The sequence below is a fragment of the Nicotiana tabacum genome, chromosome 16, assembly GCF_000715075.1.
Source record: "Nicotiana tabacum cultivar K326 chromosome 16, ASM71507v2, whole genome shotgun sequence".
Lineage (NCBI taxonomy): Eukaryota > Viridiplantae > Streptophyta > Magnoliopsida > Solanales > Solanaceae > Nicotiana > Nicotiana tabacum.
The window spans coordinates 141,170,606-141,314,784 of NC_134095.1; the positions used below are offsets into that span (position 1 = coordinate 141,170,606).

The 144,179-nt window shown below is 38.9% G+C and overlaps 1 protein-coding gene and 2 long non-coding RNA genes across 9 annotated transcripts; 2 read left to right on the top strand and 1 right to left on the bottom strand.

Annotated features, from left to right (window-relative positions):
• The first annotated feature begins 19,393 nt into the window (after positions 1 to 19,393).
• LOC142170775 (uncharacterized) lies at positions 19,394 to 34,700 on the top strand. Of its 6 annotated transcripts, none has more exons than XR_012700313.1 (5): positions 19,394 to 19,711; positions 20,662 to 20,849; positions 21,702 to 21,949; positions 28,362 to 28,647; positions 34,490 to 34,700. It is a non-coding gene; the product is annotated as an uncharacterized LOC142170775 (long non-coding RNA). The 6 variants fall into 6 exon arrangements; XR_012700312.1 differs by lacking the exon at positions 19,394 to 19,711 and adding an exon at positions 29,148 to 29,327 and having other exon boundaries at positions 19,733 to 20,849; XR_012700311.1 differs by lacking the exon at positions 19,394 to 19,711 and adding an exon at positions 29,179 to 29,327 and having other exon boundaries at positions 19,735 to 20,849.
• Positions 34,701 to 44,504: 9,804 nt separating this feature from the next.
• Positions 44,505 to 46,650, bottom strand: LOC142170438 (uncharacterized). Its single transcript, XM_075232346.1, has 5 exons — positions 46,625 to 46,650; positions 46,474 to 46,553; positions 46,265 to 46,349; positions 45,393 to 46,104; positions 44,505 to 45,032 (listed from the first exon to the last, which is right to left on the bottom strand). The coding sequence occupies exons 1-5, from the start codon at positions 46,648 to 46,650 to the stop codon at positions 44,505 to 44,507; spliced, it is 1,431 nt and encodes a 476-aa protein (XP_075088447.1).
• Positions 46,651 to 80,541: 33,891 nt separating this feature from the next.
• On the top strand, positions 80,542 to 103,533 carry LOC107823308 (uncharacterized). 2 transcript variants are annotated; one of them, XR_012700316.1, is made up of 8 exons: positions 80,542 to 80,950; positions 92,747 to 92,895; positions 93,248 to 93,304; positions 93,593 to 93,652; positions 100,990 to 101,200; positions 101,271 to 101,354; positions 102,543 to 102,696; positions 102,896 to 103,533. It is a non-coding gene; the product is annotated as an uncharacterized LOC107823308 (long non-coding RNA). The 2 variants fall into 2 exon arrangements; XR_012700317.1 differs by lacking the exons at positions 100,990 to 101,200; positions 101,271 to 101,354; positions 102,543 to 102,696; positions 102,896 to 103,533 and adding an exon at positions 93,807 to 94,206 and having other exon boundaries at positions 80,547 to 80,950; positions 93,593 to 93,701.
• Positions 103,534 to 144,179: the final 40,646 nt, after the last annotated feature.

The window sequence follows — 144,179 nt, forward strand, 5'->3', positions numbered from 1 at the left end:
GAAAATCTCACTTTATACCTATTAAGCCCAAACTATTTACCTTTTAATACTCATGCCCAAACTATTTACCCTGCCTACCCAGTCGGCCCAATTTATTTACCCGACCCCCATATTTCACGCGGCCCAATCTACCCATCTCTCCTTATCTTCGATCCAGCCCACCTATTTCACCCGGCACAAGCTTCCCACGCTTTTCTTCGTTTTTTAACAGTTAATAAGTAGACTAGAGTACAATTTCCAAATCTCCATAGCCAACCGATGAGAACGCAAAATTCACCCACATTCGAGTTTTTAATTTTTTTTCCGATTCCGTTCTATCTCTTCGTCTAGTACCTATTTTTGGGTGACATTTTTGCTTTGGGTAAAAATTTTGCTTCTGAAAGTACATTTTAGTGAAAGTGGGTTTTCAAAATCATAGGATTTTTGTGTTTTCCTTTGTACTTTTGTGAATCAATATCTATGGGTTGTTGTTTTCTCTATGGGTCGGAAGTATTATGCGCGTAGATGGTGGCGCCGTGGACAATATCTTTCTTCAACACAAGTAGCTGTTGAATCCGTTGCCTCAGCCATGTCTGTTCCTAGTTTTTCCTTATTTTCTGATTCTCAGTCTCTATTTAGTCGTAACCCTAGCAGTAGTCATGTTGAAAACACAACTGAAAATGTAGAATTAGAGGGTGGAAAAGGCAACAATATTAATGCTTCGTCAGTCGATGAAACTCCCTACCTGTCATTACCCGACACAAATTCTGAACCAGTCATAGGAGGTATTCCTGTGACTGATAAGGGAAAAGGTAAAGTTGTTGAGGATTCTGAGTTAGGGGAAGCCGACGTGAATCCGTGCCTAAAACAGAGACTCAACCAGTAGATGTTGATTGTAGCGATGATTCTCAGTTAAAGAAGAAAAAAATTGGTATCGCACCCAAAAAGGTAATTTTCTTACAATTATGATCTTTGAGATTTTTAATGTATAGTACATTGTTATTTTTTGATTTCTTGTTATGCTTTTGTATTATATTATAGTTATAGTCAGTTGTGTTAATTTTAAGTGAATTCTATTTCTTCAAGTTCATTCTGTACATTTAAGAGAACTGTTGTAAATTTATTACGATTTCCATTTATCTGTTTATTCCAGCTATCCGTTTCATCAATGTTTAGTGCGACGTAATAGTGTTTATAGCTGTCAAAATCCATCACTAGATGATTAACTAAGAGAAAATCAAGTACCAGCGAATTTTGAGTTTTTGGGTGAAGTTCATTTGAGCTGTTCTATGTGTATGTTTCTGTGATATTAGCAAAATTTAGGCCTATCATTCTGTTTAGAAGAAGTAAAAGATATCATTTTGTATACATTATGTTTGAGCGTGAAGGAATTGAGTGATCTTTTCTAGTATATTGTACAGACCAGTTAATTTGCAATAATGAGCTTGTTAATTTTGGATGACATATTTGTCTTTGCTATTAGTTTCTCAATGTTTTTGAATCAATATAGACAGATTAAATTAATGTTCTGATTGAGGTTTAAAAAGGGTCACTGATTCAGTAGTTGTTGTAGTCAACCATATTTATTGAAGCTAGAGCTGCTCTGTGTGATTTCTGATTTTCAGCTTTGCATTAGATGGTTTTGTACATGATTTAGTATTTAGCCAGTTGACAGTGGTGGAGAGAATCATGAAAGGAATGGGACTGTGTAAGTTAGGAGTGCAGAATGAGCTTTTCTTTATATGTGGAATTGTGTGGATGAGGTCAATGGGCGAGAAGCGCTGGTACTGTAGCATAAGTTCCTTGTCGAATATTAGCTATCTTGTAGTGCAATTTGATGTGAGTTTATGCTATTCTTTTACTTTCTTAGTAATCTCAAGAATATGCAAGATGAAAAGTATTTTGCTACTATCCTCTAAAATATGTATTTGATAGAATAGTTTTCGGATACTGTAGATTTAATAGCTAAGTTTCTTTTGGCTTTCCCTCCCTAGTAATATTGAATATGCATCTTCAATTGAAACAGCTTAAAGTAAGTTTATGCATTGATGGTCACTTAGTATTGCTGCAAATTGTTCCCACACTATTTTCCTTTTGTTTCCTTATAAGTAAAATTTGTAGTTGCCGGAAATTAGTCAGTAGAATTGTATACCTTGCTGGTATAGTTATATGTCGTGTTGGTATCGTATGGTAGTTGTAATATTTTTAGTTGGTTTAGTTGCATTTTAAGTGAATTCTATTTCTGAAATTATTTTATATGAACATGTTTTGCAGTGTTGGGATTTCCCTGTGCCTATGGACTTAGATTATAAACTAAAGGTTGATTGGGATACCAATTGTCATGTTATTCATCAATTGAAAGCAAATTTATCAAAGAGGCAACTTCGACTGTTTAAGAAAACATGCTTTGGCTATTTTTTGGATCCGCCACCAGTTATTGTGCAGATTCGGGTTATGCACCATTTGCTTATTAGAGAAGTACATCATGAGGTGAAAAATGAGATGCGGTTTGTAGTGAATGATTCTAGGTTGCGCTTTGGCTTGGGTGAATTTGCACTTGTTACTGGGTTGAAATGTAAGGGTGATACAAGTATAGAGAGCATAGCAGAGAATAGGTTGATTTCAAAATATTTTGGGACTGCATCCGTGACATTTGCCCAACTAGCAGACTGTTTTAAGAAGAAGAAATGGGAAATAGATTATGATGCATTGAAGATAGCAGTTCTTTATTTTGTGAACAGCTTCTTACTTTCTCAACTCAAAACAAAGGTTATTTCACGGTCTTACATTGACTTGGTTGAGTGCGGTGATTTTAATAATTATCCTTGGGGTATAGATGTTTATAAAGCTACAATTGACTCGTGTTCCAACAAGTTTCAAGATAAGCCTTCTTTTTATAGACTCGGTGGCTTCCCGTTGGCTTTACAGACTTGGTTGTATGAATGTTGCCCAAGTTTGGATGGTCACTTTGCTGATCATCTTGGAAACAAACTTTCACGAATTTTTGAATTGGGTAGTCATGGGTCAAATACCGAATGAGCGAGTTGCTTTGCAAATGTATAGCTTGCAACGCGAGCAGGTAATTTTCTCATAGTTTTATTGCCTCTCTTAATATTTTGGTACAGTAGTTTTGTCACAGTTGTAGCAATATCTCAGTTTAGTGATATACTCTGTTGGTATACATGTATACTATATTGGTATCATGTATACTATATCCCAGTTCAGTGATATACTCTGTTGGTATACATGTATACTATATTGGTATCATATGGTAATAGGGATCTTTTATCTTTCCATACTTTATTATCATTTCTATTTCTAACTAGTGTGCTTAATAATTGCAGCTAAAGAACATCACCCCAACTGATGATGAGAAGCAACTATTTGATGTGCGTGGTCTAAACTTTGAAATTGAAGTTGAGTGCACTGACAGTCAGCCCGATAGCTTTCAGGTTTTTGGCACTCAATTACCAAAGACGCAAAGTATGCATGAAAGTACTGGAGGTGATTCCCAACCTACCAATGCTGAGGTAATGAAGGAGTTATAAGCTTTGAAGCTTTTTGTAGAGACCAAGTTTGAGGAGGTGCTTGCAGCTATTGGTAGGCAGTCAATGAAACTAGAGGGAAATTCAGCGGTATTGATCTTTTATATAATATAATGCTATAGTATATTGTTCAAAGATGCAATATATGCTTATAGGATACTATTCCATTCTTTACTTTTAGTGCACATAGTATTCTTGTAATATACATAATACTAAAATTGTTAGTTTCTCATTTTCAGCATAAGCAACAGGATAATGATCCTGACTTTCGTGAGATGCATAATGATTATGACCAGTTTGAAAGTGGCCACGTTGGGAATGATCCTGTAGTTCTTGGAGATAGCACGCCCAAAGCGCCTTCTAGTATGTAAATCACAGATTTGATTGATTTTTTTTTGTTGTTGTTTTTTGAAAATAGTACTCTTGCTTATACTTTTATATGTTTAGTATCTGGTTTTGGTGGAGTTGGTCAAGATGGAGGTGCCACTGGTGTCAATGTGAAGAACGTCACAACAAGTGATGGTGTAGTTAATGATGATTTTGGCTTAGATTCTAACTTTGAACTGTCTGCATCTGCAATTGATCAAATCACCGCCATTACACAACAAACAACATATAAGCAGTCATCTCATGATGTTAAAAAGTCGGGTCCTGCTCCGCTGCCATCAGGAATTCCTGTACAGACACGAGCAGATGTTGTTATTGAGTCTAATACTGCTCCACAAGGTACGATGTTGATGTTACTAATTCTGTAGTTAGTATGTAAATGATAGGTTCTTGATAGTTTTTTAATTTTTATTTAAGTAGTGATGCTGATAATGCTTTTATGTGTTCAGCATGTCGGGTTGATGGTGTTGGTCAAGTGGATGTTGGTGGCAGTAATGTGAATTTGCCTTCTGGTAATGTCTTCTATATATAACTTTTCATTATTTTTTTCTAAATTTCTTAACTTTGTATATTTATTTATTCACTAGCATTTTCTAATTTAAGCTCCATGTCGACACGGGGGTGATCTTCACTTGGATTCTGATTTTGAATATATTGATTCTCAACTTGATCTAATTGCTGCCATTACACAAGGAGGGAGACGTAATGTAAATCAATCTGGAAATGAACTGACAACTCGTGCTGTAAATAAGTCTAAACCTGATCAGTCAGCATCAAGAAGTATTGTCCAGATACAAACAGACGTTGAAACTACTTCTGTAGTTTTTGCACGGAGAAGGCGCCCCGCAACTGTAAAACAGTCGCCGTATAGGAATGACTGGCAATCTGGTGTTAGTGCAGTTGGGGGATCCGCGAAGGTTATCAAAAGAAGATTTCCATTTGTAAATGACATTTCAGAGACTGTTGATTTTAAGCTTACGACTGCATTCTCAAACTTTGTTGAAGCAAACATGCAATTGGGAGAGTGCGTATTCGTTTCCATGTACTTTTGTTTTCATGTTGTTATATTTCTTATCCATATCTTCTTTTATACGAAATAGGGAAGTGTATTTACCTGGTGATCAAAAGCTAGAGCCTTGTTTTGACTTTGAAGTTGAACAGATTGATGATAAGACGTTTTTCCATACCTTAAACTATTCTGGCAGACCGCTCTCTAGTTCGGTATGTGTACTACTTTTTATTTTTGTTGTTGTAGTAGTTCATTCATATTGTTAGTGGTAGTCATGTTTTCTTCCTCTCTTTTTTGCAGCACTTGAATATTATATTCTACTATCTTAGGAATAACTTCCAATTTGTTATACTTCAATACAGACATGAGCTGCAAACCATGCCCATTTTGTTAATAAAGTATGTACAAATGTTGCATTTGCAGCACCACTTCTATTTCTGCACATATTTTGATACTAATAAGATATACAAATATACCAATAAGGTATACAGATATACCACTTGGGTATCACATATATATTTTAGCATCTTTTTTCCTGCAGCAACTAGATGTAAATGCATCCCACTTTTATATACTAAAATAGAAAATAAATAGATTCTTATTGAAAATACAAGTAGCCATATAAATTTGTTGCCAAAAAGTAATTTCTCAAAGAATCATCATACCAAATATATGTCTAGTGCAAGAAATGCATTTTTATTTTTTTGCAATTCAAATGCTATGATTCTACGATATATGAGTTCTATAAAAACATTGAAGCATTATATCAATCTCTCTTTGGAATATTTCGGCATGTTCTCCGGTTGTGTCCTTTTCTCCCGCATAGTGCACATGTAACTGTATTTCCTTCCCAGCCTCCTATGCCTCTCTTCTTTTTAGGTCTTCCTGGTTTGATTTTTCCTCTTGGTGTCAGTACCACCTGCGAAGAGACATCTTCTGGAATTTTCCATGTTGTTTCATCAGGCAATGGATTTACTGGTATCTCATATGTTTTCAGCAAGTAGTCTATGCTGTAGTAATCCGAGCAATACTTGTATGAATCCATATGGAATTTTTATATAATTGCCATTGTATGTGGACATGGAATATCGTCTAGCTGAAACCTCTCACAAGTGCAGTTTCTTTCATGTAGACGCACCACATTTCTTGTTTGGCCATCAATTACTAAATGTAAGAATTCAGTTGATGACAACACCTAGTATAATTTTAATTAAGAAAAGTCATTAGCTATATGAAGTAATAGTATTTCTTAAATAACAATATTCAGTTGTTTAGTGAAATCACTAAGGTAAAAAAGTAAAAATACAGTACATGCAGTGTTTTTATGATTTTAAAAATGCATACCGTCATCGTTTGTGATAAGATAGTATTATCTGCCAATATTTTTTCATACTTTGCACCAATCTTCATAAATGATTCCACTACATCCTTCTGATTGGTGTAATTCCATTTTTGAATCAATGTTGCCATAAAGTCAAGCAAATTCACAACTGGGAGGTCTCTTGCGTGCTTGTTTGCTGCATTTACTGATTCCGCAATATTCGATGTCATGGTCATGGTTCTATTTGCCTTGGAATGCGCCCGGGACCATTTATCATATCCAATATCCATCAGGTATGTTTTCACTCTACTATCAATAGCTTCTAACTCTGCCATATGCCTGTTGAATTCTTCAACAGTGTATGCTCTTGCTAACGCAAAATATACTTCTTTGATTTGTTTTTGGTTCTTCCTGAAGTTTGTCTTTATGTTGTTCCACAGATGGAACATATATGCACAATGAGGGACTTCTGGATAGACAATTGAAGTTGCTTTCCATATAGCATCATGCCTGTCTGATATAACGCACATTCCCTCTCTTTGTCCATAGGTTTCTCTGAACTGCACGAAGAACCATTCCCACGATGCATCATTTTTCGAATCAACAATTGCATATGCAAGGGGTATAATTTGTCCTGTAACAATTACAACACACTATATTAATTTAGCATTTCATATAGTAGTATAGTCATAGGTAGGTGCAGGTGTGTAGCAAAACAACTATATACTCTGTTGGTATACTTGTATACCATACTGGTATCATATAATATTTGAAAATATTTTTTGTTTCTTTAACTGAATGTAATTGGATTGTACACAAAATATTAATTTAGCATTTCATATAGTAGTATAGTCATATGTAGGTGCAGGTATGTAGCAAAACAACTATATACTCTGTTGGTATACTTGTATACCATACTGGTATCATATAATATTTGAAAATATTTTTTGTTTCTTTAACTGAATATAATTGGATTGTACACAAAATATTAATTTAGTATTTCATATAGTAGTATAGTTATAGGTACGCGCAGGTGTGTAGCAAAATAACTATATACTCTGTTGGTATAATTGTATACCATATTGGTATCATATAATATTTGAAAATATTTTTTGTTTCTTTAACTGAATGTAATTGGATTGTACACAAAATATTAATTTAGCATTTTATATAGTAGTATAGTTATAGGTACGCGCAGGTGTGTAGCAAAACAACTATATACTCTGTTGGTATACTTGTATACCATACTGGTATCATATAATATTTGAAAATATTTTTTGTTTCTTTAATTGAATGTAATTGGATTGTATTCTTACCCTCTGCGTCTTGCGTGGAAGCCGTGAGTATGGTCCCTCAATATGTTGACTTTAAAAAACTTCCATCAACTACAACTGTTGGCCTACAATAGACCCATCCTCTAATCGATGCATATATAGCTATGAATGCATACAAGAAGTTCCCATCTCCTTCAGTGTGTAGTCGTGTCACTGATCCTGGGTTAGCGTACTCTAACATATAAAGATATGTTGGCATTTTCTAGTATGATTCACTTGGTGATCATCTCAATAATTGCATTGCTTTTTCTTTTGATCTCCATGCTTGCATGTAGCTTAAGTCCATACCATATGCTTTTTGGATGTCTCTCTGGATATCTGTTGGTGTATATATGATTTTGGGGTCAACAAGTTTATCTTGTACCACAGCTGCAACAAAAGCTGAGACAGCTTGCTTTTGTGAACAAAATCTCTTATCAGTTAAACAATTGTGGACAAAATTAAAATCCGTCACTTTGAAAAGATTTGATGCTCGCAAGCTTGATGCTTTAAGTCTCCAAGTGCATCTATCATCCACGCATTCAAGGATATACCTGTTTATAATATAAATACAGTTATGTATAATGTTTTATTGATAAAAAACACACACAAAAATCCGTACAATTATATACTCACATGGTATACTCTGTTGGTATACTTATATACTGTATCAGTATCATATTTTGCTGATAAAAAATATAGACAAAGCAGCACAATTCTATACTCACATAGTATACTGATTTAGCATACATATATACTATATTGGTATTATGTTTTACTGATAATAACAAAGACAAACCAATACAGTTATATACTCGCATAGTATACTGATATAGCATACTTATATACTATACCAGTATCACTGATAAAAAACACAGACAAACCAATACAATTCCATACTCTCATAGTATACTGATTTAGCATACTTATATACTATATAGGTATCACATAGTTTTTACTTGAAAACATGCAGACGGACCTTCTTGGGCATGATTTATGAACCCGATATTGACGTTTTTCTCTAACGGCATACTGTTTCATAACGAGAGCCAGCAGGTTCTTGTCTTCATAAATTTGTCCTTTTTCAACATTTTGATGAAATTGATAAGTTATGATGTTTGCATCATCAAGTTCTAAAATGGCGTCATCTCCTTCTTGCACATCAAACGTAGTAATCATATCAGTGCTTTCAAATTGTGCAATTTTTGATGAAATTGGAGCAACATCGAAACTGGAGGTGCTTGCAGCTATATTGTTTTTAGCAAACGACACACACAGGGGAAGTGTTGTCATCCCTGCACTTGATTTTTTCAATTCCATGTAAACACTAACACTCATATCGCTGCAAATTATAATTGGTGGATATCCTTGAGCAATAGCATACTGAATAACTATTATTTTACTGTCCTTTTGCAGTTGCTTTGCAATTTCTCTGAGAAGTTGTTCAAATTTCCAAGAGATCTTTATTAGAATTGCATCAACATGAAAATTTATGAAATTATTGTTATCATCCCATTCTCCACTATGCTGCAGCAGAATTGGAATATTTTCCATGATTCTGAAGTTATAATCACTTTTATGTCTAAAATTGAATCTCAACAATGCAAATTTCAACAGTGTTCGAAATCAACAGTGTTCGAAATTTCAACAGTATATAGCTGCAACAGATTTTTCGAAATCAAACTTCTAGATCTCCAGATCTCCAAACCTAGATTAGAATTTTCAGCTAAAATTCAGAAGTTTAGCTCCGAAATCAAAATCAAAACAACAGCGAAATCAAAATCTGAAAACAACTGCGAAATCAAAATCCGAAAAGAAGATGCGAATCAACATCTTCGATCTATTTTTTCACACTTAGTGATCTTCAAATTAGGGAATGTCGGTGGAAATCTCAATTTTGTGCGCTGATTTTCTGAAATTTTGAGCAGCTTTTGCGTTTTTATAGGTAGGGCATTAAGCGTGGGGTAGTTATTTTGATATTCCCGTTTATTTATTAAATGGGTAGGAGATTGTAATTATTTAGTGGGTAGAATTCTTTAATGGGTAGGGCAGGGTAAATAGTTTCACTTTTATAGGTACTCCTGTCTTTTCTCCCTTTAATTTTGTATCCAATATATATATATATATATATATAATTATATATATATATATAAGTGAAAGTCCCTTGGTACGACCAAGGGCACTTCCGTAAATGTGATCTCTAAGTGAAAGTCACCGAATCATGAATGGATTTCTTTAATGACTTTTTGGTGGTCTTTCTTCATGTTCTCTGTACGGGTTCTGCTCATGCATGTAATTGATTGTTTGACAGCCTTTACAGGAGTACATACAATGTGTAGACAAGATATTTATTTGGTGCCTTTTACCTTTTATATGTAGTTGATGATGTATTTTACATGTAGGTGATGATATTTTTGCGTGTTAAAATGATTTGTTATTATTTAATTGGTACCTTTAGTTGTAAAATTACAAGATTTTATCTAATACTAATATAACCTTCTTTAAATTTACCTCTGTTTCTTCAGCCATTCATGTGTTTCAATCTATTTTGTAAAAGATATTTGAACATCTTGAAATTGGGGCAATTTTTGGTTGGATTTCTGCGTGCATAACCGTAAGTTTGTCTGTTTTGCTCATGCATGTTTTATTTTTTCACAATCAATTAATTTTACTTTCATAGGGCCATGACGATTCTGCAACCAGATTGCCCTTTTAGAGTTTTGGTCTATGTGTTTACATATTTTCACTACTCATATTCAGTGAATTCTAATTCCTCAATACATGACATAATCGAACGTTTGTGATCCGTTTAGTTAGAATATAGTGATCACAACATTTTTATTTCACAGGCTTTTGAAGTGGAAGTCGCTCAAGATGGGGAAAAAGAGATACTACTACAACTGTAAGAGGTAATTTTGTGCACTGCTTGCTTAATCATAATACAAAATGATTGTGCTTTATATTTTATTTTATGTTATATAGATTATCTACTTTAGGAATAAATTAAAATATTAAGATTACAAAATGTAGACTCTATTTTTAAAGGAATTTTATCAAATGCCTGAAAAACAGATGTCCAACAATAAAAGAAAGATAGACGAAGCCCCGATAGTCTCTTAGTCTATCTGTTTGTACCAGTTTCTAAGTGGTCAATATTATGATATGCTAAAACTAATTTTCAGGTATTAACTTCACTCAAAAGAGTGACATTTCCACTCAGTATGAAGTTTGAAACATTGATAAGAAGCTACTTTTATTGGCAGTCACATATGTACTATCAGCTGTAATTTTTCACTTCGTAATGGTTACTTATTTTCTTGTGAGGTTAAATAGTCTTCCATCATTTTTGTTATTATTTCTTGTACTGCATTTTTGACTGATGAGAAGATTCTCTTTATAATACTTTTTGGCTTTTGCAGCTTGAAGATGTGAGATTATTTTTATCCAGAAATTTCATTGACATCACAGAGGTGAAGTGTATCCCTTTATTGAGGTTCCTTCATTGTGGAATTTGTACAACTTTGTGGTAAATGCTTCACATTATTAGTATGATAAATCTTTAAAATGTATATCTGTATCATAGTAAAGACTATTCTATTTGAAGGTTTTCTTGTCATACGCTTCTACTTATTGGAGAAATTTACCTAGGGTGAGCCTATTCCCGAGTTATATGCATTTACTTTGTAGCACCTTGTATCTGACTCTTAGTTAAATCATATGTGATGGTCTGCAAAGTCAACTATTGTAGTGGCTATAAGCAGCTTTCCATGATGATCTTATTGTAAGAGATTGAATTTCGGACTGTGTTTATGACATTTGATGCAAGTATGAGAAGATTTGTGCACCTCAAGTACAAGAGTTTTGCTTTAAAACACATTACTCACTTCAGGAAGGTCATCCTGACTTTTTGATACTCACGACGTCCCATTAGGCTCTCTGTATGCTCAAAAATATATATATTAAGAGGCTTGGTCCGAGTATATTGTTATTTCTGACTTCATCAGTTAAGATAAAATTTTGGGGGTGATAATTTTGTGATGGGCATGTCTGTAATTTACAGTTTGAAAGTTGATCTTAGTCATAAATATAATAATAAGAAGAAAATATTTCTTTACAATCAACCCAAAAGAATGATTTTTCTTTGTGCTAGATTACCAAGTTATGTTTTCTTAGAATGGTGCAGTGGGCAACTTGAAATAGGGAGGAGAATGAGAGATTTAATTAGTGAATTGGTAACTCTATAGACTATAAACTATTCGATCACACACAAGTACAAAAATGTCTCAAAATTATATCATCTTGCTGCACTCAGAGTTACAACCTTGAATTTTGAAAATAGTCTTTTCACAAAAGAGCAATATGGTGATGAACTGCAGGCATGTATGAATTCATTCTATATCTTGGTAAACTGATTTCTCAGTCTGCTAGCCTGCTCCATATACAGTAGAACCTCTCTAAATCAATATTGTCGGGACCATGAAATATTATTATTTTGTAGAGGTATTATTTAATCGATAAATTAATATTTATTAAAGTGTTTTCGAGATTCAATGAAGGTTAATTTTGGATACAAGTCGGATACATTAATTTCTTCGATGAAAGTAAATATAAGACGATTGATTTAACGTCAAACGAAAACAATTAATTACAAGCAAACAAAAATTCACTATCCATCAAGTCTTTCAAAGGATTTTGTTCTCGAAGCAATGTCATCTGGTATATTTGGCTCAAATTTATACTTTCATTGTTTATCTGCAGGATGAGTGCTTTGGAATGATGTAGCTCATCCAGCTGAGAGTGATGTATATTTGCTTGGGTTGCTAAGGTGCACCTTTTCCAGTCTTTCTTCTTTGTTTCATTCTGTTGCATTTTTCTCTTTCAATATTTGATCTTTATGTTCTTCTTTATAGGTCCTTAGCAATTAATTTTTCACTATTGCAATAGAAGGGTAGTAAGATGGCCAAACATGCTCTCTTAAATAGGAACCGATTTTGTTTGGCGAGGATTGACAACTTCCACTTCTCATGATGCATGCTCCCACTGTTTGCCGATGCATAGTTGTAATAATGTTATATATTAATTCTCTTGGTTGCATAAGTTTGAGGTGGTTTACATCATTCTCCATATTACTTGAATCATGGCTATTTTGTTTGACTATTTTAGAATGTTGACAGAAACTGAAGGTGCTTTAGATTAATCCCGTTTTCTCTAGGCTCCCATGGGCATCAGTTATATATAAGGGGTGATAATGGATACTATGTTTGTGTCTATATTAATGGAGGCTGCCTTAGTTTTTAGCTCTCTCTTGCGTACTTCTGAATCATTTACTAAACTATGTGATAGCTCTTGTAATATCATTGCTGACAGATTTTATTACTTTTATGTTTATGTTAAAAGTTTTTTCATGAATCATTTTTGTGAGTATCCTAATAACAGCTTTGTCTTTGGCTTTGGTATTCAGTATCAGCATAGAACATATTCTCTCACTTATATAACCAGTTGTTTTATGTCATTGGATGAGATTTCTCACCTGTTATTTAGCATAGAAATGCAATAAAGCGGATATCTGTCGTTGTTGCCTCCATCATAATCTTCCAAATATAAGTTCGACTCACCAATGCACTTGGAGCTACCATTGTAATCATAGGAACCTCCATTTATTCACAAGTGAGGTTCTTTTTCATTGTCCCATTACAACAAAATTTTGCTGCACTAAAGCAAAAATGTTGGAAGTGAAGAAGCAAATGGAGTTCTATTAGTATTAGGAATAGAGCAATCCTTGAAGGTACATCACTTCCTCATTTGGTTTGTCCTGCTTACTATTTGAAGAACCATCGAAGTTAATTTCTCAGATCATAGTTCCAATATATGTTTGGTGGTATCTTTCACATAGCTTCTAAATTTATCAATTTTCTTTTTGAAGACTTAAATTGAGGGATGTTTGAATAAGCGAGGAATTTTTTCTTTTGTGAAAATTGTGTCATGTTTTATTTTTGGAATGGATCGAGTGCAAGTTACTCATGTTGCGGAAGCCAAATGTATATAGTGTGAATAAGTCACAACTACTATACCAAAAATTATGACAACCACCAAATAATAAATAAGACAATAAAGCAACAATAAAGGGAACACCAGAATTTACGAGGTTCGGCTAATTTTGCCTACTCCTCGGACACAACCAATATTTTATTTCACTCCAAAAATACAAGTGAAATAATACTAAAAAGAGAATATACAAATGCCTTAAACAGATGAGAAGGCAAATGAGAGGTGTGTTTAAATCCTAAACATTAAGCCTTCTTTTATAGGGGGAAAATTCCCCCAAAACTTAAGAGTCCACCGATGTGGGACAAAAATTTGCCAAATTCAACAAATCTCCACCTTGGCAAAATTCCACATCTTCAATTTTCTCTCAATAACAAATTTTGATTGTGTCTTCATCTTCAATCTTCAGTTTTCAACAATGTTGATCAAATCCAAACAATGTTGAAACTTGACCGCAGTCACCACCTTTGTCAGCATATCAGCAGGATTCTCCGTAGTATGAATTTTCTTCATTGTGACTCCACTTTCTTCTATGATTTCTCGTACGAAATGATACCGAACATCAATGTGCTTCGTCCTTGCATGATACACTTGGTTCTTCGCTAATTGAATAACACTTTGACTATCACAAAAAATTGTGATACCCTTTTGTTCAACACCAAGCTCTTTTAGCAATCCTTGAAGCCAAATTGCCTCTTTCACAACCTCTGTAATAGCCATGTACTCTGCCTCTGTTGTAGACAAAGCAACTGTTGACTGCAAAGTAGACTTCCAACTAACTGGTGCCTTTGCAAAAGTAAACACATAACCAGTAGTTGATCTTCGTTTGTCCAGATCACCCGCAAAATCTGAGTCACAATATCCAACTACAGACTGATTGTCTTCCTGCTCAAAAACTAACCCGACATCTACAGTATTATGAATATACCGTAGAATCCACTTCACAGCTTGCCAATGCTCCTTCCCTGGATTGTGCATATATCTGCTAATAACTCCAACATCTTGTGAAATGTCAGGCCTTGTGCAAACCATTGCATACATCAAGCTACCAACAACATTTGCGTATGGTACCTTTGACATATACTCTCGTTCAGCTTCATCCATTGGCGACATAGTAGTACTTAGCTTAAAATGGGAAGTAAGTGGAGTACTAACTGGCTTAGTCTTGTCATCTATGCCAAAACGTTGAAGTACTCTCTTCAAATATTCCTTTTGAGATAAACAAAGTTTCTTTGAACGTCTATCTCTAATTATCTCCATGCCAAGAATTTTCTTTGCCTCACCCAAATCCTTCATCTCGAACTCCTTCTTCAGTTGAATCTTCAACTTATCAATTTCTTCCGAATTCTTGGAAGCTATCAACATATCATCAACATATAGGAGAAGATATACAAAGGAACCATCTTTAAGCTTGTGCAAATACACACAATGATCGTATTTGCTTCTCTTGTACCCTTGCCGCAACATAAACTCGTCAAATCGCTTGTACCATTGTCTAGAAGATTGTTTCAATCCGTACAACGATTTTTCAAGTTTGCACACCATATTTTCTTTTCCAGCAACTTTGAATCCTTCTGGCTGAGTCATGTAGATTTCCTCCTCCAAGTTTCCATGTAAAAACACAGTTTTTACATCCATCTGAACTAGTTCAAAATCCAATTGTGCTACCAAAGCCAACATAATTCTAATGGAGGAATGTTTTACAACTGGAGAAAACACTTCATTGTAATCAATTCCCTCCTTTTGAGCATATCCTTTGGCCACCAATCTTGCTTTGTAGTGAACATTTACTTGGTTAGGAAATCCTTCTTTCTTTGCAAATACCCATTTGCACCCAATTGCTTTCTTTCCCTTCGGGAGATTGGCCAATCTCCATGTATGATTCTGATGAAGGGACTGTATTTCATCATTCATGACAATCCTCCACTTATCTTCTTCTGAACTTTGGACAGCATCTTTATAAGTGGTAGGAACATCATCAGCTACAATTGAGGTTCCACAAGCAACTGTCTCTATGAGACGAACAGGTTTCGTTATTGTTCTTTTTGGCCTGCTGATTGCTATTGATTCAAGTTGTTGTTGAGGTTCCTGAGTTGGAATCTCCTCTACTGGCTCTCCTTCTAGAGGATAATCTTCATTTGTTTCCTCCTCTACTTCTTGTGTAGGAAAAATAAATTTTCCCTCAAACTCCACCTGCTTAGAAGCACCTTTATTTTGTTTGGTATCTTCTGTTACCTTATTTACCATAGCAGATTCATCAAAGGTAACATCCCTGCTGAATATTACTTTTTTTGTCATAGGACACCATAAGCGATATCCTTTGACTCCAGAAGTAATTCCCATAAAAATAGCCTTATTTGCCCTTGGATCCAATTTTGACTCCGTCACATGATAATATGCAGTTGAGCCAAACACGTGCAAAGAGTTATAATCTACAGCAGGTTTTCCATACCATTTTTCAAATGGTGTCTTGCCATCAATAGCAGCAGATGGTAGACGATTAATGAGGTGGCATGCATATGTAATTGCCTCAGCCCAAAATTCTTTGCCCAAGCTAGCATTGGACAACATACACCGTACCTTCTCTAGCAAGGTCCGGTTCATACGTTCTGCCACTCTATTTTGTTGTGGTATATGTCTAACAGTGAATTGTCGGACGATGCCATCATTTTCACAGACCTTATTGAAATGATCATTTTTGTATTCACCTCCATTGTCTGTGCGAATACACTTGATCCTCTTGCCTGTTTGATTCTCCACCATCGTCTTCCATTTGAGAAAAATTCCCAACACTTCATCTTTGCTCTTCATTGTATACACCCATACTCTTCGGGAAAAATTATCAACAAAGGTTACAAAATAGTGCTTCCCACCCAATGAAGGTGTTTTGGAAGGACCTCAAACATCTGAGTGTACATAATCCAAAATGCCTTTAGTATTATGGATCGCTGTACCAAATTTAACCCTTGTCTGTTTCCCTTTAATACAATGCTCACAAAACTCCAAGTTGCAAGCCTTTACTCCTTTTAACAATCCTTGATCTGATAGAGTTTTCAAGGATTTTCCTCCAGCATGTCCCAAGCGCATGTGCCATAGCTTGGTTGCTTCTGCTTCTTTGTTATCACTGGATGTCACTGTCGCTGTCCCAATAACTGTACTGCCACGATAGCGGTACATATTATTATTCTTCCGATTAGCCTTCATTACCACTGGTGCACCGGAGCATACTCTCATCACTCCATTTTCTACAATAATTTTGAACCCTTTTGATTCTAGGGCTCCCACAGAGATGAGATTCTTCTTCAAATCCGGTACATATCGAACATCTGTTAATGTTCTGATCATTCCATCATGGTTCCTTAATCGTATTGAACCAATGCCATATGAGGTAAGAGGGCTGTTATCCGCTGTGTGGACGACCCCATATTCTCCTTCTTGAAATTCCACGAACCAGTCCTTGTTGGGACACATATGATAGCTACAAGCTGAGTCCATCAACCATATGTCTGATGATGTTGATGACTCTGTTGTAACTAATGAGAAGTCTGAATCATCACAATCAGCTACATTTGAATCCATAATAGCCTTTCCATTGTTATGTTTGGCCTTATTCTTCAACTTCGGACAGTCTTTCTTCCAGTGCCCTTTTTCTCGACAAAAGGCACATTCATCTTTGCTGGGTCTGGATCTTGACTTGGATCTTCCCTTCTTTGTCCTCGTTTGATTTTGAGGACGACCCCTCACAAACAGTGCTTCTCCTTCTCCGCCCTTCTGTTTTTCTCGCTTTCTTTGTTCATAGCTGTACAAAGCCGAACAAACTTCTCTGAGAGAAATTTCGTCATTTTCATGGAGTAGAGTAGTTTCAAGGTGCTCGTACTCATCAGGAAGTGACGCCAACAACATTAAGGCCAAGTCACCATCATCATAAGTTGTATCCATATTTTGCAAATCTGTGACCAACTTATTGAAACTGGTGATATGTTCATTCATCGTGGTACCAGGAACATAGGTGAAGTGAAACAGCCTCTTCTTCATGTACAATTTATTTTGACTGTTTTTCTTCAAAAAATTTATCCTCCAGTGCTTTCCATAATTTACTTGCAGAAGTTTCCTTTGTGTATGGATATTTCTGCTCTCTAGCAAGGTAGGATCGAATGGTACCACAAGCAACACGGTTGATAATTCTCCAATCTTCTTCTCCAATAACATCTGGTTTCTTTTCTTCAATGGCCAGATCTAGCCCTTGTTGAAAAAGGACATCTAGAACCTCGCCTTGCCACATCCCAAAATGTCCGGATCCGTCAAATATTTCGACCGCAAATTTCGCATTTGACACAATTCTTGTCATAAGCGAAGATGCCAATGATGACGTATTGTTGACACTTGATGTAGATTCTTCTTGTTTATTGTCTCCCATCTTTGACACAAATATTATTTAATAGCTGACGACACAAATCAAGATTATTTCCTTTCTGGTGTGGAAGATCAGACTAAGCTGCAACCACAGAGCATACTCAGACAGAACTTTGACTCAGTTACCAAGATAAATCTTTTCTGATGTGGAAGATCAGACTATGCTGCAACCACAGAGCATACTTAGACAGTACCTTGGCTCTGATACTAATTGTTGCGGAAGCCAAATGTATATAGTGTGAATAAGTCACAACTACTATACCAAAAATTATGACAGCCACCAAATAATAAATAAGACAATAAAGGGAACACCAGAATTTACGAGGTTCGGCTAATTTTGCCTACTCCTCGGACACAACCAATATTTTATTTCACTCCAAAAATACAAGTGAAATAATACTAAAGAGAGAAGATACAAATGCCTTAAACAGATGAGAAGGCAAATGAGAGGTGTGTTTAAATCCTAAACATTAAGCCTTCTTTTATAGGGGGAAAATCCCCCCAACTTTTGTTTTCCCACCGATGTGGGACAAACATTTTGCCAATTTCAACAAATCTCCACCTTGGCAAAATTTCACAAGTCTATCGTTAAGGTGAACCAGATATGCCATTGATGCAACTTTAAAGTGTTATTGCTTAACCTGATACTGCTAGCTATTTTTCTAGAAGGTGAAGTATGGTGCTCATATTTGGTTGCTAAGTGCCTCTCCAATTGCAAAAATGGGTTGACCAACTCTTAAATATCCTGTCGGAAAAGGTATTGTTTTTCTTCATGAAGCAAGAACTGCAAGTTTAGTAAAATAATGCTACAAACACGTTCATCCAAGATGTATGTGACAGTTATGATGTATATGGCAGTTAGAAGTTGTGACGATACCCATTATTGCAGAAAAGTAATTTAGTGTTTTAATTCAGTAGGATGCTCTCTTATGCTTCCTTGACTCCTTGGCTCAAGCATTGTTTTTGTCTTCTTACTCTTTTTTCCTGCGAGTGCAGGTGGTTCCGCGTGGCTTCTTCCATGCATTTTCAGATGTGCTCGTCATTCGCATATCGCCGTAAGAATAGCTGATTGCAAACAAAGCCCAGTCATGAACTTGACTATGGTTGGACTTTAGTACTCGAGATCTAAGTATACTTTTGGTCTCTCTTGCAAATAATATGGTACCAAAAAGTGCCCTACTGTGTCTATGTTGTACACAATGCTTTTTTTCTTGTGGTTATTTATTTCGATTTCTATAAGAAGCACTATTTCTACTAGCACCAGCATTGCACAATATTAGCATGAAAGAAATACTGGCCAAATATTTAGCATGTTGGGCCCGTGCAATGCATTGCACGGGCATCTCTATCTAGTATACTATTTAGAAGCGGAGTTGGGGCTTTCGTCTTCCTACTTCTAGATTACGATTAAGTCCCTTTTTAGCATAGAAACTAGGGGTATTTAGGTCTTTCTGTTTTTTTAATTACCTTGCCGACTTTGTGCTTTCTACAAACGGCGGTTTTTGACCTTTTCCTTCGTGCTCTCTTTCTCTCTCATCGATACGCGCCTCTTGGTCTCTTTGGTTTGGAAGCTGTGGGCTATTTTTCTAGGTCTGCAACTCCTGCGTTTTGACAATAATATTTGAAAGATGCTCTGTTCCGCTTGGGTTTGTCTTTCCGGCTTCTCTTTTCTGCTATCTTTCTGCTCGCTGGCTGACAAGTGAGTACTCCGCTCTTCGTCTTTTATCTCCTCCTTTAGATTTTGAAATTTGAATAAGAGAAAGCCCTTCAGTACGACGAAGGGCATTCCCGTCATTGCAGCGTAGGTAAAAAGCCTATCTTACAAGTCGTTGCTCATTTGTTGCAAATTGACGTGTCATTTGATAGTTCACACTGTTATGTGGACAGACCCACGTCATTCTTAAATTAGCTTTTGTGAATTTTGTAATCATGTTAGTCCTTTCTTATTTTCATTTTCATTATTCACTCTCTCTCTCTCGCGTTGTGCCTCTTCTTCAGCTATTCTCTGTTTTCTCTTTCTATGGGGGGTTCTTCTTCTTCTGTATTTCCTTTTTGTTTACTTTTATTAATGTTAATCTTTTGGTTTCTTTTTATTTTATGTTCCTCCCTGTTTCACTATTGTAGTAGCTCTTCTTCCTCTTTTCTTTTTGCCCTTTTTTTGGTTTTAAATGGGAGTGTTGATGTATTTGTGCTTGGCCGTGTGAGTATTGTGTAGTGCATGTATATTTTTATTCCTCATTTTCTTAGAGTTTGTCCATTTTGTGTGGTGTGAGTTCTCTGTTTTCGGAGTTGGTTTTGTGTAATCTTTTCTTTGTTATTGCAATTTCTATATTTTTAATCGTATCTACATGCATGTTGGTTCCCTATTCTTTTTTAATAATGTCTTGCTAGATTTTTTACATGCATGTCAGTAATTGTTCCTGATTTATACATGAATCATATTAATTTGAAGATTTTTTTCGTTATTATTGATTACTAATTTGGAGTGGACTCTTGATGATATGTTTGCAAGAGGTGAATTGGACTTTAATTTTCTGTTAGATTTCTTTGCTCATGATTATGTGTTGCTTTCGCGATGGAATGAAAATTACTTTTCATTTGGTATAGTTTCTCGCATCCTTTATTAACCTGTGAAGTAATCCCTGTTAGACAGGAGAGTCCATGAAGATATGCTGTTGCTCAAATATAGGAGTGGCAAACGGGCGGGTCAAGTCCGTCGTGGCATGAACTAATTTCTTCGCTTCGATTCCGCCCCTAAAGCTAGCTCCTACTCCTCCTCCTTCTCCTTTAGGATAGGATCCTCCTTGGTCCTTGGATATGGTTCGTGTCGAAAACAGGTAATGAAAAAGCGGATTAATTATCCGACCCAACCCATATTTAATACGGATAAAAAACGGGTTAACTTGCGGATAATATGGGTAACTCATATTAACTGACTTCTTGTATATGATCACTTTTGAGAGAATTCTTAGTTTCCCTACCTTGAGGAACCCCCAATTTGAGGCTTTACAAATGTAAAAGTTAGACACATTGGTTATTCATTGGTTATCCATTTTCTAAATGGATAATATGGTTCTTATCCATATTTGACCCGTTTTTAAAAAGTTCATTATCCAACCCATTTTTTAGTGGATAATATGGGTGGTTAATTGTTTTTTTTTAACCATTTTGCCACCCCACCCCTACTCAAATATCATTCTGAATCAAGAATTTAGAAGGCTTCAACACTGATACCTTTAATCTCATGGTTGCTGGGATTTAAATTATATTTGGTTTAGTTACTGGTATCCATTAATGTTCTGTGTCCATATATAATTTAAAATGATGTTAAAACCGTTGGATAGCTACTAAAACAAATGTAAATTTGATTTAATACAAAGAGCTGTACATGATAAACATACACATACACACGCACATATATAGTTGAAGAAAAAGGTTGCTCTTTTATCCAAAAATGTGTCTCTATTTTAAATTGTCAAAATTAACAAATTAAATTTTGTTGTCGTATAGTTAGATGACTACACTTGACATGACAACAAAGAAGCTTAATATCGATGTAGTTGATTAAATGATGAGATTCTTCTGAACGTTTGATAGTTATGGTTCTGTGTATCGATACTAAATTGAGTTCAGGATGAGTATTACAAATACAATGGCGGATAACTCATTGTATCAATCGGTGTTTTCAGAACCTAAAGCTGCAATACAACATGAACTGTGGCAAAGCATTAAAGTTGAATTATTCGGCCAATGACAAAGTCAGGAACAGAAGAAGATGGTGGCTTGCTCAAGCTCAAATTCAGGAGCTCAGATGTGTACTTCTATGACATTTAAAACTAAAGACAGTGCAACATTTACATTGGGCGTTATAGTTTGAAAATTTAAGGGTTTCTTTTACCAGCACACGTGATGAAAAACTTAGTTTCATGAATTCAAGGTATGAAAATGAACTTGTGAATTAATTATGACAGTTGTTAACAGAAGATTATCGTACTAAATCTGTTAATAGTAGCCAATTTTGAATGAATTACATATATTCAGATACTGTTTCCTCATGATGTGAGAATCTCTCACTGCCTGGACTAAAAAGATGTGAAATCAGTGCTTGAAATTTGAAAATCTTCTATAGTTTAGAATAGTGTCGATTGAAGCTAATCTTTTGAACATTAGTCCATATTGTTGTTACTTAACTCAGTGGCAGAGCCAAAAATGCTATCATGAGATTAGAAAAATGGTAGAATGCAACAATTACCACTTGCCAAGGGGAATCAACAATATTTAAATAGACAAAACACTCCTTTTCACATACCATAATTTTTCAACAAAGGGGATTTAGTTGATTCCTTTCCCAATAAATAGCTCTGCCACTGCCTTTACTGGTAGTATCTTTCCAAGTCCACTTGTGTCTTGGTGATTTCGAAACGCACTCTTTTTTGTATAAGTAGACCTGAGGGCACAAAGGAGAACGGGTTTACTAGGAAAACGCAGCACCCCTATAGGTTACAACAGACTTTTTCTCTTTTCCTTTTGTTCTCCCACCCCAGATTTTAGACGTGTTTGAATATTTCTGTTTTTGAACTTCTTTAACTTACTGAAATTTAGTTGTTGGTGTTGCGGAAGCCAAATGTATAGAGTGTGAATAAGTCACAACTACTATACCAAAAATTATGACAGCCACCAAATAATAAATAAGACAATAAAGCAATAATAAAGGGAACACCAGAATTTACGAGGTTCGGCTAATTTTGCCTACTCCTCGGACACAACCAATATTTTATTCCACTCCAAAAATACAAGTGAAATAATACTAAAGAGAGAAGATACAAATGCCTTAAACAGATGAGAAGGCAAATGAGAGGTGTGTTTCAATCCTAAACATTAGGCCTTCTTTTATAGGGGAAAAATCCCCCCAAACTTAACTCCCAACCAATGTGGGACTTTGGCATTTTGCCAAACTTCAACAAATCTCCACCTTGGCAAAATTCCACATTTTCAATTCTCTCTCAATAACAAATTTTGGTTGTGTCTTCATCTTCAATCTTCAGTTTTTAACAATGTTGATCAAATCCAAACAATGTTGAAACTTGACCGCAGTCACCACCTTTGTCAGCATATCAGCAGGATTCTCCGTAGTATGAATTTTCTTCACTGTGACTCCACTTTCTTCTATGATTTCTCGTACGAAATGATACCGAACATCAATGTGCTTCGTCCTTGCATGATACACTTGGTTCTTCGCTAATTGAATAACACTTTGACTATCACAAAAAATTGTGATACCCTTTTGTTCAACACCAAGCTCTTTTAGCAATCCTTGAAGCCAAATTGCCTCTTTCACAGCCTCTGTAATAGCCATGTACTCTGCCTCTGTTGTAGACAAAGCAACTGTTGACTGCAAAGTAGACTTCCAACTAACTGGTGCCTTTGCAAAAGTAAACACATAACCAGTAGTTGATCTTCGTTTGTCCAGATCACCCGCAAAATCTGAGTCACAATATCCAACTACAGACTGATTGTCTTCCTGCTCAAAAACTAACCCGACATCTACAGTATTATGAATATACCGTAGAATCCACTTCACAGCTTGCCAATGCTCCTTCCCTGGATTGTGCATATATCTGCTAATAACTCCAACAGCTTGTGAAATGTCAGGCCTTGTGCAAACCATTGCATACATCAAGCTACCAACAGCATTTGCGTATGGTACCTTTGACATATACTCTCGTTCAGCTTCATCCATTGGCGACATAGTAGTACTTAGCTTAAAATGGGAAGCAAGTGGAGTACTAACTGGCTTAGTCTTGTCATCTATGCCAAAACGTTGAAGTACTCTCTTCAAATATTCCTTTTGAGATAAACAGAGTTTCTTTGAACGTCTATCTCTAATTATCTCCATGCCAAGAATTTTCTTTGCCTCACCCAAATCCTTCATCTCGAACTCCTTCTTCAGTTGAATCTTCAACTTATCAATTTCTTCCGAATTCTTGGAAGCTATCAACATATCATCAACATATAGGAGAAGATATACAAAGGAACCATCTTTAAGCTTGTGCAAATACACACAATGATCGTATTTGCTTCTCTTGTACCCTTGCCGCAACATAAACTCGTCAAATCGCTTGTACCATTGTCTAGAAGATTGTTTCAATCCGTACAACGATTTTTCAAGTTTGCACACCATATTTTCTTTTCCAGCAACTTTGAATCCTTCTGGCTGAGTCATGTAGATTTCCTCCTCCAAGTTTCCATGTAAAAACGCAGTTTTTACATCCATCTGAACTAGTTCCAAATCCAATTGTGCTACCAAAGCCAACATAATTCTAATGGAGGAATGTTTTACAACTGGAGAAAACACTTCATTGTAATCAATTCCCTCCTTTTGAGCATATCCTTTGGCCACCAATCTTGCTTTGTAGCGAACATCTACTTGGTTAGGAAATCCTTCCTTCTTTGCAAATACCCATTTGCACCCAATTGCTTTCTTTCCTTCGGGAGATTGGCCAATCTCCATGTATGATTCTGATGAAGGGACTGTATCTCATCATTCATGGCAATCCTCCACTTATCTTCTTCTGAACTTTGAACAGCGTCTTTATAAGTAGTAGGAACATCATCAGCTACAATTGAGGTTGCACAAGCAACCGTCTCTATGAGACGAACAGGTTTCGTTATTGTTCTTTTTGGCCTGCTGGTTGCTATTGATTCAAGTTGTTGTTGAGATTCCTGAGTTGGAATCTCCTCTACTGGCTCTCCTTCCAGAGGGTAATCTTCATTTGTTTCCTCCTCTGCTTCTTGTGTAGGAAAAATAAATTTTCCCTCAAACTCCACCTGCTTAGAAGCACCTTCATTTTGTTTGGTATCTTCTGTTACCTTATTTACCATAGCAAATTCATCAAAGGTAACATCTCTGCTGAATATTACTTTCTTTGTCATAGGACACCATAAGCGATATCCTTTGACTCCAGAAGTAATTCCCATAAAAATAGCCTTCTTTGCCCTTGGATCCAATTTTGACTCCGTCACATGATAATATGCAGTTGAGCCAAACACGTGCAAAGAGTTATAATCTACAGCAGGTTTTCCGTACCATTTTTCAAATGGTGTTTTGCCATCAATAGCAGCAGATGGTAGACGATTAATGAGGTGGCATGCATATGTAATTGCCTCAGCCCAAAATTCTTTGCCCAAGCCAGCATTGGACAACATACACCGTACCTTCTCCAGCAAGGTCCGGTTCATACGTTCTGCCACTCCATTCTGTTGTGGTGTATGTCTAACACTGAAGTGTCGGACGATGCCATCATTTTCACAGACCTTATTGAAATGATCATTTTTGTATTCACCTCCATTGTCTGTGCGAATACACTTGATCCTCCTGCCTGTTTGATTCTCCACCATCGTCTTCCATTTGAGAAAAATTCCCAGCACTTCATCTTTGTTTTTCATTGTATACACCCACACTCTTCGAGAAAAATCATCAACAAAGGTTACAAAATAGTGTTTCCCACCCAATGAAGGTGTTTTGGAAGGACCCCAAACATCAGAGTGTACATAATCCAAAATGCCTTTAGTATTATGGATCGCTGTACCAAATTTAACCATTGTCTGTTTCCCTTTGACACAATGCTCACAAAACTCCAAGTTGCAAGCCTTTACTCCTTTTAACAATCCTTGATCTGATAGAGTTTTCAAGGATTTTCCTCCAGCATGTCCCAAGCGCATGTGCCATAGCTTGGTTGCTTCTGCCTCTTTGTCGTCACTGGATGTCACTGTCGCTGTCCCAATAACTGTACTGCCACGATAGCGATACATATTATTATTCTTCCGATTAGCCTTCATTACCACTAGTGCACCGGAGCATACTCTCATCACTCCATTTTCTGCAATGATTTTGAACCCTTTTGATTCTAGGGCTCCCACAGAGATGAGATTCTTCTTCAAATCCGGTACATATCGAACATCTATCAATGTTCTGATCATTCCATCATGGTTCCTTAATCGTATTTAACCAATGCCATATGAGGTAAGAGGGCTGTTATCCGCTGTGTGGACGACTCCATATTCTCCTTCTTGAAATTCCACGAACCAGTCCCTGTTGGGACACATATGATAGCTACAAGCCGAGTCCATCAACCATATGTCTGAAGATGTTGATGACTCTGTTGTAACTAATGAGAAGTCTGAATCATCACAATCAGCTACATTTGAATCCATAATGGCCTTTCCATTGTTATGTTTGGCCTTATTCTTCAACTTCGGACAGTCTTTCTTCCAGTGCCCTTTTTCTCGACAAAAGGCACATTCATCTTTGCTGGGTCTGGATCTTGACTTGGATCTTCCCTTCTTTGTCCTCGTTTGATTTTGAGGACGACCCCTCACAAATAGTGCTTCTCCTTCTCCGCCCTTCTGTTTTTCTCGCTTTCTTTGTTCATAGCTGTACAAAGCCGAACAAACTTCTCTGAGAGAAACTTCGTCATTTCCATGGAGTAGAGTAGTTTCAAGGTGCTCGTACTCATCAGGAAGTGACGCTAACAACATCAAGGCCAAGTCACCATCATCATAAGTTGTATCCATATTTTGCAAATCTGTAACCAACTTATTGAAACTGGTGATATGTTCATTCATCGTGGTACCAGGAACATAGGTGAAGTGAAACAGTCTCTTCTTCATGTACAATTTATTTTGACTGTTTTTCTTCAAAATTTTATCCTCCAGTGCTTTCCATAATTTACTTGCAGAAGTTTCCTTTGTGTATGGATATTTCTGCTCTCTAGCAAGGTAGGATCGAATGGTACCGCAAGCAACACGGTTGATAATTCTCCAATCTTCTTCTCCAATAACATCTGGTTTCTTTTCTTCAATGGCCAGATCTAGCCCTTGTTGAAAAAGGACATCTAGAACCTCGCCTTGCCACATCCCAAAATGTCCGGACCCGTCAAATATTTCGACCGCAAATTTCGCATTTGACACAATTCTTGTCATAAGCGAAGATGCCAATGATGACGTATTGTTGACACTTGATGTAGATTCTTCTTGTTTATTGTCTCCCATCTTTGACACAAATATTATTTAATAGCTGACGACACAAATCAAGATTATTTCCTTTCTGGTGTGGAAGATCAGACTAAGCTGCAACCACAGAGCATACTCAGACAGAACCTTGACTCAGTTATCAAGATAAATCTTTTCTGATGTGGAAGATCAGACTATGCTGCAACCACAGAGCATACTTAGACAGTACCTTGGCTCTGATACCAATTGTTGCGGAAGCCAAATGTATAGAGTGTGAATAAGTCACAACTACTATACCAAAAATTATGACAGCCACCAAATAATAAATAAGACAATAAAGCAATAATAAAGGGAACACCAGAATTTACGAGGTTCGGCTAATTTTGCCTACTCCTCGGACACAACCAATATTTTATTCCACTCCAAAAATACAAGTGAAATAATACTAAAGAGAGAAGATACAAATGCCTTAAACAGATGAGAAGGCAAATGAGAGGTGTGTTTCAATCCTAAACATTAGGCCTTCTTTTATAGGGGAAAAATCCCCCCAAACTTAACTCTCAACCAATGTGGGACTTTGGCATTTTGCCAAACTTCAACAGTTGGAGTATTGAGATAAAATGCTTGATACTCCCAAATGATTTGTGAAAGCCTACCTGTGTGCATTTCTTTTTAGGCAGTTTGAAAGTTTTTTTTTGGTTGAAAGAAATCTGGTCTTATAAAATGAAAAATGGGTAATAGCTTATTAGCTTAAGTTTACGGAGCTCTTATACCCACTTAACTAGCCTTACCAAAACTCATTTGAATATGATGTTACCAAAGCTGGGCTAGCCAACAGAAGACGGTTTTATTTCAGTTAGTTTCTTCCTTTTTCGCTCGCCTTGTGGGTCCTTTGTGTCGAAGTAATTAATCTCCATGTGAAATTATATATAACTTGATCTCCATTCGCTTTGCTATATCATCTCTGCAAATTTCTTGGGCTAGCAGAAGATCTCCGAATAATACTCTTCTTCTGCTATTTCTTTACACAAATTTCTTACTATCAAAAGCTTATGGATTTTTTCACTTTGATCGGTATTTACCTTTTAAGTTTTTCCTTAGTTCTTATTGGCGAAAAATTGAAATTCCATGTCGTAGCGCTTTATATTTTGCTGTCACGTATCTATCATATACTGTAAGTTTTATCTTTTGCTTGCTTCAAAATTTTTGTGGAAAATAATATATGACCAATGATAGCACCTGCTAAAAAAGTTTGGCAGGTATTTAGTATTACTGTATTCTGTCTTCTATATGTATTTGTTTCCATCTGATAAAAAAGAGTGATCATTTTAATGTAGGTTGGCAAGCTATTTGGAGTGCTGACACTTTTGAAAGTCAAATTTCTTCATCAATGGATCCTAAGGAAAAAAGAAACATCATTGCTTAACTACAGAAGCTCATGATAACAATACCAAACACGCTATAGCTGAAAAAAACGCACTTCTGTTGCAATGCCGCATCAGAAAAGAGAGGCAACAACTAATCGTCTTATTGCAAATACAAATTGGGTCAATCCTGTCGAGTCAACATCTGCAACTCAGGGTAACGTTATTACTGGAGACTCTTGTTCTACTTCAAAAACAGGTTAGACTATCAAGTTTATTATTTGCTTTTTCCTTATATATGTGCCTTGTGTGTGAGTGAGTACACGCAGTGATTACATGATATCCATGTTTACAAACTATCTACCATTTGTCACTGAGCGTGAACTTTTTAAGCCAACAGATGTGCTTTGCAAGAGGAAAAATGCGGTTCATCCAATTCCTATTTTTGAAAAGGGTAAAACGTGCACACAGTGATTACATGATCTCCGTGTTTACAAAATATCTACCATTGTAGTTGTCACTGAGCGTGAGCTTTTTAAGCCAACAGACATAGATTTGGTAGTGTTAGGTACTATCGTTTGGCATGGCTTTTCTAAGATTTTAACTAAAGCAGTTCACTACTGTGCTAGGAGGTGTCAAGCATATCATGCTTCTTGATTCTCCATCATACGCTCTGTTGAATCAAAATTTGTTATTTTAAATTTTTTACTGCAAAGATCTCTATAAGCTCATATAATTAAAGGTAAATCCTTATGCCAGAGTTAAAATATGCATCTTCAAATGTATTCAGCTAGACACGAGTTCTTCGGCTTCAAGTTGGATCAACCGATCATTAGTTTGTATATAAAGCATATGTACCGCGAGGAATCAAGAGATCTTTGCCGGTGCTGACTTGGATCTCGGGTGACGGAATAAGGCGGCTATTATCTCAGTATCAAGGTATGTATTTTGTTTGCATCATCATTCCTGCTCATTCAAAATTTTCATATTTATGGGTACATTTTGTTGAAGTTTGGCAAAATGCCAAAGTCCCACATTGGTTGGGAGTTAAGTTTGGGGGGGATTTTTCCCCTATAAAAGAAGGCCTAATGTTTAGGATTGACACACACCTCTCATTTGCCTTCTCATCTGTTTAAGGCATTTGTATCTTCTCTCTTTAGTATTATTTCACTTGTATTTTTGGAGTGAAATAAATATTGGTTGTGTCCGAGGAGTAGGCAAAATTAGCCGAACCTCGTAAATTCTGGTGTTCCCTTTATTGTTGCTTTATTGTCTTATTTATTATTTGGTGGCTGTCATAATTTTGGTATAGTAGTTGTGACTTATTCACACTATATACATTTGGCTTCCGCAACAATTGGTATCAGAGCCAAGGTACTGTCTAAGTATGCTCTGTGGTTGCAGCATAGTCTGATCTTCCACATCAGAAAAGATTTATCTTGGTAACTGAGTCAAGGTTCTGTCTGAGTATGCTCTGTAGTTGCAGCTTAGTCTGATCTTCTACATCAGAAAGGAAATAATCTTGATTTGTGTCGTCAGCTATTAAATAATATTTGTGTCAAATATGAGGGACAATAAACAAGAAGAATCTACATCAAGTGTCAACAATACGTCATCATTGGCATCTTCGCTTATGACAAGAATTGTGTCAAATGCGAAATTTGCGGTAGAAATTTTTGACGGGTCCGGACATTTTGGGATGTGGCAAGGCGAGGTTCTAGATGTCCTTTTTCAACAAGGGCTAGATCCTGGCCATTGAAGAAAAGAAACCAGATGTTATTGGAGAAGAAGATTGGAGAATTATCAACCGTGTTGCTTGCGGTACCATTCGATCCTACCTTGCTAGAGAGCAGAAATATCCATACACAAAGGAAACTTCTGCAAGTAAATTATGGAAAGCACTGGAGGATAAATTTTTGAAGAAAAACAGTCAAAATAAATTGTACATGAAGAAGAGACTGTTTCACTTCACCTATGTTCCTGGTACCACGATGAATGAACATATCACCAGTTTCAATAAGTTGGTCACAGATTTGCAAAATATGGATACAACTTATGATGATGGTGACTTGGCCTTAATGTTATTGGCGTCACTTCCTGATGAGTACGAGCACCTTGAAACTACTCTACTCCATGGAAATGACGAAATTTCTCTCAGAGAAGTTTGTTCAGCTTTGTACAGCTATGAACAAAGAAAGCGAGAAAAACAGAAGGGCGGAGAAGGAGAAGCACTGTTTGTGAGGGGTCGTCCTCAAAATCAAACGAGGACAAAGAAGGGAAGATCCAAGTCAAGATCCAGACCCAGTAAAGATGAATGTGCCTTTTGTCGAGAAAAAGGGCACTGGAAGAAAGACTGTCCGAAGTTGAAGAATAAGACCAAACATAACAATGGAAAGGCTATTATGGATTCAAATGTAGCTGATTGTGATGATTCAGACTTCTCATTAGTTACAACAGAGTCATCAACATCATCAGACATATGGTTGATGGACTCGGCTTGTAGCTATCATATGTGTCCCAACAGGGACTGGTTCATGGAATTTCAAGAAGGAGAATATGGAGTCATCCACACAGCGGATAACAGCCCTCTTACCTCATATGGCATTGGTTCAATACGATTAAGGAACCATGATGGAATGATCAGAACATTGATAGATGTTCGATATGTACCGGATTTGAAGAAGAATCTCATCTCTGTGGGAGCCCTAGAATCAAAAGGGTTCAAAATCATTGCAGAAAATGGAGTGATGAGAGTATGCTCCGGTGCACTAGTGGTAATGAAGGCTAATCGGAAGAATAATAATATGTACCGCTATCGTGGCAGTACAGTTATTGGGACAGCGACAGTAACATCCAGTGACGACAAAGAGGCAGAAGCAACCAAGCTATGGCACATGCGCTTGGGACATGCTGGAGGAAAATCCTTGAAAACTCTATCAGATCAAGGATTGTTAAAAGGAGTAAAGGCTTGCAACTTGGAGTTTTGTGAGCATTGTGTTAAAGGGAAACAGACAAGGGTTAAATTTGGTACAGCGATCCATAATACTAAAGGCATTTTGGATTATGTACACTCTGATGTTTGGGGTCCTTCCAAATCACCTTCATTGGGTGGGAAGCACTATTTTGTAACCTTTGTTGATGATTTTTCCCGAAGAGTATGGGTGTATACAATGAAGAGCAAAGATGAAGTGTTGGGAATTTTTCTCAAATGGAAGACGATGGTGGAGAATCAGACAGGCAGGAGAATCAAGTGTATTCGCACAGACAATGGAGGTGAATACAAAAATGATCATTTCAATAAGGTCTGTGAAAATGATGGCATCATCCGACACTTCACTGTTAGACATACACCACAACAGAATGGAGTGGCAGAACGTATGAACCGGACCTTGCTGGAGAAGGTACGGTGTATGTTGTCCAATGCTGGCTTGGGCAAAGAATTTTGGGCTGAGGCAATTACATATGCATGCCACCTCATTAATCGTCTACCATCTGCTGCTATTGATGGCAAAACACCATTTGAAAAATGGTACGGAAAACCTGCTGTAGATTATAACTCTTTGCACGTGTTTGGCTCAACTGCATATTATCATGTGACGGAGTCAAAATTGGATCCAAGGGCAAAGAAGGCTATTTTTATGGGAATTACTTCTGGAGTCAAAGGATATCGCTTATGGTGTCCTATGACAAAGAAAGTAATATTCAGCAGAGATGTTACCTTTGATGAATTTGCTATGGTAAATAAGGTAACAGAAGATACCAAACAAAATGAAGGTGCTTCTAAGCAGGTGGAGTTTGAGGGAAAATTTATTTTTCCTACACAAGAAGCAGAGGAGGAAACAAATGAAGATTACCCTCTGGAAGGAGAGCCAGTAGAGGAGATTCCAACTCAGGAATCTCAACAACAACTTGAATCAATAGCAACCAGCAGGCCAAAAAGAACAATAACGAAACCTGTTCGTCTCATAGAGACGGTTGCTTGTGCAACCTCAATTGTAGCTGATGATGTTCCTACTACTTATAAAGACGCTGTCCAAAGTTCAGAAGAAGATAAGTGGAGGATTGCCATGAATGATGAAATACAGTCCCTTCATCAGAATCATACATGGAGATTGGCCAATCTCCCGAAGGGAAAGAAAGCAATTGGGTTCAAATGGGTATTTGCAAAGAAAGAAGGATTTCCTAACCAATTAGATGTTCGCTACAAAGCAAGATTGGTGGCCAAAGGATATGCTCAAAAGGAGGGAATTGATTACAATGAAGTGTTTTCTCCAGTTGTAAAACATTCCTCCATTAGAATTATGTTGGCTTTGGTAGCACAATTGGATTTGGAACTAGTTCAGATGGATGTAAAAACTGCGTTTTTACATGGAAACTTGGAGGAGGAAATCTACATGACTCAGCCAGAAGGATTCAAAGTTGCTGGAAAAGAAAATATGGTGTGCAAACTTGAAAAATCGTTGTACGGATTGAAACAATCTTCTAGACAATGGTACAAGCGATTTGACGAGTTTATGTTGCGGCAAGGGTACAAGAGAAGCAAATACGATCATTGTGTGTATTTGCACAAGCTTAAAGATGGTTCCTTTGTATATCTTCTCCTATATGTTGATGATATGTTGATAGCTTCCAAGAATTTGGAAGAAATTGATAAGTTGAAGATTCAACTGAAGAAGGAGTTCGAGATGAAGGATTTGGGTGAGGCAAAGAAAATTCTTGGCATGGAGATAATTAGAGATAGACGTTCAAAGAAACTCTGTTTATCTCAAAAGGAATATTTGAAGAGAGTACTTCAACGTTTTGGCATAGATGACAAGACTAAGCCAGTTAGTACTCCACTTGCTTCCCATTTTAAGCTAAGTACTACTATGTCGCCAATGGATGAAGCTGAACGAGAGTATATGTCAAAGGTACCATACGCAAATGCTGTTGGTAGCTTGATGTATGCAATGGTTTGCACAAGGCCTGACATTTCACAAGTTGTTGGAGTTATTAGCAGATATATGCACAATCCAGGGAAGGAGCATTGGCAAGCTGTGAAGTGGATTCTACGGTATATTCATAATACTGTAGATGTCGGGTTAGTTTTTGAGCAGGAAGACAATCAGTTTGTAGTTGGATATTGTGACTCAGATTTTGCGGGTGATATGGACAAACGAAGATCAACTACTGGTTATGTGTTTACTTTTGCAAAGGCACCAGTTAGTTGGAAGTCTACTTTGCAGTCAACAATTGCTTTGTCTACAACAGAGGCAGAGTACATGGCTATTACAGATGCTGTGAAAGAGGCAATTTGGCTTCAAGGATTGCTAAAGGAGCTTGGTGTTGAACAAAAAGGTATCACAATTTTTTGTGATAGTCAAAGTGCTATTCAATTAGCGAAGAACCAAGTTTATCATGCAAGGACGAAGCACATTGATGTTCGGTATCATTTCGTACGAGAAATCATAGAAGAAGGTGGAGTCACGGTGAAGAAAATTCATACTACAGAGAATCCTGCTGATATGCTGACAAAGGTGGTGATTGCGGTCAAGTTTCAACATTGTTTGGATTTGATCAACATTGTTGAACACTGAAGATTGAAGATGAAGACACAACCAAAATTTGTTATTGAGAGAGAATTGAAAATGTGGAATTTTGCCAAGGTGGAGATTTGTTGAAGTTTGGCAAAATGCCAAAGTCCCACATTGGTTGGGAGTTAAGTTTGGGGGGGATTTTTCCCCTATAAAAGAAGGCCTAATGTTTAGGATTGACACACACCTCTCATTTGCCTTCTCATCTGTTTAAGGCATTTGTATCTTCTCTCTTTAGTATTATTTCACTTGTATTTTTGGAGTGAAATAAATATTGGTTGTGTCCGAGGAGTAGGCAAAATTAGCCGAACCTCGTAAATTCTGGTGTTCCCTTTATTGTTGCTTTATTGTCTTATTTATTATTTGGTGGCTGTCATAATTTTGGTATAGTAGTTGTGACTTATTCACACTATATACATTTGGCTTCCGCAACAATAAAAAACTGATTGATTTAGTGTGAATAAGTCACAACTACTATATATTTGGCTTCCGCAACACATTTAACCTTGATCTTTTGGTTAACTGCAGTTTCATTTCGTCCCGAGGCACATTCTTATTTCCTATCATGCACCAGAGATGATATGAAGCAATTGATACTATGCTTTAGGACAAATGATGTTTGATATGTTGTTGTAATTTCAGCATGTTCATGGAACATTTAGGGAATGCTTTGTGATATCAAAGTGAATGAAATCTGCAGAATGTAAATTTAGAAATGTATGAAGTATTTTAAGAGTTAGTTACTGATTCATTTTCGAAGGCCATATAGATGCCCTTGTTTGCACGCACTTATTACATGTTAAGTAAATGGTTGGTCGTGGATACATTAGAAGTAGTTGCCCTGGTAAAGGAAGGAAAAATGACATTAGGCACCCGTGCATAGCACGGGCACGCCCATCTAGTAATATTATAAGTAAAATCATGTATTTTTGCTTGATCACACCTAACCTTTCCTCTATTCCTTTTGTTTTTTTCTTTCATTAATGATATGTGATCACGCCTAACTATGCCTTATAAAAAGGATTAAGCGGTTGTTGCAAATATTATTCGGTTTACAAGTGTCGAATCCACAGAGAACTAAAATTTAGCTACAGTTGTTCAGTATCGCTAAGAAACATAAGTCCAAACAATTTCCTAATAATAAAGATTATAATGTTTATTTTTATCTAATTAACTAACAAATACTACAAAGCAGTAAAACTATGAATTAACAAGGATAAGGATTGGAGACAAGATTAAAAAGGTCTAGAGTTATGATTTTTCCTATTGTCGGAATCCTTTTTGCTGCATTTTTTTATAAATTCGCCTAAGTATTCTCTACCGATCATGAGCGCTTTGACTGTCGTAACTCTCTCCCGAGTAACTACCACAATTTACTAGATATATTCTCCCAAATTACGCTAGCTGGCATTAAGTACGGCTCACTCGGATCGCACCCAATGTTTCGTTATCCCTAATCCCACCTTTAAACCCTTTGTATTGATCCCTCATATACGTTAGGAGTGATGTTGTTCAACTACCTAAATATGTACTCTCTCCCGAGTAATACATACTAAATAGGCACAGTCGATTGAGAGCCCTTCAACCAACCACAATAATAACGTAGTTGCACAAATAGGGAAAAAGCTACAGCAAATCTATATTAACATAACAGTAAAATCATCCTCCAATAGGTTCCATCAAAACCCTAGATAACAAATTAGCTATTCATAATAGTATGCAAAACTACAATACTAGAATTCATAACCAATAATGGAAATGGGAAGAAGGAAGTGGAAAACTCGTAGAAGAATTCTCCGTCTTGCCCTAGTGTGTTCTTGCCTCCTTAGGTCAAATCTCGGCCTCCACAACAGCTCCGTACTCTCCCTGGGTATAAAGTGTGTCAAAAGTATGCCCCCTCCTCAAAATAGCGTTTTTACATGTATTTATACCAAGTAGGGTTGGGCCCAGATGAAACACCTTTTCTTGCGCGAAATAGGACTCTGGCTCTATAAAATTTGTATAGGCGCGCCACACGCTGCGACACATAATGCGGTGCACTTGTAGGGAAGTTCAGAGAGCTATTTTCTGACGACTGTTGGAAAATTGCACAGATGCGGAGTGTAAATTTCCCAGAGTGAAATTATTTCATCCTCTTTTGACATCCAGACTTGGTACACGACCTCCGACCTCGATCCCGACTTAATGCATTGGGCTTCACTCAGACTTCAAAGCTCCAGATTGATCGATTTAGCTCCAAATTAATTTTTGACTCGGGATCACTTCATGCAAGGCATAAAACACGTACTAAGTGTAATTCACTATCGTTTGAGCTTAAGAACACATAAAAATGCAGTAATTGGAATGTAATACTATGGCTAAAATACAGGTTTCTAGCCTCACATCAACACCTCACACTTAAACCACTGCTCGTCCTCGAGCAATCAAACTACATTTTATATAGACACGACCTTTTTAAACAATGCTCCTAACTTATCACACCAAGAATTTTTAAAATAGACTAAGCACAAAAACGTAACATCTTCACCTCAAAATTTGACTCACAAGTACCACGCATTATTCACAACTCACCCACTTACTCTAACATATAGTTCACTGACATTACCTTTCCTTCATGAATCAAGTGCCCTCACACAACAAAAGAGAGTAGTTCCACACAATAAAATTTAAGAACAATTAGGAACTCAAGATAGAAAGAGTTCACTCACTCTCAGAAACGACATTCATATGCCACAAAAGATGCACCATAGGCTTGCCCGTAGTGTACTACTCTACTAATGGAGCTCATTCAGTCTAGGATCAAGTAGAACTTTATTTGGTTGTAATGTAGGCTGAGGGACGGGTACGATACATTTAGATATAAGAGTGACTACACCTCCCTAAGCACTTTAATACATATATTTTAACATTTAAAACCCCACTTATGTCAAACCAAAACTCCACCTTCACATTAATGTATATTACCCCATACTTCTTTAAGCACAATTACATAAGAACCACCACTTATCAAGGAATATTTTTTTTGCAAAAATATAACTATTTTTTCTTTCTTTTCTTTTTCTTTTCCAATTCAAGTGGCTCTTACTTTTTCAAAACAGTGCGCCTTTCTCCTTATCTCATTAGTTCCACTCAAAAGCCAAACCAATCACCCCACACTTTAACTTTTACAAAGTTCATAATTATTCAAGTGCTTATGAGAGGTTAAAAGGTTCAAATAGATGGTTAATTCAAACAAATAGGTAAGGCTTGTAATGTGGTTGCCAAAGAAACAAGATTATAGGCTTAAAGGGTTTAACTACGATACATAACCATTAGGCGGGTAAAATATACATATCTGGTTCAACAAAGAAATGCCTATATCACTTCCAAGACTGAACAAAACTACTATTTCACTATACATACACACGGGGCAAGTTCTAGGCATCACATGCAATGCACAAAATAACATAAAACCTTACACACACATGGCAGATAACTCACTTAGGATTAGACTCATCAAGATACTCTAGTCAAAGCAGTTAAGCAAAGTTAAGATCATACAATTTAAGGTACTTTTACAAGAGTAAAAAATTGAGCCTAAGCGTCACAACCAAAGTACTAACTATTCTCAAGGCATAACAAAGTTAAGAGATATCGCTACAATTCAATTCATCTCACACTAGCTCCTACTCCTAAAAAATTACACCCCGTTCAAACAAAACTCTTGGAAAAGAATCGCGGCACAAAGAAAAACCAAGGAGGAGTTACTAACCTACCTACCAAGAAAATCTTTTTTTTCTTTAGACTTAAATCCTTCAAGAAAATTGTTTAGGATATCCATTGTCGGGAAAAGTCTAATCTTTAAAAAAAATCATTATTCAATTAAACCAATACAACTAAAATAACATAGAAAGTCACCCATACAATCTCCTCACCCCACTCTTAAAATTGTGCATTGTCCCCAATGCACATCATAACTATAAGAGGGTAAAAAAACTCCCTGGTAGGCCAAAGGCCGAAGCACTAGCAGCTCATAGGATACTCAGACTTCTCTCAGGCTTGGTCCTTTGTGCGGGTACCTCACACTTAGTTCCAACCATCTAGTTTGTTGTTGCATCCTTCCAATAGATTTGCTTTCCATGCTCCTAGAAATCAGAAATCGACACTACAAAAATAATACAATTAAAAAAAATAAAAAAGCAGTAAAGCTGGATGCCTCCCAACAAGAGCTTGATTTAACGTCGCGGCACGACGCAAATCACTTTCTTGCCTCCACTTTGAACTTATGAATTGGACCCCAAGTTTTGATTCTGCTCTATGATCATGCTCCTGGTGTGGTGGAACGAATCTGACTGGCCCAATAAAACAATGTAGTATTCTTCACTTCTTGGCCTTTAGATGAGATATGTATTCCCGACTTTCTGGCACGAAGAATTCCAGAATGTAGGCATCTTGTTCCTTACTCCTTGACTCCTCAAGTGGATCAGACGAATCTATTTCCATATCATCATCCAAATGCAATGTGAAAAATGCTTTGAGTGTGGACCAATGCACTCAACTACATAAATATTGGGATTGTCAACATTCTTAACACTAATGACACTAGAGTCAGCTAAATATGTAACCTCAATATCCTTGGTTGACTCTAGTATCTCTTATACGACATCGGCATCCTCAAAATCTAGTTTGATTAATTGTTGGTGTTCTATTCTGGCCTTCTCCTCTAGCTCATCCCCGTATTTTTCTAAATCCTCCAGTATAATGGCAATTTCTGCAGCCAATTCATGCTCATATTGGCTACTATCCACAATGTAAACTTGTTGCACTTTACAAGGTTCAATTAAGTTATTTACTTGAGCCTCAAAGTTGTGAATAGTTGCCTCTTGCCTTTGTATCTGCCATGGTTTCTCATCATATTGTTCCACATGGCACTTTAACATATCCATGGTCAGCTTTAACATATCTTCGATTTTCTTCAGGTCAGCTTCCCACGGTTCTTTGATCCTATTAAATTCACCATAAAAAGTAGAACCATTATAGTAAGGGGTTGGGGGATGATAAGAAATATAATCACAACCATGAAAGTGACCACCTTGACCACTACACATATCACACACATTCCACACATAATATTGAGTTGGTGCACATAACTCGCTCTCGAGAATATTTTGATAATTTTGCCAAGGGTGGTTTATATGCATAATGTAACGACCCGACTGGTTGTTTTACTTTTTAGAACCCCATTCCCTTAAATAAAACTTTCCGCGCTTGCTTAAACTAATTTACGACATGCGGGGATGGTTGGTTCGGGATTTGGAAGAGTTTGGATTGAATTGGCTCATTTGATTCCTTAAGATTTTCTTAAAAGGCTTAGTTTGACTTTGGTCAACATTTTTAGCAAACGGATCCGGATTTGTATTTTGACGGTCCCGAAGGGTCCGTAGGAAAATATGGGACCTAGGCGTATGCCCGAAATCGACTTCCGAGGTCCTTAGCCCGAGTAATAAATTTTTATTAAAAATTGTTCAACTGAAATTCTAAGGATTTAAAGAAACTAAATAATGATTGATCACGTTGGTATCGAGCTCGTATGTTGGTTTCGGAACCCAGTACAGGTCCAATATAACATTTAAGACTTGCCCGCAAAATTTGGTGTCAATCCGAGTAGTATAAGTACGTTTCGGCACATTAGAAGTGAATTTAAGAACTTGAAGTTCATAAGTTTGAATCAATTGATTTTAGGGGGTGATTCTTAGATTTAACGTTATTTCGGGCATTCCAAGGGTTCGAGCGAGTCCGTTTCATGATTTCAAACTTGTCGGTATGTTCGGGCGAGGCCCGAGAGCCCTGAGCATCAATCGGACACGGCTCGAGTGAAGTTGGAAAATTTGGGAAGAGCTGAAGCTTCAGGTTACTGTCATAACCGCACCTGCGGTTGGTCAGTCGCAGGTGCGAGACCGCAGAAGCGGTCCACCTCTCGCAGATGTGGCCAGGCCCAAAGCCGCAGAAGCGGTTGTCTTTTCACATAAGCGGAGCCGCAAATACGGCTTGCATCTCGCAGATGCGGCCCAACGGCCCAGTGGTGATTCCGCAGATGCGGCGCACACAGGTGCGGCCCAGAACCGCAGGTGTGGAAATTACTGAAGCAGTGAGCTTCATGTAATACGGGCTCCAACTATTTTTGCTCATTATGCACTCGTGTATTGGGCGATTTTGGAACTCTTGAGAGGAGATTTCCACCTAGCATCTTGAGGTAAGCTCATCCCCCTTATTTCTAAGTTTAATACTTGAGTTTTGGGTAGATTAACACTTAAAGATTAGGAAAAATCAAGGGATTAGGGCAAAACCTAGAGTTTTGATAAAACTTAGATTTTACCACAAAATTGATTATGAAATAAAGTACAAATCATATATTATTGATCCTTGGGTTATAAAGAAAAACTTTCTTCGAAAAATATCAGAATCTGGGCATATGGGCCCGGGGTTGGATTTTAGAAAACTTGTGTTTAAGGTTGGACAATTGCTTAAATAGGTAGAATGCGATCTTGTGAGCTTGTATTGACTAGTTCCTACCTCATTTAACTAGTTTCGAATCGTTCGGCTCCAAATTGAGGGTTTGGGCTCGTTCTTGGTATTGGAAGTACATTTTGGAGCGAGGTAAGTCTCCTTTCTAACCTTGTAAGAGGGAATTGTCCCCATAGGTGGAAATTGCTACTAAATGCGGTGGCTACGTATGCACTAGGTGATGAGGGTCCGTGCGTAGCTACTATTATGCTAAGTCCGGGTAGTCTAGGACCTAAAAGCATGCTCTATGTGATATTCTTGTAACTTTATGTTAATTTGGATTGTGTAAATCATGTTGATTATGGTAAATGAGACTAGTAAGAGGAACATTATCTTTCTTGGCCTTTTAACGAGAAGTTGATATTTCTGTGAGTAATTGCTTCCTAGATATACATTCTTGTCTGCTTGTTGTTGTATTTAATTACATTTGACCGCGTCGCATGTCTGATTCGTGAGCGGGGTAATAGATGCATCTATGGTTTGTGCCGTTCGATCCTCAGCAATGCACAATTTACTTTTATGTTGGATCGGGCCGTACGACCTCGACTCTACTTGCGCATGTTTTTACTCAGTATTTTTCTGTGGACTGAACTTTGTTATATGCCTTGAAATGTAAATGGCCAACTGTGATATTATCTAGGAAAAAACCTGCTATTTCTTGCTATAAACTGTTAATTATTTATACTATCCATGCTTAGTATAAATTCTTTCTCATATTATTTGACCCTAATAAATATCTTTTTTTTTAACAATCCACTAGGCATAGCCTAGGGCTAGTTTTTTTATATATTGAAAAATCAAAAAACAAATGAAATATTTGAGCTTTTGATTGTCTTGCTTTGTATTCCCTCTTAACCCGCTGTCCTTCCAATTTATCCGCCGCTTCCAAAGCCAACATGCCTTCTCTAAATCACTACGGCCTCTCGATGCTGTCATGCTTGTGCTCACTACTGACTTCACTACCTGGGACTGAGCACATGGTGCTAATACCACCCAAGGAATTTTAGTCAGTTGGTGAGGCATGATTACAATAATGAACCACATGTAGCCATTTTTTGAATTTGCACTATTGTGAGTCATGGATAAGTATTGCATAATCTTTGTATATGTCCAGTCCCATGTTGCTCTATATCTCCTGTACGTGTACCAATAGCAGTACCTCCTTGTTGTCCAAAAATTTGCCACAACATGATTTTCCAGTTCTGTACAGCAGCATTGCATCGTGTTGATCCTGCCTTTTTGTACTCTATTTTCTGGCATGTTCCATGTGTTAATCTGTGTAATTCTTTCCCACTCCTCATCTTTGTGTATCCTTCTTGTTGCATATGCTGCCGTAGACCCTTTCCTGCATATGAAGATATTCCCACAATTCCTTGAAAGTCTCTGCATCGTCAATGAAAATCTGGGCAGCATTTGATGTTTGTCAATTGTGAGATTTCTCTTCTGTGATTTCCACCTATAGCTAAGTGTTATTTTTGTGCCAAGCCACTCATGGAATAATGAATATATACTCTGCATTGTCATTCTACTCCATCTCCTCTCTTTTGGCCTCTTTTTTGCTTTCTAAAACCTTGTACTTGACTTTCTGAACCTGTAGGCAGACTGGTATGCCTCATACCCAGTGTATTGCTCCTTTACTCGTGCCTGATTCTCTGTATGTGTTGCTGTGTTACCCAAGCTTATATCCTTCATCCAATAGTTTTCACACATCCCATTTGTTCCCAGATTTGGACATTTTACTCCCCTGCAGTTTGTGTTGTATCTGGGCAGCAATGTGCTTCTCCTCCCTTCTATGCTTATGCCTACCTTCGATTTTCTTCCAGTGGAATGAGTACATAGTACTGATACCACCAGCTGGAAGTTCCTCAAATAATAGGGCATATAGACAATAACTATTCCTGCAAAAAAGAAAACGATGTTAGTATAAAAATTCATCAACATACTCTCTTCCCTAAGGATTTGAGTATGTTGATATATCAAAATATGCTCTAGTTCTCCTTCTCTCCATTGGCCTCCTTTTCCTCAATTTCTTGCCACCCTTACTCGAATGTATGGACATTGCATCTTATCCTCGTTCACCAATCTTCTACCTTGTGAATCAAGTTGCCAAAAATCATGACATTCAATATTTCCTTCTTCAAGAGCATAATTGGCAAGGTGATCTGCCAATCTATTTCCCTCCCTAAATATATGAGTGATTTTAAAGTCAATTCCCTCTTTCAACTGCATAATTTCCTCCACTTGATCGGCTATGCACCATGGTGGTTTCCATATTCCTTCAACTATGTTCTTTGGAAACATTGAATCTGTTTCCAACCAAATAAAACTATTGTTGTACAACCTACAATATCTCAAAGCTTCCACAATTGTAATTGCTTCTACTTCTGTGTTTGTCCCTTCAGCTATTTCCCTTCCAAGAGCATAAATAATCTCCCCTCCTTCATCTCTCACACTGAAACCAATTGCACTTCTCCCCGGATTTCCTTTAGATGCTCCATCTGAATTTACTTTGATCCAGCCCTCCATTGGATGTTCCCATATCACTTTTTGGTATTTCAGCCTTGGTGTGTAATTCTCCATCATGGTTATCAAGTCCTGCCACCTGTGAGGAACCTGTAGGCCAGGTTTCCTTGTTTGAACAAGGCATTGGAGATCAGTTGAAACCTGATATATAACTCTGCTTACTGATACTTGGTCCCCATCTTTTAAAGCATTTCTTCTTTTTCACAGTTCCCATACAATGCAAGAAGGCAATGCTTGCATAATTGGCTTCAATCTAGGTATAACCTGTGCAGTCCAGCACTTAGTTATAGCTTGATGCAGTGTCAAGCCCTCCACAACAATGCTTGCTCTAGATAAAAAATACTTCCATACCACAACTGCAGCATTACATGGATTCTTGACGAGGTTCTACACAACACCAACATTTGGAAGGCATAAAATACCCCAACCTACGCATAAAATCATCCAAAGGCAACTTAGGTTTCCACACCTTCCACATAAAGAATGCAATTTTGAATGGTAACCCCTTCACCCATATCATTTTATAAGCTACTCTAGGCTCATCTCTCCTCCTAATATATTACCAAGAGTATCTTATAGTAAAATATCCTCTAGGATCAAACATCCAATATGGTATGTCAATGTCAGCTTCCACGACTGGAGGTCTGATCCTTTCGATAATGTGAGTAGCATACTCTTCAGGTAAAATTTCCATCAGCTTTTCCATATTCCATCCACCATCAGCCAGTACATCATATACATTGTGTGTATTCTCATCTACTCCAAACTCAGGAGGGACAAGAAAGTATAATGCTCCCAGACCTGTCCAATTGTCGAACCAAAAAAGAGAGGATCCCATTTTTGGATTCCACTTAATGTGTTGTTCAATTGCATCTCTGCACTCTAACATCTTCCTCCAAACATGTGAACCTCTCCTCCATGGAACAATTAATGTATTGAATTTTTTACAATACTTCTGGCACGTGAATGAGCTCCAAAGGCTTGGTTTTGTACGAAAATTCCACCACAGCTTGCAGAAGAGTGCTTTTGATACATCATGTAAAGACCTGAAGCCTATTCCTCCTTCTCCACAAGGCATACATAAGGTATTCCATGATGCCCAATGTCTACTGCTTCCTCCAATAGAACTGCTCCAAAAGAATTGAGCAAAACGTTTATGAAGCTTGTTTATTACATAACCTAGAGGATTCACAGCTGATAACAAATGTATTGGCATGCTCTGCAGTACATGAGCAATTAGTATTGCCCTTACTCCTATTGACAATAGTTTTTCCTTCCATTACTGTAGCTTGTCAAGTACTTTGGTAATAAGTCCTCCATAATAATCCATCCTCCTTCTTGAATAGAATATAGGGCAACCTAGATATGTGAAAGGGAAGTTCTGCCTCCCTATGCCTGTAATCCTCTCCACCTTGCTAACCACATCCATACTAGTAGAATGATGCATGTACACAGCTGATTTACCTTTGTTTACCTTCTATCCAGATGCTACTTCATATGAATTTAATATCTCCATCACCAGCTGTAGTGAAGTAGCATCAGAGGACGAAAACATAATTGTATCATCTGCATACGCCAAGTGATTTATTTTTGGACTCCACTTTGGCATTCCAAATCCACAAAAATACAGGTTCAAGTGCAAAGCGTTCAGACCCCTCGATAATGCCTCTGCTGCCAATATAAACAATGTAGGTGAGAGTGGATCACCTTGTTTAACCCCTCTTGATGACTTGAAAAGACCATGGGATTGTCTATTTACAAGCACATAATACCAGTTATTCCCTACAATATCAAACACCAAGACAATGAACCTCTCACTAAACCCCAGCTTCCTGAACATTTTGGTCAGAAACAACCATGATAGCCTATCATAGGCTTTCATCATATCTAGCTTAATCACTACATTTGGTCCAACTTTTGTTCTTATCCTGATATCTGTTATTATCTCTTGAGTCAGTAACACATTTTCCACATTACTTCTTCCTTTCACAAAGCCAGCTTGTTCCTTAGAAATCATATTAGGAAGTAATTCAACCAATCTATCATGAATCACCCTTGAGAATATTTTGTTGACAAAGTTACTTAGGATGATAGGCCTCATATCTGAAAAGCTGAATATTTCCTTCTTTTTTGGTAGGAGTACCAAATTTATATGAGTCACACACTTTGGTAATTGCCTTCCACAGAAAAAAACCTTAACCATCTGAACAATATCTTCCCCAATTATGTCCCAGCATGAATGATAAAAGGCTCATATAAATCCATCTAGACCACCTACAGAATCTCCATTAAGGCCAAAGACTGCTGCCTTGATTTCTACTGTAGTTGGCATGCTATTTAATTTTTCATTCTACTCCTCATTTACCAGACAAGGCACCTGGTCAATAATACCAAAGGCATTTGGAACCACAGTTTCAGTAAATTGATCCTTGTAAAAGTTGATAGCTTCTTCTGCTATTTGATCCTCCTCCTCCAATGAATTGCCCATACTATTTTGGATTCTACTAATTTTTAATCTTTTCCTTCTACCATTTACCTGAGCATGGAAGAACTTAGTGTTCCTATCACCATGCTTAAACCAAAGCATACCAGATTTTTGCTTCCAAAAGGCTTCTTCAATTGCAAGATATCTGATGAGCTGAGCTTGGACCAAGTGTAACCTTTCCCTATTCTGTTGAGTTGGCCTTGCTTCAAATTGTCTCTCATGTACCAGAAACACTTCTTCCAAGATTGCAATCCTTTGAAATGTATCCCCATATGTAGATTTACTCCAACTAGACAAAGCCTTCTTCAATTTCTTCAGTTTATGATTGAACAGAATGAATGGATCTGCACTAAAATCTGCCTGCCAATTAGCTTTCACTACTGATTTAAACGTCTCATGCTTCACCCAAAAATTAAGGAACCTAAAAGGTTTCTTAATTGGAGGAGTTTCAATATCACACTTTATAAGCATAGGACAATGATCAGATCCTATCTTGGATAGATGTGTGATTTCTACACCTGGGAACCTCTGCTGAAACTCTAAGTTTGCAAGACATCTATCTAACCTCTTGAAAATACAATCTTCCTCTGCCCTGCCATTCCACCATGTAAAAATACTACCTTTAAAACCAAGATATGAAAGGTTACATGTTGTAATGCAATGTCTGAAGTCATCAACTTCGTTTATAGACACTGTAAACCTCCAAACTTTTCTTCTTCATCCCATATTACATTGAAATCACCCCCACCAACCATGGAATTGTCATGTCACTAGCCATAGCATACAGAGAATCCCATAGTTCTATTCTTTCTACAGCATCACACTTTGCATAAACTACTGTGAGCATAAGTGTCACATGAGTTTATGTATGAAACAACCTCAAAGTCAATTATTGCACCATATTATATACTATCTCCACATCATACACTTCATCAATAAATGCCCAAATCTTGTTGGAGACATTCACCACTACTGTAGCTAAGCCGATCCTCCTTCTGTAGCCTTCCATTTTTCTTGACTGTTGCATTGGTTCTAGAATACCTATAAATTCAAAGTGTTGTCTTCTATGCATTGTAATAAGCCTTTCAAAGGATTGCATCGTATTTACTAACCTTACATTCCATATGATTTCCTTCATTATTGAGCACTTGATTTATTTAATGTTCTTCTAGTTTGAACTCCATTTGATGGCAGACTGGATGTATCCTTTGGTGCCTTCTTTTTCCCTTTAGCTGCTGATTTTACCTTCTCCAAATGTCTGGGAGAAAGGTCTCCTTGCCTGGCCACATTTCGAAAATTCTGAGCAATGGATTCATCATCATAATCAACACTTGTAGTTTCCCTATGCTCCTCTCCTCCTTGATCATTAAACACTGCTGCTATTTGTATGTTAGACTTATTGGTTCTAACTTCTAATGCTTGATCTACTGGTATATTCTGCTCTCCCTCTTGATTAACTTCCAATGGAATAGTGCTTCCATCAGTAGTTGCTACTTGTGTATTAGCCAACTGCTTAGTCCCAAAGGATGCACTCTCCCTAACTTCCTGTTGTGAAACACTATGTCTCCCAGTTCCACATGGATCTCCCATGTTTACATCCATATCTTTAGGATTTACTGTACTTATATTAGGATATTCAGCAACTGTTTGGCTTACATCACTATTATCCTTCTTGCTTTGTACATCATCTCCATTGTTGAGCCCTGCCTCATCAATATTCTTGATTGCATCTCCATTCACACTTTGTTCCTCCTCTTGTACATCCACATCTGAATCCCTATCAACTTGTACTCCATCAGGAACTACCCCTTCATCTGGATCTTCTTCAATTTGGTTGTTCCACAACTTACCTCATAACCATTGAACTCTGTCTTTGCTTTGAAATTCCTCATTCCTTGACACAACAGCAGCAACAACATTTATGTTTGTTATGTTTTAGCCAATTCTCCTTCCACTCTAGTATCCTGATAGGGGATGTCTTGACATGAAGTATTAATATCTGCCACATTTCCTCCAAATGTTCTCTGTACCCAATCAGCTGTTGTTTCATTAATTCTCACTCCTACTGTAGCCAATTGCTGTCCATTTGCCATAGGATTAAACTTAGGAGCTGAAGGATTCAGCATTTTCCCACTGCCAGTATTATTATTCTTAGGACTGTGACATTTTCCTTGATTTCCTCCTTTAACGGGCGAAACTTTGTCTAGCTGAATGACTTCTTGTACCTCATCAATCACAGCTAAAAGCTTATTCTGTACAGTCTCTTGACCACCTATAGATTCCTGAACCTCACTATCACCAACTGCTACTTCTTCCTCAACTCCCAACAAAGCAAATTTGTTTCCTACCTGTACCTGTTGACCTTCCATCTGATTAGTTGGAACAATTTCCTTTCCAGTTGTTGCTTGAATCTCCTTCTATTGGTTTTGTTTCTTTGCACGATTATCCCTGACCTCCTTCTACTACTCCTTACCCTTATCATTAATATTACCTACAACGTTTCCACTCGATAAACTCATTAGAGGGACTTGTTGGTTCTGACTTGCAACACCATTACCTTGTTCAATTCCTGCCTCATTACCCACCAGCTGATCAGTAGCCTTAGACTCCATAAGTTCAGGGTGAAACCTCCAACATTCTATCATGTCATAGCCTTGCAATTTACACTCTTTACAATATTTGGATAAATAATCATACTTAATATTTACCCATTCAGTTCTACCATCCCCAGTTGATTCACTCACTATATCCATACGTACCTTCTTAGGAAGATCAGATAAGAGATCAACTAGCACCTTCACACGTGCACAACTAGGCCTAGTTTTGTTCACTGTTTCCATGTTAAGGTGTAGTGGTTTACCAATTGATGAAGCTAATGAAAAAAGACATTTCTTGACAAAATAAGTAGGCAACAAGTTAGGAAAGGAAATCCATGCCATTACCTTTGATGTCTCTTCTCCGACCTTAAATTTGTGATCGTATATCAAGGTCCTCCACTGGTACTCATTACCAAACTTGTCCTTAACATAGTACACTCCTTTTGAAGAAAAATCCACAAAATCTTGCCAAAGAGACAGTCTAATTAACACATGACTATCTCTAAGGTAACCTATAGTGCATTCTCCTTTAATTACACATTGCATTGGAACTACGCGACGCAACTCATTAATCTCCGGCCATCCATAAGAAAATTTGCACACTACAGCATATTGTAGGTCTTCGATAACATTCATTCTTTCGACCTCAGCTTCAGTAAACTTCACCACATGCTGTCCATTAATCACATTGGCTTGACGCAGTAGTATTAGTTCAACAGCTGAAACTCGTTCCTGCATGGTACTGTTCATTGTCGATGGTTTGAGAATTTTAGAATAATCTAGTGGATGGGGATTGTTGATAGGGGTCGTGGTGGTTTGGGCGATGGTGGGAGGGGGCTGACCAGCCGGAAAAGATGGCTGGCTGGCTGCCGGCCGGTATGGCCATAGAAGGAGCTGCGAATGTTTCTCTCTCTTGTCGCCTATTTCTGTCGCCAGAGCCTCTCTCTCTAAAATCTATTTGGATTTTCTTTTTGACCCTAGTAAGTATCAAGTCAACCTCTCGTCTCTACTTCTTCGAGATTAGACGGGATACTTACTAGGTACATATTGTTTATGTACTCATACTACACTTCTGTACTTAATTGTACAGGATCTGAGGCAGGTACATCTGGCTATCAGTCTGGTGCGCATCCCTGATCATAGTCCGAGACTTCCACAGTGAACTACTCCCTTCCTGTGCCGTTCAGCAGCTTGATGGAGTCTTTCTTTACTTTTTGTTGTCTATTCTATTTCGGACAGTATGATAGATTTATTCTTTTGTATATTCTACTAGTTGCCCACAACTTATGACACCAGGTCTTGGCACACACATTAGTAGACTATTCTTTTGGGAATTGTATAATTACTTTTGGTACATTACCGGTTATTACTTGTTTTATCCTTAACTTAAGAAATTGCGGCACTTACTTTGGTAAAAGTAAAATGGACACTTATTTATATTTCCGCGTTGGCTTGCCTGACAATGGTGTTGGGCGACATCACGACCTATAATGAAAATGTGCCGTGACAACATGGTATTAGAGCACTAGGTTCATGTAGGTCTCACAAGTCATGGACAAACCTAATAGAGTCTTGCGGATCGGTACAGAGACGTATGTATTTATCTTCGAGAGACTATAGGGTGTTAGGAAAACTACTCTTTATTCATTTCTTATCGTGCAGTGGTTGGTATACTAAATTTTCCTCTTCTATTCTCTCACAGATGGTGAGGACACGCACGACTAATGTTCAAGACCCGGGAGGAGCTGCTCCCCCCGTTGCTAGAGGCCGAGGTAGAGGCCAGGGGAGGGCACCGGCCCAAGGTAGGGGACGAGGGCGCCCCAGAGCTGTTCCAGTAGCACCACCAGCAGATCCTACGGGAGATCCTATCATCAAGGAGCAGGGCGAGGTGCCCGTAGCTGATCCTACCCTAGCGAACTTTATGACATCACCAGGTTTCGAGGAGATCATGGGTCGTATGTTGCGGTTCATGGATTCCATGACTCAAGCTAGTTTATTTCCAGCAGATCCAGCTACATCACATGTAGAAGGGGGAGAATAGAGCCCTAATACTCAGGCTCCTGGTCATGTAGCTACTGTGTATCAAACTCCAGGTGCACTACCCGCAGATGGGGCCCAACCAGTTGCTGCAGTGGCGCCCCAGCCCAGACCAGCTACGGATGGCGACCTGTAGAAGTTGTTCGATAGATGGACTAGACTTTACCCTCCTGTCTTCGGGGATGAGCATCATGAGGATGCCCGGGACTTCATAGATAGGTGCAGGGACAGACTACACAACATGAGGATGTTGACGTCGCATGGGGTTGACTTTACTACTTTTCAGCTAGAGGGCAGGGCCCGTAGATAGTGGCAGGCCAGCAGGTTCCCCTCCCATCACTTGGGGTCAGTTCACACAGTTATTCTTGGAAAGGTATATTCCACCCTCTAAGAGGGAAGAGTTGCGATATTAGTTTGAGCAGCTTTAGTAGGGTCAGATGTCTGTGACCAATTATGAGGCGAGGATCTCTGAGTTGTCTCGCCATGCACTCATGATACTTCCCACGGATGCAGAGAGAGTGCGAAGATTTGTTGCGGGGTTACACCCCGGTATTCGAGCTAGCATGGTCCGAGAGGTGGGATGGGTACTGAGTATCAGCTAGTGGTAGAGATTGCTCGCAGGATTGAGGGTAGAGAGCAGATTCAACAGGACAAGTGGGCCTGGTTTTCTGAAGAGTTTAGAGGTGCCCCAGCCAGGGGTAAAGGTCACTTCGGGAGGGGTTAGCCCAGCAGGCCCCCGTATTCAGCACCACCACCACCTCCCCGAGGTGCTCTAGTGAGGCCTTATTTCAGTGCGATGCCGAAGAGTTCTTACCGTCCACCAGCTATTCAGGGTTCCTTCGGCAGGTATTCTGATCATCAGGGTTCTTCCAGTGCTTACTTCAGTTCCATGCCAAAGAGTACATATCACCCACCAACCATTCAAGGTTCTTCTAGTGGATATTCGGGTCAGCAGGCTCAGACTTCATGACAACAGGCTATGGTAACGAGAGGGTGCTACAAGTGTAGAGATTCGAGTCACATGAAGAGGACCTGCCCCAGACTTTGGGGCAAGGCAATACAGCAGGGTCAGCAGCCCATGATTCCAGCACCGGTTGCCCAGCCTCCTAAAGGCGGGGGACAGATGGGTAGAGTCCGTCCTAGAGGTGAAGGCCAGTCAGGGAGAGGTCAGTCAGCCACTGCTCGGTTAGGTGGAGGCTAGCCAGCCGATGCTCCAGCCAGATTCTGTGCCCTTCCGGCTAGGCCAGATGCATTGGCCTTAGATGCCATCATCACAGGTATTGTTTTTGTCGGTGGTAGAGATGCTTCGGTATTATTTGATCTAGGGTCTACCTATTCATATGTATCATCTCCATCTGCTCGTTTCCTGGTAATTTCTCCTGAGCCTTTGGGCACTCCTGTTCATGTGTCCACTCATATGGGCAATTTTGTGGTTGTGGATTGGATTTACCGGCCCTGTGTGGTCACATTCTGTGGTTTCGAGACTAAAGCGGATCTCATGTTGCTTGATATGGTCTACTTTGAGGTCATCCTAGGCATGGATTGGTTATCTCTATATCACACCATCCTAGATTGCCATACCAAGACTATTACATTAGCAATGCTAGGGTTTCCAAGATTGGAGTAGAAGGGTTCCACAGTTGATACATCTCGTTGGGTTATCTCTTTCCTGAAGGCTTGGAATATGGTCAAGAAGGGGTGTTTAGATTATCTAGCTTATGTTCGGGACACCACCGCAGAGTCTCCAACGATTGATTCAGTTCTAGTAGTTCGGGAGTTCGCCGATGTGTTTTCTTCTGGTCTTCCTAGCATGCCACTAGAGCACGATATTGATTTCTGTATTGACTTGGCTCTAGGAACCCAACCTATATCTATCCCACCGTACCGTATGGCTCCTAAAGAGTCGAAGGAGTTGAAGGAGCAGCTTGAGAAGTTGTTAGCAAAGGGGTTTGTTAGACCTAGTGTATCACCTTGGGGTGCACCAGTGTTATTTGTGAAGAAGAAGGATGGGACTATGCGGATGTCAATTAATTACCGCCAGTTGAACAAAGTCACCATCAAGAACAAGTATCCATTGCCTCATATCGACGATTTGTTTGACCAGTTGCAGGGTGTTAGGGTGTTCTCTAAGATCGACTTGAGGTCAGGGTATCATCAGCTAAAGATTCGGGACTCGAATGTTCCGAAAACTTCATTCCGGACTAGATATGGCCATTATGAGTTTTTGGTGATGTTCTTTGGCTTGACTAATGCCCCAACAATATTTATGGACTTGATGAACATGATGTTCAGACCTTATATTGATTCCTTTGTCATCGTCTTCCTTGAAGACATCTTGATATACTCGCGTAGCTTGGGAGAGCACGAGCAACATTTGAGAGTAGTGCTTCAAATCTTGCTAGAGCAGAAGCTATATGCTAAGTTCTTCAAGTGTGAGTTTTGGCTAGAGTCAGTTGCATTATTGGGGCATGTTGTGTCAGGAGAGAGTATTAAGGTGGATCCCAGGAAGATTGAGGCAGTTTAGAGTTGGCCACATCCTACTTCCATGACCGAGATCAGGAGTTTCCTGGAGTTAACAGGCTATTAAAAACGATTTGTGCAGGGCTTTTCATCTATTGCATCACCTCTGACCAGATTGAACTAGAAGGGCGCTCCTTTTTCTTAGTCCGATAATTGTGAAGAGAGCTTTCAAAAGCTCAAGACAGCTTTGACTACGACACCAGTTCTTGTATTGCCTTCTGATTCGGGGATGTACACGATATATTATGACACTTCATGTGTTGGATTGGGATGTGTATTGATGTAGGAGGGGTGAGTTATTGCATATGCGTCACGTCAACTGAAGATTCATGAGAAGATTTATCATGTGCATGATCTAGAGTTGGCCGCGATTGTTCATGCTCTTAAGGTATGGAGGCATTATTTGTATGAGGTGTCATGTGAGGTTTATACTGATCATCACAGCTTACAACATTTGTTCAAGCAGAAGGATCTTAATTTGAGGCAACGCAGGTGGCTTGAGTTACTGAAGGATTATGAAATCACCATTCTTTATCATCTGGGCAAGGCAAATATGGTCGTGGATGCCTTAAGAAGGAAAGCAGAGAGTATGGGTAGCTTGGCATTCGTTCTACCAGAGGAGAGGCCACTAGCTTTGGACATTCAGTCCTTGGCTAACAGACTTGTGAGGTTGGATATTTTAGAGCCTAGCCGAGTTCTTGTTGCTCAGTCTTCATTATTGTGGCAGATCAAGGCCCGATAGTTCGAAGATCCACACTTGGCGGTTCTTGGAGAGACAGTGCTACAGGGTAATGCCAAGGAGGTTTCTATTGGCGAGGATGGCGTTTTGCGACTCTAGGGTCGCCTATGTGTTCCTAATGTTAATGGTCTGAGAGAGAGGATTCTAGAGGAGGCACACAGTTCATGATATTCCATTCATCCGGGAGCTACGAAGATGTATCGTGACTTGAGACATCATTATTGGTGGCGGAGGATGAAAAAAGACATAGTGGAGTATGTGGCTAGGTGTTTGAATTGCCATCAGGTCAAGTATGAACACCAGAGGCCGGGTGGCCTACTTCAGCAGATGTCTATACCAGAGTGGAAGTGGGAGCACATCACCATGGATTTCGTAGTTGGGTTGCCGTGGACCTTGCGGAAGTTTGATTCAGTATGGGTCATTGTTGAGGTTGACCAAGTCGGCCCACTTCATTCTAGTGGTGACTACTTATACTTCAGAGAGGTATGCTCAGATTTACATTGGGAGATAGTCAGGTTGCACGGTGTGCCTATTTCCATCATATCAAATAGAGGCCCTCAGTTCACTTCCTATTTCTGGAGAGCTGTTCAGAGTAAGTTGGGGACCCGCGTGGAGCTTAGCACAAGATTCTACCCTCAGACAGACGGGCAGTCGGAGCGGACAGTTCAGATCTTGGAGGACATGCTTAGAGCATGTGTGATTGATTTTGGAGGACAGTGGGATCAGTTCTTACCCTTGGCAGAGTTTGCTTACAACAACTATCAGTCCAGCATAGAGATGGCTCCATTCGAGGCTTTATATGGTCCACGGTGTCGTTCTCCTATCGGGTGGTTTGAGCCTGGTGAGGCTAAGTTATATGGTACGGACTTGGTGCAAGATGCCTTGGACAAGGTAAAATTGATTTAGGAGAGGCTTCACACAGCACAGTCCAGACAGAAGAGTTACGCGGATCAGAAGGCGCGTGATGTATCATTCATGGTTGGCGAGAAGGTCCTCTTGAAAGTCTCGCCAATGAAAGGTATTATGAGGTTCGGGAAGAAGGGCAAGTTGAGCCCAAGATTCGTTGGCCCCTTTGAGGTGTTGAGGCGAGTCGAAGAGGATGCTTACGAGCTTGCTTTACCCCCAGCTTATCGGGAGTTCATCCATTTTTCCACGTGTCCATGCTTCGAAGGTATCATGCCAACTTGTCCCATATGTTGGACTTCGGTACTGTGAGCACGTGATTTTTTCTTCGTGAAAACTACTCCAAAAGAAATCGAAATAAAACAAAATTCTCTTGGTGTACAATTTTTAGGATTTGCGTGGCAGTTTTTAATAATTATTTGTGTTTTTGTCCGTAAATGTTTACCTTGTTGTAGTTAATTGAAAAATAAAAAAAATAAAATAAAAAATACAGGTTGTATGCATATTTATAATTTAATTATGCATTTAAGAATTAATTAAACCGTATGTTAGCTCTAAAAAGAAAATCACAAAAATATGTGTTTTATTCTATTTGTTGTCATTGTGTGATTTTATTTTAAGGTTTTAATTTGTGTGTTAATTGTTGTAAGTGTTAATTAATATTTGTGTAGTTGTATTTAGATTTTACAATTTAATTAGGAATTGTGTTAAAATTAGGAATTAAAGAAGGAAAAGGAAAAGAGTTCAAAAAAAATGAAGAAAATTCGGATTGGGCCACAAGGTTTAAAATGAAATTGGGCCCAAATCAATACCAATGCATGACCCAATCTATTGTCTGGTCTCAGATAACCCCAAACGACGCCGTATTGGCGTCTCAAATCTGAGCCGTTGATCAAAATGGATCGAACGATCCAGTTCAGCCCCTGCATTGTTGAAACGACACCGTTTCAAATGTTCAATCCGAGCCATCCATTTTCTTTGATCCAAAGGCCTCAAGGCCTCACCACGACCCGATCAACTTCACCCCGGGCCAACCCATTCCCCAACTTAAACCAAACGGTGTCGTCCCCTTTAAGTGAATTGATCCAGGCCGTGGATCGTGATTGATCCAACGGCCAAGAGCAAACCACACCTCCCCTATATAAACTCAACCTCCTAACCCAGCCTCCTAACTAAACACCCCCCTCGTCTTCCTGTTCATCATCGTCTCTGAGACGATGCCCCCCAAACCCTAGCCGCCTTAGCTCCCCTTCGCCTGAAACCCGGAGGCAACTACGCCGCCGGCCACCACCTTAACACCCCTGAGCCATCTGACCACCCTCATTACAGATCCAGTACCTGTTGGCTTCGAATCTTCCTGAAACTCCTCAAATCTTCTTTTGAAGATTCGAGCCAAACATGAACTTACCCAGATCCGTTCCAAATTCATACCAGGTGACCCCCAGGCCTCCCTCACCCCTAAACTACCACTGGTTCCCTTCGAATCTGACCAGAAACCTTCAAGCCCCAAATCGACTGTGTGAACCTTAAAAAATCCAGAACCTTGGGGTCTATCCGATTAAATGAAGGGTTGGGGTCTAATAGACCTTAATCGAGGTATTCTCAATTGAGAATACTTCGATTAAAGTCCGTTCGACCTCAAAGAGGTCAAGTCCGGTTCGAGACCGGGTCATTTCATTTTTTTAAGATTTAGAGGTATTTTTCCTTTCCTTCTTTCTGTTCATGTATTCTATGTGTATCTCGTTGCTTATTTTAGTAGTTTGCGTGATTTTTCTACTTTTTTTAATTAATTCTGTTTCATCTTCAATAGACCTTTTTATTTGGTCCAAATCTGTCATTTGTTTATGTTTGATGTAATTATTATGTGTGTAATCGATTAATAAGTTGCGTCGATTAGTTAGTTTCCAGTTAATCCATGATTCTGGCAATAACACTGAAATTAGTCGAATTGTCTATTTCTTTGTTGCTGATTTGCTCAGTGTCAGTTATAATACGTAATCGACTAATTAAGCTTCATTGATTAGGTCGTTCGTATAGTTTGAATCATTCGGCATTCTGTTGTTTATAGTTTTCAAATTGTTAGTTATCCGATTAATTCAGATTCTGTTTTGATTAGGAGCATTGTTCTGAATTCCTGGAACCTTTATATTTGTTGTATTTTCTGTCTTAAAGTACTAGCTGAATTGGTTATAGCTGTAATCAAATCAGTTTTGGGTTAATTGTTAGTTAAACAGATTTCAAAATTAAGTTTTTAATACAGTTGAATAGTTGTATTAGGAGTCAGTAATATTAAGGGGTTTTCAGGGCTGATTTGGGAATGAAACAGTTAGGTTTATATTTTAGTGTTAGTGCTTTGTTAATGGGATATTAATTAATACACTAATGGGGAACAAAAGGAAATGGGGGGCTGAATTTAAGGAAAAGCTTTTCTTAGTGGAATGATAGTGGAAAATTCTGATTTGAATAAGGAATAGGGGCGGGCAGTATGTTTGAACAAGGGCAGATTTGTATAAAAAGGGTGTTGGGGAATGACTTTTGAAAAGAAGGGGAAGAGAGTGAGAATTGCAGGAAAAATATTCAGAGCTAAAAGCAAAAGAAAAGACTGTTTTTAGTTAACTCTTAAAAGAATCAGTAAGAGTGGAGAGTCATAAAAAAAGCATTTATTAATTTTCAGATCTAGAGTTCAAAATTAAAAAAATTCCAAAAACCAAAAACAATAAAAATCTAAGAGAAAAACCAAAAATAGGTACTATTCCACTGGAATTTTCAGTTTAGTTTCCAGTTTTTCCTAAGTTCTGGTTTCAGAGACATATATACTGATTTCGAATGGCTTTAGTTCCAATTGAGCTAGATTTCAATTGAGTTTGGGTTTGACTGGAAGTGTTGAGTATTTGTTGGGTAATTGTCAAGGTCATTTGGCCTGTTTCGAAATTGATTCAAGTCGATCTTTCTTTTGTCTGGTTGCAAATTTTCTTCTGGGCTATGTTTTGATTTTCTGGGTTGTGTATTATTGCTGTTTGGTTATCTCAAAGTGCTCTTGATCATCACTGCTCCACTGACCTCCTCTTCTTCTTCTTACATTTCATATATCCAGGTATACATTTGAGCCTGATTCTATGTAGATTTCTTGTTGTAAATGAAAAAATGAAATTGAGGCTGGGCCTCTGCTGTTGCCTTGCGATTTTAGTGGCTTTATCATGTTTAGATAGAATTATATCATTTGTTAGTTCGTTCATAGACTGTATTAGCTTTGGACTATTTAAGTTTATGGACCGTTGAAATCTTGCTGATAAGCTTATGAACTTCATAATTGGCAACGTTAATTTGGCTTAGATATATGCTGGTGTAGTGTAGTATAATGTGAGGTAACTTGATTTGTTTCTCATTAATTGCAAAAAAAACAAGTCAAATGGTTTGGTTTTGATATGCTACTTTCAGTGATCCATTTTTTTTTAATCATGAACTGCTTGAATAATAATTCAGTAATGCTAGATTGAACTGTCCTAAAATCAATAGGGTATTTTAAGTTCAAGCTATTGAGTAGTTCGCATGTAATGTAAATAAAAATTACCTAGTCCAATTGATTAGCTTATTCATGTGAGGCTGACGTTTAGGATCAATACTGTTAAGTTCAATCACCCCCCAGTCTGTGTTCATCTTAGTGACATTCAATAACTCATCAGGAACCATAATAGAAAATGATATAAGTAGGGAATTGAAATTCAAGCGATTAGCATGTTATCAATTTGAACAGTGTCTATTCTATCACAAAAGCAATAAGTGAATTTGGGAACACTTTAGGTCAAGTTTGGGCCATAGCAATTTTAAAATATCGTTGGTATAAGTCTGCTGAAATTCCAGGCCATACAGCCTCGTTTTGCTGATTTGGGGCCTTAGTGATTTAGCGCGGGCCCGGGTCTTGTGCTGAATTCCTTCTCGCTTGGGCCTGGGCCAAAGCCTACATACGGTTGATTTTGGTTATAGATTGGCTAGTGATTCTTACTCTTTGGGCTTCCCTTGGGGCCTAATGACATATTTAGTTTAGACCATCATTTAGTTTGCATTAGATCAATGATATTAACTAAGTAGGATTTTCCTTATTTTTAGAGACAAATAAAAATAGAAAATCATAGTCACTTTAGGTTTGCCCTTTTAAAATAAAAATGAGATGAGCCTCGCCGAATAAACTATAAATTGCGGGGCCCTCAATAAATATTTTACTAATTTTTAGACTTTGGGATGGGCCGTTTTAGTGAATTTCACGGCCTTCCCCAAAATAATAACGCATTAATCTCTTTAGGCGCGTATTTTAATAACATTACATTCCTAAACTCGAGTGCACATTTATGTGACTCAAATCCAAATCCCAATGAAGTCGAAATGTGTCAACAATCACGGGTGCATTTATGTGACGTGATTCGAGACGTGTTTTCACGACGTTGCAATTCTCTTTTAAAATAACAATAATAAAAGCGGCTAAAAGTTAAAATTTGCACATAGACTCATAATTGTTAAAAATCAGATAATTTATGCCAAAGATAACAGTTGAGCGACCGTGCTAGAACCATGGAACTCGGGAATGCCTAACACCTTCTCCCGGGTTAATAGAATTCCTTACTCGGATTTCTGGTGCGCGGACTGTAATACAGAGTCATTCTTTTCCTCGATTCGGGATTCAACCGGTGACTTGGGACACCATAAATCTCCCAAGTGGCGACTCTGAATTAAATAAATAAATCCCGTTTCGATTGTCCTTTAATTGGAATAAACTCCCTTCCGCGCCCCTTTTGCGAGTGGTGCGGGTGAAAAAGGAGGTGTGACAGCTCTGGCGACTCTGCTGGGGAACGAACCCAGAATCTCTGGTTTAGGGTTCAGAATTCGAGATTTGATAAATTGTTATATTTGGATTTATCTGATTTTGTTATATGTTTGGGCCTAATATGCTAAATGTTGCTTTTACCGCTTTGATATTATCTGAACTGTATATAAACTGTTCTGAAACCCTTATCTTCTTACCTCCGGGGATGTGCTTGCTGGTCGAGACTCCCTATTCTGTTAGTGTCAATAACTGAAATAAGAAAGAGGCCGGACAAGTTACTAAGCCGGATGGCCTTTTGGTTTTCGGTACGTAGCCCCTTCCTCGACTCGAGTTGTCCGCTCGTGTACACAGTCTAGAACAAATACCCAGGTTATGAACCTAGAATAACTCAGTTTCATGCCGGATCCCTAGTAGGAACGTTTGTTTGCATCACGTGCATTTGACTTTGGAGGCTCAACACAGGGGTTGGGTCTGTCTAGGACAGGTGCACCAAAAATGAAAATGACCATCTTGATGCATCTTACTTGCTTCTATTTGTGCATTTATTTGCTTCGGACTGGCATGCTGACTGGCTTGTGAATATTTTGAGGAAAGAGAAATATAGGCACGAGGGTTAATCACTTGTTTTGAAAATGATGTCGAAACTCTGTCGAATATTTGAGAAAATGGAAAGAAAAAAAAAGAAAAATAGTTTTATTTGCCAATAAATGAAGTTTTCTTTTTTCAAAATAAGTTTGTTTTATCGGCCAGAACTACGCTTGGTCTGATTCATGCGGGGACATGATACGTAGGCAATCTACATAAGATTCGACCACCACTAAAAGATAAAAAGAAGAGGCAAAGTGAATAAAGAAAGGACATAAGCCGGAATGACGCATGTAGTCAAAGCAAACACATGTTAGAAATGGTTAACTGCCTAGGAACATTGCATTCCCCAATGTGAAATTGCAATATGTGTTAAACTCTAACGCTAACAAGTTTGTTGTTCTATTACCAGAGAAAGAGATTTCAAAATAGTTAGCTCGTTAGAACGTTTTGGCAGATTACCATTACCACACAAGATCAAAGGGCCCATTCCGGAAAATATGTCTAGTTCGGACAAAAGTGCTGAGGAAGAAAAGTCGGAGATGCAAATGATGAAGGAGGAAGTGGACAGGTTGAGACAAGAGATTGCTGGGATGCACCTAGCCTGGGCTAAGGGACAAACACCACCAATACTTCCCCCTACTCCTACCCTTTCACCAGCTCGGACTCCGGAACACCCTTCCACTGGTCCATCAACGAGCTTCCCCATTGCCCAATACTATCAAGGGGAAACTTCCTATAATCCCCAAGCCTCACCACCCAAACAAAACCCTCCTCCACCAACTGTTCCTGTTTTCGTGGCACCTCCACCCGTCACATTGCAAAAATCACCCGAGGAACTAGTGTTTCAAGTTCATGACAACCAGTACTATCCTCCTGAACTCACCTTCATACCACCCGAGCCATACACTTACACCCCTCACCTTCAGGTCCCGACAGAAACTGAGAGGCCAGCTAAGAATCCGGAGTAGGACGAAGTGCTCCGTAAAGTAAAAAGCCTGGAGCAATCCTTCAGGAATATGCATGGATTGGGCAGCCAAGTCAGTGTGGCCTACAAAGATCTGTGTCTCTTCCCCGATGTTCAATTGCCGGCAGGTTTTAAGATGCCAAAGTTTGATCTATATGAAGGGCATGGTGATCCCATGGCGCATCTACGAGGTTTCTGTAGTAAGATGAGAGGGGCAGGTGGAAAGGATGAGTTGCTGATTTCTTATTTCGGTCAAAGTTTAATTGGGTCCGCATTAGAATGGTACACGAGGCAGGATCCTAGCAGGTGGTATACTTGGGACGATCTAGCACAAGCATTTGTAAGTCATTTCCAGTATAATCTTGAGATCGTCCCCGACCGTCTCACACTGTTACAACTTGAGAAAAAGCCCGGAGAGAGCTTCAGGGAATTTGGATTCCGTTGGAGAGAACAAGTAGCAAGAGTCGATCCGCCAATGAGGGAAGGTGAAATGGTGGACTACTTCTTACAAACGTTGGAGCCAACCTACTTTGGTCACCTGGTGACGTCGGTTGGTAAATCTTTCAATGAAGTAGTAAAAATAGGTGGCATGGTTGAAGAGGGACTCAGGTCCAACAAGATAGTGAGTTATTCTGCGATCAAGGCCACAACTCAGGCTATCCAAAGCGGCACGGGAGGTGCGCTCGGGAAAAAGAAGAGAGAAGAGGTAGCAACAGTCGAAGCAGGTACTTGGTCCAGATCAAGAGGTCCAGCCCCTCGCTATCAAACCAGACCCCATTACCCAAATTATCCACACAATCCATACAACCCTCCACAACCCTATTATCCACCACAAGAGCCCCATTTCTCCGTCCATCATGCCCAAACTTACACCCAGCCTCCGGCTCGTCCGCAATGGCATGCGCCGGCTCCCCAACACACATATCCACCTCCACAAAACACATATCCACCACCGAGAGCATACAGGAATCCTTCAGGGCCAAGCTTCCGTGGAAATCAGGTTTTCAGGAATGAAAGGATGCAGAAGCCGAGAACATTCACTCCATTGGGAGAAACCTATACTACTTTGTTCCACAAGTTGAGACAGATAGGCTTATTAAATCCTGTTGAACCCAAATTGCCAAATCCCCTTCCCAGAAATCTGGACCATTAAGTAAGCTGTGAATATTGTTCAGGAGCTCCCGGGCATGATACTGAGAAGTGTTGGAAGTTGAAGACTACCATACAAGATCTTATTGACACAAATAGGATCGAGGTTCAAGCACCAGAGGCACCCAAAATCAATGAAAACCCGTTGCTAGTGCACCATGAGGCCCACATGATCAAACTAGTGCACGAAGGAGGGAAACCTAAAACACCCTCACAAACGGTAATGATGATTCGTACCAGTTCAATCGAAAAGTCGACCAGTGGAAAGGCAGTGGTACAGTTGGGAAAGGTAGATGACAAGCTATTTGTGGTAGTGGGGAAAGGTTCGTTTGTTTCTGCAAAGAAGGCAGAGACATCCAAGGCAGTGCTGCAGGGAGTATCAAGCACACCAGTGTTGGTGGTGAAGGGGGTCCACGTGGAACCAGTTGTTATCAGGCTAGTCATGCAGTTGCCGATAACAAGTGAGAAAGCTGTGCCGTGGAGCTACAGTCAAGTGACACTGATGCATAAGGGGAAGGAGGTTGTGGAAGAAGCATGCGAGGCCCAGGGGTTAACTCGTTCGGGAAGGTGTTTTGTTCCCGCAGAATTGAGAAGGGCCAATCCTGTAACAATAAAGAAGCCAGTGACGGAGGAAGAAGTAAAGGAGTTTTAAAAAAAGATGAAGGCACAGGACTACTCAATTATAGAGCAATTGAGGAAGACCCCGGCCCAGATTTCGTTGCTATCTTTGTTAATCCATTCAAGCGATCATTGTCAGGCCTTAATGAAGATTCTGAACGAAGCCTATGTCCCGGACAAGCTCTCGGTGAACCATTTGGAGAAAATAGCGCACAAAATCTTCGAAGTAAACCGAGTGACATTCTCTGATGATGAGTTACCGGTAGAGGGTACTGAACACAACAGAGCACTCTACCTGATGGTAAAATGCGAAGAATTGATGGTCACTCGAGCACTAATTGATAATGGGTCAAGTGCTAATATCTGTCATTTGGCCACTCTGAACAAACTAAAAGTTGCTGATGATAGGATCCACAAGAACAGCGTCTGCGTCCGAGGTTTTGATGGGGGCGGTACTGACTCAGTGGGTGATATCGTACTGGAATTAACCATTGGTCTAGTCGAGTTCACCATGGAATTTCAAGTGATAGATGTGGCGGTGTCGTACAATCTTTTGTTGGGACGACCCTGGATCCACGCAGCTAAAGCAGTGCCTTCTACACTGCATCAAATGGTCAAATTTGAATGGGATAGACAAGAGATTGTGGCACACGGGGATGACGACACACATGCCGTCAGTGATGCTATTGTACCCTTCATAGAAACCGATGATGACAAAGGCCCATGGGTTTATCAGGTTTTTGACGCAGTCTCAGTAGACAAAATTCCTGAGGGTGGGGGCCTTCCACTTCCCAGAATCACAGCTGCAACCTTCATGATAGCCTCAGAGATGTTGAACAGCGGGTTTGTACCAGGGAAAGGTCTGGGGATTGATCTGCAAGGAATGATCCAGCCAGTTTCCTTGCCTAAGAACTTGGATACTTTTGGGTTGGGATTCAAACCTACCGCAGCGGATGTAAAGTGGGCCCACAAGTTGAATAAAAGAGTCTAGGTCCTTCCTAAGCCAATCCCACACCTGTCCAGATCATTTGTCAAAGCAGGGTGTAGAAAGTTGCCAGTCCCGGAAGTTCTTGGACCCTTGATCGGGCCAGATGGAGATTTGAATGAGGGCTTTGAAAGAATGTTCGCTGATGTCAACACAATAGAAGCTGGAGAGGGTTCCAGTAAGGCAGACATACAGTTTGTGAGGCCTAGGGCCAATGTCAACAACTGGACAGCTACTCCTCTTCCTACTTGGAGGGAGTCCTGGTAGTTGGCTATGATTTTCCTTGTTTGTTTTCTGGATTATTCCAGGGTTGTAATCCAGATTCCTTTTTATTTCTATTATTGCTCAACAAAGTGTGAAAACTTGTTATCCCATAATTCAATAAAATGAAAAGTTTCTTCTTCATTCCTTATTTTATTTTATTTTTATTTTTAATTCTTGTTTCTTTCTTTTCTTTTTTCCTGAACAGTTCTTTTCATACTGGTCTTAACGACATGGCATGCACAGTGGATCTTTAACCTAGTCTAAAAGATCAATCTGATTCCGAACTAACTATACAAGAAATCGATTATGATAATGAATCGGAATACGATGAGGATGAAGCATTCGAGGAGATAAACAGGGAGTTAAGCTAGTTTGAAGAAAAATCCAAGCCCAACTTAAATGACACAGAAGCCATCAATTTAGGGGATGCCGGCGATATCAGAGAAACTAAAATAAGCATCCACATTGCACCAAATATCAGGGAGGAATTGATCAAAACACTTATTGAGTTCAAAGATGTTTTTGCATGGTCATATGATGACATGCCAGGGTTAAGCACAGATTTAGTGGTTCATAAATTGCCCACTAACCCGGTCTGCCCTCCCGTCAAATAGAAATTGAGGAAGTTCAAAACGGATATGAGTGTGAAGATTAAAGAGGAAGTAGCCAAGTAGCTGCAAGAAAAGGTTATTCGTGTCACTCGATATCCTGATTGATTGGCTAATGCGGTGCCGGTGCCGAAGAAAGATGGGAAGATCAGGGTGTGTGTCGATTACCGCAATCTGAACAGGGCGAGTCCAAAGGACAACTTTCCTTTACCCAACATCCATATCTTGATCGACAATTGTGCCGGACGTGAGATCAGATCTTTTGTAGATTGCTATGTTGGGTATCATCAGATTCTGATGGATGAAGAAGATGCAGAGAAGACGACATTCATTACGCCATGGGGAACTTATTGCTACCAGGTAATGCCATTTGGTTTGAAAAATGCTGGGGCAAGGTACATGAGAGCAATGACCACTGTGTTTCATGACATGATCCACAAAGAGATTGAGGTGTACGTGGACGATGTGATCATAAAGTCCAAGAATCAGGAAGACCACGTAGCAGACTTAAGGAAGTTTTTCCAAAGACTTCGAAGGTATGATATTAAGCTCAACTCGGCCAAATGTGCCTTTGGTGTTCCATCTGGAAAGCTGTTGGTATCATCTTCAGTCGGCGAGGTATTGAACTGGACCCGTCAAAGATCAAATCTATCCAAGATTTGCCACCGCCAAAGAACAAGACAGAAGTAATGAGTCTGTTGGGAAGGTTGAATTACATCAGCAGATTTATTGCACAACTCACAACAACCTGTGAACCCATCTTTCGGCTATTGAAGAAGGATGCTGCGGTAGAATGGATGGCAGAATGTCAGGAGGCATTTGACCAGATCAAAGGATATTTATCAAATCCACCTGTGTTGGTTCCACCTGAGCTGGGGAGACCGTTAATCCTTTATCTAACGGTCGTGGAGAATTTGTTTGGCTGCATGTTGGGGCAATACGACATTACAGGAAGGAAGGAGCAAGCCATCTATTATCTCAGCAAGAAGTTTACAGTATATGAGGTTAAGTACACTCAACCCAATAAGACATGTTGCGCCCTAACTTGGGTGGCCCAGAAATTGAAGCATTATTTGTCCTCATATACTACTTATCTCATTTCACGCCTGGATCCACTAAAGTATATTTTCCAAAAGCCTATGCCCACAGGGAGGCTAGCGAAATGGCAAATATTACTTACGATGTTCGACATCGTCTATGTGACGAGGACAGCCATGAAGGCCCAAGCGTTGGCAGATCACTTGGCTGAGAATCCTGTTGATGAAGAATACGAGCGCCGTTGAGGACGTATTTTCCTGACGAGGAAGTAATGCATATAGATGAGTTGGAATTACCTAAGGAACCAGGTTAGAAGCTTTTCTTTGATGGAGCCGCAAATGCGAAGGGTGTTGGAATAGGAGCGGTACTTATTTCTGAAACAGGACGTCATTATCCTGTTACAGCTCAGCTGCGTTTCTATTGTACCAATAACATGGCTGAGTATGAGGCATGCATTTTGGGTCTGCGACTAGCTGCAGACATGGATGTCCAGGATGTTTTGGTCTTGGGAGACTCGGACCTCCTGGTGCATCAGATTCAGGGTGAATGGGAAACACGAGATTTGAAACTCATACCATATTGACAATGTTTGCACGATCTGAGCAAGTGATTTTGATCGGTGGAGTTCAGACACATCCCAAGAGTTCACAATGAGGTTGCCGATGCATTGGCGACTTTAACATCGATGTTGTACCACCCAGACAAAATTCATGTTGACCCGTTGCACATCCAAGTTCGTGATCAGCATGCCTATTGCTACATGATAGAAGAAGAAGTGGATGGCGAGCCATGGTTTTATGACGTCAAGGAGTACCTCAAGATGGGGATATACTCGGAGCAGGCCACCGGAGATCAAAAAAGATCCATTCGGCAGTTGTCAAGTGGTTTCTTCATCAGTGGAGGAGTGTTGTACAAAAGAACCCCGGATTTGGGATTACTGAGATGTATAGACGCCAGTCAAGCCACGACAGTTATGACAGAGGTACATGCTGGAGTTTGTGGGCCACATATGAGCGAATATGTATTGGCGAAGAAGATTCTTTGAGCAGGGTATTATTGGCTCACTATGGAGCGTGATTGTATCAATTTCGTGCGGAAATGCCATCAATGTCAGATACACGGAGATTTGATTCATTCTCCGCCGATAGAATTGCATACAATGTCAGCGCCATGGCCATTTGTTGCATGGGGCATGGATTCATTGGACCTATTGAGCCGGCAGCTACCAACGGTCATAGGTTCATTCTGGTGGCCATCGACTATTTTACTAAGTGGGTTGAAGCTAAAACTTTCAAATCAGTAACCAAAAAGGCAGTGGTGGATTTTGTTCACTCCCATATCATCTGTAGATTTGGGGTCCCAAAAGTGATCATCACGGATAATGGTGCTAATCTTAACAGCAATTTGATGAAAGAAGTATGTCAACAGTTTAAGATTACCCACCGTAATTCCACACCATATCGTCCCAAGGCAAATGGAGCAGTTGAAGCAGCCAACAAGAACATCAAGAAGATACTGAGGAAGATGGTAGAAGGATCCAGACAATGGCATGAAAAATTACCATTTGCATTGTGGGGTTATCGCACCACTGTCCGGACTTCACTAGGTGCAACCCCTTATTTGTTGGTATATGGAACTGAAGCAGTAATACCGGCAGAAGTTGAAATTCCATCCCTTCAGATTGTCGCTGAGGCTGAGATTGATGATGACGAGTGGGTCAGAACCCGTTTGGAGCAGTTGAACTTGATTGATGAAAAGAGATTGGCGGCTGTGTGTCATGGCCAGTTATATCAAAAGAGAATGGCAAGAGCCTACAACAAGAAGGTGCGCCCCAGAAAATTTGAGGTGGGGCAGCAGGTGTTGAAACGAATCCTGCCACATCAGGTCGAAGCAAAAGGCAAGTTCGCCCCGAATTGGCAAGGACCGTTCATTATAACCCGAGTGTTGTCCAATGGCGCTTTATGTTTAACAGATATTGACGGGAAATGCGTCGACATGACTATCAATTCTGATGCAGTAAAAAGATATTATGTATGATTTCTTTTTATTGAAATTGTTTGTTTGTAGTTGGCATTTATCGGAGAATGAAATGACGGAGGCAATTCTTTCTTCTATCCAAACACTTTAACCTTTGCTTCCCCTTTTGAGTCTTATTTATTCTTTCATATCCCTCTTTTGGAATCAGTAATTAAAGAAAAAAAATAATGATAATAAAGACAAAAGAAAAGTCACAAAAAAAACAAAGGAATTGGGAACTACGTTTAACCTGATTCCTCAAAGAAGGATACGTAGGCGCCTCACGGCTCGGTCATAGTGTAACAAAAAATAAAAATCCCCAAGCAAGAAAAATTGGGGTAGAAGTTTGTGTTCATAATTTTGGGAAGAAAGTTCGATTCCAAGAGTTGTAATGTTTTACCCATCAAAATGATTTTGAACCCTCTTGATATCCCTTTTCTTTTTGACATATACAAAAACCCATATTGATGTCTAAAGAAGACCTCCCGATCAGTATCGTAGAAGTGCAAAGTCATGCAAACGGAAGTCGGGAATAACACTCTGAGCCCCAGCAAAGAAGAAGATCATAAGCTGGAAATGAATTGATAGCCGAAAGAATCCCCAACAAAGAAAGTCATATCGACAGCACTCCAATCCCTAGCTGAAAAATAAAATAAAATGAGAGAGTCTTATTGGTGAAAATCTTCACAGGCACCATGAGGTGATGGGAGTTGCGAGTAATAAGAGAGTCTTATTAGTGAAAACCCCTCGAAGGGCACTATGAGGCGACAAGGCAAGATTGGCGGGAAGGATCCGCGGTTGGCAAAGAGTTGAGTGTTTTATTTATCCCCAGCAAGATGAAGCTGTCCGAAAGATTGATTGATATGAATAGACTGGGTTGATCAATCCAGAATGCACGACATGATCGTTGGGATCGGTTATATCATTCAAATAAGTTCTTTTCTTTCTTTTTCCCCAGCATTTGTTTAGAAAGACTTCTTCTTTTTCTATTTTTTGAAATCATCATTTTTTTTATTTCTTGGTTTAAAGACTTTACCTCCCCAGTAGTTTGTTTTTGAAAAGGATTTTCAGAGCTTACTACCAGTTGCCAAAATGGTGCAAAGCAAAAAGAAGTTGGTCGCAATACCAAATGATGAATGGGTCTAGATCCCAAGAGGACCAAATTTCCAGGGGACGATGAAGAAAAACGGAAGAACAACAGTTAAAAGTTAGGGATCAAATTCCAAGAGGATCCCCATCAGATTTTCAAGATACATGAATAACTCTGACAGATTCTCGACCAAGTTCCGCAAGGGTCGGACAACACAGAGCGGGGAAGGAAGAGAAAAGAAAAACCATCCCCAGCAGGAGTATCATCCTCAGCAAATAATATCATCCCCAGCAAGTTTTATAGCAAAGCAGGGAAAAGAAAAAGGGAAAAACCATCCCCAGCAGAAGTGGCACAACCACTCACCACGTTTTAAACTAACAAATTCTTCTTTGATTTAAAGCAGGGAAAGGAAATATTATTGACCACAGGAAGACAGGGTCACAAAGAAGATTATTAAACTGGGGCAGAAAATTTTCTCTCATTACAAAAATTTTCTTGAAATTAGATAGCCATTTGAGAAAGAGAGAAGATAACATAAGTTTTGAAGAAAATAAAATCCCCAGCAGTATACAATAAAGGAGATACAAGTTTTAAAAGAAGAGCAATCTTGGAAGAAGCAAGATAACCCAAAGTTGTAAAAGCAATGACCTTTGAATCAATATCATCCCCACCATTGTTAAAAGGAGGAAGATAATTCCCCAGCAGTTTTCAGAGGACTAAAACACCCGTTTTGAAGGAAGAAGTTTGTTGAAGTCAGGAGCCCGCCTGGAGAATGGAGGCTGATTTATTTTTCAAAGCTGGAGAAGTCAGGAGCCCGCCTGTAGAACAGAGGTTGTTATATTCTTCAAAATTGTTAAAGTCAGGAGTCCGCCTGTAGAACGATGTTGTTTATTTTAAGTTGTTGAAGTCAGGAGCCCGCCTGGAGAATGGAGGCTGATTTATTTTTCAAAGTTAGAGAAGTCAGGAGCCCGCCTGGAGAATGGAGGCTGATTTATTTTTCAAAGTTGGAGAAGTCAGAAGCCCGCCTGGAGAATGGAGGCTGAATTATTTTTCAAAGTTGGAGAAGTCAGGAGCCTGCCTGGAGAATGGAGGCTGATTTATTTTTCAAAGTTGGAGAAGTTAGGAGCCCGCCTGGAGAATGGAGGCTGAATTATTTTGAGAAAGTTGTTGAAGTCAGGAGCCCGCCTGGAGAATGGAGGCTGAATTATTTTGAGAAAGTTGTTGAAGTCAGGAGCCCGCCTGGAGAATGGAGGCTGAATTATTTTGAGAAAGTTGTTGAAGTCAGGAGCCCGCCTGGAGAACGAAGGTTGTATAAATTTTAAGGAGAAGTCAGGAGCCCGCCTGTAGAACGGAGGTTGTTATATTTTTAAGAGGTTGAAGTCAGGAGCCCGCCTGTAGAATGGAGGTTGTTAAATGTTAAGTTGGAGAAGTCAGGAGCCCGCCTGTAGAACGGAGGTTGTTTATTTTAAGATGGAGAAGTCAGGAGCCCGCCTGTAGAATGAAGGTTGTTATATTTTTAAGTGGTTGACGTCAGGAGCCCGCCTAGAGAATGGAGGCTGAGTTATTTTTAAGTTGTTGTTGAAGTCAGGAGCCCGCCTGGAGAATGGAGGCCGAATTATTTTAAGTTGTTGTTGAAGTCAAGAGCCCGCCTGGAGAATGGAGGCTGAATTATTTTTAAGATTGAAGAAATCAGGAGCCCGCCTGGAGAATGGAGGTGTTACATTTAAAAAGTTGGAGAAATCAGGAGCCCGCCTGGAGAATAGAGGCTGAATTATTTTGAAAAGTTGTTGAAGTCAGGAGCCCGCCTGAAGAATGGAGGCTGAATTATCTTGAAGAAGTTGTTGAAGTCAGGATCCCGCCTGTAGAACGGAGGTTGTTTATTTTAAGATGGAGAAGTCAGGAGCCCTCCTGTAGAACGGAGATTGTTATATTTTTAAGTTGAAGAAGTCAGGACCACGCCTGAAGAATGGAGGTTGTGTCACCTTTCAAAAGTCAAGTTGGTGTCAGGAGCGTCCCCGCCTGCAGAATAGAGGAATATATTTCAAGATTAAATCAGAAGTCAGTAATAAGGAGGGTTACAACAAAAATACCCAGCATAGCAAGCTTTAATGTAGGAAGCAGTGTCCCCAGCAGACAGAGCGGAATAATAAAACTTGTGTTCAGAAAAGCAAGAGGCCAGTGTCATCCCTAGCAGTTTTTGAAAAGAAAAGCACCAGCGGGAAACACAAGCCGACCAGAAAGCAAGGCAACTAGAGCAAGTGGAAGATAGATAAGATTTTGTAATTCCTAGTTTAGTCTAACTTTTTGTTTTCTTTTGGCACGGTGTAATAAAGAGATCGAAAAGCAGTAACAACAGCATGCAGCAACAGTAACGGCAAAATGGCTGTCCCATGGAAGTCCCAGCTACCAAAACTCCCCGAACTACATTAACCTGATTCCCTTCTAGCTAGGGATATGTAGGAAACCTTTGAAGCAAAGGTTCGGTTAAATCATTTTCAAAAAAATGCTTCACACGGAGTATTCCAACTGGCAAAAATCGCTCATATCCGCTCACTTTATCTTTGCACGAAAACCCTTCGTGTTTTCGGACAAAGAGGGGCAGCTGTGAGCACGTGATTTTTGCTTCATGAAACTACTCTAAAAGAAATCGAAATAAAACAAAATTCTCTTGGTGTACAATTTTTAGGATTTGTGTGGCAGTTTTTAATAATTATTTGTGTTTTTGTCCATAAATGTTTACCTTGTTGTAGTTAATTGAAAAATAAAAAATAAAAAATAAAAAAGACAGGTTGTATGCATATTTAGGATTTAATTATGCATTTAAGAATTAATTAAACTGTCTGTTAGCTCTAAAAAGAAAATCACAAAATATGTGTTTTATTCTATTTGTTGTCATTGTAAGATTTTATTTTAAGGTTTTAATTTGTGTGTTAATTATTGTAAGTGTTAATTAATATTGTGTAGTTGTATTTAGATTTTACAATTTAATTAGGAATTGTGTTAAAATTAGGAATTAAAGAAGGAAAAGGAAAAAAGTTCAAAAAAATGAAGAAAATTCGGATTGGGCCACAAGGTTTAAAATGAAATTGGGCCCAAATCAATACCAATGCATGACCCAATCCATTGCCTGGTATTAGATAACCCCAAACGACGCTGTATTGGCGACTCAAATCTGAGCCGTTGATCAAACTGGATCGAACGATCCAGTTCAGCCCCTACATAGTTGAAACGACACCGTTTCAAATGTTCAATCCGAGCCATCCATTTTCTTTGATCCAACGGCCTCAAGGCCTCACCATGACCCGATCCACTTCACCCCGGGCCAACCCATTCCCCAACTTAAACCAAACGGTGTCGTCCCCATTAAGTGAATTGATCCAGGCCGTGGATCTTGATTGATCCAACGACCAAGATCAAACCACCCCTCCCCTATATAAACTCAACCTCCTAACCCAGCCCCCTAACCAAACACCCCCCCTCGTCTTCCTGTTCATCATCGTCTTTGAGACGATGCCCCCTAAACCCTAGCCGCCCTAGCTCCCCTTCGCCTGAAACCCGGCGGCAACTACGCCGCCGACCACCACCTTAACACCCCTGAGCCATCTGACCACCCTCATTACAGATCCAGTACCCGTTGGCTTTGAATCTTCCTAAAACTCCTCGAATCTTCTTTTGAAGATTCGAGCCAAACATGAACTTACCCAGATCCATTCCAAATTCATACCAGGTGACCCCCAGGCCTCCCTCACCCCTAAACCACCACTGGTTCCCTTCGAATCTGACCAGAAACCTTCAAGCCCCAAATCAACTGTATGAACCCTAAAAAATCCAGAACCTTGGGGTCTGTCCGATTAAATGAAGGGTTGGGGTCTAATAGACCATAATCAAGGTATTCTCAGTTGAGAATACTTCGATTAAAGTCCGTTCGACCTCAAAGAGGTCAAGTCCGGTTCGAGACTGGGTCATTTCATTTTTTTAAGATTCAGAGGTATTTTTCCTTTCCTCCTTTCTGTTCATGTATTCTATGTGTATCTCGTTGCTTAGTTTAGTAGTTTGCATGATTTTTCTACTTTTTTTAATTAATTCTGTTTCATCTTCAATAGACCTTTTTATTTGGTCCAAATCTGTCATTTGTTTATGCTTGCTGTAATTATTATGTGTGTAATCGATTAATAAGTTGCGTCGATTAGTTAGTTTCCAGTTAATCCATGATTCTGGCAATAACACTGAAATTACTCGAATTGTCTATTTCTTTGTTGCTGATTTGCTCAGTGTCAGTTATAATACGTAATCGACTAATTAAGCTTCATTGATTAGGTCGTTCGTATAGTTTGAATCATTCGACATTCTGTTGTTTATAGTTTTAAATTGTTAGTTATCCGATTAATTCAGATTCTCTTTTGATTAGGAGCATTGTTCTGAATTCATGGAACCTTTATATTTGTTGTATTTTCTGTCTTAAAGTACTAGCTGAATTGGTTATAGCTGTAATCAAATCAGTTTTGGGTTAATTGTTAGTTAAACAGATTTCAAAATTAAGTTTTTAATACAGTTGAATAGTTGTATTAGGAGGCAGTAATATTAAGGGGTTTTCAGGGCTGATTTGGGAATGAAACAGTTAGGTTTATATTTTAGTGTTAGTGCTTTGTTAGTGGGGTATTAATTAATACACTAATGGGGAACAAAAGGGATGGGGGCTGAATTTAAGGAAAAACTTTCCTTAGTGGAATGATAGTGGAAAATTCTGATTTGAATAAGGAATAGGGGCGGGCAGTATGTTTGAACAAGGGCAGATTTGTATAAAAAGGGTGTTGGGGACTGACTTTTGAAAAGAAGGGGAAGAGAGTGAGAATTGCAGGAAAAAAATTCAGAGCTAAAAGCAAAAGAAAAGACTGTTTTTTGTTAACTCTTAAAAGAATCAGTAAGAGTGGAGAGTCATAAAAAAAGCATTTATTAATTTTCAGTTCTAGAGTTCAAAATTAAAAAAACTCCAAAAACCAAAAAGAATAAAAATCTAAGAGAAAACCCAAAAATAGTTACTATTCCACTGGAATTTTCACTTTAGTTTCCAGTTTTTCCTAAGTTCTGGTTTCAGAGACATATATACTGATTTCGAATGGCTTTAGGTCCAATTGAGCTAGATTTCAATTGAGTTTGGGTTTGACTGGAAGTGTTGAGTATTTGCTGGGTAATTGTCAAGGCCATTTGGCATGTTTCGAAATTGATTCAAGTCGATCTTTCTTTTGTTTGGTTGCAAATTTTCTTCTGGGCTATGTTTTGATTTTCTGGGCTGTGTATTGTTGCTGTTTGGTTATCTCAAAGTGCTGTTGATCATTACTGCTCCACTGACCTCCTCTTCTTCTTCTTACATTTCATATCTCCAGGTACACATTTGAGCCTGATTCTATGTAGATCTCTTGCTGTAAATGAAAAAATGAAATTGAGGCTGGACCTCTGCTGTTGCCTTGCGATTTTAGTGGCTTTATCATGTTTAGATAGAATTATATCGTTTGTTAGTTCGTTCATAGACTGTATTAGCTTTGGATTGTTTAAGTTTATGGACCGTTGAACTCTTGCTGATAAGCTTATGAACTTCATAATTGGCAACGTTAATTTGACTTAGATATATGCTGGTGTAGTGTAGTATAATGTGAGGTAACTTGATTTGTTTCTCATTAATTGCAAGAAAAACAAGTCAAATGGTTTGGTTTTGAAATGCTACTTTCAGTGATCCATTTTTTTAAATCATGAACTGCTTGAATAATAATTCAGTAATGCTAGATTGAACTGTCCTAAAATCAATAGGGTATTTTAAGTTCAGGCTATTGAGTAGTTCGCATGTAATGTAAATAAAAATTACCTAGTCCAATTGATTAGCTTATTCATGTGAGGCTGACGTTTAGGATCAATACTGTTAAGTTCAATCACCCCCCAGTCTGTGTTCATCTTAGTGACATTCAATAACTCATCAGGAACCAATAGAAAATGATATAAGTAGGGAATTGAAATTCAAGCGATTAGCATGTTATCAATTTGAACAGTGTCTATTCTATCACAAAAGCAATAAGTGAATTTGGGAATACTTTAGGTCAAGTTTGGGCCATAGCAATTTTAAAATGTCGTTGGTATAAGTCTGCTGAAATTCCAGGCCATACAGCCTCGTTTTGCTGATTTGGGGCCTTAGTGATTTAGCGCGGGCCCGGGTCTTGTGCTGAATTCCTTCTCGTTTGGGCCTGGGCCAAAGCCTACATACGGTTGATTTTGGTCATAGATTGACTAGTGATTCTTACTCTTTGGGCTTCCCTTGGGGCCTAATGACATGTTTAGTTTAGACCATCATTTAGCTTGCATTAGATCAATGATATTAACCAAGTAGGATTTTCCTTATTTTTAGAGACAAATAAAAATAGAAAATCATAGTCACTTTAGGTTTGCCCTTTTAAAATAAAAATGAGATGAGCCTCGCCGAATAAACTATAAATTGCGGGGCCCTCAATAAATATTGTACTAATTTTTAGACTTTGGGATGAGCCGTTTTAGTGAATTTCACGGCCTTCCCCAAAATAATAACGCATTAGTCTCTTTAGGCGCGTATTTTAATAACATTACATTCCTAAACTCGAGTGCACATTTATGTGACTCAAATCCAAATCCCAATGAAGTCGAAATGTGTCAACAATCACGGGTGCATTTATGTGACGTGATTCGAGACGTGTTTTCACGACGTTGCAATTCTCTTTTAAAATAACAATAATAAAAGCGGCTAAAAGTTAAAATTTGCACATAGACTCATAATTGTTAAAAATCAGATAATTTACGCCAAAGATAACAGTTGAGCGACCGTGCTAGAACCACGGAACTCGGGAATGCCTAACACCTTCTCCCGGGTTAATAGAATTCCTTACTCGGATTTCTGGTGCGCGGACTGTAATACAGAGTCATTCTTTTCCTCGATTCGGGATTCAACCGGTGACTTGGGACACCATAAATCTCCCAAGTGGTGACTCTGAATTAAATAAATCCCGTTTCGATTGTCCTTTAATTGGAATAAACTCCCTTCCGCGCCCCTTTTGCGGGTGGCGCGGGTGAAAAAGGAGGTGTGACAGGTACTATTCAGTTGGATGAGAATTTGGGTTATGAGGAGGTGCCAGTTGCCATTATTGATAGACATGATCGCCAGTTGAGGTCCAAGAGGATTTATGCGGTAAAGGTCCAGTGGAGGGGCCAACCAGTCGAGGAGGAAACATGGGAGTCAGAGGAGGACGTGCGGAGCAAATATCCACATTTATTCAGCACCTCAGGTACTTTTCTATGTCCATTCGAGAACAAAAATTTGTTTAAGAGGTGGAGAATGTAACGACCCGACTGGTCGTTTTGCTTTTTAGAACCTCGTTCCCTTAAATAAAACTTTCCGCGCTTGCTTAAACTAATTTATGACCTGCAGGGATGGTTGGTTCGTGATTTGGAAGAGTTTGGATTGAATAAGCTCATTTGATTCCTTAAGATTTTCTTAAAAGGCTTAGTTTGACTTTGGGCAATATTTTTAGCAAACGGATCTGGATTTATGTTTTGATGATCCCAGAGGGTCCGTAGGAAAATATGAGACCTGGGCGTATGCCCGAAATCAAATTCCGAGGTCCTAGCCCGAGTAATGAATTTTTATTAGAAATTGTTAAACTGAAATTCTAAGGATTTAAAGAAATTAAATAATAATTGATCACGTTGGTATCAGACTCGTATGTTAGTTCCGGAGCCCGGTGCAGGTCCAATATAATATTTAAGACTTGCCCACAAAATTTGGTGTTAATCCGAGAAGTATAAGTATGTTTCAGCACGTTAGAAGTGAATTTAAGAACTTGAAGTTCATAAGTTTGAATCAATTGGTTTTAGGGGTGATTCTTAGATTTAGCGTTGTTTCGGGGGTTCCGAGGGTTCGAGCGAGTCCGTTTCTTGATTTCAAACTTGTCGGTATGTTCAGGCCGGGCCTTGGAGCCCCGAGCGTCAATCGGACAAGGCTCGAGTGAAGTTGGAAAATTTGGGAAGAGCTGAAGCTTCAGGTTGTTGTCATAACCGCACCTACGGTTGGTCAGCCGCAGGTGTAAGAACGCTGAAGCAGTCCACCTCTTGCAGATGCGGCCAAGCCAGGTCAGGCCCAAAGCCACAGAAGCAGCTGTCTTTTCGCAGAAGCGGAGCCGCAAATGCAGCTTGCATCTCGCAGATGCGGCCCAACGGCCTAGTGGTGATTCCTCAGAAGCGGCTCCTTTCCACAGATACGGTGGGCGCAGGTGCGGAAATCCCTAAAGCAGTGAGCTTCATTTAATACGGGCTCCAACCATTTTTGCCCATTTTGCACTCGTGTATTAGGCGATTTTGGAGCTCTTGAGAGGAGATTTCCACCTAGCATCTTGAGGTAAGCTCATCCACTTATTTCTAAGTTTAATACTTGAGTTTTGGGTAGATTAACACTTAAAGATTAGGAAAAATCAAGGGATTGGGGCAAAACCTTGGGTTTTGATAAAACTTAGATTTTACCACAAAATTGGTTATAAAATGAAGTAGAAATCATATATTATTGATCCTTGGGTTATAAAGAACAACTTTCTTCGAAAAATATCGGAATCCGGGCACGTGAGCCCGGGGTCGGATTTTAGGAAACTTGTGTTTAAGGTTGGACAATTGCTTAAATAGTTAGAATGTGATCTTTTGAGCTTGTATTGACTAGTTCCTACCTCATTTAACTAGTTTCGGATCGTTCGGTTCCAAATTGAGGGTTTGGGCTCATTCTTGGTATTGGAAGTACATTTTGGAGCGAGGTCAGTCTCTTTTCTAACCTTGTAAGAGGGAGTTGTCCCCATAGCTGTAATAATTGAATAATTTGCTACTAAATGCGGGGGCTACGTACGCACTAGGTGACGAGGGTCCGTGCGTAGCTACTATTATGCTAAGTCCGAGTAGTCTAGGACCCAAAATCATGCTCTATTTGATATTCTTATAACTTTACATTTAATTTGGATTGTGTAAATCAGGTTGATTATGGTAAATGAGACTAGTAAGAGGAACATTATCTTTTTTGGCCTTTTAAAGAGAAGTTGTTTCTGTGAGTAATTGCTTCCAGATATACATTCTTGTCTGCTTGTTATTGTGTTTAATTACATTTGACCGCTCGTATGTCTGATTCGCGAGCGGGGTAATAGATGCATCTATTGTTCGTTCTGTTCGACCCTCGGCAATGCACAATTTACTTTTATGTTGGATCGGGCCATACGCCCCTCGGTGTTACTTGCACATGCTTTACTTAGTAATTTTCTATGGACTGAACTTCGTATATGCCTTGAAACGTAAATGGATACCCATGATATTATCTGGAAAAAGAACTGTTATTTATTGCCACAAAATGTTAATTAATTGTGCTTTCCATGCTTAGTATAAATTCTTTCTCATATTATTTGACCCTAGTAAGTATCAAGTCGACCTCTCGTCTCTACTTCTTCGAGATTAGACGGGATACTTACTGGGTACATATTGTTTATGTACTCATACTACACTTCTGTACTTAATTGTACAGGATCTGTGGCAGGTACATCTGGCTATCAGTCTGGTGCGCATCCCTGATCATACTCCGAGACTTCCACAGTGAGCTGCTCCCTTCCTGTGCTGTTCATCAGCTTGATGGAGTCTTTATTTACTTTTTGCTATCTATTCTATTTTGGACAGTAGGATAGATTTATTCTTTTGTATATTCTACTAGTTGGCCACAACTTGTGACACCAGGTCTTGGCATACACATTAGTATACTATTCTTTTGGAAATTGTATAATTACTTTTGGTACATTACTAGTTATTACTTGTTTTATCCTTAACTTAAGAAATTGTTGGTAAAAGTAAAATGGACACTTATTTATATTTTTGCGTTGGCTTGCCTGAAAATGGTGTTGGGCGCCATCATGATCTATAATGGAAATGGGTCGTGACACATAAGAAGGATCAAAAGTAGAATTACCAACAACAAAATTCTCATAATTCCAAGATGCCATGTCTCTCAAGTCAAAAAAAAAATACAAGAAAATAAAAATAAAAGCTCAAACTTGCAACCTAGAAATATGTACACCTACACTATACCGTTAGTTTTTCCGGCAACAACGCCAAAATTTGATCACGCCCAACTATGCCTTATAAAAAGGAATAAGCGGTCATTGCAAATATAATTCGGTTTACAAGTCCGGAGTCGAATCCCACAAAGAATTAAGGCTTAGCTACAGTTGTTCAATATCCCTAAGAAACTCAAGTCCAAACAATTTCCTAATTATAAAGATTATAAAGTTTATTTTTATCTAATTAATTAACAAATACTAGAAAGCAGTAAAAATATGAATTAACAAGGATAAGGATTGGAGACAAGATTAAGGAGGTCTAGAGTTATGATTTTCCCTATTGTCGGAATTCTTTCCGCTATGTTTTTTATAAATTCGCCTAAGTATTCTCTACCGATCATGAGCGCTCTGACTGTCATAACTCTCTCCCGAGTAATTACCAGAATTTACTAGACATATTCTTCCAAATTACGCTAGCTGGCATTAAGTACGGATCACTCGGATCGCACCCAAGGTTTCGTTATCCCTAATCCCACTTTTAAATCCTTCGTATTGATCCCTCATATACGTTAACAACTACCTAAATATGCACTCTCTCCCGAGTAATACATACTAAATAGGCACAGTCAATTGAGAACCCTTCAACCAACCACAATAATAACGTAGTTGCACAAATAGAGAAAAAGCTACAACAAATCTATAATAACGTAACAGAAAAATCATCCTCCAATAGGTTCTACCAAAACCCTAGATAACAAATTAGCTATTCATAATAGTATGCAAAACTACAATACTAAAATTCATAACCAATAATGGAAATAGGAATAAGGAAGTGAAAAACTCGTAGAAGAATTCTCCGCCTTGCTCCTAGTGTGTTCTTGCCTCCTTAGGTCGAATCTCGGCCTCCACGGTGGCTCCATGCTCTCCCTAAGCCTAAAGTGTGTCAAAAGTATGTCCCCCTCCTCAAAATAACGTTTTTACATGTATTTATACCAAGTAGGGTTGGACCCAGACGAAACACCTTTTCCTGCGCGAAATAGGACTCTGGATCTGTAAAATTTGTACCAGCACGCCGCACGCTGCGATGCATAATGCGGTACACTTGTGGGGAAGTTCAGAGAGCTGTTTTCTGACGATTGTTGGAAAATTGCACAGATGCGGCGCACTGTGCGGCGCAGCAGTGTAAATTTCCCAGAGTGAAATTTATTTCATCCTCTTTTGACATCCAGACTTGGTACACGACCTCCGAACACGATACCAACTTAATGCATTGGGCTTCACTCAGACTTCAAAGCTCCAGATCAATCAATTTAACTCCAAATTAACTTTTTACTCGGGATCACTTCCTGTACGGCATAAAATACGTACTAAGTGTAATTCACTATCGTTTGAGCTTAAGCACACGTAAAAATACAGTAATTATATTGTAATCCTACGGCTAAAAGACGAGTTTCTACCTCACATCAATATGAAAGAACAATATGAAGATTGAACGTTGCACATCTAATAAATATATAAATTGAAAAGAGCCATTAAAAAATCAAAATACCGTGCTCCATATATATGCATCTTAGCTTCTTTGATGAGAAAAAATAACTTAAGTTAAACAATTTGAAGGTAGGAGTATAATTTATGTATACATTAAATTATCACATCAAGCCATTTATGTAAGGAAGGTAGGAATTTAAGTACATATTAAATTATCATATCAAGCCATTTACGCAAGGGCCTAACCGAACAAGCTTTCGATCGTATTATTGTCGACTAGTCTTCAATTAAATATGTTCTGGCAGGTCTTGATATACTAGTCTTACAATACACACGCTGCACGTGTACCTTATCTTAATGATTAATAAGTTTTTAAAAGTTATATTCTATTCTATACTTTATAAGAGCAAAATTTTCGATATGTCTGCTTATTGTCTTTTTAAAAAAGTTTGAGGATAATTCAGTCATTTAGCATATCTTTATAGGTGGTGTTTTTTCGCTTCACAAATACTAAGTGTATCTTTTTTGATCATTTTTTCCATGGATTCCAGAGCATTGTTCTCACTCTTTCCCTATTGTAGCCTCTGGAATCACATGAGTTTCCTTCGTTTGTCACTCGCTTTTCCGTCGTTTGTCACTTTGAAAGCTTAACCCAAAGTACGAACAGACTGTTGCAATTCAGTCTTATTTTCCCTTTCCGTCGTCTCTCTGTGTGCTCTGTTGCTTCTTGGCCACAAGCCCACCTTCATCCTTCGAAATCTCTTTGTTTGTGTAAGAGTTAGGCTTCAAGGCAAAGCTTCTGTTCGCTGCCAGTCACGCAAGAAAGGAGGAGAAAAATTGTACGTGATTTTTGAGACAAATTTACTCGCTACCAACTCATGTTACAAAGGAATCGTCGTAATCTTTGCTTGGGATTAAATTAAGGTAACTTAATTAAAGAACCAGGTTAATCTTTAGTTCTTTTTGTGGATAATTTTGTTTCTCTAACTGTAATATAAGAATTTTGTCTATGCGATTATCCTTCATTTTGTGTGTTATAAAGTCCAATTTAGTGCGACGTTTGTGTTTTATTTACACTTTAGTTGGATCTGTTTTAAGAAGTTCAATGCAGAGAAAATATCATCATCCCAGGCGATATAAATATGACCTCTGTATAACAATGGGGAGAAGGTTGAATCAAATAGAACATTGGTACTAAACGAAGATGATATCGCACGTTTTGATTTCGTGGTTGGGGGAGCTTGTGCCAGTTAAAATAGTAATAGTTCTTGAATGGAAGAAATCTCACATCGGTGAAATATCAATTTTGGTTGGTACTTCACCCTATAAAACGAGGCCTAATGTTTAGGATTTAAACACACCTCTCATTTGCCTTCTTATCTTCTTAAGGCATTTGTATCTTCTCTCTTTAGTATTATTTCACTTGTATTTTTGGAGTGAAATAAAATATTGATTGTGTCCGAGGAGTAGGCAAAATTAGCTGAACCTCGTAAATTCTGGTGTTCCTTTTATTGTTGTTTTATTGTCTTATTTATTATTTGGTGGCTGTCATAATTTTTGGTATAGTAGTTGTGACTTATTCACACTATAAGAGATAAAGAAAATTCTTGGCATGGAGATAATAAGAGATAGACGTAAACTCTGTTTATTGCAGAAAGAATACTTGAAAAGAGTACTACAACGTTTTGGCTAGTACTCCACTTGCTCCCCATTTTAAGCTAAGTAATACTATGTCGCCAAAGAATGAAGCTGAACGAGAGTATATGTCAAAGGTACCATACACAAAAGTGGTTGGTAGCTTGATGTATGCAATGGTCTGTACGAGACCTGACATTTCACAAGCTGTTGGAGTTATTAGCAGATATATGCATAATCCAGGAAAGGAGCATTGGCAAGCTGTGAAGTGGATTCTACGGTATATTCATAATACTGTAGATGTTGGGTTAGTTTTTGAGCAGGAAGACAATCAGTCTGTAGTTGGATATTGTGACTCAGATTTTGCTGGTGATCTGGACAAACGAAGATCAACTACTAGTTATGTGTTTACTTTTGCAAAAGCACCAGTTAGTTGGAAGTCTACTTTGCGGTCAACAGTTGCTTTGTCTACAACAGAGGTAGAGTACATGGCTATTACAGAGGCTGTGAAGGAGGCAATTTGGCTTCAAGGGTTGCTAAAGGAGCTGGTGTTGAACAAAAAAATATCAAAATTTTTTGTGATAGTCAAAGTGCTATTCAATTAGCGAAGAACCAAGTTTATCATGCAAGGACGAAGCACATTGATGTTCGGTATTATTTCGTACGAGAAATCATAGAAAAAGGTAGAGTCACGGTGAAGAAAATTCATACTACAGAGAATCCTGCTGATATGCTGACAAAAGTGGTAACTGCGGTCAAGTTTCAACATTGTTTGGATTTGATCAACATTGTTGAACACTGAAGATTGAAGATGAAAACGAAACTAAAATTTTGTTATTGAGAGAAAATTGAAGATGTGAAATTTTGCCAAGGTGGAGATTTGTTGATTGGCAGAAATCCCACATCGGTGAAGTACCAATTTTGGTTGGTACTTCACCCTATAAAAGGAGGCCTAATGTTTAGGATTTAAACACACCTCTCATTTGCCTTCTTATCTTCTTAAGGCATTTGTATCTTCTCTCTTTAGTATTATTTCACTTGTATTTTTGGAGTGAAATAAAATATTGGTTGTGTCTGAGGAGTAGGCAAAATTAGCTGAACCTCGTAAATTTTGGTGTTCCTTTTATTGTTGCTTTATTGTCTTATTTATTATTTGGTGACTGTCATAATTTTTGGTATAGTAGTTGTGACTTATTCATACTATAAGAGATAAAGAAAATTCTTGGCATGAAGATAATAAGAGATAGACGTAAACTCTGTTTATTGCAGAAAGAATATTTGAAAAGAGTACTACAACGTTTTGGCATAGATGAAAAGACTAAGCCGGTTAGTACTCCACTTGCTCCCCATTTTAAGCTAAGTAATACTATGTAGCCAAAGGATGAAGCTGAACGAGAGTATATGTCAAAGGTACCATACACAAATGTTGTTGGTAGCTTGATGTATGCATTGGTCTGTACGAGACCTGACATTTCACAAGCTCTTGTAGTTATTAGCAGATATATGCATAATCCAGGAAAGGAGCATTGGCAAGCTGTGAAGTGGATTCTACGGTATATTCATAATATTGTAGATGTTGGGTTAGTTTTTGAGCAGGAAGACAATCAGTCTGTAGTTGGATATTGTGACTCAGATTTTGCTGGTGATCTGGACAAACGAAGATCAACTACTAGTTATGTGTTTACTTTTGCAAAAGCACCAGTTAGTTGGAAGTCTACTTTGCAGTCAACAGTTGCTTTGTCTACAACAGAGTTAGAGTACATGGCTATTACAGAGGCTGTGAAGGAGGCAATTTGGCTTCAAGGGTTGCTAAAGGAGCTTGGTGTTGAACAAAAAAATATCACAATTATTTGTGATAGTCAAAGTGCTATTCAATTAGCGAAGAACCAAGTTTATCATGCAAGGACGAAGCACATTGATGTTCGGTATCATTTCGTACGAGAAATCATAGAAGAAGGTGGAGTCACGGTGAAGAAAATTCATACTACAGAGAATCCTGCTGATATGCTGACAAAAGTGGTAACTGCGGTCAAGTTTCAACATTGTTTGGATTTGATCAACATTGTTGAACACTGAGGATTGAAGATGAAGACGCAACTAAAATTTTTTTATTGAGAGAAAATTGAAGATATGAAATTTTGCCAAGGCGGAGATTTGTTGAATGGCAGAAATCCCACATCAGTGAAGTACCAATTTTGGTTGGTACTTCACCCTATAAAAGGAGGCCTAATGTTTAGGATTTAAACACACCTCTCATTTGCTTTCTTATCTTCTTAAGGCATTTGTATCTTCTCTCTTTAGTATTATTTCACTTGTATTTTTGGAGTGAAATAAAATATTGGCTGTGTCCGAGGAGTAGGCAAAATTAGCTGAACCTCGTAAATTCTGGTATTCCTTTTATTGTTGCTTTATTGTCTTATTTATTATTTGGTGGCTGTCATAATTTTTAGTATAGTAGTTGTGACTTATTCACACTATAAGAGATAAAGAAAATTCTTGGCATGGAGATAATAAGAGATAGACGTAAACTCTGTTTATTGCAGAAAGAATATTTGAAAAGAGTACTACAACGTTTTGGCATAGATGAAAAGACTAAGCCGGTTAGTACTCCACTTGCTCCCCATTTTAAGCTAAGTAATACTATGTCGCCAAAGGATGAAGCTGAACGAGAGTATATGTCAAAGGTACCATACACAAATGTTGTTGGTAGCTTGATGTATGCAATGGTCTGTACGAGACCTGACATTTCACAAGCTGTTGGAGTTATTAGCAGATATATGCATAATCCAGGAAAGGAGCATTGGCAAGCTGTGAAGTGGATTCTACGGTATATTCATAATACTGTAGATGTTGGGTTAGTTTTTGAGCTGGAAGGCAATCAGTCTGTAGTTGGATATTGTGACTCAGATTTTGCGGGTGATCTGGACAAACGAAGATCAACTACTGGTTATGTGTTTACTTTTGCAAAAGCACCAGTTAGTTGGAAGTCTACATTGGAGTCAACAGTTGCTTTGTCTACAACAGAGACAGTACATGGCTATTACAGAGGCTGTGAAGGAGGCAATTTGGCTTCAAGGGTTGCTAAAGGAGCTTGGTGTTGAACAAAAAAATATCACAATTTTTTGTGATTGTCAAAGTGCTATTCAATTAGCGAAGAACCAAGTTTATCATGCAGGGACGAAGCACATTGATGTTCGGTATCATTTCGTACGAGAAATCATAGAAGAAGGTGGAGTCACGGTGAAGAAAATTCATACTACAGAGAATCCTGCTGATATGCTGACAAAAGTGGTAACTGCGGTCAAGTTTCAACATTGTTTGGATTTGATCAACATTGTTGAACACTGAATATTGAAGATGAAGACACAACTAAAATTTTGTTATTGAGAGAAAATTGAAGATGTGAAATTTTGCCAAGGAGGAGATTTGTTGAATGGCAGAAATCCCACATCGGTGAATTACCAATTTTGGTTGGTACTTCACCCTATAAAAGGAGGCCTAATGTTTAGGATTTAAACACACCTCTCATTTGCCTTCTTATCTTCTTAAGGCATTTGTATCTTCTCTCTTTAGTATTATTTCACTTGTATTTTTGGAGTGAAATAAAATATTGGTTGTGTCCGAGGAGTAGGCAAAATTAGCTGAACCTCGTAAATTCTGGTGTTCCTTTTATTGTTGCTTTATTGTCTTATTTATTATTTGGTGGCTGTCATAATTTTTGGTATAGTAGTTGTGACTTATTCACACTATAAGAGATAAAGAAAATTCTTGGCATGGAGATAATAAGAGATAGACTTAAACTCTGTTTATTGTAGAAAGAATATTTGAAAAGAGTACTACAACGTTTTGGCATAGATGAAAAGACTAAGCCGGTTAGTACTCCACTTGCTCCCCATTTTAAGCTAAGTAATACTATGTCGCCAAAGAATGAAGCTGAACGAGAGTATATGTCAAAGGTACCATACACAAATGTTGTTGGTAGCTTGATGTATGCAATGGTCTGTACGAGACCTGACATTTCACAAGCTGTTGGAGTTATTAGCAGATATATGCATAATCCAGGAAAGGAGCATTGGCAAGCTGTGAAGTGGATTCTACGGTATATTCATAATACTGTAGATGTTGGGTTAGTTTTTGAGCAGGAAGACAATCAGTCTGTAGTTGGATATTGTGACTCAGATTTTGCTGGTGATCTGGACAAACAAAGATCAACTACTAGTTATGTGTTTACTTTTGCAAAAGCACCAGTTAGTTGGAAGTCTACTTTGCAGTCAACAGTTGCTTTATCTACAACAGAGGCAGAGTACATGGCTATTACAGAGGCTGTGAAGGAGGCAATTTGGCTTCAAGGGTTGCTAAAGGAGCTTGGTGTTGAACAAAAAAATATCACAATTTTTTGTGATAGTCAAAGTTATATTCAATTAGCGAAGAACCAAGTTTATCATGCAAGGACGAAACACATTGATGTTCGGTATTATTTCGTACGAGAAATCATAGAAGAAGGTGGAGTCACGGTGAAGAAAATTCATACTACAGAGAATCCTGCTAATATGCTGACAAAAGTGGTAACTGCTATCAAGTTTCAACATTGTTTGGATTTGATCAACATTGTTGAACACTGAAGATTGAAGATGAAGACGCAACTAAAATTTTTTTATTGAGAGAAAATTGAAGATGTGAAATTTTGCCAAGGTGGAGATTTGTTGAATGGCAGAAATCCCACATCGGTGAAGTAACAATTTTGGTTGGTACTTCACCCTATAAAGGGAGGCCTAATGTTTAGGATTTAAACACACCTCTCATTTGCCTTCTTATCTTCTTAAGGCATTTGTATCTTCTCTCTTTAGTATTATTTCACTTGTATTTTTGTAGTGGAATAAAATATTGGTTGTGTCCGAGGAGTAGGCAAAATTAGCCGAACCTCGTAAATTCTGGTGTTCCTTTTATTGTTGCTTTATTGTCATATTTATTATTTGGTGGCTGTCATAATTTTTGGTATAGTAGTTGTGACTTATTCACACTATATACATTTGGCTTCCGCAACAATTGGTATCAGAGCCAAGGTACTGTCTAAGTATGCTCTGTGGTTGCAGCATAGTCTGATCTTCCACATCAGAAAAGATTTATCTTGGTAACTGAGTCAAGGTTCTATCTGAGTATGCTCTGTGGTTGCAGCTTAGTCTGATCTTACATACCAGAAAGAAAATAATTTTGATTTGTGTCGTCAGCTATTAAATAATATTTGTGTCAAAGATGGGAGACAATAAATAAGAAGAATCTACATCAAGTGTCAACAATACGTCATCATTGGCATCTTCGCTTATGACAAGAATTGTGTCAAATGCGAAATTTGCGGTAGAAATATTTCACGGTTCCGGACATTTTGGGATGTGGCCAGGCGAGGTTCTAGATGTCCTTTTTCAACAAGGGCTAGATCTGGCCATTGAAGAAAAGAAACCAGATGTTATTGGAGAAGAAGATTGGAAGATTCTCAACTGTGTTGCTTGTGGTACCATTCGATCCGCAGAAATATCCATACACAAAGGAAACTTCTGCAAGTAAATTATGGAAAACACTGGAGGATAAATTTTTGAAGAAAAACAGTCAAAATAAATTGTACATGAAGAAGAGACTGTTTCACTTCACCTATGTTCCTGGTACCACGATAAATGAACATATCACCAGTTTCAATAAGTTGGTCACAGATTTGCAAAATATGGATACAACTTATGATGATGGTGATTTGGCCTTGATGTTGTTGGCGTCACTTCCTGATGAGTACGAGCACCTTGAAACTACTCTACTCCATGGAAATGACGAAGTTTCTCTTAGAGAAGTTTGTTCGGCTTTGTACAGCTATGAACAAAGAAAGCGAGAAAAACAGAAGGGTGGAGAAGGAGAAGCACTATTTGTGAGGGGTCGTCCTCAAAATCAAATGAGGACAAAGAAGGGAAGATCCAAGTCAAGATCCAGACCCAGCAAAGATGAATGTGCCTTTTGTCGAGAAAAGGGGCACTGGAAGAAAGACTGTCCGAAGTTGAAGGATAAGGCTAAACATAATAATGGAAAGGCCATTATGGATTCAAATGTAGCTGATTGTGATGATTCAGACTTCTCATTAGTTACAATAGAGTCATCAACATCATCAGACATATGGTTGATGGACTCGGCTTGTAGCTATCATATGTGTTCCAACAGGGACTGGTTCGTGGAATTTCAAGAAGGAGAATATGGAGTCATCCACACAGTGGATAACAACCCTCTTACCTTATATGGCATTGGTTCAATACGATTAAGGAACCATGATGGAATGATCAGAACATTAATAGATGTTCGATATGTACCGGATTTGAAGAAGAATCTCATCTCTGTGGGAGCCCTAGAATCAAAAGGGTTCAAAATCATTGCAGAAAATAGAGTGATGAGAGTATGCTCTGGTGCACTAGTGGTAATGAAGGCTAATAGGAAGAACAATAACATGTACCGCTATCGTGGTAGTACAGTTATTGGGACAACGACAGTGACGTCCAGTGACGACAAAGAGGCAGAAGCAACCAGGCTATGGCACAAGCACTTGGGACATGCTGGAGGAAAATCCTTGAAAACTCTATCAGATCAAGGATTGTTAAAAGGAGTAAAGACTTGCAACTTGAAGTTTTGTGAGCATTGTGTCAAAGGAAAACAGACAAGGGTTAAATTTGGGACATCGATCCATAATACTAAAGGTATTTTGGATTATGTACACTCTGATGTTTGGGGTCCTTCCAAAACACCTTCATTGGGTGGGAAGCACTATTTTGTAACCTTTGTTGATGATTTTTCCCGAATAGTGTGGGTGTATACAATGAAGAGCAAAAGATGAAGTGCTGAGAATTTTTCTCAAATGGAAGACGATGATGGAGAATCAAACAGGCAGGAGGATCAAGTGTATTCGCACAGATAATGGAGGTGAATACAAAAATGATCATTTCAATAAGGTTTGTGAAAATGATGGCATCGTCCGACACTTCATTGTCAGACATACACCACAACAGAATGGAGTGGCAGAACGTATGAACCAGACCTTGCTGGAGAAGGTACGATGTATGTTGTCCAATGCTGGCTTGGGCAAAGAATTTTGAGCTGAGGCAATTACATATGCATGCCACCTCATTAATCGTCTACCATCTGTTGCTATTGATGGCAAGACACTATTTGAAAAATGGTATAGAAAGCCTGTTGTAGATTATGACTCTTTGCACGTGTTTGGCTCAACCGCATATTATCATGTGACAGAGTCAAAATTAGATCCAAGAGCAAAGAAGGCTATTTTTATGGGGATTACTTCTGGAGTCAAAGGATATCGCTTATGGTGTCCTATGACAAAGAAAGTAATATTCAGCAGGGATGTTACCTTTGATGAATCTGCTATGGTAAATAAGGTAACAGAAGATACCAAACAAAATGAGGGTGCTTTTAAGCAGGTGGAGTTTGAGGGAAAATTTATTTTTCCTACACAAGAAGAAGAGGAGGAAACAAATGAAGATTATCCTCTGGAAGAAGAGCCAGTAGAGAGGGAGATTCCAACTCAGGAACCTCAACAACAACTTGAATCAATAGCAACCAGGAGGCCAAAAAGGACAATAACAAAACTTGTTCGTCTCGTAGAGACAACTGCTTGTGTCACCTCAATTGTAGCTGATGATGTTCCTACCACTTATAAAGATGCAGTCCAAAGTTCAAAAGAAGATAAGTGGAGGATTGCCATGAATGATGAAATACAGTCTCTTCATCAAAATCATACATGGAGATTGGCCAATCTCCCGAAGGGAAAGAAAGCAATTGGGTGCAAATGGGTATTTGCAAATAAAGAAGAATTTCCTAACCAAGAAGATGTTCGCTACAAAGCAAGATTGGTGGCCAAAGGATATGCTCAAAAGGAGGGAATTGATTACAATGAAGTATTTTCTCCAGTTGTAAAATATTCCTCCATTAGAATTATGTTGGCTTTGGTAGCACAGTTGGATTTGGAACTAGTTCAGATGGATGTAAAAACTGCGTTTTTACATGGAAACGTGGAGGAGGAAATCTACATGACTCAGCCAGAAGGATTCAAAGTTGCTAGAAAGGAAAATATGGTGTGCAAACTTGAAAACTCGTTGTACGGATTGAAATAATCTTCTAGACAATGGTACAAAAGATTTGACAAGTTTATGTTGCGGCAAGGGTACAAGAGAAGCAAGTACGATCATTGTGTATATTTGCGCAAGCTTAAAGATGGTTCCTTTATATATCTTCTCCTATATGTTGATGATATTTTGATAGCTTCCAAGAATTCGGAAGAAATTGATAAGTTGAAGATTCAACTGAAGAAGGAGTTCGAGATGAAGGATCTAGGTGAGGCAAAGAAAATTCTTGGCATGGAGATAATAAGAGATAGACGTTCAAAGTCTGTTTATCTCAGAAAGAATATTTGAAAAGAGTACTACAACGTTTTGGCATAGATGAAAAGACTAAGCCAGTTAGTACTCCACTTGCTCCCCATTTTAAGCTAAGTAATACTATGTCGCCAAAGAATGAAGCTGAACGAGAGTATATGTCAAAGGTATCATACACAATTGTTGTTGGTAGCTTGATGTATGCAATGGTCTGTACGAGACCTGACATTTCACAAGCTGTTGGAATTATTAGCAGATATATGCATAATCCAGGAAAGGAGCATTGGCAAGCTGTGAAGTGGATTCTACGGTATATTCATAATACTGTAGATGTTGGGTTAGTTTTTGAGCAGGAAGGCAATCAGTCTGTAGTTGGATATTGTGACTCAGATTTTGCGGGTGATCTGGACAAACGAAGATCAACTACTGGTTATGTGTTTACTTTTGCAAAAGCACCAGTTAGTTGGAAGTCTACATTGGAGTCAACAGTTGCTTTGTCTACAACAGAGACAGTACATGGCTATTACAGAGGCTGTGAAGGAGGCAATTTGGCTTCAAGGGTTGCTAAAGGAGCTTGGTGTTGAACAAAAAAATATCACAATTTTTTGTGATAGTCAAAGTGCTATTCAATTAGCGAAGAACCAAGTTTATCATGCAAGGACGAAGCATATTGATGTTCGGTATCATTTCGTACGAGAAATCATAGAAGAAGGTGGAGTCACGGTGAAGAAAATTCATACTACAGAGAATCCTGCTGATATGCTGACAAAAGTGGTAACTGCGGTCAAGTTTCAACATTGTTTGGATTTGATCAACATTGTTAAACACTAAAGATTGAAGATGAAGACACAACTAAAATTTTGTTATTGAGAGAAAATTGAAGATGTGAAATTTTGCCAAGGTGGAGATTTGTTGAATGACAGAAATCACACATCGGTGAAGTACCAATTTTGGTTGGTACTTCACTCTATAAAAGGAGGCCTAATGTTTAGGATTTAAACACACCTCTCATTTGCCTTCTTATCTTCTTAAGGCATTTGTATCTTCTCTTTAGTATTATTTCACTTGTATTTTTGGAGTGAAATAAAATATTGGTTGTGTCCGAGGAGTAGGCAAAATTAGCCGAACCTCGTAAATTCTGGTGTTCCTTTTATTGTTGCTTTATTGTCTTATTTATTATTTGGTGGCTGTCATAATTTTTGGTATAGTAATTGTGACTTATTCACACTATATACATTTGGCTTCCGCAACAATAACTAGCTTTATATACTGCCTCCTAGCTTTGATTGAGACACAGGACATAGTGGAACAACTCTGCTTTTTAGTATGCTGTGTTTAATATCAAATTCAAGAATATTTAACAATAGCAAGTTTAAGGTTTGAATTGCTTGCCTTTTGCATCTTTATGGAATTGTAAAGTTCTGATTTCTATATTGAAGTTATGTTTGTGTATTAGTAAAACTTTTTGTAAGTTGTGTGGCGCCGGTACATGATAATTTTGACGGGACTGATGTGGAGCAACACTGTCATAAAGATCCCTTAAGGTCTCAAAAAAAGCAAGTGATGAGACTACTCCAGCTTCAAGTACCCAAAGTAGAGTAACAACGTAGTAAATATAATTTGATCTTCCCTGCAAATATTGAACCAATTATGGCTAAATTATGTCATGTTTACTCTAATTTACATTTTATTTTCCTTTTTAGACATCATTTTGAGGTACAGTTACAACATGTAGTGCATTGTACTACGTAGTCCAAATACTCAAGTATTTGTGGAGGCGGCATATATTTATGCCAAAAGGAAATGCAATTTGCTCGATTAACTCTTGAGCTTGAGGAAAACTATATGTTTGAACAAAATATATTGTTTCTAGATAGGACCTTATATTCTTTCTACTTATGCGAGAGGTAACTACTAAAATGGTCGAAAATTCCTTTAACTATTCACCTACAAAATTTTATTTTATTTAGCATCAAATATGGGAGTGAAGAGCGTGTCTACCTGAAAGAGCAATGTAGAACACATGCATAGCAGGCTGCAAATAAAGTAATTGAAGTAGAGAAGATGGACAAGTTGAAAAAAATGGACAAGCATAAGAGCAAACACTTTTGTGTATAGTATGAATGCATAAGTTCCTCTTTCCATTTAGACCGTTTAAACTTGTGATTTGTTTATTGAGTTGATTTTGTACATGGTATATGCAGGGCCCATGTAATATGTTTTGCTCATGGAACGTCTGTATTCCTAGACCCTAATCCAGTATATTTTGTATTCTTAGCAAGGTTGCTTCCAAAAGAGAAGTGTACTTTAGCTGAAGAGTTAGTAGTTTATTTACACTTTCACATGGATACAGTAAAAACTATTGCGAAAGGAAAAATCTGCCAAAAGGGTTTCCTATTTCCAGAATCCAATATCAAGTATGTTGTGAAGAGTTAGTAGTTTATTTACACTTTCACATGGATACAGTAAAAACTATTGCGAAAGGAAAAATCTGCCAAAAGGGTTTCCTATTTCCAGAATCCAATATCAAGTATGTTGTGGTTATATATATATATATATATATATATATATATGTGTGTGTGTGTGTGTGTGTGTGTGTGTGTGTTTCATGTATTTATGCAGTGTTATAGTCTTTCTTCTCATACTTCATATTTCTCTTTGCTGACAGGATTACTCTTTGAAGGAGTATAACATGCTTTAAAATTAAGATATCTAAGACTTGGTTTGGCCTTATGCTGCAAGAAGAAAAAACTTACGAGCGACTTGTGCAGGAATGAAATATTTTGTCATAACTCTGCCTGTATTCCTCTTTGTGAGGCAAGACACTATTCTTTAACTTTTTTTAATCTGATTCTGGCAAGAAAGATTGGCTTGATAAAGAAGTATGGTATTACTATGTTATTGAAGAGCCAGTGGTTTCGACCTAGCTGCTTAATTGGCATTAAAATCTAAATTCAGGGCATTATAGTCATTTTAGTATTAGCTGCATACGCATGTTAGGGTATCGGTGCATATGTGGAGTTTATTCATACGGCCACCACATAGTTGTGTTTGTACAGAGTAGTTCATCTTTTTTCATTCAATAAGCTCTTCACCTTCCAGTCTTCTACTTCTATACCCTGTATATGCAATTGAACTGGGCATGGCTTTGTTGTTTGTGTACTTGCAGATCATCCATCCATCACCCTCCAATTCAAACCTTGGTGCTATCTTTGTCAAATCTATTGTAAGCTTCGAGTAATTTATATTCTACAAAATTTGGTGTCAAATTGTTCTTTCCATCCAAGTTTCCTCCAACAACGTCTCAGAGAGGTCGAGATGTTTTGGAGATTTGAGGGGGTTGCCGTGAGCTATTTTTATGAGGATTTTGCTCCTCCTTGGTCCTCCATGCCGATTGACCCCCATAGAAATTTTTTTTTTACTAAAGGGTTGTTGCAGTATTTTCTCAATCATAGCTCGACTTATTCTGCACATGCATGTACTCACTAATTATTTTCTGTCAATTTTCTAACAGGTAATGATATTAAGAACTCAATGAGTATAGAGAAAGGCTCCGTGAACAAAATTTCACAAGGTCAATAATGCATTTATGTTCTGAAAGAGTTCATGATGTTTTCCACTAGGTTAGATGGATTTTGTTATATTAGGTTTTATTGTTTCCATTATTATTGTATTGGGAAAAAAACTGAATTTATATTAAAAATGATGTGGCATGACACGTGGATTAGTTGAATGGTCAAAGAACAGCAATTGACTAAGAGGCACGGTGAAAACAGCCACGGGAAGAAGAATTTAAATAAGCACGAGACGACGTATAGATACGAGTCTCGTACCAATTTAAATTATTTGCAGCCAACGGATTAGAAGGCATTGAAAGCAAGGATCAGATGACAGAAAAGAGCCCAAATTCATTATTAAATGTCTGATACGTTATAAAGTTGGTATTTAATAGGAATGATTGTGTAACGGCCTATTTAATGTCATTTATTGCTCATGATTATATCATTAAAGCTGAGGCTTTATTCCTTTACCTAGAATGATCTATAAAAGGAAGAAGGATCATCATTTGTAAGGACACGGAATACTATTGAGAATTCATTGAAATACTTATCTATTTATCTTCTGCCATTGTTCTCAAAAGTATTTTATTTTTGTCTCCTGATTATCAGTAACCCGAATTTCTCTTTTAGCTTTGACCAAGGACTCATATTTTGGTTAAACAAATTGGTTCCGTTACCGGGAATCTGATAATCTTTCCTTTTAAACTATATCTTATCTATTATCATCACCATGTCAAACAATAACGCCGACAACAACAGTAACAACACATTGGGAAGCCATGAAAATCAAATACATCAAAATCAAGATACCGTGGTTCCCTCTCCTTTAAATTCACCACGTCAATCTCGTGAAGGCACTCCTGTTACTGAATCCCGTGCTGATCAACAAGAGCAATCTGAACATTTTGAAGGAGTTACAACTGAAGCTTTGCAAAAGCTAATCGATGCACAAGTCGGCAAAGCTCTTCAGGCACTTGTTAGTCGATTGCCTGCTGCGCCACCTACGTCGACTCCTAATAATAATACATTGGAGAACCCCCGTTCTGGTCTTGATAATTCTGGAAACGGAGCAACCCCCAGTGAACCACAAGAAGGGGGACCAGGTAATTTAAATAATTCATATTTGCAAAATTTAGTACTAACCTTGCAGAAACAGCTGAAGGAACAAAATGAGCGAATAGAGCAAATCCCTGGAGTTCCACCTATAATAAAAGGAGTAGACATGGACAAATACTCACAACAACCATGGAAGCCTAGTGCTGCTCCCCTTCCAATTCCGAAAAAATTCAAAATGCCTGACATCCCGAAATATGATGGTACTACAGACCCACGTGACCACGTGACTGCATTTACAACTGGCGTGAAAGGCAACGACTTGACCAAACAAGAAATTGAATCAGTATTGGTCAAGAAATTTGGAGAAACACTCACCAAGGGTGCATTAACCTGATATTCTCTTTTATCTGAAAATTCTATTAATTCTTTTGCTGAGCTTGCAGATTCTTTTATTAAAGCACATTCGGGAGCACAAAAAGTTGAGAAAAAGATGGAAGATATTTTCAAAATCAAACAAGGGGATTCAGAGTTGCTTAGAAACTTCGTTGATAGGTTCCAATGTGAAAGAATGACTCTACCTCGTGTGCCTGACAATTGGGCTGCTATAGCTTTTGCAAGTAATTTAAATGACAAAAGTTCTGAAGCCACGAGACGACTCAAAGAAAGTCTTCGAGAATTTCCTGCAACCACATGGAATGATGTTTACAACAGTTATAGCACGGAGCTGCGAATCGAAGAAGATATCGTACCTAAGCTCCATCATGAAGAAAGGGGCGGTACCCGAAGGTCAGATTCCGAAAAAAGATCAGGTAAAAACAGGTACGATCCATATATGGGATTCGCAGGAAAGGACCCACGGTCGAAGCAAGATAACCAACAATACGATCGAAAATCAAGGAACCGAGATTCTAGCTCTTCTTCAAAGTTCAGGAATGATCGGAATAGACAAGAATCACGTGATGATGACAGGAGTTTAAAGGCACGATTCGGTGGATATAATTTCAACGTCTCTACCTCCTAGCTCGTAGCTGTTTTAAGAAGCATGGGAGATAAGGTATGGTGGCCGAAAGAAATGCGGTCAAACCCAAGTAGACGCAATCCGGATCATTGGTGCGAATTTCACAACGATCACGGGCACAAAACTTCAAAATGCAGATTCCTGCAAAGTGAAGTAGATCATTTATTAAAGCAAGGATATCTCACTGAATTATTTAGTGAGAAAGGAAAACAAGCTTATATGAAAAACAGACAAGAACCACTACAACCTCCTTCACCCAAGAGGACAGTGAATGTCATAAGCGGGGGAGAAGATATTCATGGCATAACTTACACAGCTTCCAACAAGGTTTCTAAGGTAAAGATTACACATGGGAAACGGGTGCGGCAGGTCCTTGACAATGAAAGCATTTCGTTCGATGATGCAGATAACGAAGGAGTGACAACTCCACATAATGATGCACTGGTAATATCTTTACTTGTATATGATACTAATGTAAAGCGAGTTTTGATTGATCCAGGAAGTTCTGTAAATATTATATTACTAAGGGTACTGCGGGAAATGCAAGCTGAAGACAAAATGTTACCCAAGGCGCACACCTTGTCAGGTTTCGACAACTCAAGTGTAGTAACAAAAGGTGAGGTAATACTAACAACTTTTGCTATGGGTGTTGTGAAGGAAACTAAATTTCAGGTAGTTGATATGGAAATGGCCTACAATATGATCATGGGAAGGCCATGGATACACGATATGGATGTTGTCCCATCAACCCTGCATCAAGTTATCAAATTCCCATCACCATGGGGAATTTGTCAGATTCGTGGGGATCAACAGATGGCCAGAAATGTCAACGCTGTAACAAGTACGAGCGCCGTAAATAAAGCAAAATAGCAATTACAGGAAACAGTTGAAAGTAAAAAAGATCAAGCTTCAACTGAACAAGAGAAAACAGATTTGGACTCAAGGCCTGACACAATTCAAGAACCTGAAGAGAACGAAAGCATCAAAACGACGATTGAAGAGCTTGATGCAGTGACGTTATTTGATCAACAGCCTGAACGGAAGGTTTATATTGGAGCTAATTTAGACACGAACATGCGAGGTATGATAATCGAATTTTTAAAAGCTAACTTAGATTGCTTTGCTTGGTCCCACGCTGATATGACAGGGATACCTCCAAATGTGATGACTCACAAACTCAACGAGGACCCTTCTTTCACACCAGTAAAGCAAAAGAAACGGAAACAAGGTGCTTTCAAGAACCAGGTGATTTAGGATGAAGTCCAAAAATTATTAAAAATCGGATCAATCCGTGAGGTAAAATATCCAACTTGGTTAGCTAATACGGTGGTTGTACCCAAGAAAAATGGTAAGTGGCGTGTTTGTGTAGATTACACTGATTTAAATAAAGCATGTCCAAAAGATTCCTTTCCCTTACCACATATAGATCAGCTAATTGATGCGACCGCAGGTCATGAACTTTTAAGTTTTTTAGATGCATACTCAGGATATAATCAAATCAAAATGGATCCTGATGATGAAGAAAAAACTTCTTTCATCACAGACAGGGGGACTTATTGTTATAAAGTAATGCCCTTTGGTCTCAAAAATGCTGGGGCAACCTATCAAAGGTTGGTCACCAAAATGTTCCAAGAACATTTAGGGAAAACAATGGAGGTATATATAGACGATATGCTCGTCAAAACCCAGCAATCTCATGATCATATTTCTCATCTATCTATTACATTTGAAATTTTGCGAAAATTTAATATGAAACTCAACCCAGAAAAATGTGCATTTAGAGTTGCATCAGGTAAGTTTTTGGGTTTCCTTGTTTCTAACCGTGGTATTGAAGTGAATCTTTCTCATCTATCTCCAATGAGAGGTTCGAGCCAAACATCAGCTCTGCCAGTCTTCCTCAGGAGGCTATGATTGGCAGGAACTTCCAAAGTAACACTTCTCATTGACATATTTCCGCTGCTAGAACCTGTCTCTGTATGATGAACAGAGGGAAGAGGAGCAGCGGAGGGAATAGAAGGAATGGAGGGAAAAGATGTCGAAACCAACACCGGAGCAGAAGCAGGTGCGGTTGAAGTAGCCAAGGGAACAGATATAAGAGCAGTAGAAATTGGCAAACAAATGGAAGGTGTTAAAGCTGGTAAAGAAACACTTACGGTAGGCAGAGGAATGGAGGAAATAGGAACAAGTGAGGAAAGAGGAGCTTCGTAAAAAACAGGTCCGAGCTCGCCACTCTCGAAACCACTGTCAAAAAGGTGCTGAATTGATTCATTATTATCTCTTGGTTCGGCATCCTCATCAGATTGAATCAAAACAGGCTCGGTGGTGGAGGTACGAGCAGGAGAGTTCTCAATTTCATTATCAATTATTATTCGTCTCCTGACCCTTGGCCTGGTAATTAGGGAGGTACCCTTCTCTTCTTCTTCAGAACTTTCCTTTGTAGCTTTTCTTTTAGGCAGCAAGGCTCGAGCCTTATCTAAATCCAGAGCAGCATTCGCAGACATGCGAATGGCCATAGCTACTTCAGCTGTCATTCCTCTAATGCCAAATCCTGATTAAAGAATGGATATACATGATTAAAGTTGAGGAAAAAGTGCTTAACATGTAAAATAAAATTTTGTAAAAGAGGGGATACCGTGTGTTTTGACTTTCCAGCCATGTAAGGAAGAAATTGATTTCCAAGTTCTTTGCTCCCTAGTAGCAATTTTCAAAAGTGAGTCTACCCAACCACGAAAGTTGGGAATAGGTTCCACATCTCCCATGGTTGCTACAAAAAAACCAAGAAGGGACGAGGTTAAAAAACAACATTCTTTTGAAATTCTCAAAAGTAGGTACGGTAAATAAGAGAAAACTTACGTCATCCTCAGGGTTTACCAAAACTTTTTTGCTCCCTTGCAGTTAAGGTGAAAACCCCATGGCGTATTAAGTTGGGATGGTATAGATGAATGAGATGAGAAAAGGTGAAATTGACATTGGCCTTGGATGATAAATATCTCAAACAAGCCACTATTCTCCACACCAATGGACCAATTTGGGCCAAACAAATGGTAAAGAAACGACAAAAATCGAGAATAACTGGGTCAATCGGAGGATTAAAACCCAAAGTGAATGGGTAAGTGTAAACAGAAGAATACCCATTTCTAAAAGAAGAAATTCTTTGATTTGGGGAAGGAATTGACATTCGAAGACTATCCTTCCAATTACAATCTCTTCTTATAGTGGGGATTGTAAGCTCGGTTACTAATGTTGGGTAAGTATCGGCTCTTTCTAAATTTTTAATTTGTTTTTGAAGAGACGTTTTGCCACTTTCAAAAGACAAATCACTGGGAACTATATCATCAACTGAGGGTTCTTGAGAAATATCAAGAATTTTCCTACTCTTAGAAGAAGGGGCTTTTGGAACAAAACTCCTTGAAGAAGAACCAGAGGAACCACCTCGCGTAGATTCTAACCCTGTTCGAGGCCTACTTCCTCCGCCTCTTCTGTGTCTAATAGGGGCGTTGGGGAACTGATCTAGAATTGGAACTTTTTTACGGTTAGGGTTTGAAGAAGACATTGTCAAGAAGAAGGTATGTGTCGAAGATTAGTGAAGAAGACAAAGGAAGACAAAGTTATGTGTAAAATGGGAACCGTCAACTTTTTAAGTATAATGATGAAAAGCCTATAATAAAGGCAGCTATCACTTCGTAAATAGTGAGAATGAAGAAGTCTCGAAGAAAGGAATGAATAGCGGAATCAATTATAAAATGACACATGGACAGAGCATTAAATGGAAAAGACTGCTGAGACGTTAGTACTGTCATGAGCATTAATTGTGGCAAAAGTTCTTTTTACATGAAGATCCACTTCCCAATTATTTAATTGATAAAAAAAATGGAAAGTGGGGGGACTATCTGTATTGGGAAAAAAACTGAATTTATATTAAAAATGATGTGGCATGACACGTGGATTAGTTGAATGGTCAAAGAACAGCAATTGACTAAGAGGCACGGTGAAAACAGCCACGGGAAGAAGAATTTAAATAAGCACGAGACGACGTATAGATACGAGTCTCGTACCAATTTAAATTATTTGCAGCCAACGGATTAGAAGGCATTGAAAGCAAGGATCAGATGACAGAAAGGAGCCCAAATTCATTATTAAATGTCTGATACGTTATAAAGTTGGTATTTAATAGGAATGATTATGTAACGGCCTATTTAATGTCATTTATTGCTCATGATTATATCATTAAAGCTGAGGCTTTATTCCTTTACCTAGAATGATCTATAAAAGGAAGAAGGATCATCATTTGTAAGGACACGGAATACTATTGAGAATTCATTGAAATACTTATCTATTTATCTTCTGCCATTGTTCTCAAAAGTATTTTATTTTTGTCTCCTGATTATCAGTAACCCGAATTTCTCTTTTAGCTTTGACCAAGGACTCATATTTTTGGTTAAACAATTATCAATGTTAGTCATCTTTATATAAGCTGATGCTATAACTGAGAATCTAAAGAGCCTTTTTTAGCATTGTCACTAATTTGTCCAATGAATAATTCCTTTTACTTATTTGTATTGCTTTCAATTCTCATATATTACTACTGTTATTTACTTATAAAAGATTAAGTTTGTATTTTGACATGCTTAGATTTTTCTGTTCTTCACTTTTCCTTTGGACTTTAAATTTTTATAGTTGAACGAAGGGGTCATTATGTTGTTAATGGATTTCCATTACATTGCTTATATTGCTATTACGATATGCTTTTCTTGTGAAGTTGTTAGATCAATTTTATTACATGATTATGGGAAGCTGGTGCAAATGTTTTCTTATTCACAATTGCAGAATGGCTTGAGCTAAAAGAGGTAGCAAAACCAAGAGCTATGTCCCCAAATGAAGGCTCAAGGCAAGGCCTCATTTGGCACCGGTGTCTCCGCTCATGTGTGTTATTATAACATACTTCATGAGCTTATGCTTGCTTTTTTTTGTGTGTGAAGTTAAGTAGTGTAATTAGTGTGTCTTTCTTTGTGTGCATTTGTGTGAAATAGGAGATGATATTTTGTGAAAGTTTACAAAAAATAATTAAAAACACTTTTTAACCTTTTAAGCGTAGTCCTCTGCAAGGAAAACACATTATACATAATCGGAATTCTGAAAGTAAAACATCAATGACAACCATTTTTTACTGAATTTTTTGGAAAATTAACTGATATTAGAGTGATGTCTATACTCCTGGCATTACTCTTAAAAGGAGTGATAGATATCTAAAGTGTTGTGCATTAGTTTCTTTTGCAGATAAGGAAACTTGATGACTCTCTCTTTCACAATCAGTTCTCTCAAGCGTCTATTCCCTGTCAGTGGTAGAAATCCTGGATCCAGTGTTGTATTTATGCATTAATTTAAAACAGTTATCTACTCTTTAGGTGGAGGAGTATGATAAGAGACGTAGCAAAAGTTATTCAAGAAGCAGGAGTCCTCGACGGAGCTATAGCAGCCAGAGCAAAAGGTTTAGTTTCTGACTGTCTTTTTCATCAGCTTCAGAAAATTTAGCATGTTTACTGACAGTCATTCGGCAGTGTATCTCCTAGGGGTAAATACTCTCATCGCTCTGCGTCTCTCTCGCACTCCAGGTCTTTTTCCCCTGCTCGCTCTGTTTCTAGGTACTTTCTTTGTTTCACATCAAGGTTTTTATATTTCTCTTATGCTCTGCTAAATTAATCATGTTTCAAGATAGTTAAAGAAATAGTTAAAAATAGTTTTCATAGTCCTAATTCATGCTTCGTAGCATATGGGCATGTCCTATTTGAATTTTTTTTTGTAAGTCTATTGCTAGGTGCGGTGTGCTTGATAATGTTTTTCTTAGGATCCTCCTTTTCATTCGTTTGAGCAGTATCCCTTTTTTTGTGGTGTTTTTATGCTTTGTTTAATGGAGATTCTGTATGAGGAATCGGCAGTTTGACTGTACAGTGGAAATCTATGTTGAATTGGGAGTCTCTTTGTTGTTTAGATATTCAGCTCCTATTATCTTCGTGGTTTTGATTGGTTAAAGTAATGACACCATTGTTGGAAAAAGGGCTACTCACAATTTTCTATGCAGTTGTGTGTTTTTTATACTTATCTGGAGAATGAATATCATCATTCTTGGAGCTTTTATTTGCTTTTTCTTCTTTCTGCTCCATGCAAGACTTTGGGCCACATTTTTGGTTTCGGTGGCTCTGTCTGGTCATGATCAAGCACTTCTCATTGTTTGAAGTTCCATTTTCTGGAGATATGTAGAGTCAAAAAGACCCACTGTGTAATATCACCAAAATGTATATAATTAGACATCTAAAATGTCTCTCTTACTCACTGTGTAGTATCACCAAAATGTATAGAATTAGACATCTAAAATGTTTCTCTTTATCTTTCAAGAGCTACAGAAAGATAACATAATTACTGGAATTAGTAGGAATAGAAATGACCATATAATTATATAAAATTGGAGGGATATGAATTGGATACTTCGTGGAATAGATGGCTGAGGGATTGAGAATTTGGTGCTATTAGAATTACCAAGGAGAGAAGAATATAAGTTTTAGATTGGTCTGTTATGTTGGCAGTTTTGCAGCAGCAAGGAATCAGAGTCATACTATAATCAAGTCTTAAAGTTAAAAGATGTTCCAAGTCTTAAACTTGAATGTTGTTCCAAATCTTAAAACTTGAAAGTTGTTCTCAAACATCAGTTAAATCATAGATTAGCCTAGCCAGAAAGCTTACTATTACTACTTAGATGGTTAATTAGTTATTATTTTCTAATATTGTCAAAATATTTTGACGATAATGTGATTGGTTAATCTTATTTTTCACAGATAATGTATGAGGAGGCAAGTTAAGTTTTGAATGATGATCTTAGAAGTATAAGAACTGTTGCGCGTCATTTTTTGCAAAAGAGGTCTTAGAAATGTGCCACACGAAAGAGTGAAGGCCCATTGAATGCAAGAATAAAGAAATATTTATTAGCAGGTAAGCTTTGGTCTGTCATTTGCTTCTGTTCTTTTTATACGCAACCAGTTTTTACGCGGGAGCCTATCTTATTTAGAGTGGCAAAGTAAATTTTTGGGACATTTTCGTGCATCTTTGTTACCTCTTGTTACATATTTCCCTTTTTTCGGGGCAGGATTTAGTTAAAGCTTCATAAGAGGCTAATTTGTAGTATTTGCAGCCTGGCAATTTTTTCACTTCTGAGGATGGCATCTATATCCATGACCAGTCAAGCTCATTGGTGTCAAGTACGACCAGGAGGGGCCCTGTGTCAATATTTGCTATTCCAGACTAGAAATCAAGAAAAAAAGATTCTAAGTGATGATTTTGGTATGACACAGGACACTCTGAAGGGTAGTATCCAAGAAGGCCAGATGTTTAAACTTTTAGAGACCTTTGCTTGACCATTTGTTGTGGCAGGGTGAATTGACAGTGAATTATTGCAGATTTGCTTCCGTTTCTTCTCTATCTTCTTTCTCCTGAAAAAATAGTTACAGAGAGAATTTGCAGTATTGGGTAAATTATTGATTAGTATGAATGGCTGCAATTCATGAATTCTGGAGCATCTAGAGTTTAAGAGATGCGCTGATGAGCTTCTTAGTTGAGACATAAGTTCGACTTCCGTGTGTTGTGAAATGTAAAATTGCACGCCACGGCATTTGGAGTACCTTATTTTTCTCTTTTCCCCTAACATTTATCGTTAGGAGGCGACAAGACAGCTCGTAATGTTTTGTGGAGCTTACTCCGAGCATAGTTGATATTAGATTGTTCTTATCTTTTCGGACAATTTCTATATTGTTATCTTAAAATTTTATTCAATATCTAATTTGATATTAATTTAGATGCATCCATTTTTATAATCTGCAGGTTTATATTAAAACAAAGTTGATCAAAATTTATAATTTCAACTATCATGATATTGGGCCCGTGCTGGCACGGGCAATCCCCGTCTAGTAAATTTTAGAAGTCCTCACCAATATATTAAAAAATCATCAATCAAATATTCCTCTCGAATAAGCTAAATAAATCTAAGCATCAACATATTGCTACCAAAAGACCCTATCACAACTTTACAGCAAATTACATGCCCAAAGGAGCGCAAATACCAGATCTAACACTGACATAGTCTTCAAAAGAGAAACCTCTATCGTAGGCGTATTTTGTAAAAAAATATTTGCATATTTAGTAGTTTCTTCTGCTCGATTTTGTTATTTTTGAAATATATTGTTATTTAATTGGTTTTAATTTTTAAAAATAGAATAACCGAAATACTGAATTATAAATGTGTAAATATATAGGAAATTTTGTTTCATTTCACTCTGTTTCTACAGTGACTTGGTATCAAAAACAATATTGTATTGCTAAGTTTTCGAGGAAGTATTAATTGTTATTAATTGTGGTCACAAGTTTAATGTTTGTTCTAGATGAAGTAAAATTGAATTGTTATAATTAAGTATTAATTGTGATGACAATTTAATATTTAATTCTAACTTGGACTTGACAAAAATAAATATACACGCAATTACAATTTATTCAACATAAATAATACTTATTGAGAGTAAAAAGACAAACGACATTTTTCTAAGAGCCTTCGTGCGTTTAATGTAGTACTAGTATCCATAAACGTGCGTTGCACGTTAATAATGGCACACGATGATTTAAATATTTATTTATATGAAGGAACAATAAAATTTAATTAATGCGAGAAATTTTATGTATAATAATACAACAATCATCTAAATGCTGAAGCATTAGCATAATACATGAATTTAAAATAAAAAGACATCATCAAAACTGTCACGACTCCAGTTCGACCTCCGTGAACTATCGTGACGGCACATAGACTCTACGACTAGATAAGCCTAACAATTTTCGGAAAAAGGAAACAACAAATAAAAACTAGTAGAAACTGTGGATAAACATAATGAAAACGTTTAAGATGCCGCTCGGCATATACAAATATACACTCTCAACTGAAAAGATCTCCCAAAACCCGGAATCTCATGAAATCACAAGCTATGAATACTACATAGTGCTCTAACTCCGGAATGTCTAAATCAAAATAAGTACAAAAGTGCTATAACTATAAGAGAGAATGGGGAGGGACTCCTCGATCTGCGGACGCATCAAATATATCTCGAAGTCTCTGAAGAATCGCCTCGCCTCAAGGATAGTAGGGCTAAGTCGAAGAACCTGGATTTGCACACGAAAAACATGTGCAGGAAAGGGCGTGAGTACACCACAGCGGTACCCAGTAAGCACCAAACCTAACATCGATCGAGTAGTGACGAGGAAGGTCAGGGCCCTACCGGTCATATATATATAAAAAGAAATGAAACAGTAAGAAATAACACAGGATAATAAGAATAACAACAACTACAACAGAGAGAAAAATCACAGAAAGAATATAGCTCCACACAGAGATAACAATCGGGGATCTCCCAGGATACCGTCCTGTAGTCCCTAAATGTAAATATCCAGTGGATATTTCGGGTGTCGTCCCGTAGTCGAACTCATAGTACGCGGGGATCTACCGGAATCCCGATTCGTAGTCCCAAATGTAAATACCCAGTACTGGGGGAATCTACCAGGTGCAATCCCGTAGTTCCAATATAAAAGTGTAGTGGGATCTACCGGAATACAAATCCGTAGTCCCAAAGTAAACATGTAGGGGGATCTCCCGGGATATCGTCTCGTAGTCCCAAAGTAAACACACAGCAGCAACACGAAGAATATTCAATTCGATCCAAATTTCATGCCAAGGTAAAATAAGTATTTCTAACCTAGCATGCTGCACAGAATTCAAATAAAGTAGTTTAAGCAAGTAAAGTAATTAAGTCAATTAGACATGCTTCCCTAAGCTAACAGTAGGCTTAAATTGCAAGTAGTATAAACAGGGAAGAAAACACAGTTATAGTTCCTTAATGAAAACAAGATTTTCAATAATTAACACATGTACGCACTCGTCACCTCATGTACAAGGCATTTCATATATCAACAATACCAAATCCTAAGGGGAGTTCCCCCACACAAGGTTAGGCAAGCCACTTACCTCGAACCAACTCAATCAACTCGATATCACGCTCTTGCCACGAGTACTTGACTCCAAATGACCCAAATCTATTCAAAGTAATTGCATAATGTAAATATAACTTCAAGTAACTAATTCAACCAATTAATTCGAAGCTAACATGCGAAATTAAGAAAATCGCCCAAAAAGTCCCCAGGGCCCACATCTCGAAATCGGGTAAAATTTACAAAACTAGAATCCTTACACTCTCACGAGTTCATACATACCAAAATTATTCCAATCCACATCAAAATCTTGATCAAAACCCAAAATTAAGCCTAAGAACCTTTCCAATTTTTTCTCCAAATCTTCACCCCAAATTCGAATTTAAAAGGTGAATTTAAGCATAGATTCGTGGAAATTAATCAAAACTGAGTAAGAAGTATTTATCCAAAATACCCAGGTGAAAATCTCTCCAAAAATCGCCAATCCTCGAGCTCCCACGTCAATTTCCAAAGTTTGAGTTCAAACCCTCGATTCTGTCCATTTTTTTACCAGCAAATCCGTTTCTGCGGCCATGGGACTACACCTGCGGTCCCTCTTCTGCGACAAACGGATCGCACCTGCGACTTTTTATTAAAGTCCAGCTTTCGAACCTGCCGTTTCTGCGGTAACTGGGCCACATCTGTGGCCAAACCCCAAATCGCCTCAGACCGCACTTGCGATCCTCCAACCTCTTCTGCGGTGCCGCACCTGCAGTCACATACACGCAAGTGCGGTTATGACAGGTTCAGCCAACTTCAAATTTCTCCTAAGTCCAATTCAACTTCTGATAAGCACCCGAAACTCACCCGAGGCCCCCGGGACCTCAACCAAAAGTATGAACAAGTCATATACCACTATTCAAACTTGTACCAATCTTCAGAACACTCAAACCGGCATCGAATCATCAAAACACCCTCAGATTCATGCCTAAGGATTCCAAAACTTTCAATTTCTACTTTCGATTAAAAAGTCTATCAAACCTCGTCCGAATGGCCTAAAATTTTTGCACACACGTCCCAAATGACACAACGGACCTACTCCAACTTCCTAAATTACATTCCGACCCCGATATCCAAATCTCACTATCGAACTGGAAACTTCTAAAATTCAACTTTCGGCATTTCAAGCCTAATTACCTCCAAAACACAATCCGAACATGCCCCTAAGCCCGAAATCACCCAACGGAGCTAACGGAACCAACAAAATTCCATTCCGAGGCTGTCTTCATACTCATCCAACTACGGTCCAAATTCTAAAGTTTAAGCTCTCATTTAGGGACTAAGTGTCCCAAAACACTCCGTAACTCAAAATGAATCCTCCCGACAACTCACAATAGCAAAAAAAAAAAATACGGGGAATGCAGTTAATAGGGGAACAAGGCGTTAATTCTTAAAATAACCGGCCGGGTCATTACAAAAACTTACACAAATGATCAATTTTGTCATGTTTGTTAGATAATTATGTATTATATATAATTTAAAAGTATTTAATGTGATGGTATCTTAACGAACACTTCTTTGTGGACAATATTTTGTGTGTGTATATTTCCTCCTAATATTTTGGTTGATCTGACTTAACCAAAACTCGTGTTGTCGATCTTGATATCACTCTTGAAAGTGCAATATACTGTTGTTCGTGCAAGAAAACATATTGCGGTAAATATAGTCCAATATTTAGTATATTTGTCCTTAAGCTTTATTTATTATATTTGCAAAACATAAATATATTAAAAACTATTTTCACATAAATTTAAAGGATATTCCTTAGTTTCGAAAGACAAAAGTTGAATTTAGGGATAAAAATATATTTAGAAGCACATTGACTAGTATCATAATTTTTGCATGTATGACGTTATTATCAAAACTTCTATATATCATTTGTGTGCTATTACATGAGCTATTCGGTGTATCTAAATTTTCAGTAGCATGACGGACATATTTTTTTTCAAAATACAATAAGATATCCAGTATAATCCCACATGTGGGGTCTGGAAGATCAATTTTAACTTAGTCTATTATGTATACGGTGACACTAACATACGTAAGAAATAATAAATTTGACAACAAACATGTATGGTAGAAGGACATTTGGTATTAAAGTATTTAAGTATTCTTCTTGATAGTAATTATTGGTGTCATTTTTTGTTAAGTCAAAAAATAGAAAAATATTTTATGTTACTATAAGATTTTGCAATCAACCTTTTATTTAATTGATCAAGATATTTATTTATGCTAGCTAAGATATCTTTCTAATTCTATCATGCGATTTGCACAAATTGCGTTTTAATCTAATGATGGAATATATTTCTTATTAAATGCACTAATATAACCATTGGGATTGATAACCAAGTGTTCGGGAAGAACAAAATCATCTTTTATTGGATGCTTTTCTTCGTTTCCAACACGAGGTAAGAGACATTAAATACTGGCTCTATTATTACTTTGTATTTCTTGTCAGTTGAATCTCTTTCATTTGAGGCCAGAAGTATAACTTTGGCAAGCTAGCTTTTATGTGTCGATTTTGGAACTAATGGTAGTACTTGACATTGTAATGACCCGGCCAGTCGTTTTAAGTATTAACGCCCCAATCCCTTGTTAACTACTTTTCCCATGTTAGATTCTGCTATTTTGATTTGCCGGGATGTTTGGTTCTGATTTTCGGAGTATTTTGGGACACTTAGTCCCTAAAAGAGAGCTTAAGCTTTAGCATTTGGACCGTAGTCGGAGTACTGTGAAGACGAACTCAGAATGGAATTTCGTCGGTTCTGTTAGCTCTATTGGGTGATTTCGGGCTTAGGGGCATATTCGGATTGTGTTTTGGAGGTTCGTAGCTTATTTAGGCTTGAAATGCCGAAAGTTGAATTTTTGAAGTTTCCGGTTCGATAGTGAGATTTTGATATCAGGGTCGGAATAGAATTTCGGAAGTTGGAATAGCTCCGTAGTGTTGAATGTGACGTGCTTGCAAAATTTCAGGTCATTCGGACGAGGTTTGATAGACTTTTTGATCGAAAGCGTAATTTGAGAGTTTTTGAAGTTCTTAGGCTTGAATCTGATGTTAAATTGGTCTTTTGATGTTGTTTTGAGAGTTCCGAAGGTTGGAACAAGTATGAATGATGTTTTAGGATTGGATGGCAATTTTGATGGATTTTCGGAGATATCGATTGGGTAATGATTCCTAACTCCTTTTTTGATTATAACCCATTAATCTAAACGTGAATTCATCATCTAATTTCGGATTTGGGGTGAGAAATTGGGGGGAAATTTGGAAAAGTTCTTAGGCCTAATTTTCGAGTTTTGATTGGGGATTTGACATCGGATTTGGATAATTTTGGTATGGTTAGACTCGTGAGTGAATGGGGGTTCATAATCCGTAAGTTTTACCCGATTCTAAGACGTGGGCCGGGGGGCATTTTGGTCATTTTTCCTAATTTCGCGTATTAGCTTAGAATTAATTAGTGGAATTAGTTATTTGAAGTTATATTTACATTATGCAATTGATTTGAATAGATTTGGGCCAATTGGAGTCGAGTACTCGTGGCAAGAGCATGGTTTCAGGTTGATTTTTGAGCCGGTTCGAGGTAAGTGACTTGCCTAACCTTGTGTGGGGGAACTCCCCTTAGGATTTGGTATTGTTGATATTTGAGATGCCTTTTATGTGAGGTGACATGTGCGTACTTGTACTAATTGTTGGAAATCCTTTTTTCACTAAGTAACTATAACTGTGTTTCCTTTTCTGTTTATACTACTTGCAACTTAAGCCTACTGTTAGCTTAGGGAAGCATGTCTAATTGACTTAATTTCTTTACTTGCTCAAACTGCCTTATTTGGATTATGTGCAACATGCTAGGTTAGAAATACCTATTTTACCTTGGTATGAAATTTGAATTGAGTTGAGTATTCTTCGTGTTGCTGCTGTGTGTTTAATTTGGGACTACGGGACGGTATCCTGGGAGATCCTCCTACCTGTTTACTTTGGGACTACGGATTTGTATTCTGGTAGATCCCCCTGCACATTTATATTGGAACTACGAGACTACACCCGATAGATTCCCCTAGTACTGGGTATTTACATTTGGGACTACGGATCGGGATTCCGGTAGATCCCCGCTCACTATGAGTTGGACTACGGGGCGACACCCAAGAGATCCACTGGATATTTACATTTGGGGACTATAGGACGATATCCTGGGAGATCCCCGGTTGTTATCTCTGTGTTGAGTTGTATTCCTTCTGCGATTATTTTGTCTCTGTTATAGTTGTTGTCATTCCTATTATCCCGTGTTACTTCATACTGTTAGCATTTAATTCTATTGTCGTATTCTATACTGTTTTACCTCGTTTTTCAGTTATAATTAGTAGGTCCCTAACCTTCCTCATCAAGACTCGACCAAGGTTAGGCTTGACACTTACTGAGTACTGCTGTGGTGTACTCATGCCCTTTCTGCGCATGTTTTTCATGTGCAAATCCAGGTACTTCGACTCAGCCCTACTATCCTTGCGGTGAGGTGATTCTCCAGAGACTTCGAGGTATATCTGCCGCGTCCATAGACCGAGGAGTCCCTTTCCATTCTCTCTTATAGTATTAGCCCTTTTGTATTTACTTTTGTTTAGACATTCTGGAATTAGACACTTGTAGTTATTCAATAGCTTGTGATTTCATGAGATTTCGGGTTTTGGGAAGTTGTTCAGTTGAGAGATTATATTGTATATGCCGAGCGACATCTTTAAACCTTCAATAAGTTTATTCTGCAGTTTTTATTTGTTTTATCTGTTGTTTTCCCTTTTTCCGCAATTGTTAGGCTTACCTGGTCGTACAGACTAGGTTCCATCACGATAGTTCACAGAGGGGGAACTGGTGTAGTGACAAGTTGGTATTAGAGCTTTAGGTTCATAGGATTCATGAATCGCAAGCCAGTTTATTAGAGTCTCGTGGATCGGTATAGAGACGTCTGTACTTATCTTAGAGGCTATGTAATTGTTAGGAAAATTTCCACTTCATTTGATTTCCTTGTCGTGCGAGATTTTTGATATCACAATTCTAAACTTCTGTCTTCTATTCTCTCACAGATGGTGAGTACACGTGCTACCAGAGATGATCAGGCACCCGCACCCCTACTGGAGCCGTAAGAGGTTGGGGTCGGGGTAGAGGCTGAGGACGCGCACGTGGTACAGCCAGAGCACCCGTGCGAGCTGCCACCGAGTTGCCATCAGCAGTTCTAGCTAGAGTCCAGGCACCTGATACGCCTACTGCTACTACTACCCCATCTCTCCAGAAGACTATTGCACAGTTCATGAGCATGTACACCATTCTGGCTCAGGCAGGGTTGCTTCCCCTAGATGCAACTACATCTCAGGCCGGGGGAGGAGGACAGACTCCTGCCGCCCGCACTCTTGAGAAATGAGTGCATGTTGATCAGGTCCCAGAGATTATTCCTGTACAGCCTGCAGCCCTAGATCAGCCCAAGGACAAGGAAACAACTTCCGAGGATGAGCAGCAGAGGCTTGAGAGGTTCAATAAGTACAAGCCTCCTGTATTCACTGGTCTAGCATCAGATGATGCTCTGGGATTTCTGGATGAGTGTTACCGTATCCTCCGTACCATGGGTATATCAGGATCAAGCGGTATTTCCTTCACTGCCTTACAGCTTCGAGGAGCCATCTATGAGTGGTGGCATTAGGGCTGGGCATATATCGGGTATAACCGATAGCCCTAACCGATAAAATTCTATTAGGTTATCAATATCGGGTTATTGGGCAATAGTTCGATAACGATTTAATATTATTTGACTATTGGGTTATTGGTTTGGGTCTCGGTTTGCCTAATTTTATTAACGGTTTAACTGATAGCCCAATAAGCTTTAACAAAATTATAATTTTACCTAATAAGTATATAAATCCACCTTATGATTTTATTTTCTCGTTCTCTCAATTCTCTCGGCAGTTACTCTTCGTCTTCGGACCTTAATCCTTAGAGTAAGTTTTAAACTTTTTTGAATTTCTCATCTTAATTCTTCGTTTAAGTTTTTTAGTTTTATACTTTAATGAATTAATTGTTTAGATTTTTAATTTTTCTATTTGTTTCTTTTGTTGCACTGATTGTTTAGTATTTACAAGATTAAGATTTTATTATTTTTCTATTAGTTATTCCCACCCATAGTAATATAGTTAGTAAGATTATATTATTGAATGTCTGATTCCTTCCTGCTACTAACTTATAACTTTAAAAATTGAGATCATTCATTAGGATTTTCAAATGCAAAGAAAGTTTTCTTTTCTAAAGTTGAAATTTAATCCATCTTTTCTTATGAGCAAAAATTCAGTTCCTTTCTCTTTACAATATTATCATGATTTCTATAATACAAACATGAAATTTTTGGATATTTTTTATTCTTATCGGATAAACCGATAATGAACCGATAAGGATCGATAACCGACAAACCGATACCCGATAACCGATATCTTATCGGTTCGATTATCAGTTTAGCATATTTATAAATTGATAACCGATATGCCGAACCAATAACATTCACAACCGAACTGAACCGACCGATGCCCATCCTTAGGTGGCGTGCCTTTGAGTTAGACAGTTGGATGAGGCAGCTTCCCTGACTTGGACTCAATTTTCAGATATGTTCCTGAGAGAGTATGTTCCTCAGATCCTCCGGGACGTATGGCGCGCAGAGTTTGAGCATTTGCGCTAGAGTGCTATGATTGTCTCGGAGTATACTGTTCGTTTCACTAGCTTGGCTATACATGCACCAACTTTGGTTTTTACTATTCGTAGAGGGTTGACCGGTTTATTGAGGGGCTCATTCCCAGCATCAAGTCTAGCATGGCTTGTGATTTGGAGATGGATATTTCTTATCAGCAGGTGATGAGCATTGCTAGGAGAGTGGAGGGTATGCATGCCAGGGATAGAGAGGAGAAGGAGGACAAGAGGTCTCGAGAGTCGGGCCATTATTCTGGTGCCCATGCTCCAGCTGCGGTTTGTCATGGTAGGGGTTAAATGAGTTGCACCGTTCATTTAGCTCTTCCAGCAGCCAATGGTATTCCAGCTCCTCCTAGGCCTCAGGAGCCTTATTATGCACCTCCAATATCTAGTGCGCCTCCTGCGCGGGGTGCTTTAAGTGGTCAGTCCAACAGACCTATCCCGAGCCAGTCACAACCGCCACATCCTCCTAGAGCTTGTTTTGAGTGTGGTGACACATTCCATATGGTGAGGGATTGCCCCAGACTTAGGAGGGGTTCACTCCATAGACTTCTAAGCCACAACGTGTCCTGCAGAGTTCTCAGGATATGATTACAGCTCCAGTTGCTACCCCACCTGCTTAGCTAGCTAGAGGTGGATGTCGAGGAGGTAGAGGTCACCCTAGAGGGGGAGGCCATGCCAGATATTATGACCTTCCTGCCTGTACCGAGGCTATCGCCTCTGATTCTATCATCACAGATATTGTCCTGGTTTGTCATAGAGATGCATCGATTTTATTCGATCCAGGCTCCACCTATTCTTATGTGTCTTCTTATTTTGCCCCACATTTGGGTGTATCTTGGGATTCTTTGAGTTTCACTATTTATGTTTCTACTCCTATGGGAGATTCTCTTGTTGTGGACTACGTTTATCGATCGTGTGTGATTGCTCTTAGTGGTTTTGAGACCAGAGCCGATTTATTATTTCTTAGCATGGTAGATTTTGATGTTATCTTGGGCATGGACTGGTTGTCGCCCCATTATGCTATTCTTGATTGTCACACCCAAACCGTGATGTTGGCTATGCCAGATGTACCGCGAGTAGAGTGGAGGGGTACCTTGGATCATACTTCTAGTAGAGTTATTTCATTCCTTAAGGCTTAGCGTATGGTTGAGAAGGGGTATTACGCGTATCTAGCTTATGTGATATATGTTAGTATTGATACCCCTACAATTAATTCAATCCTAGTAGTACGAGATTTTTCTGATGTGTTTCAGTGACCTTCCAAGCTGTCGCCCGATAGAGATATGTTGGGCACTCAACCCATTTCTATCTTCTGTATCGTATGGCCCCTCATGAGTTGAAGGATCAGTTACAGGAATTGCTTGATAAGGGTTTTATTTGGCCCAGTATATCACCTTGGGGTGCTCCTATCTTGTTTGTGAATAAAAAGGATAATTCTATGCATATGTGTATTGATTATCGCCAGTTGAACAAGGTTACAGTGAAGTTGTTATCCTTTGCCCCGTACTGATGATTTGTTTAACCAGCTACAGGGTGGACGAGTGTTTTCTAAGATTGACTTGCATTCGGGTTACCAGCAGTTGAAGATTTGGGAGCTAGATATCCCAAAGACTTCTTTCAGGACTCGGTATGGTCATTACGAGTTCCTTGTTATGTCATTTGGGCTGACCAATGCCCCAGCAGTCTTCATGCATTTGATGCACAGTGTGTTCCGGCCATATCTTGACTCGTTCATCATTATCTATATTGATGATATTTTGGTATAGTCCCGGAGTCGGGAAGATCATGAGCAGCACCTAAGGACAGTGCTTCAGACTTTGAGGGAAAAAAAGTTATATGCAAAGTTCTCAAAATGTGAGTTTTGGTTGGATTTCGTGGCATTCTTAGGCCACGTGGTATCGAGTAAGGGTATTCAGGTGGATCTGAAGAAAGTGGAAGCAGTGTAGAGTTGGCCCAGACCATCCTCAGCTACAGAGATCCGCAGTTTTCTTGGCTTGATAGGTTATTACCGCCGATTCATTGAGGGGTTTTCAACTATTGCAGCCCCTATGACCAGGCTGACCCAGAAGGGTGCTCCGCTCCAGTGGACGGAAGAGTATGAGGCGAGTTTTCAGAAGCTCAAGACAGCTTTGACTACATCCCCAGTTTTGATATTGCCTACATGTTGGGGTCTTATATTGTCTATTGTGATGCCTCGAGGAATGGCCTTGGAGCGGTATTGATGCAGGACGGTAGGGTGATTGCCTACGCATCCAAATAGCTGAAGGTACATTAGAAGAATTATCCTATCCATGATCTCGAGTTAACTGCTATTGTTCACACCTTGAAGATCTGGCGTCATTATTTGTACGATGTGCTTTGTGAGATTTATACTGATCACCAGAGTTTGCAGCATCTGTTCAAGCAGAAGGATCTTAATTTGCATCAGAGAAGGTGGTTAGAGCTGCTGAAGGACTATGATATCACTATTTTGTATCACCCAGGCAAGGCCAATATGGTGGCCAATGCTTTGAGTCATCGGGCGGAGAGTTTGGGTAGTTTAGGTTATTTATCAGTAGTAGAGAGGCCCATGACAATGGATGTTCAGGCCTTAGGCAGCCAGTTTGTGAGATTGAATCTTTCGGAGCCCACTTGGATTCTAGCTTGCGTGATTTCTCGGTCTTCCTTATTTGATCGTATCAGAGAGTGTCAGCTTGATGACCTTCATTTGCTTGTCCTCAAGGACAAGGTCCTGCATGGCGATGCCAGATATGTGACTATTGGTGAATACGGGGTATTGAGGATGCAGGGTCGGATTTGTGTACCCAATATTGACGGGCTTTCGGAGTTGATTATAGAGAAGGCCCATAGTTCACGGTATTCCATTCATCCGGGTGACGCGAAGATGTACCAGGATTTGAGGCAGCACTATTGGTGGAGTCGGATGAAGAAAGATATAGTTAGGTTTGTATCTCGGTGTCTCAATTGTCAGCAGGTGAAGTATGAGCACCAGAGACCGGGTGGGTTGCTTCAGCAGATAGAGATTCCGGAGTGGAAGTGGGAGAGGATCACCATGGACTTCGTAGTTGGACTCCCAAGGACTTTGAGAAAGTTTTATGCCATTTGGGTGATTGTGGATTGGCTTACTAAGTCTGCACACTTCATTCTTGTGTGTACTACCTATTTTTCGGAGCGACTGGCGGAGATTTAAATCCGGGAGATTATTCGTCTCTATGGTATTCCAATATCCATCATTTCAAATAGAGGTACTTAGTTCATATCACGGTTCTGAAGGGTCGTACAACATAAGTTGGGTACTCGAGTGGAGTTGAGTACAAGATGTCACCCTCAGATAGACGGACAGTCAGAGCGCACTATTCAGATTCTTGAGGATATGCTCCATGCGTGTGTGATTGAGTTTGGAGGGTCTTGGGATCAGTTCTTGCCATTGGCGAAGTTTTCCTACAATAATAGCTATCAATCCAGCATTCTGATGGCACCGTATGAGGCTTTATATGGTAGGCGGTGTAGATCCCCGGTGGGTTGGTTTGAGCCGGGTGAGGCTAGAATTTTTAGCACAGACTTGGTTCAGGATGCTTTGGAGAAGGTTAAGGTGATTCAGGATAGACTCTGGACATCCCAGTCCAGACAGAAGAGTTACGCGGACCGGAATGTTTGTGATGTTTCCTATATGGTTGGAGAGCGGGTACTACTTCGGTTTTCGCCTATGAAGGGCGTTATGAGATTTGAGAAGAAAGGGAAGTTGAGTCTGAGCTTTATTGGTCCTTTTGGGATATTGCGGCATGTTGGAGAGGTTGCTTATGAGATTGCCTTATCTCCTAGCTTGGCAGCAGTTCATTCGGTATTTTATATTTTGACGCTCCAGAAGTATCACGGTGATCCGTCACACGTGTTCGATTTCAGTTTAGTCCAGTTGGACAAGGATCTATCTTATGTTGATGAGCTAGTGGCAATATTAGACAGCCAAGTTCAGAAGCTGAGGTCAAAGAATATTGCATCGGTGAAGGTTCAGTGGCGGGGTCAGCCGGTTGAGGAGGCGACCTGAGAGACCGAGCAGGATATGCGTAGCCGTTACCCTCATCTTTTCACTACTTCATGTATGTCTCTATACTCGTTCGAGGACGAACGAATGTTTAAGTGTAGGAGGATGTAATGACCTAGCCGGTCGTTTTAGGAATTAACGCCCTGATCCCTTATTAACTGATTTCCCCATGTTTGTTTCTGCTATTTTGATTTGCAGGGATGTTTGGTTATGAGTTTCGGAGTGTTTTGGGACACTTAGTCCCTAAAAGAGAGCTTAAGCTTTAGCATTTGGATCGTAGTTGGAGTAGTGTGAAGATGGCCTCGGAATGGAATTCTGTCGGCTCCATTAGCTCCGTTGGGTGATTTCGGTATTAGGGGCGTGTTCGGATTGTGTTTTGGAGGTCCGTAGCATATTTAGGCTTGAAATGCCGAAAGTTGAATTTTTGAAGTTTCCGATTCGATAGTGAGATTTTGATATCGGGGTCGGAATAGAATTCCGGAAGTTGGAGTAGCTCTGTAGTGTTAAATGTGACGTGCTTGAAAACTTCAGGTCATTCGAACGAGGTTTGATAGACTTTTTGATTGAAAGCGTAATTTGAGAGTTTTTGAAGTTTTTAGGCTTGAATCTGATGTTAAATTGGTGTTTTGATGTTGTTTTGAGCGTTCCGAAGGTTGGAACAAGTTTGAATGATGTTTTAGTATTGGATGGCATGTTTGGTTGAGGTCCTGGGAGCCTCGGGTGTGTTTCGGATGCTCAACGGGTCATTTTGGGACTTAGAGAGTTGCAGAAAATGCAATAGGTCTTCAGTTCTAGTTTCCTTCTTCGCATTCGCGAGTGGGGTCTCATGTTCGCGAAGGTGGGCCCATATTTGCGTACCTGTGAGGTCTTATACCTATGCGTTCACTAAGATGGTCCCACATTTGCGTAGGAGGGGGAAGATGGTCACCGCATTCGCGACAGGGACATCGCGTTCGCGATGAAGGAAAACTGAACCAAGCGAAGTTGTTCTTCGCGAATGCGAGGGTCCTTCCGCGTTCTCGAAGAAGGATTTGCTTGGGCAGAATATAAAATTTCAAAGTCGAGGGTTTAGCCATTTTTATCAAAACTAGAGCTTGTGAGCTCAGATTTGAGTGAGATTTTGAGGGATTTTGAGAGATATCGATTGGGTAATGATTCCTAAATCCTTTTTGATTATAACCCATTAATCTAAACGTGAATTCATCATTTAATTTCGGATTTGGGGTGAGAAATTGGGGGAAATTTGGAAAAGTTCTTAGGCCTAATTTTCGAGTTTTGATTGGGGATTTGACATCGGATTTAGATAATTTTGGTATGGTTAGACTCATAAGTGAATGGGGGTTCATACTCCGTAAGTTTTACCCGATTTCGAGACGTGGTCTCGGGGGGCATTTTGGTCATTTTTCCTAATTTTGCGTATTAGCTTAGAATTAATTAGTGGAATTAGTTACTTGAAGTTATATTTACATTATGCAATTGATTTGAATAGATTTGGGCCAATTAGAGTCGAGTACTCGTGGCAAGAGCATAGTTTCAGGTTGATTTTTGAGCCGGTTCGAGGTAAGTGGCTTGCCTAACCTTGTTTGGGGGAACTCCCCTTAGGATTTGGTATTGTTGATATTTGAGATGCCTTGTACGTGAGGTGACATGTGCGTACTTGTGCTAATTGTTGAAAAATCCTTTTTTCACTAAGTAACTATAACTGTGTTTCCTTTCCTGTTTATACTACTTGCAATTTAAGCCTACTGTTAGCTTAGGGAAGCATATCTAATTGACTTAACTGCTTTACTTGCTCAAACTCCCTTATTTGGATTATGTGCATCATGCTAGGTTAGAAATACCTATTTTACCTTGGTATGAAATTTGAATTGAGTATTCTTCGTGTTGCTGCTGTGTGTTTACTTTGGGACTACGGGACAGTATCCCGGGAGATCCCCCTACCTGTTTACTTTGGGACTACGGATTTGTATTCTGGTAGATCCCCCTGCACATTTATATTGGAACTACGGGACTGCACCCGGTAGATTCCCCTAGTACTGGGTATTTACATTTGGGACTACGGATCGGGATTCCGGTAGATCCCCGCTCACTATAAGTTGGACTACGGGACGACACCCGGGAGATCCACTGGATATTTACATTTGGGGACTATAGGACGATATCCTGGGAGATCCCCGGTTGTTATCTCTGTGTTGAGCTGTATTCCTTCTACAATTATTTTGTCTCTGTTATAGTTGTTGTCATTCTTATTATCCTGTGTTACTTTATATTGTTAGCATTTAATTCTATTATCGTATTCTATACTGTTTTACCTCATTTTTCAATTATAATCAGTAGGGCCCTGACCTTCCTCGTCGACCAAGGTTAGGCTTGGCACTTACTGAGTACCGCTGTGGTGTACTCATGCTCTTTTTGCGTATGTTTTTCATGTGCAAATCCAGGTACTTCGACTCAACCCTACTACCCTTGCAGTGAGGTGATTCTCCAGAGACTTCGAGGTATATCTGCCGCATCCATAGACCGAGGAGTCCCTTTCCATTCTCTCTTATAGTATTATCCCTTCAGTATTTACTTTTGTTTAGACATTCTAGAGTTAGACACTTGTAGTTATTCAATAGCTTGTGATTTCTTGAGAATTCGGGTTTTGGAAAGTTGTTCACTTGAGAGATTATATTGTATATGCCGAGCGATATTTTTAAACCTTCACTAAGTTTATTCCGCAATTTTTATTTGTTTTATCTGTTGTTTTCCCTTTTTCCGCAATTGTTAGGCTTACCTGGTCGTACAGACTGGGTGCCATCACAATAGTTCACGGAGGGGGAACTGGGGTCGTGACAAGTTGGTATTAGAGCTCTAGGTTCATAGGAGTCATGAATCACAAGCTAGTTTATTAGAGTCTCGCGGATCGGTACGGAGACGTCTGTACTTATCTATGAGAGGCTGTGTAACTGTTAGGAAAATTTTCACTTCATTTGATTTCCTTGTCGTGCGAGATTTTTGATTTCACAATTCTAAACTTCTGTCTTCTATTCTCTCACAGATGGTGAGGATACGTGCTACCAGAGATGATCAGGCACCCGCACCCCATACTGGAGCCGTCAGAGGTTGGGGTCGAGGTAGAGGGTGAGGACGTGCACGTGGTGCAGCCAGAGCACCCGCACGAGCTGCCACCGAGCTTCCACCAGCAGTTCCAGCTGGAGTCCAGGCACCTGATACGCCTACTGCTACTACTACTCCAGCTCTCCAGGAGACTCTTGCACAGTTCATGAGCATGTACACCATTCTGGCTCAGGCAGGGTTTCTTCCCCTAGCTGCAGCTACATCTCAGGCTGGGGGAGGAGGATAGAATCCCGCTGCCCACACTTCTGAGCAACAAGTGCATGTTGATCAGGTCCCAGAGATTATTCCTGTACAGCCTGCAGCCCCAGATCATCCTAAGGATAGGGCAGCGGCTTCCGAGGATGAGCAGTGGAGGCTTGAGAGGTTCAAAAAGTACAAGCCTCCTGTATTCAGTGGTCTAGCATCAGATGATGCTCTGGGATTTCTGGATGAGTGCTACTATATACTCCGTACCATGGGTATATCAGGATCAAGCGGTGTTTCCCTCATTGCCTTCCAGCTTCGAGGACTACCTATGAGTGGTGGCGTTAGGGTTGGGCATATATCGGGTATAACCGATAGCCCTAACCAATAAAATGCTATTGAGTTATCAATATCAGATTATTGGATAAATAGTTCGATAATTTTATCGAACTAAGTATATAAATTATGCTTTAACCGATAGCCCAATAAGCTTTAATAAAATTATAATTTTATCTACTAAGTATATAAATCCACCTTATGGTTTTATTTTCTCGTTCTCTCAATTCTCTCGGCAGTTACTCTTCGTCTTCGGACCTTAATCCTTAGAGTAAGTTTTAAAATTTTTTGAATTTCTCATCTTAATTCTTCGTTTAAGTTTTTTAGTTTTATACTTTAAAGAATTAATTGTTTAGATTTTTAGTTTTTCTATTTGTTTCTTTTGTTGCACTGATTGTTTAGTATTTACAAGATTAGGATTTTATTATTTTTCTATTAGTTATTCTCGCCCATAGTAAGATAGTTAGTAAGATTATATTGTTGAATGTCTGATTCCTTCATGATACTAACTTATAACTTTGAAAATTGAGATCATTCATTAGGATTTTCAAATGCAAAGAAAGTTTTCTTTTCTAAGGTTGAAATTTAATCCATCTTTTCTTATAAGCAAAAATTCAGTTTCGTTCTCTTTACAATAAGATCATGATTTCTATAATACAAACATGAAAATTTTGGATATTTTTTATTCTTATCGGATAGACCGATAACGAACCGATAAGGATCGATAACCGACAAACCGATACCCGATAACCGATATCTTATCGGTTCGATTATCAGTTTAGCATATTTATAAACCGATAACCGATATGCCGAACCGATAACATTCACAACCGAACTGAACCGACCAATGCCCACCCTTAGGTGGCATGCCTATGAGTTAGACAGTCGGATGAGGCAGCTTCCCTGGCTTGGACTGAGTTTTCAGATATGTTCCTGAGAGAGTATGTTCCTCAGAGCCTCAGAGACGCATGGCGCGCAGAGTTTGAGCATTTGCGCCAGGGTGCTATGACTGTCTCGGAGTATGCTGTACATTTCACTAGCTTGGCTAGACATGCACTAGCTTTGGTTTTTGCTGTTCGCAGAGGGTTGGCCAGTTTATTGAGGGGCTCATTCCCAATATCAGGTCTAGCATGGTTCGTGATTTGGAGATGGATATTTCTTATTAGCAGGTGATGAGCATTGCTAGGTGAGTGGAGGGTATGCATGCTAGGGATAGAGAGGAGAGGGAGGCCAAGAGGTCTCGAGAGTCAGGCCATTTTTATGGTGCCTGTGCTCCAATTACAGTTTGTCATGGTAGGGGTTATATGAGTCACCTCGTTCATTCAGCTCTCCCAGCAGCCAGTGGTATTCCAGCTACTCCTAGGCCTTAGGAGCCTTATTATGCACCTCCAATATCTAGTGCGCCTCCTGTACGGGGTGCTTTTAGTGGTCAGTCCAACAGACCTGGCCCAAGCCAGTCATAGTCGCCACGTCCTCCTAGAGCTTGTTTTGAGTGTGGTGACACACGCCATATGGTGAGGGATAGCCCAGACTTATGAGGGGTGCACTCCATAGACTTCTCAGCCACAGCGTGCCCCGCAGAGTTCTCAGGCTATGATTACAGCTCCAGTTGCTACCCCACCTGCTTAGCCAGCTAGAGGTGGAGGTTGAGGAGGTAGAGGTCGCCCTAGAGGGGGAGGCTAGTCTAGTTATTATGACTTTCCTGCCTATACCGAGGTTGTCGTCTCTGATTCTATCATCACAGATATTGTCCTGGTTTGTCATAGAGATGCATCGATTTTATTCGATCCAGGCTCCACCTATTCTTATGTGTCTTCTTATTTTGCCCCGCATATGGGTGTATCTCGAGATTCTTTGAGTTCCACTATTTATGTTTCTACTCCTATGGGAGATTCTCTTGTTGTGGACTACGTTTATCGATTGTGAGTGGTTGCTCTTAGTGGTTTTGAGACCAGAGCCGATTTATTATTGCTTAGCATGGTAGATTTTGATGTTATCTTGGGCATGGACTGGTTATTGCCTCATTATGCTATTCTTGATTGTCACGCCAAAACCGTGACGCTGGCTATGCCAGGTGTACCGCGAGTAGAGTGGAGGGGTACCTTAGATCATACTTCTAGTAGAGTTATTTCATTTCTTAAGGCTCAGCGTATGGTTGAGAAGGGGTGTGACGCGTATCTAGCTTATGTTAGATATGTCAGTATTGATACCCCTACAGTTGATTCAGTCCTAGTAGTATGGGATTTTTCTAATGTGTTTCAGCTGACCTTTCGAGCTGCCGCCCGATAGAGATATTGATTTTGGCATCGATCTATTACCGGGCACTCAACCCATTTCTATTCCTCTGTATCGTATGGCCCCTCATGAGTTGAAGGAATTGAAGGATCAGTTATAGGAATTGCTCGATAAGGGTTTATTTTGGCCCAGTATATCACCTTGGGGTGTGTCACACCTCCTTTTTCGCCCGCGCCGCCGTGAAAGGGCGCTGAAGGGAGTTTTTTTCAATTAAAGGACAATCGAAACGAGATTTATTTATTTATTTCAGAGTCGCCACTTGGGAGATTTATGGTGTCCCAAGTCACCGGTTGAATCCCGAATCGAGGAAAAGAATGACTCTGTTTAACAGTCTACGCGCTAGAAATCCGGATAAGGAATTCTATTAACCCGGGAGAAGGTGTTAGGCATTCCCGAGTTCCGTGGTTCAAGCACGGTCGCTCAACTGTCAATTCGGCTTGGTTATCTGATTTTATACAATCATGAACTTATGTGCAAACTTTAAACTTTTTAACGATTTAATACATGTTGAACCTATGTGCGAATTTTAACTTTTAACTGCTTTTATCATTATTATTATTTTTATCGAGAATTGCAACATCGTGAAAATATATCTCGAACCACGTCACATCAATGCACCCGTGGTTGTTGGCACATTTCAACTCTGTTGATATTTGGATTTGGGTAACATAAATGTGCACCCGAGTTTAAGAAGATAACATTATTAAATACGCGCCTAAAGCGACTAGCGTATCATTATTTTGGGAAGGCCGTGAAATCTTACTAAAACGGCCCACCCGAAGTCTAATTTATTATTAACCAATTATTGAGGGCCCCGCAACTTGTACGTTTTATTGGGCAAGGCTCATCTCATTTATTTTAAAAGGATAATCCTAAAGTTCCTACCTTTTTTCTATTAAATTTGTCTCTAAAAATGAAAGAGAAAAGGTCCTAATTTATTTACATGCTTACGAGTTGTTATAGTCGGGTTCCGAATATGATTCGTAAAATCTGAAAATGATGCACTCAGGGCAGTCTGTTGCCAATGCGGGCCCATGCCCAATGTGTATGGCACAAAACTGGACCTGGGCCATCTCATTCACATGTTACTACCTAGTTACATTATACTAGTCATGCTCACAGTTTGTTAAATTAAAAAACTTGGCAATCTAATTTTAATCTTAAACCATTTACATGTTGAAATTTACCAATAGTATCTAGCTAAACAATATTCCTACAAACTCCGAAACGGGCTATTCGTTTAATGAGCTGACTGTTGAATGTTTAAGAATAGTCTGAATCAGTTAACATGCTTTTTGAGACATGATAATCATCAAACAATAACGAACTAACTGAACAGAGCTACTACACCATTTATTTATTTTTTAGCAATACATAGACAATTCGTCCACTAGGCTACTGTCAGATGTTCCATTATATATATCAAACAACTACATGATTCTAATTAGAGGAAGTTAAATAATGTACATATACAACTAAAATTCAGAATATAACTAAGATAAATTCAGAACTTCAACTCTTCATTTCATATTTATGCTTCACTTTCCATTCTACAAGAACCAGTGTATCAATTGTGTACCTGATATTGGAAGTAAAAGAAGAGGAAGATCAGCAGAAATGTAGTAGCATATAACAGCAGCAACAACAACAATAGCAAATTGACCCAGGGACAGATCTTAAAACCAACAGAGATGATTCCACAACTAGTAACAGATTCAAGAATAACTCAACAGCAAACAATACCAGAAACCCAAGCTGAAACCCAAGAATTCAATGAAACAGAACTCCAGAACCAAAAGAAAATCCAAGAAGACCAATCTGAAAATCAGTAGTACCAAATGCAAACCACAGAAGCAGTAACAATATTTTGATTCTCAGTAGTAAAGAAAGGCTTTACTTTCAGTTTTTAATTCTCAAAGACTGAATTTTTTTAAGTTCTGACAAATCAGTTTTCTTTTTAACTTAAGCTCTGAATTTATGATGATCAAATCCCCCCTTTTTTTAATTATCTCCAAGTCTGCTCTATTTATGCCTCATAACAGACACTTTAATCAATTAAACAAATAATAAAACAATCCATTTTCTCTTACCAAACCCACTACTACATAAAAAAAGCAATTGTTATTTTATTTAATCAACTTTTCTTGCCCCACTACCGCATGCTTTGTCCCCCACTATATTAAACAAATATATTAATTCCCCACCATTATGTCTTGTCCCCCACTACGTATTATTTTATGTTTTATTTTAATATTATTTAATACTTAGTGGACAGAGCACTCATTAATTATTTTTAAGACTCATTTAAAATCCCAAAAATGCCCTTGAAAATACAGCAATTTACCATTCTACCCCTGAAAATACTGCAATTTATCATTCTACCCCCATCAGCTATAACCAATTCACCTAATCAAATTTCATCAATAAATTTAGGCTATAAACTCAATATTTTTGACTGGACAATATTTTTAACAACAAACATACTTTCAGATTCAATAACAGTAACAAATTGAACATAACAAACAAGTAGATTCAAATCACTAAACTCAATAATCAATTGAACTTTAAATTAAATCTAACAACATGATTAAACTAAACACCTCTATATTAAAACTAAACAAGAACATAAAACAAACTGAAAAAATAATCAAGAAATGATAACAACGAACAAGAAAAGAATCAAAGATATACTGATTTTAAATCCGAGAATATCAAACAAAATACGGACAGAAATGAAACTTAAACCAACTGACCGGAAATGACCAACGACGAACTCGAACGGAAATGGCAAACTCGAACCAAGACTGCCGACGACCTAACGGATCTCGACTTCAACGAAAACCCACCTTCTCTTTTAACCCTGACGAATTCAGACTGGACCTCACCGAACGACGAACAACAACAGACTCAAACAAAACCAAACGAGAACTTGACAGAACTTTGCCGGATTTTAACCGGACTGCTTTGCTTTCCCTCCGTGTGTGTGCGTGTGGTCATGGAAGCAGCAGGGTGGGTTCTTGGGAGTTCTTTGTTGGAGGTCGATGAGGCAGTCATGGGAGGTGAAGCAGTAGTAAGGTTTGGTTGGAGCTCGACGAAGGCAGCAACAATGGTGTTATGGTTAGGGCTGCTCGGTGGGCCGGGCCTGAACCGGACCGGACCGGGCCCGCGGTCCTAACGGGCCTTGTGGGCCGGTCCTGGGTGGGCCGGTCCTGGTGGTCCTCCTGAGCGCGTCACGGGCCGGTCTTCAAGTTTGAGCCCACGAGCCCGGGACCGTCAGGCGGGCCTGGGCCGGTCCTGGCGGGCCCAACGACTATTCTTTTTTTTAAAAAAAAAAATTTAAAATTCTCCGACGGCCATATTTAAAATCTAGCCGTTTGGGCTGAAAATATGACCGTTTTTAAGTTTAAAAAATGGTCATTTGGCCCCCAAACTTTATTTTAACCCCAAACTTTATATAATTACACTTTTCCCCATTTCTCAACTATAAATATCCCCTCATTCTTTCATTTTTATTCACCAATTCATCAATATCTCTCGATATTTCTCAATCTCTCTACTACAATTACTTAATTTATTGTTGAAATTTCGTGAAAAATTGTGAAGTTGAATTGAAGTTTTCAAGTGTTCAACGATTTTCAATATAATTAATATGACATTTACTTTGAAAAAAATTGTGAAGTTGTTTAGTTTGCATAATTATAATTAATATGGCATTTACTTTGAAAAAAATGTTTGGTAAAGGAAAAGATAAAACTGGTGAAAGTAGTGGCCAACCAACTACCCTTCCCCCGGCTCCCCGACCTAGAAAAGATAAGCAAGTTGAAAGTAGTCACCAACCTAGACGTCCTCCTCCTTCCGTAATTCTTGATAGTGATCACCCTTGTTTTCAATTTACCGATAGTGAATTTTATCATAATGTTGCACCAGGTGAAAGATTAGATGATGATATTATGAATGCTCTTTATCCTAATGAAACCATCTTAGAAAATAATGAGGAAAATGAGGATGATGATGAAACCCAAGCACCGGATTTAGATGATACACCTACTAGTCCTCTTAATAACCCAACTGATGCACCGGTCGACCCACCTGTAGAAACTCCTACTTTTAATAGAGAACCTGCTAAACGCCTAGAAACATCATTAGTTTGGAATTTTTTTACTCAAGTAAGAGAACAAAATAAGGCTAAGTGTAAAACTTGTGGGAAATTAATGGTGCATAAATATACTGGAGACCGTAGCGGCACGGGTAGTTTGACTAGGCACATAAAAACACACCCTAGAGATAAGGCTAGATTTTTTCAAATGAAAGCGCAACTAGAGGGGACAAGTGTAGATTCTGCGGTTAACCCTAGTACAGGTTCAAATCTAGTTCAACCAGGAATTAACACTGTCACCGGAGGTATTTTATATTACGATCCAAATAGAGATCGTGAAGAATTAGCAAAGATGATTACTGTTATGTGCTTACCTTATACTTTTGCATCTAATCCTAATTGGGTTTATTATATTATAAGAGTTTTTAATCCTACTTATAAAGGTTGGCCTCGCGCAACAGTTAAGATTGATATTTATAAATTCAAACATGAATATGAACAATATTTGCGGTATTTATTTACTCATATACCTAATCGGATTTCTATTACTACTGATATTGGTAGAAGTGGTAATGATTGTGATTATCTAACTGTTACAAGTCATTGGATAGATGAGGAATGGATAATGCAAAAACGCATAATTGCATATAGAATAATTAATTCGCGTCACACAGGTAAGTTTATAGCTAACACTGTTGCAGATATTTGTCGAATATATATACATAAGATACAATATATATACTACAAGAAAATATATAAGAGAATATATATACATAAGATACAATATAATATACTACAAGAAAATATATTATGCGAAAATATATACATAATATACAATATATATACTACAAGAAAATATATTATGCGAACATATATACATAAGATACAATATATATACATAAGATACAATATATTATGCGAATATATATACATAAGATACAATATATATACTACAAGAAAATATATAAGAGAATATATATACATAAGATACAATATAATATACTACAAGAAAATATATTATGCATGACAATTTAGTGTTTTACTATTGTTTTGTTATTTTCTTTTTCGTCAAGCACTTTAATAATTAGATATACATATATACTACATATATATTTTTAATATAGCCATGATACTACAAGAAATTGCCTTTAAAAAAAAAAACCCGCGAAGCCCACGAGCCCGGCACGTTAAGCACACCCATTGAGCCCACGAAGACCGGGACCGCCAGGCCCGGGACCGCCAGAGCCCAGGACCACGAAGCCCGGGACCGCGAGGCCCGGCCCGTTAGGCCCACTAAGGCCCGGGCCAGAATACAGCATTAGTTATGGTCGTCGACGGGGTTCGTTTGGACGTGAGATAAGGGAGACGATGAAGAAGAAGAAGGAGCAGCAGCCATGGGAGGTCGACGGACTGGTGAAGATGAAGCAGATGAAGCAGCGGCCATGGTTGCCGGAGATGGAGCTTGTTTTGGACTGGAGGTTGACGTCGAAGAAGGACGATGATGATGAGGCTGGTTTTAGTGGTCAGCTGGACGTGAGGTGAGGCAGATGCAAAAATGAAACCATGGGAGGTCGTTGAAGACGAAGCAACGAGGGACGATGGGGAGGGCAGCGACAATGGTAGTTTGGGTGGTGTTCATGGCTGGTGGTTGCTCAGAAGCGATGGGGCTGGCTGACTGCATCGCTGGTCCGCTGTTCATGAGGGACGATGGGGACGGGGTGGTCGTTTGGACGCAGATGAAGGAGGAGCCAGCCATGGGAGCTTGAGGGGTTGTTTGGAGAAGAAGAAGATGAGGGGGGCGGGTGTTTTAGGGTTTAGGGGTAAAAAATGGAAATGGAAAATGAAAGAAAAAGGGGGGGGGTGTTTGTTTGGGTTGTGGGGCAAACCGGGTCGGGTCGACCCGGTGGGGGTCTGGTTCTTTGGGCCTGTGGTTTTAAAATTGAAGAAAAGGCCCAATCCGATTTTCTTCCTCTTTTATTGCTTTTTTTTTCCTTTTTTTTTATTTTTCTTTAAATAAAACTAAAATTCTAAAAATCCTAAATTAGCCTATAAAACTAAATTAATTTATAAAAATTCTAATTAACTCTTAATAACAATTAACACATAATTAAATAGCAATTCCGATAAAATCACACAATTTGGACATTACATGCTAAAAATGCAACGTATATTATTTTTATGATTTTTTGTTCTTATAAAAACAAACTTAATTGCTCCTAATTGTAGAATTAAATCCTAAATGCAAATGCGACATATTTTTGTATTTTTTATTAATTTAACAAATAAACATGCTTGGACAAATACAAATTATTATCCAAAAATGCCACGAAAATCTCAAAATTGCACACAAAAGGAAAATTGTTTTATTTTGGAATTTTTGGGAGTAATTCTCATATAGGGCAAAATCACGTGCTTACAGCTGCCCCTCTTTGTCCGAAAACTCGAAGAGTTTTCGTGCAAAGATAAAGTGAGCGATTTTTGCCCATCCGAGTACTCCGTGTGAAGCATTTTTTGAAAAAGATTTAATTGAACCTTTGCTTCAAAGGTTTCTTACATATCCCTGGCTAGAAGGGAATCAGGTTAATGTAGTTCGGGATGTTTCGGTAGCTGGGACTACCATGGGACTGAAATATTACTGCTGTTGCATGATGTTATTACTGCTTGCCGACTTCCTTATTACACCATGCTGAAAGAAAACAAGAAGCTAGACTAAACTATAGTCTATGAATTACAAAATCTTATCTATCTTCCACGTGTTCTGGTTGCTTTGCTTTCTTGTCGGCTTGTGTTTCCTCTGGTGCCTTTCTTTCGAAAACTGCTGGGGATGACACTGACCTTTTGCTTTTACAAGTGTCATCATTTTGTTCGGTCTGCTGGGGATACTTCTTCCTTCAAAAACTTGTTACGCTGGGGATTTTTGTTGTAACCCTCCTCATTACTGACTTCTGATTTAATCTTGAAATGTATTCCTCTGTTCTGCAGGCGGGGACGCTCCTGACTCCAACTTGACTTCTCCAACTTAAAATATAACAACCTCCGTTCTACAGGCGGGCTCCTGACTCCAACTTAACATTCAACAACCTCCGTTCTACAGGTGGGCTCCTGACTTCTCCAACCTTAAAAATAATTAAACCTTCGTTCTACAGGCGGGCTCCTGACTTCTCCAACCTTAAAAATAATTCAGCCTCCATTCTCCAGGCGGGCTCCTGACTTCAATAACTTCTTAAAAATAATTCAGCCTCCATTCTTCAGGCGGGCTCCTGACTTCAATAACTTCTTAAAATGTAACACCTCCGTTCTCCAGGCGGGCTCCTGACTTCAACAACTTCTTAAATGTAACACCTCCGTTCTCCAGGCGGGCTTCTGACTTCAACAACTTTTTAAAATATATCAGCCTTTATTCTCCAGACGAGCTCCTGACTTCATCGGCAACTTTGAAAATAAAATGCATTTGGCAATGATTTATGAAAATATATATTTTGGCAATGTTTATACAAGCAGGACCACTCGGGTCGAAATAAATTAAATGTCCTTTTGATGAAGGATTAAATTCAATATCTTATTCGAGGGCGGATAGACCCATCATATCCTATTCGAGGGCGGATAGACCCATCATATCCTATTCGAGGGCGGATAGACCCATCTTCAAAACTTGAAATTTAAAGAGTGAACTGTATACCTACATTATACGGGCGGGTTCCCGACTTTAAAACTTGAAATTGTCTTACCTCCGACTGTTTTTCTTTAAATCATGTTGTCTTGCTATCCCTTAAAACTTGAATTGATTTCCTCGTTCCTCAGAGAAAATTTTCGACAATGGCAGAAAATTTTCTGCCCCAATTTTGGTGCTTTTCCTTGTGGCATGTTTTTTCGCCATTAATAAGATTTCCTTTTCCTGCTTCAAATCAAAGAAAATTTGTTAGTTTTAAAACATGGTGAGTGGTCGTGCCACTCCTGCTGGAGATGGTTTTTCCCTTTCTCCCTTCCCCGCTCTGTGTTTCATTACGCTATCAAAACTTGCTGGGTATTATTTTGCTGGGGATGAATTTTCCTTTTCTTCCTTCCCCACTCTGTGTTGTCCGACCCTCTTGGAACTTGGTCGAAAATCTGTCGGGGATGCTTCTACATCTCGATGATCTGCTGGGGTCCCTCTTGGAATTAGGTCCACAATTTTCTCAACTGTTGTTATCCTCTTTTTCTCCAACTTCCCCTGGAAATTTGGTCCTCTTGGGATCTAGACCCATTCATCATTTGGTCTTGCGACCAACTTCTTTTCGCTTTATCGCCTTATCTTTGGCCTGTCCTATTCGCATTTTGCTTTGCGTCATTTTGGCAACTGGTAGTAAGCTTTGAAAATCCTTTTCAAAAAAAAACTGCTGGGGAGGTAAAGTCTTTAAACCAAGAAATGAAAAAGTGATGATCTCAAAAAATAGAAAAAGAAGAAGTCTTTCTGAACAAATGATGGGGAAAAGGAAAGAAAAGAACTTATCTGAATGATATAACCGATCCCAACGATCATGTTGTGCATTCCAGATTAATCAACCCAGTCTATTTGTATCAATCAACCCTTCGGACGACCTCATGTTGCTGGGGATAAACATGCACTCAACTCTTTGCCAAATGCGGATCCTTTCCGCCAATCTTGTCTTGTCGCCTCATAGTGCCCTTCGAGGGGTTTTCACTAATAAGACTCTCTCGTTTCTCTCAACTCCCGTTGTCTTATGGTGCTTGTGAAGGTTTTCACCGATAAGACTCTCTCGTTTTATTTCTCTCATCTTTCGTCGCCTTATGGTGCCTGTGAAGGTTTTCACCGATAAGACTCTCTCATATTATTTTATTTTTCAGCTGGAGATTGGAGTGTTGCCGATATGACTCTCTCTGTTGGGGATTATTTCGGCTATCAATTCATTTCCAGCTTATGATCCTCTTCTCTGCTGGGGATCAGAGTGTTATTCCCGACTTCCATTTGCATGACTTGGCACTTCTCGGAGACTGATCGGGAAGTCTTTTGTGGACATCAATATGGGTTTTTGTGTATGGCCAAAAGGAAAAGGAGTATCAAAAGTTCAAAATAATTTTGATGGGTAAAACAGTACAACTCTTGGAATCAAACTTTCTTTCCAAAATTACAAACACAACTTGTGCCCCCAGTTTTTCTTGCTTGGGGATTTTTATTTTTTGTTACACTATGACCGAGCCGTGAGGCGCCTACGTATCCTTATTTAAGGAATCAGGTCAAACGTAGTTCCCAATTCCTTTTTTTTTTCTTGTGACTTTTCTTTTGTCTTTATTATCATTATTTTTTTCTTTTTCTTTCATTTTCATTACTGATTCCAAAAAGAGGGGTATGAAAGAATAAATAAGGCTCAAAAGGGGAAGCAAAGGTTAAAGTGTTTGGATAGAAGAAAGAATTGCCTCCATCATTTCATTCTCCCATAAATGCTAAGTACAAACAAACAACAATTACAATTACAAGAAATCATACATAATATCTCTTAACTGCATCAGAATTGATAGTCATGTCGACGCATTTCCCTTCGATATCTGTTAAACATAAAGCGTCATTGGGCTTGCTCTGTTCAGATTGCGATAATCAACACACCCTCGGATTTTTCCATCTCTTTTTTTTGGCACTGGCACCACATTAGCCAACCAATCAGGATATCGAGCGACCCGAATAACCTTAGCATTCAGCTGTTTGGTTACTTCTTCCTTAATCTTCACACTCATGTCGGTTTTGAACTTCCTCAATTTTGCTTGACGGGAGGAAATGCTGGGTCAGTGGGCAATTTGTGAACCACTAGATTGGTGCTTAAACCCAACATGTCGTCTTATGACCATGCAAAACGTTTTTGAATTTAGTAAGTGCTTTGATTAGTTCTTCCCTGATGTTTGGTTTAATGTGGACACTTATGTTAGCTTCCCTGATATCATCCACATCCCCTAGATTGACGGCTTCCGTGTCATTTGAGTTAGGCTTTTTTTTTCAAATTGGCTCAACTCTCTATAAATTTCTATGAAGGCTTCATCCTCATCGTATTCCGACTCATCATCACAATCTTGTACGATAAGTTCGAAATCAGATTGATTTTTTTAGACTAGGTTGAAGATCCGTCGTGCATGCCATGTCATTAGAACCAGTATAAAGAGAACTGTTCAGAAGAGAAAAAGAAGAAGAAAAATTAAAACAAAATAAGGAATGAAGAAAAAAAACTTTCACTTTATTAAAATACGGGATAGCAAGGTTTCACACTTTGGCGAGCACATAAAGAAATCTGGATTACAACCCTGGAATAATCTAGACAACAAGAAAGAAAATCAGAGCCCACTACAAAGACTCCCTTCGGATAGGAAGAGGAGTAGCCATTCAATTGTTGATTTTTGCTTTCAGCCCCACAAACTGTACATCTGCCCCACTGGACCCTTTTCCCAACACCATAACTGGCTTGTCATCTACCTTTTCCAACTATACCACCGTTTTTCCACTGGTCGACTTTTCTTTTGAACCAGCACGGATCATCATCACTGTTTGTGAGGGTTTCTTTAGCTCCCATCCTTCGTGCACTAGCTCGATCATGTGGGTTTCATGGTGTGCCGGCAACGGGTTCTGATTGATGTTGGGTGCCTCTGGTGTTTGAACCTCAATCTTGTTGGTGTCAATAAGATTTTGCACTGCATGTTTCAACTTCCAACACTTCTCGGTATCATGTCCGGGAGCCCCCGAACAATACTCACAGCTTACCGAGTGGTCCATATTTTTGGGAAGGGGATTTGGCAATCTGGGCTCAACAGGACTCAACAAGCCTAACTGCCTTAATTTGTGGAACAAGGCAGTATAGGTTTCTCCCAACTCAATGAATGTTCTCTGTATTCTTTCATTTCTGAAAGCCTGATTTCCTCGGAAACCTGCCCTTGGAGGGTTCCTGTAGGCCCTTGGCGGCGGATAGGTGTTTTGTGGAGGTGGGTATGTATTTTGTGGAGGTGGATATGTGTTTTGGGGAGGTGGATATGTGTTTTGGGGAGTCGGCGTGCGCCATTGCGGTCGAGCCGAAGGCTGAGTGTATGTCTGGGCTTGGTGTACGGAGAAATGTGGTTCTTGTGGTGGGTAATAGGGTTGTGGAGGGCAATTTGAAGTGTGAGGGTAGTTTGGGTGATGGGGTCTGGGTTGGTAGCGAGGGGAAGGACCTCTCGATCTGGACCAGTTGCCTGCCTCTATTATCGTGACCTCTTCTCTCTTTTTCTTTCCAAGCGCACCTCTCGTGCCGCTCTGAATGGCCTGAGTCGTTGCCTTGATTGCCGAGTAACTCAGGATCTTATTGGACTTAAGTCCCTCTTCTATCAGAACTCCCATTTTCACTACTTCATTGAAGGATTTGCCAACTGACGTCACCAAGTGACAAAGTACGTTGGCTCTAGAGTTTGCAGAAAATAGTCCACCATTTCGTTTTCCCTCATTAGAAGATCAACTTTGGCTGCTTGTTCTCTCCACCAGAACCCAAATTCCCGGAAACTCTCCCCGGGCTTCTTCTCAAACTTTAGCAATGTGAGATGGTCAGGGACTATCTTAAGGTTGTACTAGAAGTGACCTACGAAAGCCTGTGCTAGATCGTTCCAAGTGTACCACCAGCTCAGATCTTGTCTTGTATACCATTCCAGTACTGACCCACTTAGGCTTTGACCGAAATAGGCTATCAGCAGCTCATCCTTTCCACCTGCCCCTCTCATCTTACTACAAAAACCTCGTAGATGCGCCATGGGATCACCGTGTCCCTCATATAGATCAAACTTTGGCATCTTAAAACCTGCTGGCAATTGAACATCGGGGAAGGGACACAGATCTTTATAGGACATACTGACTTAGTTGCCCAATCCATGCATATTCCTGATGGATTGCTCCAGGCTTTCACTTTACGAAGCACTTCGTCTTGCTCCGGATTCTTAGCTGGCCTCTCAGTTTCTGTTGGGAGCTGAAGGTGAGGGGTGTAAGTGTATGGCTCGGGTGTTTTGAAGGTGAGTTCAGGAGGATAGTATTGATTGTCGCGAACCTGAAACACTGGTTCATCGGATGATTTTTGCAATGTGGCGGGTAGAGGTGCCACAAAAACAAGAATAGCTGGTGGATGAGGGTTTTGTTTTGGTGGTGAAGCTTGGGGATTATAGGAAGTTTCCCCTTGATAGTATTGGGCAATGGGGAAGCTCGTTGATGGACCAATGGAAGGGTGTTCCGGAGTCCGAGCTGGTGAAAGGGTAAGATTAGGGGGAAGTATTGGTGGTATTTGTCCCTTAGCCCAGGCTAGGTGCATCCCAGCTATCTCTTGTCTCAACCTGTCTACTTCCTCCTTCATCATTTGCATCCCCGTCTTTTCCTCCTCAACACTTTTGTCCGAACCAGACATACTCTTCAGAATGGGCCCTTTAGATCTTGTATGGTAATGGTAATCTGCCAGAACGTTCTAACAAGCTAACTGTTTCGAAATCTCTGGTATCAACAACAAACTTGTTAGCGTTAGAGTTTAACACATATTACAATTTTACGTTGGGGATGCAATGTTCCTAGGCAGTTTAACCATTTCTAATATGTCTTTGCTTCGACCGCATGCGTCATTCCGACTTACTTATGTTTGTGCCTTGTTTAAGTGTTTCCGAAACTTTCTTTATCTCTCTTTTTATTTTATTTTCTTTTTTCTTTTCCCTTTTTTTTCTTTTCTCTTTTTCTTTTTAGTGGTGGTCGAATCTTATGTGGATTGCCTACGTATCATGTCCCCGCATGAATCAGACCGGGCGTAGTTTTGCCACATAAAAGGTAAACAACAATAAAACATTTTTGGAATCACTTAAATATGAACAACAGATTCGAAAGTCAAACGGCCCACATACTCTAATCAAAAGACGTACAAACTCAAGAAAAATAAAATAGCAGGTTCCTTCCCCTATATGCCGATTTTAACCAAATGGCTGTTTTTGCAAACGTAGCCCCTTCCCAATTTCACATGAATTTTGAGGCTGGGAAGATTATTTTATGACACTTCACAAACTTGTTCGTTCTTTATGAAAATAGCCTTTTGACAATTGAAAGCTACTCTAAGGCTATCTCGGCAAGAACGGTTTAAGAACCGCCGAAGCTGTCTCGGCTTGAAAAATCTAAACGGTATTCTTGACCACTGACTCTTTTTCTTATTATTTTTTCAAATTAAAATAAAAGACCGGGTTTTGCCAACGCGGCCTTTCAGCACCTCGGGGACGAAGATTTTAAGGTTGCTTTAGCTAACCGACCAAAATCCTAAAAACATGAACAAAGGTGGTCGTTTATGCAAAATCAGTCTTCCGGCGTCCTTTTTGGGAACATTCGGCTACTTCTGACAAAAACAGCATCTCCCAACTCTATGACGAAAAATTAAAATTTTTGACATTTTTTTGGCTATTTTTGCAAAAGGGGAGGTTGGACCCGATGAGGGTTGCCTACGTATCTCACGCCCTGTGAGAATCAAACCGGCATAGTTCGGGCTACATAAACTAAACTTGTAAACAAAACTCCTCTTTTTTTTTCAAATAAATCAAACTAAAAATGACAAATTTTTTTTCTTCATTTTTTCAAAATTTCGGCAGGGTTTTGACACTACTTGGACATTGGTTTTATTTTTCTAAAAATAAGTAGTTACCTCCCTACACTGCTATTTTTTTTCTCTTTTTCACAAAAAATTCCCGATTTCAGAAGCCGGTTAGCATGCAGATCTGAAGCAAATAAATGTGCAAAACAAACAGGATGCAACATGATGGTCTTTCTTCATTTCAGGTTGCTTGTCCTAGACGGACCCAACCCTTGTGTTGAGTCCCCTAAGTCAAATGCAACATGATGCAAATAAGCGTTCCTACTAGGGATCCGGCATGAGGTTTTGTTATACTAGGTTTATCCTGGGTGTTTGTTCTAGACCTGGCTTACCCAAGCGGACAACTCGAGCCGAGGATGGGAACTACGTACCGGTAACCAAAAGATCATCCGATTTTGCAACTCCTCCGAATCCTCATTCTATTTTGGGATAGGACACTAACAAAAAGAAGTCACGACCAGCGTGCACTCCTCAAGAGAGAGAAGAGAGGGATTTTATAGCAGTTTATATGTGCAGTTCAAATAATATCAAAGCGGTAAGAGTAACATTTTTTGAGTCTGTGATCAAATGCAACATGATGCAAATAAAAATTCCTACTAGGGATCCGGCATGAAGTCAAGTTATTCTAGGTTCAACCTGGGTATATGTTCTAGATAGTGTACCCGAGCGGACAACTCGAGTTGAGGAAGGAGCTTCTTTCCGGGAACCAAAAGGCCAGCCGGCTTAGAAACTTTCTGAGCCTCTTTTATTTCAGGGTATGACACTAACAGAATAGGGAGTCTCAACCAGTAAGCACATCCCCGGAGGTGAGAAGAGAAGGTTTCGACACAGTTTATATGTACAGTTCAAATAATATCAAAGCAGTAAAAAGCATCATTTTGCACATTCAAGCTCAATCACACGATAAAGCCAAATACAATAATTATTCTAAGCTTGAATTTCTAACCCTGAACCAGTGTTTCTGGGTGTTATCCCCAGCAGAGTCGTCAGAGCTGTCACACCTCCTTTTTCGCCCGCGCCGCCGTGAAAGGGCGCGGAAGGGAGTTTTTTCCAATTAAAGGACAATCGAAACGGGATTTATTTATTTATTTCAGAGTCGCCACTTGGGAGATTTATGGTGTCCCAAGTCACCGGTTGAATCCCGAATCGATGAAATGAATGACTCTGTTTAACAGCCTACACGCCAGAAATCCGGATAAGGAATTTTGTTAACCCGGGAGAAGGTGTTAAGCATTCCCGAGTTTCGTGGTTCTAGCATGGTCGCTCCTGTCACATTCGGCTTGGTTATCTGATTTTATACAATCATGAACTTATGTGCAAACTTTAAACTTTTTAACGCTTTTATTATTATTATTATTTTATCGAGAATTGCAGCATCGTGAAAATATATCTCGAACCACGTCACATCAATGCACCTGTGGTTGTTGGCACATTTCAACTCTGTTGAGATTTGGATTTGGGTCACATAAATGTGCATCGGAGTTTATGAAGATAACATTATTAAATACGCGCCTAAAGCGACTAGAGTATCATTATTTTGGGAAGGCCGTGAAATCTTACTAAAACGGCCCACCCGAAGTCTAATTTATTATTAACCAATTATTGAGGGCCCCGCAACTTGTACGTTTTATTGGGCAAGGCTCATCTCATTTATTTTAAAAGGATAATCCTAAAGTTCCTACCTTTTTTCTATTAAATTTGTCTCTAAAAATGAAAGAGAAAAGGTCCTAATTTATTTACATGCTTACGAGTTGTTATAGTCGGGTTCCGAATATGATTTGTAAAATCTGAAAATGATGCACTCAGGGCAGTCCGTTGCCAATGGGGGCCCAGGCCCAATGTGTATGACACAAAACTGGACCTGGGTCATCTCATTCACATGTTACTACCTAGTTACATTATACTAGGCATGCTCACAGTTTGTCAAATTAAAAAACTTGGCAATCTAATTTTAATCCTAAACCATTTACATGTTGAAATTTACCAATAGTATCTAGCTAAACAATATTCCTACAAACTCCGAAACGGGCTATTCGTTTAATGAGCTGACTGTTGAATGTTTAAGAATAGTCTGAATCAGTTAACATGCTTTTTGAGACATGATAATCATCAAACAATAACGAACTAACTGAACAGAGCTACTACACCATTTATTTATTTTTTAGCAATACATAGACAGTTCGTCCACTAGGCTACTGTTAGATGTTCCATTATATATATCAAACAACTACATGATTCTAAATAGAGGAAGTTAAATAATGTACATATACAACTAAAATTCAGAATATAACTAAGATAAATTCAGAACTTCAACTCTTCATTTCACATTTATGCTTCAGTTTCCATTCTACAAGAACCAATGTATCAATTGTGTACCTGATATTGGAAGTAAAAAAAGAGGAAGATCAGCAGAAATGTAGTAGCATATAACAGCAACAACAACAGTAGCAAATTGACCCAGGGACAGATCTTAAAACCAACAGAGATGATTCCACAACTAGTAACAGATTCAAGAATAACCCAACAGCAAACAATACCAGAAACCCAAGCTGAAACCCAAGAATTCAATGAAACAGAACTCCAGAACCAAAAGAAAACCCAAGAAGACCAATCTGAAAATCAGTAGTACCAAATGCAAACCACAGAAGCAGTAACAATATTCTGATTCTCAGTAGTAAAGAAAGGCTTTACTTTCAGTTTTTAATTCTCAAAGACTGAATTTTTTTAAGTTCTGACAAATCAGTTGTCTTTTTAACTTAAGCTCTGAATTTATGATGATCAAATTCTCCTTTTTTTTAATTATATCCAATTCTGCTCTATTTATGCCTCCTAACAAACCCTTTAATCAATTAAACAAATAATAAAACAATCCATTTTCTCTTACCAAACCCACTACTACATAAAAAAAGCAATTGTTATTTTATTTAATCAATTTTTCTTGAGCCCCGTAATCCCACTATGTCTTGTTCCCCATTATTGATTAAACAAATGCATTATTCTCCACTATCACATGTCTTGTCCTTATTTAATTCCCTTATTGCCCCACTACCGCATGCTTTGTCCCCCATTATATTAAAGAAATATATTAATTCCCCACCATTATGTCTTGTCCCCAACTACGTATTATTTTATGTTTTATTTTAATATTATTTAATACTTAGTGGACAGAGCACTCATTAATTATTTTTAAGACTCATTTAAAATCACAAAATGCCCTTGAAAATACTATAATTTACCATTCTACCCCTGAAAATACTGCAATTTACCATTCTACCCTCATCAGCTATAACCAATTCACCTAATCAAATTTCATCAATAAATTTAAATTAAATCTAACAACATGATTAAACTAAACACCTCTATATTAAAACTAAACAAGAACATAAAACAAATTGAAGAAATAATCAAGAAATGATAACAACGAACAAGAAAAGAATCAAACATATACTGATTTTAAATCCGAGAATATCAAACAAAATACGGACAGAAATGAAACTTAAACCAACTGACCGGAAATGACCAACGACGAACTCGAACGGAAATGGCAAACTCGAACCAAGACTGCCGACGACCTAACGGATCTCGACTTCAATGAAAACCCACCTTCTCTTTTAACCTTGACGAATTCAGACTGGACCTCACCGAACGACGAACAACAACGGACTCAAACAAAACCAAACGAGTCCTTGATAGAACTTTGCCGGATTTTAACCGAACTGCTTCGCTTTCCCTCCGTGTGTGAGCATGTGGTCGTGGAAGCAGCAGGGTGGGTTCTTGTGAGTTCTTTGTTGGAGGTCGACGAGGCAATCATGGGAGGTGAAGCAGCAGTAAGGTTTGGTTGGAGCTCGACGAAGGCAGCAACAATGGTGTTATGGTCATCGATGGGGTTCGTTTGGACGTGAGCTGAGGGAGACGATGAAGAAGAAGAAGGAGCATCAGCCATGGGAGGTCGACGGAATGGTGAAGACGAAGCAGATGAAGCAGCGGCCATGGTTGCCGGAGATGGAGCTTGTTTTGGACTGGAGGTTGACGTCGAAGAACGACGATGATGATGAGGCTGGTTTTAGTGGTCAGCTGGACGTGAGGTGAGGCAGATGCAAAAATGCAACCATGGGAGGTCGTTGAAGACGAAGCAATGAGGGACGATGGGGAGGGCAGTGGCAATGGTGGTTTGGGTGGTGTTCATGGCTGGTGGTTGCTCAGAAGCGATGGGGCTGGCTGGCTGCGTCGCTGGTCCGCTGTTCATGAGGGACTATGGGGACGGGGTGGTCGTTTGGACACAGACGAAGGAGGAGCCAGCCATGGGAGCTTGAGGGGTTGTTTGGAGAAGAAGAAGATGAGGGGGGCGGGTGTTTTAGGGTTTACGGGTAAAAAATGGAAATGGAAAATGGAAGAAAAAGGGGGGGTGTTTGTTTGGGTTGTGGGGCAAACCGGGTCGGGTCGACCCGGTGGGGGTCTGGTTCTTTGGGCCTGTGGTTTTAAAATTGAAGAAAAGGTCCAATCCGATTTTCTTCCTCTTTTATTGCTTCTTTTTCCTTTTTTTATTTTTCTTTAAATAAAACTAAAATTCTAAAAATCCTAAATTAGCCTATAAAACTAAATTAATTTATAAAAATGCTAATTAACTCTTAATAACAATTAACACATAATTAAATAGCAATTACGATAAAATCATACAATTTGGACATTAAATGCTAAAAATGCAACGTATATTATTTTTATGATTTTTTTTCTTGTAAAAACAAACTTAATTGCTCCTAATTGTAGAATTAAATCTTAAATGCAAATGCGACATATTTTTTGTATTTTTTATTAATTTAACAAATAAACATGCTTGGACAAATACAAATAATTATCCAAAAATGCCACGAAATTCTCAAAATTGCACACAAAAGGAAAATTGTTTTATTTTGGAATTTTTGGGAGTAATTCTCATATAGGGCAAAAATCACGTTCTTACAGCTGCCCCTCTTTGTCCGAAAACTCGAAGAGTTTTCGTGAAAAGATAAATTGAGCGATTTTTGCCCATCCGAGTACTCCGTGTGAAGTATTTTTTGAAAAAGATTTAATTGAACCTTTGCTTCAAAGGTTTCCTACATATCCCTGGCTAGAAGGGAATCAGGTTAATGTAGTTCGGGAAGTTTCGGTAGCTGGGACTACCATAGGACTGTATTTTGCTGTTATTACATGCTGCTGCTACTGCTTACCGACCTCCTTATTACACTATGCTGAAAGAAAACAAAAAGCTAGACTAAACTATAGTCTATGAATTACAAAATCTTATCTATCTTCCACGTGCTCTGGTTGCTTTGCTTTCTTGTCGGCTTGGGTTTCCTCTGGTGCCTTTCTTTCGAAAACTGCCGGGGATGACACTGGCCTTTTGCTTTTACAAGTGTCATCATTTTGTTCGGTCTGCTGGGGATACTGCTTCCTTCAAAAACTTGTTACGCTGGGGATTTTTGTTGTAACCCTCCTCATTACTGACTTCTGATTTAATCTTGAAATGTATTCCTCTGTTCTGCAGGCGGGGACGCTCCTGACTCCAACTTGACTTCTTCAACTTAAAATATAACAACCTCCGTTCTACAGGCGGGCTCCTGACTCCAACTTAACATTTAACAACCTCGTTCTACAGGCGGGCTCCTGACTTCTCCAACCTTAAAAATAATTCAGCCTCCATTCTCCAGGCGGCCTCCTGACTTCAACAACTTCTTAAAAATAATTCAGCCTCCATTCTTCAGGCGGGCTCCTGACTTCAATAACTTCTTAAAGTGTAACACCTCCGTTCTCCAGGCGGGCTCCTGACTTCAACAACTTCTTAAATGTAATAACTCTGTTCCCCAGGCGGGCTCCTGACTTCAACAACTTCTTAAAATATATCAGCCTCTATTCTCCAGACGGGCTCCTGACTTCATCAGCAACTTTGAAAATAAAATGCATTTGGCAATGATTTATGAATATATATATTTTGGCAATGTTTATACAAGCAGGACCACTCGGGTCGAAATAAATTAAATGTCCTTTTGAGGAAGGATTAAATTCAATATCCTATTCGAGGGCGGATAGACCCATCATATCCTATTCGAGGGCGGATAGACCCATCATATCCTATTCGAGGGCGGATAGACCCATCATAACCTATTCGAGGGCGGATAGACCCATTATATCCTATTCGAGGGCGGATAGACCCATCATATCCTATTCAAGGGCGGATAGACCCATCATATCCTATTCGAGGGCGGATGAACCTAAAATATCCTATTCAAGGGCGGATGAATCCAAAATATCCTATTCGAGGGCGGATGAACCCAAAATATCCTATTTGAGGGTGGATGAACCCAAAATATCCTATTCGAGGGCGGATGAACCCAACATATCCTATTCGAGGGTGGATGAACCCAAAATATCCTATTCGAGGGCGGATGAACCCAAAATATCCTATTCGAGGGCGGACAAACCCATCATATCCTATTCGAGGGCAGATAGACCCATAATATCCTATTCGAGGGCGGATGAACCGAAAATATCCTATTCGAGGGCGGATGAACCCAAAATATCCTATTCGAGGGCGGACGAACCCATCATATCCTATCAGAGGGCGGATGAACCCAAAATATTCTATTCGAGGGCGGATGAACCCAAAATATCCTATTCGAGGGCGGACGAACCCAAAATATCCTATTCGAGGGCGGACGAACCCATCATATCCTATTCGAGGGCGGACGAACCCAAAATATCCTATTCGATGGTGGATGAACCCAAAATATCCTATTCGAGGGCGGATGAACCCAAAATATCCTATTCGAGGGTGGATGAATCCAAAATATCCTATTCGAAGGCGGATGAATCCAAAATATCCTTATTCGAGGGCGGATGAACCCAAAATATCCTATTCGAGGGCAGATGAACCCAAAATATCCTATTCGAGTGCGGATTAACCAAAAATATCCTATTCTAGGGCGGATGAACCCAAAATATCCTATTCAAGGGCGGATGAACCCAAAATATCCTATTCGAGGGCGGATGAACCCAAAATATCCTATTCGAGGGCGGATAGACCCATCATATCCTATTCGAGGGTGGATAGACCCATCATATCCTATTCGAGGGCGGATAGACCCATCTTCAAAACTTGAAATTTAAAGAGTGAACTGTATACCTCTATTATACGGGTGGGTTCCCGACTTCAAAACTTGAAATTGTCTTACCTCCGACTGTTTTTCTTAAAATCATGTTGTCTTGCTATCCCTTAAAACTTCAATTGATTTCCTTGTTCCTTCGAGAAAATTTTCCACAATGGCAGAAAATTTTCTGCCCCAGTTTTGGTGCTTTTCCTTGTGGCATGTTTTTTCTCTATTAATAAGATTTCCTTTTCCTGCTTCAAATCAAAGAAAATTTGTTAGTTTTAAAACATGGTGAGTGGTCGTGCCACTCCTGCTGGAGATGGTTTTTCCCTTTCTCCCTTCCCCGCTCTGTGTCTCATTACGCTATCAAAACTTGCTGGGGATTATTTTGCTGGGGATGAATTTTCCTTTTCTTCCTTCCCCACTCTGTGTTGTCCGACCCTCTTGGAACTTGGTCAAAAATCTATCGGGGATGCTCCTACATCTCGATGATATGCTGGGGGCCCTCTTGGAATTAGGTCCACAATTTTCTCAACTGTTGTTATCCTGTTTTTCTCCAACTTCCCCTGGAAATTTGGTCCTCTTGGGATCTAGACCCATTCATCATTTGGTCTTGTGACCAACTTCTTTCGCTTTATCGCCTTATCTTTGGCCTATCCTATTCGCATTTTACTTTGCATCATTTTGGCAACTGGTAGTAAGCTCTGAAAATCCTTTTCAAAAACAAACTATTGGGGAGGTAAAGTCTTTAAACCAAGAAATGAAAAAGTGATGATCTCAAAAAATAGAAAAAAACGAAGTCTTTCTGAACAAATGATGGGGAAAAGGAAAGAAAAGAACTTATCTGAATGATATAACCGATCCCAACGATCATGTCGTGCATTTCGGATTAATC

Bases quoted from the DNA above. Each gene is read 5' to 3' on its own strand.
- LOC142170438 (XM_075232346.1), bottom strand. From the start codon at position 46,650: ATGAAGGAAATCATATGGAATGTAAG. The intron at 46,554-46,624 runs GTTAGTAAATAC...TTGAATTTATAG, and splicing joins GAAATCATATGGAATGTAAG to GTATTCTAGAACCAATGCAA. The intron at 46,105-46,264 runs GTTGGTGGGGGT...GTGGAATGGCAG, and splicing joins AGTGACATGACAATTCCATG to GGCAGAGGAAGATTGTATTT.